General features: G+C 32.7%; 10 protein-coding genes, 1 non-coding gene and 1 pseudogene across 13 annotated transcripts; 5 read left to right on the forward strand and 7 right to left on the reverse strand.

The window, feature by feature from the left end:
• Nucleotides 1–1,742: 1,742 nt before the first annotated feature.
• LOC145579418 (zinc transporter 7-like) lies at nucleotides 1,743–5,151 on the forward strand. Its single transcript, XM_081636664.1, has 3 exons — nucleotides 1,743–2,405; nucleotides 4,471–4,620; nucleotides 4,846–5,151. The coding sequence occupies exons 1-3, from the start codon at nucleotides 1,743–1,745 to the stop codon at nucleotides 5,149–5,151; spliced, it is 1,119 nt and encodes a 372-aa protein (XP_081492790.1).
• A 2,255-nt stretch (nucleotides 5,152–7,406) lies between these two features.
• LOC145579419 (pentatricopeptide repeat-containing protein At4g21705, mitochondrial-like) lies at nucleotides 7,407–11,322 on the forward strand. The gene is made up of 2 exons (XM_081636665.1): nucleotides 7,407–7,845; nucleotides 9,744–11,322. The coding sequence occupies exons 1-2, from the start codon at nucleotides 7,543–7,545 to the stop codon at nucleotides 10,980–10,982; spliced, it is 1,542 nt and encodes a 513-aa protein (XP_081492791.1). The 5' UTR covers nucleotides 7,407–7,542; the 3' UTR covers nucleotides 10,983–11,322.
• Nucleotides 11,323–12,247: 925 nt separating this feature from the next.
• LOC145577404 (monothiol glutaredoxin-S17-like) lies at nucleotides 12,248–16,646 on the reverse strand. The gene is made up of 3 exons (XM_081634823.1): nucleotides 16,280–16,646; nucleotides 14,293–14,367; nucleotides 12,248–13,857 (listed from the first exon to the last, which is right to left on the reverse strand). The coding sequence occupies exons 1-3, from the start codon at nucleotides 16,451–16,453 to the stop codon at nucleotides 12,628–12,630; spliced, it is 1,479 nt and encodes a 492-aa protein (XP_081490949.1). The 5' UTR covers nucleotides 16,454–16,646; the 3' UTR covers nucleotides 12,248–12,627.
• A 3,158-nt stretch (nucleotides 16,647–19,804) lies between these two features.
• Nucleotides 19,805–28,859, reverse strand: LOC145579420 (putative nuclear RNA export factor SDE5; annotated as a pseudogene). The gene is made up of 12 exons (XR_014099143.1): nucleotides 28,258–28,859; nucleotides 26,342–27,060; nucleotides 25,934–25,959; nucleotides 24,513–24,572; nucleotides 23,216–23,277; nucleotides 22,776–22,984; nucleotides 21,927–22,010; nucleotides 21,731–21,787; nucleotides 21,205–21,272; nucleotides 21,007–21,125; nucleotides 20,853–20,917; nucleotides 19,805–20,179 (listed from the first exon to the last, which is right to left on the reverse strand). The product of XR_014099143.1 is annotated as a putative nuclear RNA export factor SDE5 (transcript).
• A 5,469-nt stretch (nucleotides 28,860–34,328) lies between these two features.
• Nucleotides 34,329–40,813, reverse strand: LOC145577405 (uncharacterized). The gene is made up of 5 exons (XM_081634824.1): nucleotides 40,263–40,813; nucleotides 37,743–38,679; nucleotides 37,124–37,648; nucleotides 35,622–36,068; nucleotides 34,329–34,784 (listed from the first exon to the last, which is right to left on the reverse strand). Exons 1-5 carry the CDS (start codon nucleotides 40,742–40,744, stop codon nucleotides 34,476–34,478), a joined length of 2,700 nt encoding a protein of 899 aa, XP_081490950.1. The 5' UTR covers nucleotides 40,745–40,813; the 3' UTR covers nucleotides 34,329–34,475.
• Nucleotides 40,814–41,647: 834 nt separating this feature from the next.
• LOC145579421 (allantoinase-like) lies at nucleotides 41,648–51,359 on the reverse strand. 2 transcript variants are annotated; one of them, XM_081636668.1, is made up of 16 exons: nucleotides 51,200–51,359; nucleotides 45,221–45,314; nucleotides 44,921–45,041; nucleotides 44,598–44,671; nucleotides 44,414–44,490; nucleotides 44,189–44,225; nucleotides 44,019–44,104; nucleotides 43,856–43,915; nucleotides 43,599–43,744; nucleotides 43,310–43,436; nucleotides 43,025–43,180; nucleotides 42,813–42,923; nucleotides 42,603–42,713; nucleotides 42,335–42,433; nucleotides 42,068–42,224; nucleotides 41,648–41,951 (listed from the first exon to the last, which is right to left on the reverse strand). In XM_081636668.1, the coding sequence occupies exons 1-15, from the start codon at nucleotides 51,281–51,283 to the stop codon at nucleotides 42,096–42,098; spliced, it is 1,512 nt and encodes a 503-aa protein (XP_081492794.1). In that variant the 5' UTR covers nucleotides 51,284–51,359; the 3' UTR covers nucleotides 41,648–41,951; nucleotides 42,068–42,095. The 2 variants fall into 2 exon arrangements, with proteins under 2 accessions (XP_081492794.1, XP_081492793.1); XM_081636667.1 differs by lacking the exon at nucleotides 51,200–51,359 and adding an exon at nucleotides 47,227–47,404.
• A 9,861-nt stretch (nucleotides 51,360–61,220) lies between these two features.
• LOC145577406 (uncharacterized) lies at nucleotides 61,221–71,317 on the forward strand. The gene is made up of 5 exons (XM_081634825.1): nucleotides 61,221–61,414; nucleotides 64,909–64,962; nucleotides 70,295–70,398; nucleotides 70,697–70,735; nucleotides 70,875–71,317. The coding sequence occupies exons 1-5, from the start codon at nucleotides 61,321–61,323 to the stop codon at nucleotides 71,010–71,012; spliced, it is 429 nt and encodes a 142-aa protein (XP_081490951.1). The 5' UTR covers nucleotides 61,221–61,320; the 3' UTR covers nucleotides 71,013–71,317.
• A 1,348-nt stretch (nucleotides 71,318–72,665) lies between these two features.
• On the forward strand, nucleotides 72,666–81,447 carry LOC145579422 (general transcription and DNA repair factor IIH subunit TFB2-like). The gene is made up of 16 exons (XM_081636669.1): nucleotides 72,666–72,801; nucleotides 72,939–73,070; nucleotides 74,445–74,612; nucleotides 74,880–74,948; nucleotides 75,522–75,612; nucleotides 75,861–75,961; nucleotides 76,179–76,224; nucleotides 76,303–76,362; nucleotides 77,381–77,449; nucleotides 77,648–77,731; nucleotides 77,811–77,894; nucleotides 78,233–78,318; nucleotides 78,707–78,797; nucleotides 80,193–80,273; nucleotides 80,653–80,727; nucleotides 80,824–81,447. Exons 2-16 carry the CDS (start codon nucleotides 72,958–72,960, stop codon nucleotides 80,956–80,958), a joined length of 1,353 nt encoding a protein of 450 aa, XP_081492795.1. The 5' UTR covers nucleotides 72,666–72,801; nucleotides 72,939–72,957; the 3' UTR covers nucleotides 80,959–81,447.
• A 603-nt stretch (nucleotides 81,448–82,050) lies between these two features.
• On the reverse strand, nucleotides 82,051–82,123 carry TRNAV-UAC (transfer RNA valine (anticodon UAC)). Its single transcript has one exon. It is a non-coding gene; the product is annotated as a tRNA-Val (tRNA).
• A 292-nt stretch (nucleotides 82,124–82,415) lies between these two features.
• LOC145579423 (tetraspanin-19-like) lies at nucleotides 82,416–84,876 on the forward strand. Its single transcript, XM_081636670.1, has 6 exons — nucleotides 82,416–82,426; nucleotides 82,890–83,085; nucleotides 83,547–83,649; nucleotides 83,769–83,849; nucleotides 84,114–84,218; nucleotides 84,507–84,876. The coding sequence occupies exons 2-6, from the start codon at nucleotides 82,907–82,909 to the stop codon at nucleotides 84,771–84,773; spliced, it is 735 nt and encodes a 244-aa protein (XP_081492796.1). The 5' UTR covers nucleotides 82,416–82,426; nucleotides 82,890–82,906; the 3' UTR covers nucleotides 84,774–84,876.
• Nucleotides 84,877–86,156: 1,280 nt separating this feature from the next.
• On the reverse strand, nucleotides 86,157–88,668 carry LOC145577407 (sphingolipid delta(4)-desaturase DES1-like). Its single transcript, XM_081634826.1, has 2 exons — nucleotides 88,446–88,668; nucleotides 86,157–87,158 (listed from the first exon to the last, which is right to left on the reverse strand). The coding sequence occupies exons 1-2, from the start codon at nucleotides 88,602–88,604 to the stop codon at nucleotides 86,340–86,342; spliced, it is 978 nt and encodes a 325-aa protein (XP_081490952.1). The 5' UTR covers nucleotides 88,605–88,668; the 3' UTR covers nucleotides 86,157–86,339.
• A 2,781-nt stretch (nucleotides 88,669–91,449) lies between these two features.
• LOC145577408 (E3 ubiquitin-protein ligase AIRP2-like) lies at nucleotides 91,450–97,890 on the reverse strand. Its single transcript, XM_081634827.1, has 5 exons — nucleotides 97,323–97,890; nucleotides 95,933–96,083; nucleotides 95,768–95,834; nucleotides 95,436–95,667; nucleotides 91,450–92,346 (listed from the first exon to the last, which is right to left on the reverse strand). The coding sequence occupies exons 1-5, from the start codon at nucleotides 97,403–97,405 to the stop codon at nucleotides 92,136–92,138; spliced, it is 744 nt and encodes a 247-aa protein (XP_081490953.1). The 5' UTR covers nucleotides 97,406–97,890; the 3' UTR covers nucleotides 91,450–92,135.
• Nucleotides 97,891–110,600: the final 12,710 nt, after the last annotated feature.

A 110,600-nucleotide genomic window follows, 5' to 3' on the forward strand; every position in this document is an offset into this window, starting at 1 on the left:
AATGTCGTTTTTCTTACAAACCCTTTTCCGACGGAATTTCTGTCGGAAACGTGTTTTCCAACGGACTTCAGGGTGTTTCCCACGGAATTTTTCCGTCGGAATCGACCTGTTTTCTTGCTAAATGGGACAACACCGACACAGCAACAACACCGACACACCGTCCACCGAACCCAGCCACAAATCCTCACGCCACCCTACCCCACCTCTCCCACAATCCATCAAACCACCGTACACCTCACCCACCAACCACCGCACCACCGAACCACACCCAAATGGCCACCACAATTCGCACCAAAAGTACCACCAAATGGCACCACCAGAGAACGCCTCAACCTCCGCATCCGCCATCTAGAGTGTCGTCATCCACCATTATTGTTATCGTCGTCGTCGTTGTCGTTGTCTTCATCGTCATCGTCGTCTTCAGATCTTCCGATGCACAAACACTTGGGTGCGGTTTGCTATCTAAAAAATATCTAGTAATTCGATATATTTTGCTCATTTATAAATTTCAAATTAAATTAAATAACAAATCTTGTATCATTAAATAATAATATACGATTTTACAAACACAAAAACCTTCTACTGAAGTTGTAAAGGATCAAGTTAATTATACAGTTAATCCGATATAGATTTAGGTAAAAATGATCTAGAATAACGTATTGTAAGATATTATGATATCATAGTATAAATTAAGTTAGGATAGCTTATCTCTAAAAATAGACTAATTTATGTTGATGGTATGATAAATAATTATAAGTAAGCTTCACTTTAAGATTTCTTGTGAAAATTTTGAATTATAATAATTCATAAATGCTGTATAAATTATAATTTCATTAGCTACTTCATTACTCCCTCCGTTTTTAAATATTTGCTCCATTTCTTCATGTGCGGAGTTTTAGAAGAAATTGAAGAAAGTAAAAAAATATGGAGGTAGCGGGGTTGGTGGAAGAATAAAAAAATGTAAAAAGCAAAAGTAGTGGAGAGAATTAGAGGAGAGATAATATATGTTGGGTCCACTAAGTGAGGAGAATATTAAATATTGTAAAAACTTTCCAAATAAGGAAATAGAACAAGTATTTAAAAACGGCCGCAAATGAAAAGTGAAGCGAGTATTTAAAAACGGAGGGAGTATATTATAACATTTCACTATTCATTTTCACACAAATCACTTCAATGACTCTGCTCGACATTATATAAAAAAATTTAATTCATAGTGTTACATTATGTGGAGCATCTCTTCAATTTATGTGCGATATCCAGCGTTGTGATTAATTTGAAGCAAAAGGAGTACGTATACAATACCCTTTTGCCCTTGAAATGGATGAGTTGGATAATATGACCGTCTACTTGGCACCTTAAATTCCCCATTGGCCTACCCCATCACATGTCAACCACACAAGCTCATTAAATATCTAAATGTTAATTACTCCATAAATTCTTAATTGTTGTACTTAGCAATAATAATTAATCATATATAGTAGAGACAAATAATAATAACAAAATTCTTAATTATATGATCTAGATTAATTAGTCAACTAACTTGCTAGCTAATAGAAGTAATCTACACACCTCACATGAATCCTAGCTAACTAGTCTATTATAAATACACAAAGCTTCCAACATGAAAATACCATCACCAAATAAACACTTATAGAGTTAACACACACACAAGTACAATACTAGTACAATATATAGTATTACAATAAGAATAAAATTAAAAGCATCAAAAGATGGCTAGAGCAATGATTAGCAAGAGAATGAGAGTACTCCAAACACTCTCAATCTCGATCGCTCTTCTCATGATCCTCATCCATGCCCCGTCGGTCCGAGGGCAGGACGCGTCCGAGTGTGAGGCGGCCGCTAGTGGAGGATGTTATGACAAGGAGAAATCCTTGAAGTTAAAAGTCATAGGAATATTTACCATATTAGTAGCTAGCATGATAGGAATAGGGTTACCCTTATTTTCTACGGCTTTTCCCGCGTTACACCCCGATCGTAACGCGGCTGTTATAGTTAAAATCCTAGCCGCGGGGGTAATTTTGTCCACGGGTTTTATGCACGTGCTCCCAGATTCATGGAATAATTTAACTTCGCCCTGTTTGCCTGAAAACCCTTGGAGGATCTACCCTTGGTCTACTTTTATAGCTATGGTTACGACGGTTTTGACCATGATGATGGACACGGTTGCAACCGCGTACTTTAAGAAGAAGGGATTGAAGAGGATGCACGCCCATTGTGGTGGTAACCACGATACCGGTGGCGGTGTTGGTGTTGTGCACAACATGCAGAGTCCTAGAGAAGGGGATATGGAAATGGTGGATCAAAGTCATAATAGCAACAAAGAACAAGTAGTTGTTGCACAAGAAAAAGAGACTCAACTATTGAGATATCGTATTGTGGCTCAGGTATGAATTAGTATGTATAGTAGTTAATGAAATTTGATTTATTCATGATCATGATTTATTAAGAAAGAAAGTTTCTTATAATTAATATTCTTTTGACCATTTTTTTTTTCATTACTTTGAAAAGCATATGGTGGATCAAAACCATAAAAAAAAAAGGTACTCTTTATTTATATATATATATATATATATATATATATATATATATATATATATATATATATATATATATATATTACACCATGTTAACTTTAACTTTATGCTATCCAGCGAACACACTACTTTGAAAGTTAGAAATTGATGGTTAAAGGAGAACATGCATGTAAATATGTAAAAGTCAACATAGTACAATATATATGTCTAAAATAGATAAAGTATAGCCGATCAAATGGCAATAATTAATAGGAGTAAAGTATATACGAATTGAATAATAATTTAATTTCTACACCTCTTCCAATCAACCCATTTTAATCAATATAATTGATGATAAAATATCTTCTTATTGTAAAACTACACTTCAATATAATTAGTGTAATTCAAAAGCAAAATATAATAGTGCTTGAGTTTTTATATAATTTTTTATCCTACAAGTTCCAACTCATGATCTCCAAGACTCACACATAATATAATGCAAGAGACTAAGCTCTAAATTTTGTAAAAGTCAAATTACAGTAAATATTTAAATACAACCTACTACTCAGTACAATATATAATTAGCATAATATATTAAACAAAGAAAAAAAAAAAAAAAAAAGAAAAGACATATAGGCTGGTGAAAAAAAAAAAAAGAAAAAGAAACCCCTAGAACTTGAGGATAAAGACATATAGGCTGGTGAAAAAAAAAAAACGCATACAGCCCTCCCAATTTGAAAAATTCTAGAGTAGGTATGAAGAAGACAAGATGAAGGAAATTAATTAAAATGTCGAGTTAATTAACCATTACATTATGTTAATCATTTGTCTATCTAGCTTGTCATAATCTGGTGCAAATTAAATCAAGTTTAATTAGACTTAGACTTACACATTATTTTATCTAAATGATTCCTTTTTGTGTGTGGTCATCATTTTCATAGTATATATAAATATGAAAGTGTATGTATTAGTCAACTACTTCGTAATGTAGTTTATGGTACGGTCGATCTTTCCTTGCTAATATTTCCTCCGTTTATGATTATGTTAACATTTTTTACCCTACTAATAGTCTAAGGGTATGTTTTACTCACCTTATTTTCCTTTATTTCAAGTCTTATAAGTTCTAGATAAATTCAATCCAGGAAAAATAAGTTTTGATTAAGGATACTCAGGTTCAAATTACAATTAAAATAAGTTTCAATAATTTAAAATCTAATAAGTTTTTCAGATAAGTTTAGTTGAGTTTAAATAAGTTCAGATTAATTCATATAAGTGAAAATCAGGTAAATAAAACACACTCTAATTAACACTATAGCCCCGTTTCATAAATGTGTCTAATCATTTTCACCCGTGCGATATGAAATATACATATATATTCTAACTTCCCAAGTGTTGATGGGGCTAAATAAGACAAGTTAACTATCATTTTTGCTTTGATAATCCTATTCATTTTGTATGATCAACAATTTCTAAAAAGAATGACAAGGAATGCACATGCATATATATATGCCTTAGGAGTTAGAGGACATTCTAGATCCATCAATTTGGGAGATTAAATGAAATTATTAGACAGAATAGTCCAGCTACAAAAGAGCATAATCTACGCGTAATTATAGGCTAATTAACCTTTGAGTTAGAATGAGTGAATGATTAATACATAAATAATTAATAAATTAAACTGTGATGTAGTGAACTTAATCAATTGTCAGTCTTTTGATTAATTCCTGGAAACTGAAGACAAGGGATAAGAGACTTTCAAAGTAAGAGAAAGATATATATATATATACACAAGTTGTTCCCTTAACCTCTTTTTAAGGGTACACACAAGTTTTTGATCAACGTCTTTAGTTAATGTATTTCGTATTATATTAGTGGTACATAATAAACTGACTAGTAATAGTGCATATAAATGACCGAATTTATTGTATATATGCAGGTACTAGAGATGGGAATAGTAGTGCACTCGGTGGTGATAGGACTTTCAATGGGTGTTTCTAACAATCCATGTACTATTAGACCACTTGTCGCGGCTATGTGCTTCCATCAGCTCTTTGAGGGCATGGGTCTCGGTGGTTGCATCTTACAGGTACTCTAGTCAATTTGAACCCGATAGTTATATATGGATCCACTATTTCTGAAAGCTTTTTAGATCAAATTGTGCAAACAATAGGGGACAATATTTAACTAAAGATTGAAAGTTTAAGTCAGACTTGACCCAATAACCCCTCTACTTTTTGATCCAAAATCAGCCAATTATTATATTATAAAGTTAATTTTGACAATGCGTACATATATATAATGAATATTTCAGGCGGAGTATGGGATCAAGATGAAAGCAACAATGGTAGCATTCTTTTCAGTAACAACACCATTTGGAATAGCTCTTGGGATTGGTATGCTAAGTTTCTATAATGAGAATAGCCCAGCTGCCCTAATTGTGGTAGGAATATTAAATGCAACTTCATCCGGACTACTAATTTATATGGCTTTGGTGGACTTATTAGCATGTGATTTTATGGGACCTAAACTTCAAGGAAATATCAAGCTTCAATTAGTTTGCTATTTTGCTGCCTTCAGTGGCATGGGAATTATGTCTCTCATGGCTAAATGGGCGTAAGGAACTAACGTATACAGAGAATGTTATATCTACCCACAACGTAAAGTAAAAAAGAAATTATGTTCGTAGGTAACTTGTTGTATATCTATCGGGTAGATAAAGTTTTTTTTCTTAACCCAATTGCACGAAAATATTCTCATATTGGCAAAAGGGATGAGATTCTGTGAAATTTGTAACCTTATCAAAGGTTAGGTACATGTTTTTTTTATTGAAAGCTTGCATTCCAATGTTCCATAATTAAATAAGATTAAAGTTAAATTGTGTACTTTGTGATTGAATAGAAAATTGACAAGTTGATTCTCAGTTTTACGTCAAATAAGTACGTTGAGATGCTTCATTGTCACTATCTCATGCGTACTTCATGTAGATTTTTTATTTGAGTTGAATATCAATTTAATGGTAGAAAATGTCAATCTCTAAGCAATGTTATCAAATTGTGTTTGGTTAGCGTTGCAAATCATAAGACTGCATATCTAAAATATTATCTTGCATTGTTGAAATTTGGTTTCTTTGACAAAGGTTTTTTTACTGGTTATTTAATCATGGTATACAAATATATAATTACATAGTGTTAGATTATGCCTTAGCTTGAATTTGTAAACTCTTTTCGAACAACTAACATTAGGTTATTGGTACCTATCCACTATTATGTACGGAGTAATTTGTATTATCCTCAAGAGTCAAGATTAGTAAAACTCTCTTGATCTCTTCTCTCTTGTTCGTGGATGTAACTTGTCATTAGTATTAACCACGTAAAATTTGTGTGTTTAAATGTTGTTTCACTTATCTCTTAATTTAATGTCTATTAAGTTTTTTTTTCAATTTTAGATTTTTTGTGAATTGATGCGTTTTTTGAGTTTTATGTTTAAAACTAGTTATTGACTTGAGCAATGTCCTAACTCATCATACATAAATTTATAAGTTTGATCTAAATTAATTAATAAGGTTTAGTGTTGACCAACATAAATAAGTGAATGAAAATATAATAATCTATATCATCTCTTTATTAATATGTGAGTATAAGATATATCAAATTTAAATAGAGAGATTATACATATGAAGAATTTTATATCATCTTTCATTAATATATATAAAATATATCAAATTTTAATAGAGAGGTTATACCTATGAAAAAAATTTGAAGTAAATAAACATTATTATAGAGTATTAAGACTAAACAATACTACAGAGTACTATATTCAATGTGTTGAGAGAAGGGTGATGACACACGTGACACCAAATCATATTGAAAAGGAAGGATAACACATGGCGTTAACATGTTGTCATTATGAGAGGTTCACGGTGGTGGAGGAACTGGATCGGAAAAAGAGGAATTCTAGTTTTAAAAATATTATGGATGAGTTGTTTCTTAAAAGCATGCAACTAATAAGCCCTCGCATTACACAATAACAATAACACAAAGACTAGACTTCCAAAGTTCCAAATTTTTAATTTTGGAATAAGCTACTAATTACTCTTTCTGTCCTTTTTTTTTGCCCCATTTGACTTTTCACGATCTTTAAGACGCATCTTAAAACGTACGAAGTATATAACTTCATTTTGATACGCTTTTTATAAAAATTTAATATTAATAAAATATACAATGAGACGAATCTAATAGGACCCCACATATAATATTAGTAATTGATTAATGAGAATTTAGGGTCAAAACATTTATCTACAATGGGACAAAAAAATTGTTGACAAAGGGATTACTAAGTAACAAGAGCTTCAAAGAGTAGCAAACTAGCCACCAAATTTTGACTGCAATCACTGAATAAAATCAAAACCTAAAATATTGCAACAAAAAGAAATCTCATAAGCAATGTCCAAATTTTAGAAATTGTGAGTTGTGATTGCCAAAAGTTAGCAACATGAGAGAAAGAGATGGTTTTAGGATGCCAGTTTGTGTTGTACGCGTCGATAAGCACTTTCTATGTTACTCGAACTTTTCATTGCACCTTACGTATCCGTGTCGGACCCTTGATACTCGAACATTAATATGACACCCGAACACTTCATTTTTAGTTCAAAATCATGAAATTTTTTCCCAATATGGCTGAGTCAGATGCTTTAACATGTTGATTTATTGAATATGAATAATCGAATCCAAATAACATACCCCACTTTTCATAAAAACTAGACTGAGAATTGAATCAATCAATCAAGACCAATTATGTATCCACTTCTTTGGGCCAACATTCGGTTCCTAAAACTAAACACAAGAATACACTCATTTAGAGCCCATACTTTCTTCTCACAACATTAATCAATCTCAAACCAAAAACCCCCTTTTTCCTTAAACCCTCCTCAAAAACCCTACAAAACTTACCTTCAATTTCTTCATCCATTTCCTAATTTTCCCCAAATTAAACCCCCATTTCAGCAAAAATGAGCTCCAAGCTATTTGTGATCCTAAATCGATTGACTCTTAGGTTAAATCAAGCTCAAATTTCATCAGATAAAGCCCTAATTTTGAGCTCAAATGTTATCAATGGTGATAGAAACTACCACACTAATACGAAAACTAGGGAGACATTGTATTCAAAGTTAAGCCCCTTAGGAAGTCCTGGAATCAATGTGCAACCAGAGCTTGATGGTTGGGTTGATAAAGGCAAGAAGATTAGCGTTGCTGAGTTGTTGCGAATCATCCATGATTTTCGCAAGCGCAAGCGATTTACTCAAGCTCTCGAGGTAGATTACAAATGCTGAATTTTCTTATAATGTTGTTGAATTTGGAAGCTTTTAGATGTTGGGTATGTTTGATGATTAGATTTTGAAATGTTATTTTTTTTGAGATGATATTGTTAATTAGAATGTGGAAGAATTTGTTCTTTTTGTATTTGAGATTACATATTTACATGATAATTTGTGGGATGCATATGTAATTTGATTCTGGATTTGTGGGTGTCTGTAAAAATGGGTATTTATGAGGATATATAGAGTAAAAGAGACTTAATTATGAATTTGCAATAATGGGTAAAGGATAAAAGGAGGAAGGTTACAGTAGATGATAACAAGCATAAAACTTTGTCGCGTCCATGAGCATGATTGTAATACCGGGGTTTGTCGATTTGAAATCGAATTGGAGGTAGTGGCTATGTTAAATGATGAGATACAATTTTCCCTGATAGGAACTTAGAAAGGGAGAACCCGCTACTACATTTGCAGGCTCACAATTTTGTCCCCGTCCTCAGCTAGTATGCTTTTGAATTCTTGATTTTAACTATATAAGTTAATAAGTAGTTGGCTGGATGCTTTGATTTGAAACAAGGTCTAAAGTTTTATGTTTTGACTTTTGATTGGTGGGAAGCAAACTATCTAGATCAATTGACCTTGTTCAGCTCTAGTAGGCCTTGGAAATTTGTGGAGTTTAACACGAAGTACTAGTGTAATTTGGGGAAAAAAAAAGTCTATAGGTTATTAGTTTGAGATATTCAATTTCTAGAGTTATCTTTGTGCCCGAGTCTTTGTAGAATAAACGAATGTATGCCATTCAATATGATGAAATAATCTATCCAGCCTGGAGTAGGGGTCATGTACACTGTTTTGATTGTTGTCTATACTCAGTGATGTGCTTATTTCTTCCTTAGTTTAATTTTCAAAGCTTCTTTTTCTTTGGATAGAATAATATAGTTGCTTGCATTTGGACCTCCATAATGGATATGTTCCATGCTTTGTGTTTGTTTGAGAGAATTGCCATCTTTAAACCCATGCTTCAAACCCCCAATAAATGGAGGCAGGAAAACTAAGGGGGGTGAGGTTTGTCGCATACCTAAATTTCAGTCATCAAATAAGAGAGATTCATTCCTGAATTGAAACAAACACATGGTATTAAAAATCATGTTCCAAAATCATACTACCTTGTTTTTATTCCCTATTCTAAACTCATAATTTCTTGTGAACAAACACCCCTTCAAGTGTTGCAATTGGTGAGACACTGGATTTTCTTGCTGTTCACTTGTTCATTGGACTATCAGTTGCTGAGAGCTTAGTGTATGTGCTTTTAAATTAGCCTATGTTGACAAAGTTGCTTATAAATGTGGTGCTGTGAGTAATGAGAGGAATAAATGCTGAGAATTTTATTCAATTTGGAAACTTGTTTCTTACATTTCTTTGCTCTAATAAGGATCGGTATGCACTTTTATTTACTAGTAGTCCTGCTAGTCAGTGCTATCTTGTTGTCTTGTTTGATGATTGAGCTGCATGATCTGTTGCCCAAATCAATAGGTTTTTGCTTGTAGGAGTTAGGCAGAATGCTTCAAAGTATATCATAAAATGCCTAAGAGCTGAGTGGATAGCAAACTACTCCCTCAATCCCTTTTTGTTGCCCAATGAAGACTTGAGGTTTGGCATGCTTTTAATGAAAGTAAAAAGTAGAGAGGATAAAGTTGGTGGGTTGGGGTGGGCTCCAAAGGACAATTAAAGGGGCGCTAAGCCGGAAAATTTTCCATACCTTGATAGAGCAAATATTTGACATCCCTCAAGGGATAATGAGACAGACGGAAAATGATGGAAGGATGAATGTTGAAGTCAACTGGGTTTATGTTTTTTAGAAGGGATCTAAGCTTATGATTGACCCATTGTTGCAGGTTTCAGAATGGATGAACGAGAAAGGAGTCTGTAAATTTACACCAGTTGAACATGCAGTGCAGTTAGATCTTATTGGCAGAGTCCGCGGTTTTTTGTCTGCAGAAAGCTATTTCAATAGCTTATCTGAACAAGACCAAACTGATAAGACATATGGCGCTCTTCTTAACTGCTATGTGCGACAGCGACAACTTGACAAGTCCTTGTCACATTTACGGAAGATGAAAGAGATGGGTTTTGCATCAACAGCTCTTACTTTTAATGACATTATGTGCCTATACACAAATATAGGGCAATATGAGAAGGTTCCAGAGGTGCTAGTTGAAATGAAGGAAAACAAGGTTTTACCTGATAATTACAGTTACAGACTGTGCATCAATTCATATGGAGCAAAATCTGATATTGTGGCGGTGGCAAATATTTTGAAAGAAGCAGAGACTCAACCTCACATGGCAGTAGACTGGAACACCTATGCGGTTGCTGCTAATTTTTACATTAAAGCAGGGCTCACAGACAAGGCAATTGATGCCCTGAAAAAGGCAGAGGTAAGAGTGGATAAGAAAGACGGCACTGCCTATAACCATCTGATTACTCTCTATGCCAAACTAGAAAAAAAGGATGATATTTTGAGGTTGTGGGCACTGGAGAAGAGTGCTTGTAAGAGATGTATCAACAGGGATTATATTAACGTGTTGGAATCTCTTGTGAGGATTAATGCAGTAGAAGCAGCTGAGGAAGTGCTGAAGGAGTGGGAATCATCTGATAATTGTTATGATTTTCGGGTTCGTAATATTGTTACTGTAGCATATTTGGACAAAGGGATGCTTGAGAAAGCAGAGGCTATGCTTGTGTCAGAGAAAGAAAAGGGTTCAAGTCCCAACACTTGGGGATTATTAGCAGCAAGGTACCAGGAGAAGGGTGAGATGCATAAAGCAGTCAGCTGCATGAAAGCAGGTTTGTCATTTTATGTAGAGAATAAGGGTTGGAAGCCTAATAGACAAGTCATTTATTATCTTCTTAATTGGATTGGTGATGAAGGCAGTGTTGAAGATGTTGCATCCTTTGTCAAATTGTTGAGAAATGCAGTTCCGGTGAATAGACAGATGTATCATGCTCTAATCAAAGCCCATCTACGACATGGCAAGGATGTGGATGGGATTTTGGAGGAGATGAAGGCTGATCAAATAAAAGAAAATGAAGAGACAAAAAGTATCCTTAGTACGATACCAAAGAACACTTGATTACCTTCTACAACTACTGCTATTTTTGGCAGGTAATCTGTAGTTCCGTATGATCACACATTCACACTGTCCACCAGAAGCTCGTATATTTGTTTGGGTTATGCAGCTACTACATCAAGGATGAGGTATATTTATGGCATTAGAAGCATGTAGATGCTGTAACTTGCCCTGTTGCCACAAGCACTTTTTGGGCAAGAAATTACACAAGTGATCACAACTTTTCCAATATTCTGATCTATGTAGGTCTATACTCTGTACGAAGGAAAACTAGATCACTTGTAAGACTCGAGATTATTATCCATTTACATTTTATATTTTCAGGATGTGCCAATATATCGATCAATAAAAATCAAGTTTGTTAGCAGTTTATTCATTTGTAATCAACAAAATCCAATGTTTGACCATATAAACTAAACTTTATTATTGTTGACACAAGGATTGACTTTATTCTTGAAGGTGATTTAAACACTCTCAATTTTATTTTCAAATTTTGCTATAAGTACAGGAAAGAAAAAAAAAATGAACTAGCTGTTATTTACATTGTGCTGCTAAACACATATTGAGTTAACAAATTCTTATGTGTGGGCGTGTGGCATAGCTATATGGTGTGAAGTGTGAACACACTACAGTTGACATATATTTATCAGACAAGTAATTGAGTAATGGAGGTTATGTTATGAATAAATGGATGAGGATTAATCTAATGGAAAAAATGGGGCTACTCTTTGAATAGTTAAAAAAAAAAAAAAAAAAAAAAAAGACTATACAAATGTTGCTCATATAATGAATTGAGGTTTATTTTTATGGACAAAATAAAGTTACCATAACCATTAAAAAAAAGGTTACTCATATGAATACAATATTGCTTTATACTAAAAAAGATGTGGCTATTATACGATATTATTATGTGGCTGACCACAATGTAAATTGTAGAGTTAATTTTTACCTCCAGCTATATTTTACATGATCTTTAATGTTGGATATTTGCACTACTAATAATAATGTAAATCCTTGATAAATTCATCTCAATTTATAGTTTCACAATACCAACTTTTATATTTTTAATTTATCTATAATTAAATTTAAATAAGAAGATTAAAAGTACTATATATCAACTTAAAGTCAAAACGTTATGAGTAAAAACAGAACGAGGAAATTTTTTTTTAAAGAAAAAAAATAGTCGATGTTAACATAAAGTGCACAAAGTCAAAATTTTGCATCTATGGAGAAACAAAGGCAGTATAATGAAACAAAACCAGTGCATGTTTATCCAATCCAACTCGTAAGTAATTATTTTCTCATAAACGACCCAATGTGTGTGATACCATTCTCTGGAAACAGTGAAAACTTAAAGACTGGGAAAGCAGTTGTACATATAACTACTCTAGCCTAATACCCCATGTAATGACAACCACAAGGGACAGATCTACTCGTACCCTTGAAACTATCACCACCAAACAACTACAAAGAGAGCAACCTCAGATTAAAAAAGCCAAAACATAAACGTCAACTACACCGCGAAACTCTTTAACATGTATGGTGTAGAAAAAATCACATTTGGCCATAAATCAATATGTAAGACTACTGTGCAATCAAGTTGTTGACTGATGTTATTTTCGACATCCTGCAATTCACATCATAGTACCTACTCCGAAAAGATTGATTTAAGCTCTCCATTGTTCTTCATCTCCAAAATGATATCACAACCTCCAATCAACTCACCTTTGTAGTAAAGTTGGGGATAAGTAGGCCAATTAGAAAACGTCTTCAGCCCCTGTCTAACTGCATCGTCACTCAGAATATCAAAAGATCCAAATGTCACACCTTCATCCGTCAAGGCATTCACCACTTTGGAGCTGAAACCACATTTAGGAGCATCAGGGGTGCCCTTCATGAAAAGCATAACAGGTGAACTGCTGACCAATTTAGTCAGACGATCATCAAGTGTTTCATGAGGAATAATGACCCCTTTATCAGCCAAAACCCTCCTGAGCTCACCACTTTTCTGCATCTCCAATACAACATCTGACCCACCAATGAGTTCACCCTTAATGTATAGCTGAGGGTAGCTGGACCAATTTGAATGAACCTTGAGACCTTGACGAACTTCGGTATCAGTTAAGACATCAAAACTCTTATATTCCACCTTTTCTTGCTCAAGAATGTCGAGGACTTTTCGGCTGAAACCACACTTTGGTTCTTCTGGTGTACCTTTCATGAAAACCATGACAGGACTCGAGTTGATGAGGCTTACAAGGCGGGAAGTAACAGATGAACTTAAGCCAGTCGATGCTGATACACCCCCCTTTCCACTTCCTGATTCAGATAATTTCCCGTCAACGGCATTAGTGGAATCTATCTCATGATCACTGAAAATGTATTTCAGCTCATCACCCTCATGCATAGAAATGATTATATCACATCCACCAATCAGTTCACCTTTGCAGTACAGCTGAGGATAGGTTGGCCAATTGGAGAATTTCTTCAACCCTTCTCTAACTTCTTGGTCAGTTAGGATATCAAAGCTTCCAAACTGGAGTTTCTCTTCATTCAAAATATTAACAACTTTCTGGCTGAAACCACATTTTGGCTCTTCCGGGGTTCCTTTCATGAATAGCATAACTGGATGAGAATTAATCAACTGCCGTAGTTTCTTGTTAAGATCATCACTGCGACCAGTCTGATTGCCCACTGGAACTTCCCTATCGTATTTAGCAAATTCTTTCACTGTTTCTAGGACAGTGGCTCCGGCAGCCAAACCAAGACTGGCAGGTGCAGCAGGTTCATCAGGATTGACTGATCCAGCAACTTTGGCAACTTTGTTAGCCAAGCTGGATGGATCTGCTCCCTCCAATGTATCGACAGCCTTGCCACCCTAATGAAACAGGAGATAAGATAATCATATTGGACAATCTAATTGCAAAAAATTAACCATCATATTATAATGACCAAAAATTTTGACCAAATACAAGACCGAAAATTTACCATCAAAAAAATGGACAAAATTTGTTTTGTATAATTAAAAATCAAAAAATAAAACACCCATCTATGATAAGGGTACAACCCTAAAAAATGCAAAGTTAAGGATACAAGCCTACAAGAGATTTGCAATTGTACAGATGAGTCTAAGTCTGATTTCCCTCACTCTGCCCTAGGAAGAATCTGCATTACAGGCATTGAGCTAATATAAAGGTGTTATATCACAGTAGTTTAGTGTCAGACATAGGAATTACAATAGCATAGCAAATGATGATAGCTGAAACAGTTATCTACGTTAGATAAAAAAATTTAAGACAACTTGTAAGCTTACCTTAAAAAAGACGAAGTAAGGCACAGCAGAAACAGAAACAGCCTCAGATATCTCTGGTTGCTCCTCGGCTTCAACCTACAAAGGGGTGTGCATATATCAGCCCTCACGCAAATGTAAAACTAACAAGCCCTCACACAAATTTAGAAATCATTTCAGTGTCAGAAACAGAAGAAGATGAATAAATACCTCATCATGTTTTCCCATGTAAATTCATCACTCACACATCCAAAATATTTTCACACACAAAAGATCATATTTCCTGGAAAAAGAAGGTACTAAAAGAATCATACTTCCTCCGTTCTTTTTAATCACTACAGTAGTACATTGGGGTTTTCACACTTGCCATTGCACATGTTATACCATTAATATCTTAAATTATATTTAGTAAAAATAATAAAAGATTAATATTTTGAAGTATATATATCAAGCCAATTCTAACAAGACCCCACTTGAATAGTGTAAAAGACAACCAAAAGTGCGTGTGTGAATAGTGTAAAATTTCAAATGTTGTAATAAAAAAAGAACAGAGGAAGTATATGACAATGAAATATATGGTACTGCAATAATAAAGAAGCACACTTTTCAGAAGCAAATAGAGGCTTACAGCATTACAGCTATCTAGAAGCGGTTTTAAAAGTAGGGAGATAAAAGTGCTTCTATGAAGAATCATGAAAATCAGCATATTTATAAACAAGCTAAGCATGAGAAAAGAAAAAAAAAAAAAAAAAAAAACTAAAACTGCTTCTTCAAGTGTACACTACGAATGTCAATGGCAATCAATGACATTAATAGATTTTAAAAAATAAGAAGAAAAAAACATGGTAATACAAGGGCTGAGCATTATGTCCTACAGATGCTATCTACTTGACATACCGTGAGAATCATATTAATCATCTATCCAAACTTTTAGTTCCCACCATCCAGCTGTTGGAAATAGCTGACTACCCAAAAGCTTTGGGTGAAGAACAAACATGGTCCATCCTGAAGTGTACCAACCTGAACCCATAATTCGTCACCTCCAACTCAATCCTGCTAAACTGTTTGACAGGTCTACCCACAGGTCTACAACTGTTTTAGGCGGTGACTACACTCAACTTAAACTAGAAAAATGAAGAGCTGGAGTTGAACATGCAATTTAAGTCTTGAGTCTCCAAGGAAACCACCACAAGATTTCACAAACTTCAAAAATTCAGCCCTTCAAATAGGAACTTATTGCATATGACTATATAGAGTAAAAACCGGGTCACTAGGAAATGGAGATAAAATCAAGAATAGCTAGCACACTAACGTGAGCCTCCTGTGAAACCTGAAATCCTACAAGCACAAGCTACTACTCATTCCACTTAAGACCATACAATCTTTTAACCAAGCTGTGACGAAGAGAGCTAAACATAAACTAGATCAACTCCCAATCCACCAACCCTTCTGTTCAAGTCCATACGTCACACAAAAGATCACAAAGGTCCGTAGAATCACACTCTCAAGAAAGATTCAGCGTCCCTGAATCCAGTACCCCCGCCCCCGCCCCCACCCCGTACAAAAAACCAATCCAATATTTAAATGACACAGATGCTATCATTGAAAGAACCAAAGGATGTATTATGTATAGCACTATAGCATGACTAATTGAAATGGCAATACTATTAAGATCATACAGTTAAAGAAAAAGAAGCCATTAAACTCTATTACCATCAATTCCTAAAATGACAATAATGAATTTCAAAATAATCAGATTTTTAACATACTGATGCTAAAACAGACAAAGTCATTAAACCCTAATTAGAAACATAAAAATCACCAATTCAAAAACAACACAAAACTACATGATTCAATAAAAATACCCAATTTGCAGAGTATTATAAATCAACAAAGTAAAGTAAACCCACAAAAAATTAACCACTAAATCAAGATTTTTTTACACATTTACAACAATACAGCAAAACCCAACATCATATAATCATCAAAAAGTAAACATTTTAAAAATTACCCTGAAGAAATGGGCATGAGGAAAATCAGTAGAAAGGTGAGAGAAAACTTGGTCCATGTGTTTGGAGGCTTCACACCAAGTCGCCCAGAAATGTAAAATGACAGGATTACCCTCGCTCACCGCCTTATCAACTTCTGCTTTAGACCCCGCATTTTTCACACTTCCACTCGCCATTTTTAGGGTTGTATGATCTTCAATCTCTCTCTTTACGATTAAGATGAGAGAGAATCACAAATTAGATTGATTGATGAGATTTGATTTTCTGGGAAAATAAACCCAGAAATTAGAAGAGAGAGAGAGTAATTGTGGGTGTGACTTGTTGTGAGTGAGGGTTGTTTGAGAGTCAATGTTAACGCCGAATTCCCGAAGAATCAATCGATCTTTGCCGTTGATTTTTTTTGGTTTGATGGGCTTTGATGCTCGACTCATGTCACGTATTCAATTCCAGAACCTTCTCTTTTTTTGCTAGGACAATTCGCTTTATCAATTTAGGTTTATGGTAATTTGGGTAGAATTTGTTATATACATTCGGGTGTACCATAGTCGCTTTTTTACTTTTCATTCGATGATAAAATGAAAAACAATCATCAAAATAAAAACAATTACTCATGTGTGTACTAATTATATCTATACTTATACTGTATTATAGAGCATATCTAATACGAAGTACTCCGTATAAATTATATGCCACATGACTCTTATTACTTGTATTAAAAATATACCACATCACCGTAACATCTTTCTCATGTAATATACATCACTGAAAGTCCATCACACAAGACTTATGAGAAATGAATTAACATTCTTACCTATTTTACTATCTTTTAATTATGTTTCATATTCAAGTATAATACACTAGATACTTTATACTCCCTCCGTCTCTTTATTACAGTCATTTTCTCTTTATTACGTGAGTAATAAATGTTAGAAAGGAGACACTAATAAAGAGACGGAGGGAGTATAAAACATCAATTCAAAGTGTTTACTTAGTATATTTAACTTTCTTATTATGCCAATAAATAATATGTATGTCGTCGTTTAAGTCGATGCAACTAAAGTTAATAAAAAGCAAAGGTCATTGTTATCTACACCCGAATGCGATGGTTCATCCAATTTTTTTTTATTTTTTTTTTTGATGATTATATTAAAGGATGATTATAATTTATTTAATTATTAAATTAGCAAAAAATAATCTTAGTGTATTTTACATCCGGTGTGTATAAAAAAATTTATAATAAAAGAGGATAATGAGAGAAGGGATTATGATTTACAAGGTAATAAAATTGACTTGTTAATTGTTATAGAGAAATTCATGAATTGATGTTTGACATATGACAATGTACATACTTTTATCTTCAAAATGAGAGTTTATTTATTTATTTATCTATCTATCTTGGTTATTATTCTCCCTTTTTATACTATAATTTTTACTTTATCATAGTTGATTAATTATATGTATCAATGGCAGTATGACCTTTCTCTTATTTTAGCTTCATTTGTAGGGCACTATATCATAAGAACAAAAAACTCACGAGGCTGATATTAAATTCATTAAAGACAACAATAGACTGGATTACATATTAGTACTTTGTACAACAATGTATTTTGATATAAAAAGTTACGTACATCATATAACTAATATATAAAGCTAAACTTTTAGCCAGGTAACGAGATTGCGACACTTGGCGTTTCAACTTTTCGTCAAGTGTCACGTCACGTTACATAGATTTAAATAGACTTCATAAGATAAAAAAAAGTAAGTTTAGAATTCTATTTGGATAGAATTTTAGGATAATATTGTTAATTTAGAGTTTTATTATCGATAAAATACCAATATTTCAGATGTAAAAATGGAATTATAAATTTATTCAAAAAAATTATTAGATCATAATTCTAACAAATTATCATATAAATTTATATTTTATATCATAATTTTTTTTTTTGTTGGAGCGAAGGAGTAGTTCAAACCGTAAAACATTCATTTATAATACATACTAATCGGTTAAAATTAAATACTTCACAATCTAATAGAATGGAGACTTGTCAATTAGGGTTGGGTCATGAGTCATTTCGGATTGGGTCACTTCAGGTTATGAGTCAAGAAATGTTCAACCGTTGCCCATAGTTTTGGGTTCGGGTCAATCCAACGTGCTTTGAAAATCTATTTTATTTAGTTTATTTTTTGCTAATTTTTTTTAATGTATTAAATCGAACATTACATGGCTACTAGATAACAAATCGTCAGAAAAGCACATTAATTCCTAACTAATTTTGTATCAATGATATATTTTAAATTTTGACATACAGATTATAAATTTATCTTACAATTCAATAAACAAACCGGCATCGCACGGACACAAAACTAGTAAATAATATAAAGGAAAACAGGGAAGACATTTGAACAATTACCAGCCTTATAAGTTATAACCAAACAACATTCATTATTTGACTCAAATCAGTTTAACATTTAAGGCCTCAGGGCCGTTAGGTCCTTCGTGGACATCGAACTTGACCTTCTGACCCTCGGCCATGTTTGCTTGGCTCACAGAGGCATGAACGAAGATTTCAGCACCACCATCGTCGGGGCCTATGAATCCAAAGCCCGCTTCATTACTGAACCACTTCACGGTCCCGGTAGCCATTGCAAAATTTCGTGGTGATCAATAGTTTTGAGTATAAGAATGGCGCGACGGTGATGTTATTGTTACCCTTGACCCTTCTTGTATAGTTGTATGTCGTAAGTAGTAAGGTTACGGGTTTTATATTAGTAGGTAAGGAAACTCCTCAAATACAATTCCTCCAATTCATTAACGTTATTATTCAAATATTGACTTGGTCACATTTTTTTTATATCATTATTATGTAATAATGTATATGTTGCTTGATTAATATCAATATATAATTTCCCATGTGTAATATTTATTAATTGATAATCAAAATTCAAAAGTATTAATGATTAACATTGTACATTAGCAATAATTACAGTATAATTTTTTTGAACGGGACGTATAATTATTAGTTGGTGTATAAGAAGAATTATATTTAAGCGCTCTCAATGATAAATTTGTTAGGAAAACAGAAGAAACCAGCAAGTTTCCTAACGTGAAAGAGTAGTGCAGAGGCACTAATTTATGCCGGCCCAGCAGTCCAGCACGAGATAAATATACCACGTAATGACTAACGGGTACCCCTTCATTCCTCAAAGATTATATTGTCACTTATTACCGAGTATATTTATATTCGTTTCAATGTTATTTTTCATGAGTAGATAATTGTTCGGTAATATTATCATTTAAGGTGTCTGAAATGTGTTGTCAAACATAACCTTAGTCTAACTATGTGACTATGTCCAGTTATGTCTTGTTAGCTACAAAAATATTAGATGTGCATGACTTTAATACTCCGTATTATTGTACACCAACGTACCCACAAGTTTTTGTTCAAGAAATTGTTGCATCATGTAATGAACAAAGAAAATGACATTTATTACATGCACAATTATGCTGGTTTCAAATCTTTATAGTAGATGTCTTTTGACTTCCATTCAATTAGTTATTTAGCTTTAGAAACTTGCAATTGCAATTTCTTTCCTTTCATAGGGAACTTTTAAAATATTGATCAGTTTACAATAAATACCTTAAGAACCAACAGCCATAAAAATAGCCTTCAAGAAGAACGACGGCCATATATTGGGTTCTTCATGAATAACAAGATATAAGCACAAATGGTCTTTGGATGAATTCAATATGAAGCAAAACCCGTGTGTACAATATTCACGTATTATTTTTGACCAAAGCTTAGGCTTTTTGGGTTGATTTCATCTAAGCGTATCAAGATTGCACTAGAAGAAGTCTCATCTTCAATCCATCTAATGGCTTCCCTCTGCAATAGCTTTGAAATCTGTCAAACAAAAGACAAAATATCACCTTATGCTTTAACTGCCTTCATTTCTCTAATGAAATGCAAATTCAAACCAAGTAGAACTAGCCATATACAAGAGCACTAAACTAAGAAATTTTGCGTAAAAAATAGGTGAACAAAAAGAAATAGTGTACTACAAAACAATGTCTTTCAAATGTATTGCATGCAAGAATGTATAAAAATCTCATCTCCTGAAAAGAGGAAAAATTGAATGGTAGCATACAAAAGTCCTATTCGCTATTTGAGTTGTCGGAAACTTGGAACATACTAATCAGCTTCCTTATTTACACTTGAGGTTCTTACCTACGGTTTATAATTGAAGATTGAAGAGATAAGTTCATTGATGTAAAAAAAAAAAAAAAAAAAAAAAAAAAAAAAAAAAAAAAAAAAACTTAGTTAAGGATCAACAAAATAAAGAACATGCTTTTTGTTGATATTGGATATTAACTTGTATTTTCTCCTTTTGAAGTGGTAATCTTCATTGTGTCTATTATCATACTTATCAACATAATACGCTACAAGGGACGCATTTAAAGTGGGATGATAAGATAACTACTTTTACACAAAGCATCCTTCAACAAAAATAATGAGAACTTTGATCAAGCAAAGAATTTGAGGCAGATCAACAGTAATCAGGAAATTCAGGACATACCAGTCGCTTGCGCTTTTCAGCATCTTGATCACCAGTTCCAATAATAATTTTCAGATCCCTAACCACTGAAACAAAAAACATGGCCAGTCAAGGTCATAGCCACAGCCTACATGTATAGGCACGACAAGAAAATAGGAAAAAAATGATGACATACTAGGAATTCCAGAGAGTGTACGAAGGTGAATTTTCACAAGACGTATTGCTTCTTTAGCATCGTGATCTTGCAAGTCAAGAGACATTTCTTCTCGCATCTTGCCATCCCCACTACCATCACTGGAAAAAAAAAAAGAAAAAAAAGGGTTACATAAAAGGGTCAAGGCACAACAAAATCCAACTATCTAACAAAATTCACCTGGTTTCAAAAATTTTTGAAGCAGATTCTTCGTCAGCTTCACGAGCCTTATTGTAAAAGAATTGTCCCTATATCCAGAAATAGATGCCATGAGAAAATAAAGTTATTCTGGAACAACCAAATTAAATGCCAGACAATAAACCAATTGCAGTGACAGCAATCACAACATGACCAAAAATAGACACATATAAGCATTTCAAACACTTGTGTAAAAATGAGGAAAGCAAAGAGTTTCAAGATAGAAGCAGTGAATATCAATCAGTTTAAGTGATTGTCTTTAACATTAACACTTATATATGCCTCGTTACTAAGTGTTTTTATTAGTTTTAACATACATAACAATAACTTTAAAGTTTCATGTTGATGGAAGTGTTGCCAATAAAGTGAAAAAATTCTTGTCGAATCCAAACCAATGAAATAGTATTGATAAAACGCTCAAGTGCATTAGTATTAATTACACAACTGTTGTTGTATATTTATAACATGTCACTGATAAGCTTAACCTGGAAGAAGAAAGAGTTCCAACCTTTTCCAGCAGTAATGTTGCCCGTCCACGATCACCCTTTGCAAACGCTTCTGTAGCCTGTCAGGAAAACATGATGAATTCTTGTCAGTGGCAACATTCAGCGACCATTAAGAGAAAAAAGGGTATTCATCATGGACAAGTAGACAAAATTTATCGAAGGTTTCATGGTTGGACAAAATTAAAAAAGAAAACTTACAGCTTCATAATACTGCTTCATTGTTCTCACGATGTTCTTTTACAGCTTAGCGAAGGATATAATAGCTACCCTCTTTGGCATCATCTACATAACAGAATATTATGATAAAATAAGAAAGCTCATCTAAGTCAGGTACAAAGCACACAAAATAAAAGCTTCTTAACATAGTTAGCAATACACTGAGATGCTAAATCTTCCATCAGATAGCAAAGCCAAGTCCAAATGAGGTACAACTCTGTTTACAATTTCTATAAACCACCACATAAAGCTAGAAAATACTCTCCCCGACTCTAATGATGGAGCATGTTTGGCTCTTTCCACTTTGTGATAAATCATGCACTGGAAGTGTTCATGAAGTTCCTTGGAGCATACTTCATTGGATCATCACTCTTGTGTGTTGTGTCCAGTGAGAGCACTGCGACCGCACATGAATACCACAATCCAAAGATATGCATGCATCTACACGCAGCAGAAACACATACGTCTATGCAGCAGGCAAGGACTAACCACAGAGGGGAAAAACAGCAAAATCAGGCCACACGTGTCATTGTTTGGTGTCTTATATGTGCACATGGAAAAATAAATCCTTCAATGATGCCATGTTACTTATTTAATTTTCTTTCTCTTTGTAATAAATACCTTAATCCTTATTAAAGCTTATTTAAAAGGGCTGTGGATTTATAATAAGGTGAATAAACATTCTTTTTAACCATTAGAGTCCAAATGATATAGTTTTTCTCTATTCTTTCAGTCAAATTTAACATGTATTCCTTTACACAGACAGTTTATTTGATGCAAGTTATAACCAAGAATTAGATTTTCATACAGAGTTAAGAATATGGAAAACACCTTTCACATTGTTAAAGTGAAGACTTGTGGCCTTAACCTCACAATCCTCAGCAACATCATTCAAAGGATCAGTCACAATTTCTCTGGTTGCCCAAGATCTTGTAGCATTTTTCAGAACAGGAGCACTCACAATCAAGTCTGCTTGCTCACAACTATCACTGGATATCCTTGATGGGATTAAATTGGTTCTCATGGTCCTACTCTCATTACTGCAGAGAACAACCAAAAGTGGTTACTAAAGCTCAAGAAAAACCCCCTCTTCTTCCCAAGGCAGAATTATTTCTCCAGAAACTAATTCATACTCTTAGCCTAGGATCATTTACTGCCCCAAATCAGATTCCTAGTGTTCAGGGAAAAAGATATAGGTGGGGCAACTTCATTCCTCCTCGTAGTATAAGGAGTGGGTCTGGGGAGAATTAGAAGTAGAAGTTACTGCAGACCTTTGCTTTTGCACTTGATTTTCAAATGAAAGACCCTTGGAGTTCGTCTGCAGATTAATTTCCTGTAGATTGTAAGTAAACAAAAAGCATAACAAATGACTAGTGAAACAAACATTAAATAGTCATGTTCATCTAAGCAGGAAATGTGAGTAGGCAATGGTAACTAAAAGAGATATGCTAAAAATATTAAGTTGTCACAGCTCCTCAAATATTGCTTATATTGGCTATATGTAGAATTTAATTTAATTATTTTCCTTGACAATCTGAAAGCAATACCATCTGACACCTCGTTTTAGAAGTTGGTAAGTTTGAAAATGGTCCAAGGTACTACGACTATCAGGTGTGCATTTAAGCTTATATATTTGGTGAGCAAGGCTTCAAAGTGCAGAGAAAGCCTAGTGAAAGCAACTATAAAAAAGAAAGCACGCATTTTTTACTTTCTCCATTTGCCTCTACTTTGAATGAAATGATACCTGATGTCACATCACAATAACACTATACATTTGTGTAATCTTTAACTTTCCATCCTACTAAAATAACTAATTGGTCGCCTTAATTCACTTAACAGTTAACCATCAGCTCTAACCTAGCAGTAAGCCAATTAGTGACTAGCAAATTATCAATACAGATATCAACTAGCCTAGGCTTGTCTCTACCACCTTCTGATGAGAATAGGGTCTGGAATGTGGCATGATTTCTAATGTCACAAAATAGCTATTCAACTTACTTGGTTTTTTGTAATTTAATTGCACCATCTTCTGGCTTATGAAGAGAGTCAGAGGACATTAAACACTTAACAAAAGCCCAGGGGAGATATCAAGCATGACAAAGAAAAAAAATACAGCATCTGGGGTCACGGGACACTCTTTATAACTTACAGAACCAGTGGACCATTCGAATATTATAGTTAAGAAAAGAAGATGATGTTCCATGAGGCTAAGATTGTGGACCTTAGACTTCCCAACAAAAATTTTATATCACTTGTTTGGGCAATAGATTTTTCAATCAAGAAATTAGCTCAAAATTATTTTCGTTTTCCTTGCCACTTCTACGAGTCCTGTCTATTCCTCATCATCTTACACTCCTTTCTCTTTACCCTTCTCCATAAAGGAAAATACCTTCCCTATATTTATTTCAAGTACAACTTTGATAACAATTTGTTAAAAGTATATGCTTCAAAACATGTGAATATTTGACAGAAAGACCATTACACTTGAATAACTGCTTTTGAAAGTCTTCCCTACATCTAGACAATAGCCTAAATAAGTGGAAAAACAATTTCAAATGATAAATTTACCTCGCATTGATTCCTTTTGTCAATATTTTCAGCCATAAGAGCTAGCAATGTCTCCATGCTCTGCATTTTTTAAGCAAACATAAGCATGTGTTATTATCTTTACAAAAATGTAAAAGTTAAGGACTTAAAATGCATATAATTTGGAACAATGGAACAGGCATTAAAGGGAAAAAAAAGGGCAGAAATAATCATATACTTCTGCCACAAAAGGCTTGAGATAAAAATAATATCGTAGATTAATTGATTAAATCTTTTTTGTGCTCCAATCAGGATTTTTTTTGTTCATTATTCGTTTAGGAAATTCATATAGAAGAAAATAAAATAGAAAATAAAACCTTCAAAAAAGAAAAATTAAAATATAGAATAGAAAATGGAGATATCAGCCCTTCCAGCCTTCTCTTGTAGAACAATTTTCATCAATGAGACATGAAATGCCTTTCTAAAATTTTGTAGTTCTGCAAGCACACCTGCTGCACTAGTCAACCAGATTGCCATCAAGGCAGCAACTTGAGAACCAATGTCCAATGCACTACTCATAAGCCTTTTTCCAACTGTTTGGATACCAGGTCAGAGAGCTGACAAATGAGAGAAGACAACAATAACATGCATTTATGTGTACATTTGATATACCCAATTGCCACATGTCATCTGAATTGTCACCATAAAACTTGACACGTATCCACAACAGAGATCCAATACTGTGTTTCCAAGTATCCAAGACCCACCCCCTTTTTTCAAGTCTATATATAGCAATTAAGGATCGTATATAAGGCAAGTTATGTGCAATGCCAATGTATCACACACAAAAAACAAATTTGATCCCCTTTCTCTCCAATTTCCACTAATCACAATCCAGCTAACTTAGGCATTTCAGGGAATTTCCTCTGTCTCACCCCTGAGGCCAGCAACTACTTATCTTGCAGAAACCTAGTCATCTAGTTAGCAATGGCATGACAGCACCTAGTCACTTTACTTAGCTACCCTTGTGATTGTCATACACCCAAAAAGAATATCTGTTATTAATCACCTTTGAAAATATGAGGTAATTATCTAAAAAAAATAGTTATTTGAATTAAGTTCTATGTATAAGGTAGTTTGACAAAACTTTCCTATTTTCAAAAATATTTATCCGTAAAAAAGTTAAATTGAACCTTTTTTCAGCTTTAATGCACATCTCTGCAGATAGTTCATAGAATTCACTTTTGTGGTTGGTAGACAACAATAAACTGGTGTTCTAACAGTTGATATACCATAGCTTCATCCTCAAGAACATAAAAAAATTCTTGACAGTCACACATAGAAAGCAAATAGGTCATTAAGACCATGGAGCGAAGGAAAATGGGAAATGGAAAATTAGTGCGCATCACAATGATAAATAGGATGGGAAAAAGAAGCATCAATAATTTGAGACATAATCATACCTTCTTCATGTCATATCCACAATGACCTGGCATTCATTCAAAGTTTAAAAATAATTAGTAGTTGCACATAAAAAATTGCTCAACTTATTTCTTAAGGTTAATGCACAAGAAGAGTCAAAAAATGCTATTACAGATCTTTTTATTTTTAATTAAAATAAATTTAAATCATGACATTAACAGATATCTAAAGTTCTAATCTATAAGACAATGTACCACAAGTAATCTATAGTGCTGCAATCACTTTTAATTTACTAAGGAAAGTTTTTAAGAATTGACAAAGATAGAAGTTGGCGGAATCCCACATTATAAAATGATCAATTGACTGTACTATGCTCGTAATCATGAATAGCACAAGGACATCCACGGGGTAAAATTTGGAAGCTAAAGTAAAGAAAGCAAAAGTGTTACCTAAGACTTCTCGAATAGCACTTCTTTCCAGTTGAGATCCATGTCCAAGCATTTCAAACAGAAAATTCTCAATGTCATCATTTGAACTGACATCACTTGCTGATGAGGATCTATCAGAAGAACTCAAATTAGCATCCCTTGAAAGCAAGGGTTCTTCAGAAGTATTGACAGGCACTGAGAAATCATTTGCCTCTAGTTTCAAAAGCTCTGTCCCATTGAGAGCTCCATTTGATCCGGCAATGCGCCAAACACAATTTTTCCCATTAGCATGTGAAACAGGAGCCACTGAAAGCATCTCTACTTTCACAGGCTTTGTTGCATTAGGACTTCTATTTGATCCAACAACGCGCCAAACATATTCTTTCCCAGAAAAACTAGAATTTGTACCCACCGAGGTAGGATTTCTTTTCAACTTTGATGCTTGAGAGCTGCTCCTATTAGCATCACGTGACTTGTCATAGTTATTATAATTAGGAGTTTCTGAAGAAATTTCACAATTGATCAATCCCTTTGATTCATGGGTTGCATCGGCAGATGGACCTGTCTGTATCCCACACAATATATCACCAACTAGGGTAGCGTCTCGGCCTGCCTTGCAAAAAGCAGAAGCAATCTCCTCGAGAGAAAATGCAGAACCAAAAGTATCAAGCAGACTCTTCAATGCCTTGTCTTCATTGTCCAGCTCCTTTGTAATTGTTGGATCCTCCATTCTGATGAGGCTTCAGAACCACAGAAAAAATGTTAGCATAGCACAATAACAAAATTTAAAGAAACATTTACGGAGTCCTCCTGTATTCACAGCCATTCTGTTAGATGTAATGCGCAATTTCATATCAATGGATCAGAAATGACACAGGAATCCATCTGAAAACTGTAGAATTGAGCAATTGATTGTCAACAAACAAGCTTACAAAACCAACAATGGCTTATTTTAACATCTCCTGAGGCACGGCATTACCACAACATATGCAAACTGAATATCGGACTCCTGAGGGCAGGGGCAAGCTACAAATATAGAATGCTGGAATAGCATACCTCCTAAGGTAAACAAGGCAAAGTTGGAGCAACACGTTTGTTAGCACTAAGTTACTAAAACCTGCCTTAGAAAATAATAAGAATTCCCCCACTATCATATGCCAGAATTAGAAAAAAGGTTTGATACGAGAGACACTACAAAAATAGGTAACTAAAGCCAACTAAGGTCTCAAGCAGTCCCATTACTAGTGAGTGTCATACCCCAAAACATCGAAAAAGGAAGCTCATAACATGACTGCAATGAGATATAAGGCCTCAATACAAGACCAATTGTTATATTTTCCATTTGGCTTGCTTCCTAATCCCTCCATTTTTTCCCTCTTCATCTTCATCATAAGTAATTTGTACGGAGAGCATCAATGATGCTCCTACATCGCTCAACGTCGTGTGGTTCATATGATTGCAAAGAATAGACCAAATCAAAAACCAGCATTGCCTGTACTCTATATATTCTCAACTACAGCTGATAATCCTTAAATTCTCCAATTAATTCCTCAATTCTTCAACTGTTGTAATCATCACAGCAAGTTCTATACTTGCAATTGTACAGTCCAAAAGTTATGCAATCAACAACAATGTATTATTATGATCTGACAGTAATACCATAATATTCTTTTATATATTTATGCAAACCAATCCACAAGTGGTAACACCCATTTACAGAAATATACAATGATACCAAAAAATGAATGCTAAAAATAGGATACCCATCAAATCTACAAGATTAAGACAGCTTTAAATTTACAGTATTTATTATAAAAAATCACTGAAAACCGATGATCATCAATTAAATATCACATTAATTACCACCAACTAACTTAATAAACTGAAAAGAAATTGCATGAATAATAAAGCAGAAGAATTAAAAGAAAAATGCTTACTTTCTTTGACTTCTGGAGACTTTCTTCAGAATTTAGGGCTTCGATCTTCAAACCAACAAATAAGAAGAAAAAAAAAATCCCACTAATAGTTACAAAATTCTAATCGCCCAGAAAATACTGTAACAATTTAGAAGGAAAAAGAAAAGATCTTTGAATTTGAAAAAAGCAGTTAAATTGTAATACCCACTTCAATATTCGTGATTTTGCATCTTTCTAAGCTTTCAAATTTCGTAGAACAGATAAAAATATCAAGGCACAACATTACTGCAGCCAGTAAGAGTTCTGCATTTGGTGTAATTTCCAAGCTATTATTTCATGCTTTTGGTATAATATGTACTTGGTAGACAATGAGTAAACAAACGGTTCATGGTTGTTGACTCCACATTGACCTATCAATTTCAATTTGGTCAAATGCCAACTCATTACAATAAAAATCGTGTTTGCTTAGTGTTAAATAAAGTGTATAGGTTTGCCTCAAAAAATAAAAAAAAAAATAAAATAAAATAAAAAAAAACAAACAAAAAAGTATATAGGCCCTAAAAAAAAAGTGTATAGAATCTCCCTTACTCTTATTATAAAATAAAATAAAAATGTTGAATTTTATCCTTTTGATGAAGAGCGAAAATTACCAACTCAATTCAAAGCATTAATTTCTACTAAAGTAACACTTCCTTGACTTAAGTGGTGGTTTTGTTCTTGGAACAAATATCACAATTAATATTTAATATGGATCATACATGAAAGATTGTTCTTGCAATTAAGTTTAGTCTAGTGACTCTAGTCTAATGCATACAGCTTAGGAAGTATTTGATAACATTATATCCAATATTTATTCCATTACCAATATGTCATAACAAATAAGATTAGAGCTAGTTTTGGTGAGGCAGAGTAAGAGTTGTATGAACTTTTCCTCCATATTAGTTGCTTAATTATTAGGCAATCAATCTAACCCTATTTAGGTCCTGTTTAGTTCACCTTTAAAAAAATAATATTCAATAAAATAATTTTATTTCAGTAAACATAATTTTATTTTAGTAAAACAAGTTCAGTTCAATAAAATTAATTTCAGTTCAGTAAAAATAATTTTAGTTCAGCAAAAATCAGTAACTATAAAAAAGAAATTTAATTGAGAATCAGTAAAAATAATTTCAATTCAACAAAATTAATTTCAGTTCAATAAAAATAATTTCAGTTTGATAAAAATGATTTAAGTTCTGCAAAAACAAAGTGAAGTGAATGGAACTTTAATCATGGACAAGGTGGTTTGGACTATGTCACTTTAAATTGAAAAACTTGATAGAAAATGCAAAAGGCATGAAGGATGGTTGTTGATGATAGGGCAATTGGGCACTGGAAGGAAGTAAAAGAAAGGTCACAACTCACAAAGGGAAATTATAACTAAGAAGGTTAAGTATTGGCGCATAGCTGCTATTTACATGTCAAGTAAATAGCAGCTATACGACAAAAGAATTCTGAATTTTTTTTTCCCAATGGTACAATATTTGTACCACTGTTACCTAAAATAGCTATAAATAGTACTACTAAAATAGCTTATACTCTAGTAGTACTTTAAAAATTCCACTGTAAGTATAATGGTACATTAAAAATACCACTGTAGCAATAAAAAAATCTCAAAAACTAAGTGAATTTACCAATTAACCCTCCTATATGCATCCTAAACATATAGGAGCTATGCGTTGGAAACAGTTAAGCAAATTAAAGAAGATGTGTTTTTTTTTTTTTTTTTTTTTGGCCAATCTAGAAGAAGAAGTTAAAACAAGAAGACAAGGCCAAATATAAGTATATAACCAACCATTATTTACAAAAATGTCATAGTCCTTCAAAAAATATTACAAATATTTCATAATATATAATGTATATGTAGTAAATCAATACATAGCATTGATTTATACTTCCTCATCCATTTATCTTTACCTATTATATTGCACATAAACCATGACAAGAAAAGAGAGCGCAATATCGTAAAGTGAATCCAATTGTGTGAGGTAATATCGTTGGAGGTAAAATACGGGAAAAAATCATACCTAAATTTGAAGCAAAATAAAAAATTATGAACTTATGTAAAAAGCATGATAAAGTACAAAAATGGGATAGGTAGATTTTACATTTTCCATCATTACTTTCCGAACAACAATGTCGAACTAGCTTAACCGCTTTTCCTAGTTTCTTGTAATGTTATTTTGCTCTTTTGTTATAAGAATAAGGTAGGATTTCAAATTCTACTCTTGAGCATTCCATCCCATAATTTATGAGAATAATAGGACATATAACCATCATTTGGTCTCAATAATTGCTTGGAACTCCTCCAAGTTTAGTCTTGTCATATTATGCTTGCAGAAAAAACAATTTTCCATAATTTTTTTTCTAATCACAAATTACACTATTTATGGCCTTAGCATCAACAAACCAATTAAAACAGGTTAAAGAACAAGGGGGGAAAAATTTACAAAGAACAACAATCACATTGAAGAAAGCAAAAGATTGCAGCTTACCTAAAAGTTTCTTGCAAAGCTTTAACAAGTTCATGCAAAGAAACAATTTGTCTAAAATGGATTTCATACTTTATAAATATTAACACCCCTAAAATCAATAATGTCAATGTGAAATTAAATAATACAGCACAATGGTAGGATTAAAAAGCTGTGCACACTTGGGATTTTTGTTCCTCATAAGCTCCCATTGGTTGCATTTTTCTTCGGCGCAGAATCTTAAAAACAATCACCTACCCTCTAATGAAGATGTATCAAAACCAGGATGGACATGGCCCTTGCCGGTCCCGCCAATCGCAGGCTTGCCAAACCCGAATCCTGAGATCCATAGAGGCCACCAATCCCACCACGGCGGTGGTGGAGGTGGAGGTATAGGAGTAGGTGGTAGGGCTGCTGAATGCAACTGCCACTGTAATTGTGATTGTGAAAAGACTCAGTGTAAGAGTAATGCAGGCGTAGGTGGCGGGCCTGTAGTATGCCTGCCCATGACCTGTGATGGTATGAACGGGTGCAAAGTTGGTGGTGGAATAAGCAATGAAGGTGCTAGCAGTTTTCAAATCCCGCATTTTACAGTAGCAGGAGTCGGCTCAAATGGACAAAGTACGTCCCCTGTAGACATAAATGTTACAGATGCAGGGCGTCACTGATGACTAATGATCATCATGTATCCAAGAAACACACAATAAAGGGTAGGATTTTGGCTTGTAAGGTTGAATCATGTAGGAAGGCATTGGTTGAATGGATTTGTTACGCGGTTTGTATAATGGCTGTGTTCATGTATAGGCATATAGAACTGCTAATTAATTAAGATACTGAGTATCAACGATCAAAAATTCAAGATATAGAAGTTCAAATATGGTACTCTACCTAACAATGCAAATTGGTGTGGTTTTCTCACAGCTGTTTTTACTAAATTAGATAATATAATCAGTGTGTTATGAGCTTATGAGATTAAAGCATAGTATTAATGGAATTTTGATAAGATAGATTTAAAAACTAAGTGAACAACTCATCAAATCTTACACTTATAAACCACAGAAATTACTAGAAAAGGACTTGGATTAATCTTTAAAGTCCAATATGAAATCCAAGATTTAAATCATTGTATGTCTGAAATAATATCTTGGTCTTTAATAAAAATGTTACATAATGGAAGTACACAAGATTTTCTGAATTGAAATAAGTTGCACGGACAAAAACAGCATGATCAACAAGAAGATACTTGATGCTTTCCTACCACCATGCCACTAGCATGAATCCGGATTTTAAGGACAAACTGTAAAACATGTACATTTACGTACAGATATGTTCAGCCTCTGAGCTATGAGCCTACTGCTACAACTATTTAAGGCCTTAATCCATAGCAGAACTATTAACTGAAAATGGCACCCTCAAAATGGGCTTCACTTTCTCTGTTGGTTTTAATACTCACCTCATCCCTTTCCCTTTACTCTGCTGCAAGACTGTTACAAGAGGATACCGATAGGTCAAATGGTAAAGATACATTTACTGAAAAGATATTAGAAACAGGACATGGTTTCAGAAAAGGCTTTGGCTACGGCAATGGGGGAGGTGGAGGAGGAGGAAGTGGTTACTTGGGAATGCACATCTTCAACCCCGCCATCCCTGGTTTTGGTGCACGTTTCCCAGGCTTTCATGTTCCCATTATTTCTTTTGGTAGAGGAGGAGGTCAAGGTTGGGGCAATGGTGGTTTGCCTGTATATGGTCAGGGTTGGGGTAGTGGTGGTTTTGGAGGAAGTGGAAGCGGTCTGGGTTGGGGTAGTGGTGGTTTTGGAGGAAGTGGAATTGGTCAAGGTTGGGGAAGTGGAGGTGGAGGAGCTGGTCAAGGTTGGGGTAGTGGTGGTTTCAGTGAAGGCAGTGGAAGCGGAGGCTGGGCTAGTGATGGTTTCGGTGAAGGCAGTGGAAGCGGAGGCTGGGGTAGCGGTTCTGGAGGAGGAAGTGGTGAAGGTTGGGGTAGCGGTGGTTTTGGAGAAGGCAGTGGAGGTGGTGAAGGTTGGGGTAGTGGTGGCTATGGAGATGGTGACGGTTGGGGTAGTGGTGAAGGTGGCTGGGGCGGTGGAGGTGGTGGAGGCGGTGGAGGTGGTGGCTATGGGAGTGGTTATGGAGGAGGCAGTGGCTGGGGCAGTGGAGGAGGTGGCATGGGAGGATATCCTGGATACGGAGGGGGTGAAGGAATGGGAGGGTATCCTGGATACGGAGGGGGTGAAGGATGGGGCTGGGGTGGGGGCAGTGGTTGGAAACTTCTTGATGGAGACCATTACACACAAGCTGGGGATGGCCTCTCTGTACAACCTCCCTACTTTGACAATTTTTTTGATTCTGCTACACCTACACAGGGGCAACCTCTGGGCTCCCAGCATTCAAACAGAAGGAATGAGGACAATTTACATGGTGACTCAGCGCAGAACAGAGATACAGACCATACAGTAGCTCATGCTCCATCATCTGAATAAAGCTTGCAGCTAAGATGTTTCTTGCGGAATATATGCTTTAGAAGCAGCAGCAGAAAACAGCATGCTCTGTTTCTATGATTTATACAACAAAGTACTAAAGCTCCTATTATGGTTTATACTTGATAGATGAATAAAATAACTTGGTTATGGTAAGGTGGTTTAAACATAGGTCCCAAATTGTCTGAACAATTAGAATCTTCAGAAAACTCCCCAACTTGTATATTATGGCATGGCATGATAATATCTCCCCAGCATAACTATAAACCAGAAGCCTAGCTACTTGGTGAGCGATTGAAGATTGTTTTAGTCAAATCTTATGAATATTTAGTGCTTCTAATCTTAAATTATCAACTCCCGCATTTTCTTGCATCTTAGATTAAAAATAATCAGCTAGTTAAAAATGTCTAACCAGATCAGAGATTCTCTGTTGTTTACAATTATCTCCCTCGATGACTCTGGCTCCATCCCAGTTAGCAGCACTCGACGCACAAGTAATACAGTGAAGTTTGTGAAGTATTTCCATCAACTCCTATACAAGAAGTTGCTTACATCTAGCATAGTGAATGAATAAAGCCAACCAACCTAGCACGTTCAAATATATGAAGCCTGTGCGCAGAAGCCTATGTATCAGTCAAATAAAAAAAGCACAAAAAATTTAACACAGGCATGATCATGAAGCTAGATACTGACAGAGATCAAAACCATTAAGAATGACAGCTATGCACATTAAAAGCAGGAGTTTAGCAGTTTACTGGTGTAAATTGAGCAGAACTCCCACAAGCTTCTATTATTCCTTTTGCATCATCAGATAAGACCAAAGACACACCTCCTACCCCCACACTGAAGCTTCCTCCAATTGGAATCTGGTGAAATTATAATAATATAACAAGCCTGTTCGATACCTAACAGTAAATACTAACCATCATTAAGGTTATACTAATTTCATCTAACAGAAATACATCAACAATTAGTGTTACTGCAAAAGTTGTTAAAAGAGGATGTATGAGCAAAACATCACAATTAGAATAGGACAGAGCAGATTCTGTCTATGGTATATTTATGCGCACAGAAATTACCAAAGAAGAAATTGATGAAAAGGCTTCAATTGAAACCTACATAGAGAATATTATTGTATAAGATCCCACTGTACATGAAACATCTTAAGATAAGCCAAACAGTTCAAGTCTTTACTTCTATCAGACTGAAATCATTGGCTGTGAATGTACAAAAATTTTCACTTAATATATGCAACTGTACAGCCATAGTTCATCGGACTTTCTTGCTCAAATTTCTCAATACGCGGATGGTTCTTCAGCATCTCAATCACACATTCTTTGAGTATTCCAGTGCCCATTCCATGTATGATAAAGAGAAGAGAGTGAGATTCCCTTGCTGCTATAGCCATACTGAGCGTATGAGAAGCTTCCTCCGCCCTCATGCCTCGAAGATCAAGAGTATTCTTTGAAGTCTGTACAGCTGCTCCATAAGATAATTCCTCGTCTTTCTTACCACCTAAATAATTCAATGTCCCAGGCATACGACCCTATATAGACAACAGTAGATAATAAACAAGCTTTAGCAACTGTTTTCACAAGTCACAACAACAAAAATTTCAATATTTAATACCAACTAGCCTAGATAATCCACAATCCATACCGGATCACTAGATCAGGCAGCTCAATAAAGTAATAGACACCACAGCCACACAAACAGAACAATTATTTTCCCTAACTTTTTTTTTATCTTGGATGTCCTAAAGTATGTGCCAGGTTTATATCAGTAATTTGCAAGAGAAAGGCAAATTAAATAGCCACATATATACATAAAGATTGGTAAAAATACTAGAGGGGAAAAATACAAATATAATTAGTGTTTTCCTATTCTATTCTTTCCTTTCATAAACAACAGAAGTATTATTTAAAAAGGGTATTTATGTAACTATATCACATAAAGAAACTGCAAGTATTTTGTATGAAAAATGCACAAGGCCAGCCAAAACAACAACAAAAACAAAAAGCATTTAGAAAAAAGTAATAAAAGAAAATAAGAAAAGACAAAAACCATGAAATCTACAAAAGGGTCAAAGATGCATGGAAAATAAAATAGATAAACAGCCTCCCTCTTTTTTGCATTCAATTTCAATTCATATAAAACAAAATTCATAAAAGAGAAATCTTTATAAATTTCCAATGATATTCAAGAGTTGAGATGGCTAAACATCATAATTGATGCACAATTCCATTTTTGCCTGAAAAGAAGTGCATTCATTTGCTATTCTTTACACAGGATCCATATTAATTCTTTGGTCAAACAGAATATAATACTTGTAAATTTTAGAGTATTTCAGAGAGACAACAAATGCCATAAGAATGCATAGTACCTGCTTCTTCACAAGTGAGCGTGCGTCAGCTGCAATACCTTCAGTTGGTTGGATACCACTTTTATCCACACGGAATCTTACTTTTCCATGCTGGATGAGAACAGTTTCATCATCTTCAGACACCTCAACCACAGAAGCTAGCTTACCTCCTAAACGTTTCACAAGGACCTGCTCACCAGGTTGAGGTGTATGCATAACTTCCAAATCTTCAGAAACCTTATCCAACATAGGACGATGACTTTCTACCAAAGTTCCAATTGTTGATTCAGCTTTTTTCACAAGAGATCCATACTGATCAATATCAGCAATTATTAATTGATTCTCAAACTCCTGGACCACAGCTTCTAACTTTGATTTCACAAGATCGAGTTCTTCTTCAACTTGCTGGGTCTCCTTTGCAATCAGAGCCTTCTCACGCAATTCAAGATCTTGAGTTTCAGCTTCAATCTTCATAAATTCAAGAGAAACATTCAGACAGTAGAATGGAGTTTAAATAAAGTTCCTCTTTTGATTTAGCAGAAAGCACAAAAGACTTTAAGCTTAAATTATGCAAAAAACAGAAGGAAAAAACAGTAGTTTGTTCACATATTTGACACGAGTACTACATAGAATTATTAAATCAATGTTTTTTTATTACACTTATGGGACTAAGGCTTTGATTGATTGATTCGAAAATTAAACATATAAATTAAAATCCTTTAATGCGCAGGTTTTTAGGAATAGGGAAAAAAACATCTTTTTATTAAAAACTAATACAAAGAATAGAAATTGTTATAGACTGCTAATGGTATGGAACAGATCATCCTTGAAATACAGCACGTTTGTCAAAAGCGCTCGTAGTATTATGGAATAACTCTGTGTGGAAAATAAAGTGAAAGAAAATTTGTGTAACAGCAATAATAGTTAGTTTTCAATTGATTTGGTTTGTAAAAGGGGCTTGAATAGATTAATAGTTTAATTGACTATGTTTAATCTTACTCCCTCCATAATTATCCATACTTGTTACCCAGACTCTAACATGGATATGGAACTTTTTACTTCATTTTGGACCAAAATGTTATCAAAATTATCCATAAAATCACTAAGTCCAACACTGCCATAAATTTGTTCTCCAATTAATATCGTGCTATTGGTAGGATTGAATTGAAAGATTCAAGTAATTAATTGCAAACCTAGTTCGTTCCAAAGAATGTAGATGCATACATTTGCCAAAAAGAAATATTCAAAAGTTACCAGTGGTCAGCAACTTATGCAATATACAAATCATTAGCTATCAAAAGACGACTCATCTACCCACATCATCCAATGATGTTTGGGACCCAAGCACCCAACCCAAATTATATCACCAAATTCAACCAAAAGAGTAAACCCCAGTTAACAGCTTCTATAGTCTACACATTAAAGCAAATGGGAGTACACATTAAAGCAAATGGGAGTTGGACTTAAGTCATTTAACATATGATTCATAAAAGGTCTAACAGAGCTGATCTCAAATTTCTTACCTCATGATAAAGATCCATTACGTCAGAATGAAGGGATGCAGCTAGTCTAGCCCGTTCACCCATCCTATTTCTCTCCTCCAATAAAGACTGATATAGCAGACCTTTTCTCTGTGCCTGCTTTTCTGGCATCAACCTCTCAAGCCAGCTTTCTGCATGATCAATAATCTTATCATCAAAGCCAATTCTCCTAGCAATTCTCAAGGCGTTTGATTCACCAGAAGATCCCCATAAGACCTGAAAGGTAGGCTGTAGAGTATCCAGCGAAAATTCCATAGCTGCATTCTCAAATCGATCGTCCATGTCCTTTAGGCGGCTTAAATCAGCATAATGGGTGGTTACAACAGCTAAACTCACTCTATCTTTTAGAAATTGTAAGATGCTGGAAGAAAGTGCTACTCCTTCCGAAGGATCAGTCCCACTCCCAATTTCGTCAATTAGGACAAGTGAATCTTTTGAAGCCACCTCCAAAATCTTGCCAATTCGCAAAATGTGGCCACTAAAAGTAGAAAGGCTTTGTTCCAAGGACTTCAATCAGAAAAAGGGGGGATAAGGAAGAGTTTAGAATGAATGTAGCAATACTTGTGACAAATCAGCTGACATAGAAGAGAGAAAATCCTACCTGATGATCTCCTATATCTGCCAGAACTAAATCAAACCAAGGAAGCTTGGGAATACTTTTAGCTGGCAAATACAGGCCAGCCTTTGACATTAGGGACACAAGTCCTAGAGTTTTCATGGAAGCAGTTTTCCCACCTGCGTTTGGCCCTGAGATGATCACCACATTGGTTTTATGTCCAATTCTAATGTCTATTGGAACAGGAAGCTTATACACTTCACCAGGCAGCTCTTTGAAGGATTTTATACCAGCTTCCCCATTTAAGTTCTCTGAATTCCCTGACTTGGGTCCTGATATATCCTTCAAGCTACCCATACATGGTTCAAGTAGCAAGGGATGTGTAATTCCTTCAACATCTACCAATAAAGCATCATCATTAGTAACTGAATATAAAATAGGACATTTTGCATCTAACCAATTAGCATAACCAGCTCTTGCAACTGCAAGATCAACCTCTCGGATTCTATCTAACAAATCATTGACAGCTGCTGCTGACTTTCCAAGTTCAGAAGCAAGCATACTTAAAATAGCTCGTTCCTCATCCTTTTCAGAATTGGCCAGCCAGACTTCCATGTTGTTCAAGTCCACTGCCTCTTTAGGTTCCATGAAGTATGTTGCTCCAGAGCTACTAATATCTAAAACAACTCCACCGGGAAGCAAAGATCTATGAGAGGCTTTGATACCAACGCACATCCTAGATCTACGATTTGTGACCACTGCTTTGTCAATACCTCCAGCTTGAAATACTTTATGTGAAACACTTCTTAAAAGAGAATCTAAGGCATCCATGTTCTTCTTCCTTTCTGACCTAATGAACTTCAAGTCATCGCTGGCTCTATCTAGCACTACTGAAAGTTTACAGTCTACACAATATTCCATCTTCTGCTCCAATTCAACCAGGAAATTGCAATTTTGGAGAATTTCAAGCAAAGGATAGCTCCTGTTTTAACAGATGAATCTAAGTAAACTCCTATGGACTAGTTAAGGACAATGTAATAAAATTTGATTTTGGAGAAGGAAGCCAAGAGAGAATAATTGGAATTCTCATTACTCCTTTCGTTTCACAATAAGCTTAACATTTGCCTTGACACAATCTCCAAGACATGCTTTTGACTATTGATATCTTTACTTAATTAAAATTTATACAAGTTAATATTTTGAATATATACATTAATATGAATCCAACAAGAGCCGATTTGAAAATAATTTCTACACATAATTGTAAGGAGTAATAAAACGGAAATTCATAGTTGATTGTGGTTTTGATGCAACTAATTCATTAACAATGTTGCTACAATCTCAGGCTTTTTAATGGCTGGACACACCCAACTACAAGCTGATCAAAGTATTCACTTTCTGATTACTTCCATGCTTAATCTTCTCAATACATAGCAATATCCTTTTAATCTTCACTTTCTCTATTCTAACCAAGTCTTTGCCTTATTCCTCGAGCTAATTTCATAAGTCAGCAATGCAATACTAAAGAGCCTTTTCCCCTGCACTAATCTATTACATGACGTAATGAATGCTAGCGGATCACTTTTTCAAAAAAAAAAAAAAAAAGTCCCTTCAGCAAGACCATCCACAGAAGAAAGCAAAACAAACTCTTAAGAAGGCACGAAAACAAAACAAGATCATTGCATGCATAAACAACAAGCTATTGAAACTAAGATAGGACCTACTCTTCAGCAGAAAATTCTAAGTCGTGTATTCTTTATTCAAGAAAAATCTGATAAAACGTTTCATCTTCCACAGACAATGTAACAACTATTCGGGATGGAGGAGTACATTCACATACAATGTGACAACTATTCGGTTTGGTTGGAGCCTGAGGGGAAGATGTTTTCGAAAACTACTCAAATAATAAACTCATTCCTCAAAACTCATCTTCTTCCCAGCCAGAGACAGCCTTACTGAAACATTCCTAATTTAAACATTACTAATTTCTTAAATTAAACATTTGATTGCATCATATATGTAAAAATACAAGTTTATCATCTTGATAAATAGCCATTGTTTATCAAGTGGGTTAATTTTGCGATATTTATAGGTAGATACGCTAACACCATTAGCGGTTTTACCCTAAAATCACTCCTAGTGTTAGCGGTTTACCCTGAAAATTACAAATTTGGCATTTGATAAACAAAAAATGTTTATCTTGAGATAAATTGGAGCTCATAGTTTCCCAGGTTTACCCCACAATATTACAACTTTACCATTTGATAAACGAAAATTGTTTATCTTGGAGATAAACTCGGAATCCCTCATTATATACTATAACTATTGTACATTGATTTTCTGCTAACCAATCTACCTTGCAATACAATTAACAAAACAATCAATGATAAGCAGCTCAAATTTTCCCTTCGATTTCGAAAAACCGATTCCAATAACCCAATAAAATGAATTACCATTAGCAATATCAAAGCAAAACTAATACAAGAACAAAACAATCAATACTTGCAAATTTACTCACAATATCATCAACACTAAACTCCATCAAAAATAACTCAACTTAATTACCTCCCATCATCATCAGTAGAAATCTCCAGCAACTGCTCAAACAACCGTTTCGCCGACCGCAATGTCCGCTTAACCGAACAAAGCTCCCCGATCGAAAGCAGCTCACCGGAAGCGGCCATCTCCACAACGGCAGAAACATCATCAACACCAGAGAAGTCCAGAGGAGAGTGGAGGCCCAATGCAGCAGTAGTTTGGGCCAGGAGCCTCTGACTCTCATCCAAGGTCCGGCCCATTGAAATGGACCCATTTTGGGCCAGGGAGAGGCCCATAGTGGTGGAAACGAAGGGGGAGAGGTGATTGCAGAGACGATTCCATTCCAGAGTTTCTAGGGTTTCGCGTTGAAGCTCCTCGGAGTTGGAGGAGAGAGAAAGTTGGCAGGAGAGTTTACGGTGGTTGTGATGGCGGTGGAGGAGAGAGAAACGCCGGTGAGGGAGGTGGCGAAGGGTGATGGTGGTGAAGGAGAGTGGGAGTTTGAGCTCCATTGGAGGAGCCAAATTTGGGATTTGGGAGCCAAAGTTTGTTTGATTTTTTGAATCTTATCCATTTCAATGGTTGGTAAGTAATTGGCTGGTTACTTGCACGGTTGCACCGACATGATCAGGCTTTGAAGGTCAATTAATATTCACGAGTTATAGGACCCTTACTTGTTAGGATTCGAACATACTTTTAGGATCTAAGAAAAACACCCTACCAAGTTTGTAGGTGCATTTATGCTCTGTTCTCTTCATATTATTTTCAGTTTAGTTCAGCTCAATTCTTAATTTCCTTCTACATAAAATATTCAGTTCAATTCAGTTTATTTCAGCTCAGTTCTTTATAAATATTCTATGTTTATTGCAATTTTTTATGCTAGTTCTGGAAGGATTGGAGTTAGCTCCTAATATTCGCATCAATAGATCCTATTGGGTAGACTTGCATTTGTGGTAGCTTTACGAGGTGATGCGAAAAGAAACTGTGAGTGTCCTCACCTGATTTATTATTGTCGGGAATTGATTAGCAAGGAAGATTGGGAGGTGAAAGCAAATCATATTTATCGCGAAGGAAATCATATGACGGATTGGCCTGCTCTTGTTAAATTTGTATTAACGCATACTTTCAAAATATTTACATGTTTATAATATTACTCATTGATTAATGATACTGAATACTTAAATAATATCAATAGTTAGAGATACGTAGTATATGCTTGCAAGTGAACAATTCAAATGTTGGAACTAAAAAAACGGCGGTAGCATTATTTTTTTCATATACTTTCATGTTAGATGAACATCTTTGTGATTTTGTTTTTTCTAATGAATTGACTCAATTCTACACCTTGCTTTTGTTCAATTGAACGAGAGTTGCAACAGGAACAATTCATGTTATTTCCATTTAATCACTGACAGTTTGTCATCTTAACCTTGTGTTTCTCCCTTTAGTTCATTCATTGAAAAACACAATACACAAAAAGGTTGGTAATTGCAGTTCAATTTTGTACAATATCCCAGTTCTGCAACCAAAACCTTTGTTAACATTATCAAACCCACGAAAACTTCGGGTCACCTACATCAAATTCCAACATCGAATCTCCAAGAATAGATGTTCGGAAGATGCTGTACACATAAATACTATGTACATTTTGGTCTGCTGATTTCCAGTCATCTTCAACTGTACAACAAGCAATCATCTACATAATTTGTGCCTGGCCACCTGAAGAAAAAGACATGAACAAGAGTTTAGACCAAGTCAATGGCATTCAGATTTCTGAGGCAGAAGAAAGGAAAACAAATGTCCATCAGCAAAAAACAAACAGATTAGCAATTTACCTTAAATAATCCAGGCATCCAGCCACGGCTATTTTGCTAAAAGACGGTTTCCACAGGCTGCAGGAGCATGTTTTCCTTCCTTGTACACGAGATTTCCCCTTACAAATGTTGCCAACACTTTGCCAGAAAGTTTTCTTCCCATGTAAGCCGAGATGCTCTATAGTATATGAAATCAATGAAATAATTAAAAATGGGAAGACAGGTTGATAAAAAGTGTAACATAATTTTAAGTGTTTCGTTCTACAGTTGTTAAATTTGGTAACTTACAGGATGCTTGAAGTATGAAGGATGATTTTGGTCAAGATCAAAATCTGTTTCGGGTTCCCACGCAACTATATCTGCATAGTTCCCAACTGCAATAGACCCCTGCACGTGTGTGCATAAGCTCAGGTTAGATTAATGCATTAGTCCTAAACTCGTTCTTTTCACTTGGAAAACGCTTATCATAGCTTACAGGAGCTAATTATAATTGATACAATTGAAAATAAACTTGGATAACCATTATATTAAATTTTTGTGAAGTAATTTACTGCACCTTTAAAGGTAGGCCAGCAAGTTTGGCTGGCTTCTCGCTCCACCATGAAGCTATTTGTTCAAAAGTTACTCCATATTTACGACCAGAAGTCCATGTTGCAGGAAGGACATACTGAACATTATTGAAGGAGATTGTTTTAGCTGAATGAACAAGTCAGGATAATGAGATAATAGTAATAGCGCGATACTTCATAATTTAGAATGGACTGACCTGCAAAGATGATATTCCACCCCATGCCTTCAAGAAATCACCCTGCTGTAAAAGTTTAAGGTCTGGGAGTGCTGGTGAATGGTCAGAACTCAGCATATCGATATCTCCACCCTAATATAGCAGAAAAATCAAGAAAATCCAATTCATTGATTGTAATTTGAAACAAGTCATCAAAATCTAATGCATATATATGTGTTGGTTCAGAAAAATACCCTCAAAGCCTCCCACAATTTTTCTTTGTTTTCAGCATCTCGGATAGGAGGAGCACACTTAAATCGGGTATCTCCATCAGGAATCTCATCCGCGGAAAATGACAGATAATGAGGACATGTTTCTATGCTTATGCTGTCACCTCTAGCCTTTGCATTCTGCAACAAAAGAAATTTAAAGACTCAGGAAATTACTAACAGGCATTGTATTATGTTGCAGGACAACTAAAAACATTAATCATATTTACACATTCACAAGGATGGTGAAAAATGGTAATATATACATACCTTCAGAAGGTTTAAAGAAGATTGAGCATCGGAAAGATGGACAATATGAAGATGAGCTCCTTCTGCAGGACCACCAGCTCTTGTGTTTTCGCTTACTGTCAAAAGATTTCTAATAGCTGCCTCCTCCCTAGCATAGTAAATAGTAATGACAGTTCAATAAGAGCACGAGCAACAACCAATATATAGACTAGTTATAAAACAGTAACACTCCTTGCATGAGGGATCCATTTATGTATTTTAGGCTCAAAAATCTGCATTCATTAGCATAATAAGATAAGATATAACTCACATTGATGGGGGTCTTGTCTCAAGGTAAGTTGAATATAATCGAGCATCTTTGTTATCGTCCTTCACTGACTTGTCTGCAATATCTAGTTGAACTTCTGCATGTACGAGCAATGGTCTTTTGAATTTAGCCAATACAGACAGTCCTTCCTACAGAACCAATATACAGATTCAACGTTAATACAAACTAGAAGAAGCATAGTGGTATCCAAGCAGGGGAAAATCAGAACAGAGAAGAATACTAAGGAAGATAATAATCACCTTAATATGGGTAATGTTTGTCATGGGGAAGTCATTGATTCCTGATGGACACATGAAAGACTGTAGGAGAGAGAGGATGTTAGTAAATGATTATGGCACTTTAATCTCCAAAATCAAATGCAAAACTCATGCGCAGACAAATGAATCACAATGACATTCTTACCTTTAAACCGAGAACACCAGCTCTTAGGAAACGTTCTAAAGCAGTGGCATTGAGGGCGTTATCAGGCACTAGACCACCCCAGAAACCTATATCAATGATCCCACGTTAAAAACTCTATTTGTCACACACACATTAGGGAAAAAAGTTACAACATGGCTTTTGAAGCTTACCAACATCAACAAATATTCTGTTTTTTGCAGCATTGATCTGTTCAACACAGATAAAATTTAAAATTAGCTTTTCACACGGACAGCTAGTTTAATTATATGTAATGAATTTGCAATGAATGTAAAAGACAATTATGTAGTAATGCCTTAGACAAGACAAGGACTAATTAGCAACTTATTTATAACTTTGCTCAAATAACAAAATGAAAAGTTTGCATAAATTATTACCTTAAGCTTAAGAGTTTCCTCTGAAATTGTTGAAGGTTCGCTGTTCAAAGGCATGTCAATCAGGGTTGTTATCCCACCTGTCAAAACATTATTCAGTTTCGATATATGCTTAACAACCAGCATAGTGTAGCATGCAGAAGAAAGGGAATTGCAATCACAAAACACAGGGGAAAAATGGAAGTACCAGCAGCAGCAGCTCTGGTACCAGAAGGAAATCCTTCCCACTCCTCTCTTCCAGGATCATCCAAATGCGCGTGCCTGGAGTCAAAAAAACAAATCAGTTGTTGAAAATAGAGGAAAAGAACATTTCCTTGAGATTAACTAATCAAGAAAGTCTTAGTCTAGCACTGATTCCACTTGCTCCTTGAGATGAAAGGAACAAGATTGAACTTATATTCATCTATGAAGCACAAGATAACACGAAAGGATTCAACTTAAGTTAGTTCGTTATTAAGTAAAACTGATGCGAATGCAATGCAATGCAGGTCTCTTGGGTAGATATCTTACACATCAATTAGGCCCGGCATGACAACAGCCTCCCCAAAATCAACTATTTGACCCTTCCTGATATATCCATGCCAATCTTCTTCTTTAACAAGGCTAAAGACTTTGCCATCTTTTATCTCAACTGTTTAGATTGTGCACATTGAAGAAATATGATTAATTGGTAGTTATGGAAAAAGTTTAATTAGCGACGAGGTTTCTTAGCTTCTTTCTTTAACTTTCGCGTATGATCATGTCAAATACAATCAAGGTAAACTAAAAACCATCTTTAAGTGGAAAAAATTATGAGTGTTACAAACAAACCTGCACCAGAAATGACACCGTCCTGGGTTACAATCCGCTTGCTAGATATCCAGTAATGGTTGTGATGTAGAAGGCTACATCCACTTGGAGCAGTCTGCAATATCATCAAATTATTCCAAGTTATTAATTGTTCATGTTTATGATTATATTGAAGTATAATAAAGGTACTAACACAATTTTAAGCTTTTTTTACTATGCACAATTATAACACTACAAGTTAATGCATAATGTAGTCTCATAGTTTAAACAACTCTTGAAGTATATCAATACTGTGCTCGAATTTTAGCAAGCTCATTTTGGGTATTACCCTGCCCCTTATCCTATTATCAAGGGTCGAGTTTGATAAAGTTTGAGAACTAGCCAACTACATAATTAAAGGTAATACCCCAAAATGAGCTTGATCAAACTCGACCCTTGATATTCTGCTCGAAAGGAAGAGGGATACTAAAATGACCTTAGGCCATGGAGTGTTAGTTAACATGATTTTTTTATGTTCCATTTGCTACATACTACGTACAACCTTGGAATATAGAATTGGTTAAGATGAGAAACTAGTCCTAGTCCTATCACATCAACATAGTGGTGCTAAAGTTATTGTGATTCATTATTTCTTCATATTGCAAAAGTTGCAACCATCAATAGTATTGAATATTTTGATAGAATTGGGACCAATTTAGACCAAACGTACAGCTACAAAACTACTGGTCCGCCCTTGATTTATACAGCTCATTTGAAACGTGTTGGCTAACAACTCATGCGAATAAATTACTCGATCTGTCCCTTAAACACACCGTTTCATTTCCCATATAATAGTATTATCTTATCGTAGTATTATTACATCGATAAGTACGGAATAGACAGACATTAAGGTAATTTCTTAGGAACAAAACACAAAAAAAAAAAAGAAAATGTGATAACTTTTTAAAAATGGAAGAATTATAACTTTAACCGTATATGTGTTATTAAAGAAGGATTGTAAATTACAAATTGAAACACAGGATAATATAAAGTGAAAAAAGAATCAATTGAAAATTGAATCCAACTACCACTACAGTTTAAGATTCTAATTTGATACGAAATAGAGATTACTTTATAATGACATTTGAAAAAGTTTGAGTAGTGCCGTAATATTTGACCATTTTATTCATGTGCATGAATTTGGTCGTTAGTGCTTTTTTATATTAAATTTTTATGAAGTACAGTAGTTTTTTTTTAATTTTTTTTTTTTTTAACTATACTATTTTTGTGCGGTTAACAAGAACTCAGACTTCTCCAAACACTTTGCAACTTGCATTGTATAACAACCGTAAACTACCCATCAAAAATTCGTAAAAAGTGGTAAAAATTAACTAGTAAGACAATCACTTTGATGAGGTATTTTAGGGTGGCATTGACTCATCAAAACCTCATTTTAACCCTCTACTTTAGTTGTTATGCCACGAGGTTAAAATAACGTCCACAGAACGTATTATTGTTGGATCTATTACTCTGGAATCTCGAATTTGTTTCCTACAAATGTGTTTTATTTGAGAATATCTTTCGATAACAACTAACTATATAATAACAACCCGATATAAACCCTACACGCTCGCTTTTAGTAATTAAATTTTTAATCAAAATAATAAACCAATAGAATCAAAATGAAGCCCTAGACTTTATGATTCTAAACCAATAGAAGAACATGAAGCCCTAAACTTCATGATTCTAACTTACCCCACCAAGAAATAGTATCCCCTAAACCTTTGCACCAAGAAATATAAAATAAAATAAAGGTAAAATCAAAGATTATATGCATGTGTAAATAAAAATAAAAAATAAAAAAAGATTCTCTCCAATAACGAAACAGACGAACAATCTAGTTACGTATCATCGATATTGAGAATAACTAAATCGAGTAATTGGAGAAGATTCTCTCATATCATAAACATGAAATAAAAAAAGAGCAAATGTGATAAAAGAAACGTCGAGAAAAAAATTAAAAAAAAAATGGAGAAAAAAGAACAGACCTTGAGAGAGAACTTAAGAAAGAAAAGGAGAATGGAAGCAATAACAGGAAGTAAAGAGAAGAAGCTCCGTTTTTGAAACTCCATTATTTTCTCTCTTCTCTTCTTTTTTTTCACTCACACTCTCTCTCTCTCCTCTCTCTAAGATCTCTCTCTATAAAATTAATGAATCAAAAATGAATCAACGTATGATATAATAAATCGAATAAATATATATACACAAAACAAAGATACTTAGACCTACGCACTAGAGGGGGACAACCACTTGACTAAAAAAGATTAGGTCCTTTTTTATACTATATACTTTAATATTTTATCATATCGTGACTACGGAAGTCCTTTGCCATTTATTTAATGTAATCGTTGTATATATAAAATATCTTATTATCTCGTACTAGTATATTGTTATTCGTTAATTAGTTGATTTGAGATACTTAATTTTCATCTAGATCAATTAAAAACACGTATTTTCTATGCATTAATATTATTATACACGTATATATAACTGTTGTATGAGAAATTTTTCGAAAGAAGGACGGGACCACAGGAATCCTTGGGATATTATAATAGAAAAAAGGAAAGGAATCAAAATGCTCCGTGATGTAAGGGACCAATGAGAGACGTTTGCAAGTTGGATCTTTACTTTCCAAATTTGTTGTTTACTTTATAATTACGAATAGTTTATTATTTAAATTAGGAGATATGTAAAAGCTTCTTTGTTCTTATTCTTTTTGGTGTTCACGGCAAGTGGATTCTAGACATGCTCGTGCTGTCATTCACACTTATTTGCATGCACCTTTGTTTTTTTAGTTTGTAAATAAATACGATAAGTATAAGGTATTTTTGTTTTGTTTTGTGTCTTTTGTTTAGCCGCAACCTTTTTACTTTTTACGCATTAATATTACTGTAATATACTTAAATTTCAACTATTAATAAAAAAAAATACGTTTTGTATGGTGTTGGCCGAGTAATCTCTAAAATACTAACCAAATAACTGGTCGAGTAATCTTTAAAATAGTCTCTATAATACTAACAAAATAACCCCTATAAAACTGACGAAAAAATCCTATTATGGCTGGCTACTGATCACATATAAATACTTTATCGTCAATAATTAGATATTATGAAAAAGTTGATTATGTTAAAATGTATTATACAAATTGCTACAAATTAAGATAAATTTATCTTATATGATAGCTTTTTTCTGAAAAATAATAAAAAATATATGTAATCAGCCTGAAAAATACCAAAGGCCTTGCAACTAGTGGTATAATATTCTAAGAATGATATAATTATGAAATGGCGTAGATATTATGCTGGAAAATATTGATTAATTAGCTAGCTAAAAGCCAAGGGGTAGTCTGCAAAGATGCCCACCATAATCAGCACTCACCGGCCATACACGACCCACACCAACCCACCATGCATAAAATAGGCCCCATACTTCTGGTCAGCGATTTAACACTTTTTTAACAAAAAATAAAATGGTCGTAGAAAATTGTGTATAATTATTACGTTTTGTATTATTTTGGAATTTACTTTTATTATCATCTTTATAATTTGCAATTTACTCCCTTTGTATATCTAGATTAAAAAAAAAAAAAAAAAAAAAAAAAATGCGCTTAACAAATCTATATTGAAAATCTTGAATATTTTTTGTATGACGGATTTAAGGGAAGAGTTAGGTTATTATAGTTACGAAATTTTGAATATAAATAGTGTTTTCATAAACACACAATAACATTTTAAAAAATATCAACGCAAATTGATTTTAAATCGTATACTAAACTGTATTTTTCAACCATTGAAAATTTTTCTATACCATAGTTCATTCCCAAGACTATATGCATGTAAAAGCAAAAATAAACAAAATATTTATATTCACGAGATGTGTGTTACATTATACTTAACTAACTTTTTTTCAAGATCTTTCCCATATTATTCATTGTCTTACTTTATCGTTATATTTGTGTTATCGCTAAATATCTTTAATTCTATAATGAAAAGAAAAATATGAATAATAAACATTAATTCAAATGTAATAAGACTCCATTTGATAATTTTATATCCTTATACGGTAGATAATTATATATATAAGGTCAAAGTTTGATTAACCGACAGATAAATCAAATGTGCAAAAACAATTTGAACTGAACGTAGCCTTACTATACTTCAAATTAACTAAGGATTACATAAAGTATGGAATTCAGCCATTACATTTGCCTATGGTTTAAAATTGAGAACTATAGAAATAAGAAAAATTACATACTCTTACAACTAAGGGCTTGTTTGGCATCATTTTTGGTTTTCAGTTTTCTTTTTTTTTTAAAACCAAAAACCAAAAACAGGAAACAAGAAAAAGATATTTCCACTTTTCTGTTGTTAGTTTTCAAAATTATCATAATTTTAATAAGTTAAAATAATTTTTGATTTATTGTGGGGCATATATTATACATTTTTAAAAAAACAAAAAACCAAAAATAAAAAACCACAGCAATGTCAAACAAACCCTAATATAATCCTTACAATTTAAAATGTCCCCATCTTTTCCCCCAAAAAAGAAAAAAAAAAATTCGATCTTATACGAGTGTATTGTGCTTTTGGTAAATTTTTAATTTATAAGAAATTAGAAATGTAAGGATATTTAGATGGTTTAAAATCTTCTTACGAGTCAGTAAAAAATAATTATGCTGAAGTTGTTCATTTACACTTCATATTCTCTCATTTTATTTTTATTTTCTTTATATATGTGCCAATAGAATGTTGAAAAAAAAAAAGTAGGGAGAAAATATATAAAAGAGTATATGAATAGCTTATTCACTCTCAATTGGATTACACTCAATCAAAATAACTGTAGATATAATTATATAGTAGATAGTGGTCATCATGATAATATAATTCGTGGAACAAAATTAATCTTCAAATTAGATAAGATTGAAGCCATGAATAATCACTGTCTTTTTAATACTTCGCATAAGATAAGATTGAATTAAAATCGAGTTAATTTTGTTTACATGTTTGGAAGATTTTGCAAATATATCAAGTTCGAAAAATCAGCTAAAATGATAATATTTTCCTATTTTAAAAGATATTATTGTTTTTTTTTTTTTTTTTTTTTTTTTAAGTAAACTATTATTGTTCATTGGAATATCAATATACCGTAGCAAATATAAATCCAACTGACAAATAAGGATAAGGGTTATTTATTCAGGGGTTATTCAGTCGGTCAAGGATTACTTAGTTGGTCAAAGGGTTACTTAGTCGCTCAAGAGTTATCCCTGAATAAGTAATCTAGGTCACATATAAAAATTTGTGCTTTTTTTCTTTAAAAAAAACCCTATTTGATTAGAGAAAATCAAATATAGAAAACATTGAAATTATGCCTATAATATGAATTACTATTCGTATATGCTAGGAACCTGAAAAATATGCTTGTTTAGACTTTTGATACACGCACTCAAGTCATTGTCTAACTTATTAAAATATATTCCATCAAATGTATTATATCAATAAATCAAAGACTAAATCAATTTTCAAGATTCAATTCACTTAACCAATAACAACATTATTACAAGTACGAGAAAAAATACATACATACGTACTCCATAAGTCTATAGCAACCTAAAGAATAATATAACATTCCAAATTTTATTTTACTCCCTTCTTCCCTTAATTAAATTCCTACTACTCTCTATTATGTGAGAAATAAATGCTAGAAATAGGAATTTAATAAAGGGACGGAGGAGTACTGTAAAAACAGTCACGATAATTAATAATAATAATAATGATAATAATAATGATACGTCAACCATAATGCAAGGAAGTAATACAAATGGAATAAGTCGTAATTGATTTTCTCACGTAATTTAACTAGACGATGCAATTATCAGGGAATTCGAGAGGGCAGAGATAACTCTTTCAAATAGAAACATGCAGTATGTAAAAAAGAAAAGGAAAGGGAAAAAAAAGAACAAACCTTAATAGAGAACTTAAGAAAGAAGAAGAGAATGGAAGCAAGAACTGGAAGCAAAGAGAGTAAGCTTCGTTTATGAAACTCCATTATTCTCTCTCTATCTCTCTCTTTCTCTCTCCCTCTTTCAAACTCACTCCTCTTTCTCTCTCTAGATGAATGGATGAATGAATGTATGTTATTGAATCAATAATAATGATGATATATTTATGCACAAGATCATAATTATTAAAGAATGAAGATAGCCCTACATACACTAGACAACCACTTGGCTAATACAATATTTTTAAGTTTTTTTTTCTTTTAAATAAAGCCCACTTGACTATAAATTAGGTTACTTTAATAATATATATAATTATTCGTATATATTCCCTCCATCACACAATACAAAGAGTTCACAATAATTAAAAAAATTGTAAATTTTGTAAAACTTTCTAATTACCTGTGTGCCTGTGGGGTTAGGAAGAGATATAGAAAAAAAAAATACGGAGTAGTTGGTAATTATTGAAAAGAGAGAAAAAAGAAAAAAAAAATATTGCAACTCATAAAAAATAGGGTAATATCGTCAAAAAGTAATAAGATTATACGTATTTAATCTTTTTAGTCTTTTTCCCTTTTTTTATTAGTCGTTGTGATTTGCAATTATATACTACCTTCGTTTCAAATTATATGCAACAATTTGACATAAAGTGTGAACAGAAAATGTCTAATTGTTGCAAATAATGCGAAACGAAGGTAGTACAATTATTTTTACATTTATAAGATGGCCCCTATGTTAAAATTAGAGTCACTATGTTCAACATAACTTTGTACTTTAAATTCACAATAATATTAAAGGTCACACAAGTTGTAATAAAAGATTACTATGTTAAAATTAATTTAAGTTAGTTACACGTATATGGACCTCAGGTCTACAATATTACCAGGTTCACACAAGTTTGTTCCTGGATCCTCTTATTGGTGCCATTTCACCTTTTGCACATTATAAATGCAATACATTTCACTGTTCACTCTATTCAATTTTTATTATTTTATTATCTAATTTGATACCTGTAAAATAATATATGAAATCCAGTTAGATTTGTCTCGATTTAGAGATTTTAAATACAATATCACATTATAATTTATGTAATTACACAAACAAAACAAAAGGAGCAAAAATGATTTGACATCAAATACATATTGCAAAAAAATTAAAAAAAAAAATACATATATACCTAGCAATAATTAAGTATTTTACGGAGTAATTTGGAAAAAAAAGGTGGGTAAGATTTGAACTCATGACTTTATCTAGCTATCTATTAATGCTATGACAACTATTCGGTTATGTCAAATGATCACATCAACCAAAAGTCTATTATTTTGGTTAAAGTCCCAAGACGAATCAAACTAGATCTCATACTTGTTCCTATAAATTAAGAGAAATTTAGAAAATTCTCCCTTTTTAAAAAAGTCAAAGATTCTATATAAGAACATCATTATGGAACGGAAGGAGTATATTACACTCAGGTGCAAGATGTATCTAAAGGTATTGCTTGTTTGCTCATTTTAATATTATTACTCATTTAATCATCAAATGCTAAAAGATACCCTTGGCCACATATATACACTAATACACCCGTGTGTGTATATAATTACATTGAGTATGGCAGTTAATGCAGGAAATATGTATATCTTAGAACAATACAAATGTTTTATTATCGTACAATCAAAACTGTTTTTAATTCTCCTTCTGTCAAATTAAATGAGCTAAGAAAAACAAGTGGATTAGTGGTCATCATTCTAATCCTTATACGTGGATCAAAGTACAAATAAACTTCATATTGGATAAGATTATTGTATGTAACATTATCAGGGCGTTTGATTCGCGAAATATAGGTATGATGTATGAGTTTAGAATGACTAAAACTCATATCATATGTTTAGTTGTCAAAAGTATTAATTTAAAATCCATACCTCAAACCCATGAAGTATAGGGTTTAGAAACCTTAGGGGGTGGGTTGAAAGTTAAAACATGAAAAATATGTTTAATTTGTGTAGTAGTTGTGTGGACTTTAGATCCATGCACGGGGGTCGTCATTTAACTTATGAGTATAGAAATATGTAGTACGGAGTATACATTGTGTTTAATAGCAATAAATAAAAGAAACAACATGTTTTGTTAGCATGGACTTTTGATCCATGCACTGGGGTCATCATCTTATATACGAGTCGTCGAGTACTATACTTGTGTTTGTGTTCATAACAATGAATAAGAGTCCAAATCAACAAGTTTTAATTAATTATGAATTGTTCCGTATACCCCATGGTTTTAAAAAATAAACCGTATATCTTTTGAAAATTTTCAAATACACCATGTACCCTTGATGAGGTTTGTAAATAAATGCACCAAATACCCTAATCCTTTAACAAATGTACGTATTATTGACTTATCAAACTAAAATCATGCACACACTGACTCGCTTTTAGCACTTTATATACAGTAAAACCGTCTAAAAGCGTAAATTATATCAAATTTTGAACTCCGTCGGTCATTCTAAATCCTACACATTATAGCATTTAGGGTGTTAAAATTTACTTTATTAATCAAATTTTTATAATTAAATTGTTTAGCATTATAGCTAGTAGCATATATTAAATTGTAGCATATATTAAATTGTATCATAGATGTTTGAATTTTGCATTTTGTTCATATATACTATATTTTTCATATATGCATTAGGAGTAGGTAGTAAGTTATTATTTTGGTAAATATAAATACTTGTATTAAATGGTAGTTGGCAAATATTTTAATAATTGGGATAGTTGCACGAAAAGTATGTATGTATGAGGATAATGTGTAAAAAATAATACTCTGTACTAATTAGTTTAATCTACACTAGAAAATAATTAAAAACGTAATCATTAGTAGAAGAGAACGGATGGAGTACGATTTTAATTTAGAAATCATCAAAACATAACCTTCTTTTAGAAACGAATGAGATGGTACAATTTTTTTTTTTTTCCGTCAACTAAACATGATTAAGTATTTCCTATAACTTCAAGTATCGTTGAAAGCACTTTTATGTTTCTAACATTTATCATGCACCAGTATATAGGGGTGAAAGTAATACGAATTAGGGCCAGTTCACATTTACCGAACTGAGTTGAACTGAACTGATTAAAGTTGAACTGAACTGAAATGAGCTAAATGAACATTTTATGAGAGAAGAAAATTAGGCGCTAAAGTGAACTGAACTAATTAGAGCTAAACTGAACTGATTGGAGCTGAACTGAACTGATTTGAAATTAAGCTGAAGTGAACAGGCCCAAAAACATAATCGAACCAAAACCCAAATAGAATTAGTAATTTGGTTTGGATAATTTTTTTTGATGCAAATTGGATCGGATTGAAATTTTTTTAAAATATGGATTACGGTTTTGATTTGATTTGGGGTTTAAAAAATTGAAAACCGAATTACAAACCGAAATGTCGACCAATTCATTAAGCACATTTTTTTTTTTACAAAGTATCCCAACTCCTTTCCTCTTTCATATATAAATAAATAGAATAAAATAATGAATAAAAAAAAAACCTTAATTCTCGATTCTCCTTTCTCGGTGTATCACTCTCTCACAAATAAAGAATGTACGTTACAAGAAAATGTTGAATGATTGCAAGAATTTTTTAGGGTGAAGTTTGGGTTTCGGGTTTGAATGTTGCGAAAGAAGGAAACAAATTTTGGTTTTGATTGGATTCTAATTAGAAAAACCAAATGAATTCGGTTTGGTAAAGATTGGACGGAATATTAATTCTGTTTGAATTTGATTTGATGAGAAATCTAAAACCAAATTAATTCGGATTGAATCTGATTTTAGCTATAATCTAAACCGCAAATCAAACTTTCACACCTACAAGAGTACATGTATACTCTGTATTACGTATTAATATCATGAGGAAGTACTAATGTAGGTTTGCAAATGCATAACAAATACTAAAATATTGAAAAGCACATGGGGGTGAGAGAAAGGAGGAGAAAGATGAGTAATTGGACCATTTTTAAATGTACCATTATATAGATATATATATATATATATATATATATATATATATATATATATATATATATATATATATAGGGGAAGGCTCATGTAGGAATTCTCTTCTATATAAAAAGAATTCTCCTCTATATAAACACTCAATCTTATATAAGAACCAATCTCAATCCTTTATTAGTTTTGATCTAACCATCTAAAATGATCCTTTAGTAATGACATTTCTTTAATTTTGAGGAGTTCATGTTTTAAAGATAAAAAAAAAATTTAGAACATGGAAAAAAATTTAGAACATAACCCGAAAAAATTAGAACATACGAAAAAAAAAATTTAGAACATAAGCAAACAAAAATTTAGAACATAAGAAAAACAATTTAGAACATAAGTTGAAAAAATAATTTATAGCAGAGGAAAAAATTCATAATATAAGCTGAAAAAATAATTTAGAACATAGGAAAAAATTTAGATATAAGAACAAATTTAGAACATAAGCTTAAAAAAAATTTAGAACATACGGAATAGGAAATAATTTGGAACATAAGTAAAAAAAATTTTAGAATATATGAAAAACTTTAAAACATAAGCTGAAAAAAATTTAGAACATAGGAAACAGTTTAAATCATAAGGTGTTATTACATAACAAAGGGTTCTTATATAAGGAGCGGTTCTTACCGGATCCTATATATATATATATATATATATATATATATATATATTTTATTTCCTAGTGCGTCCCATATTTTATTTTATTTTATTTTTATAAAAAATCCATATAAAAAACAAATTTTATACATAAATAAAAGATTTGATTTATCCTAATATTTATTGCCAACTACTCCCTCCGTTTTTAAATACTTGCTCCTTTTCCTTTTTCAGCCATTTTTAAATACTTGCTCAATTTTCTTATTTGGAAATTTTTTACAATACTTAATTCATTTATCTCACATAGTTTACCCAACATAAATCATATTTTATTAATTTCATATTCTCTTTTTCTAATTCTCTCCACTACTTTTGTTTTCTACAATTTTTTATTCTTTCACCTACCCCACTACCTCCATATTTTATTACTTTATCCAGGATCTCTTAAAACTCCGCGGGAGAAATGGAGCAAGTATTTAAACACGGAGTGAGTATAAACTTAAGTATAAAATAAAATTTCTAATTTACATAAATAAAATATTTGATGTATGAATGTATCCTTTCACAATACAATACAATATATAGTCAAATGCATATTTTAAAATATCTGTTTGACAAATAGACTATTTTATAATCCATTATAACATTTACATATGTAAAGTAGAAACATTAAATTAAAAATTAACATTAATTACACCGATTGACGCGTGATTTTGTCATGCTTTTCCAAATTAATACCACTTTAGGTGATATTTTAAATGTTTATCCAACGCCTCGAGGGCGTTTGTTAGTAAGATCCATGTAAATTTACTTATACGATTTTAATTTAAAATTAATTATTGTAAATTTCCATTAATAACACGGGATATAATGTAGCATGCATAACAGCATAATTATGTAGACTATTGTATTATTGATGGAAATTGTGGTCAGCCTAGAATCCTCTGGAATTTTTTGGATACGGCGTATCATGACTGAGTGGAAAAAATTGAAAGGAATCAAGACACTCCATCATGCAAATGGACCAAATGACCAATGAGAGACGTTTGCTAGTTGAATCTCTTTTCCATTTCTATTTTTGTTTTTGTTTATTTTTTAAATTTATTACGTATTTTTTTCCTTTTGGAAAGGAGATTTGCTAAAGCATTTTTTGTTTGTTCTTTTTTGGCCGCAACCAACTGACCCAAGTGCAATTTTGACAACACATTTATTTTTGACAACACATTCTTTAAATAAGGTGAATGAGTTAAAAAAAGCATAAAAATTTGACATTTGCTACCATGGGTATGAAATGGGGATGGGGCCGGGGATAGATCCTGGTTTGACGGTTGGTGGGACGGGGATAAAAATCATCCTTGGCATGTGTGAGGAGATGGGGTGGATTTTAGGTTGTACCTAGGGCTGTCAAACGGGTTGTGTCGTGTCAGATTCGTGTTCGTGTCGATGTTAAACGGGTTGAAAAACCATTAACCCAAACCTAACCCGTTTATTAAACAGGTTCAAAACCCTTGACCCAAACCTAACTTGTTTATTAAACGGGTTATTATCCGTGTAACCTTTTACCCACATAATGTAACAAACTAATTAATATTCAATTCAAAAATAAAAAAGTCTGACATCATTAATTCTTTAAAGATACTACAACAGTTTAAAGCTAGTGTTTTAGAAAAAGATACCACAAGGATGTAAAGCTTTTCGCTAAATTAACCGCCAAAAAATTACCAAAATGTATAAATGGAGTCGAAGGTAATTTACAAAATTACAAGCTTTGAATAAAAAAATTCAATTTTTTTACTAGTTAATTAATAGATTAAGCGTGTCGGGTTCGGATTGACGAGTTGTCGTTCAACCCATTTATATAATCAAGTTATGCGTGTCTGTTTCGGGTTGAAAATTTCAACCCAAACCTAACCCGTTTAATTTTGTGTAATGTTCGTGTCGACCCAATTATGTAAACGGATCGAGAATTCTTGACCCAAACCCGCTTATTTCGTGTCGGTTTACGTGTCGTGTCAGTTTTTGACAGCCTTAGTTGTACCCGCCCCCATCCCCAGTTCATAGTTCATACTACCCACCTACCCCATACTCACATCTTTATATTATTACATAAAAATATATATTTGTTTTTTGAAAGAATTACATAAAAATATATACTTTTATACTATTTAACTATTTTATACAAAAATCAAGTAAAATAATATAGTAAAAGTGTAAAACTTTGTAATAGACTTATATTATACATATAAAAAAAAATGTATAGCTTAACAATGATTTTTTTAATCATTATTATGTAGTACAATTGTATTTGGAAAGTAGAGATTCGGCGGGTCTTAGGTAGGGATTAGGTGAGCATGGATATCCAAGTGGAGGATGGGACATGGATGATTTTGGTATTGTATCCGTCGGAGTGGGGATGAGGATGAATTTTGGATTCGCCGCGGGGATGGGGGTGGGGATGAAAATGCTAGGCTGGTATGGGGATGAGAAAGCCAACATTCTCCTCGCCCCGTTGACATCCCTACCCATACCTCAAACCCTAGTATCTCAATTTTTGAGGTTTCAAGAGTTACCATGTAGGTTAGTTTAGCTCATACACATTTTTCAACAATAATTAAAAACTAAAACACTCCAGAGTTGAACCAAATACATAATAATATTACAAACAAAGTTTCAACACTACATCATCATGAGTATTATTCCCGTTTTTCATCCATTGTATATACAACTCAAATGCCATATTAAAGGTAAGGGCTTGTTATTTTAAAGGATCTTGCTAACGAATACCCCTAAGGTGTTAGATAACCCTTTACGTACATATTTTCTAAAATGGTATTAATTTGGAAATACATGCTAAAATAACGCGTAAAATTACAAGTTAATATTTCTATTTTTAATTATCTAATCTAACGTCCTCGAAATGTTCATTAATTTTTGTCTATTTCAAATAATAAGTCGACGATGCTAAAAATAAGGAGTTAAGTATAAAGTTAGGGTCACTTTTCACCGTTTGGGAGTTCCTAGGTTTTTTTTTTTTTTTCACCTTTTGGGACCTATAGTTAACTATCCGGTCACCTAATCCATGTTTAACTTGGTGGAAAAAACTCAATCCCTTCATTAAGGATTTTTTTTTTTAAAAAAAAAAAAAAAAAAAAAATCAGTCCTTTCATTAATTTTTTGATAAAAAAAAAAAATGGAGTCCCTTGAATAATTGCAATGAATAAACAAAAAAGATAGGTCATTATCTTCCAAATTTATAGATGAAATAAAAGACAAAAAAAATTCAATTGTAATTATCCAAAATAAAAGTCCCGGGTGTTGCAGCAGGGTTCAGTCTTGGAAAAACATGAAATTGATGGACATCCAGGCCTAGCAAAGGGTGATCATTCTCTAGCTCGTCCATGATAATTCTACATACATTTACCAAACACAACATATTTTAAAAATCTTACACTAACACTCTGGTTTCAACTAAACCCTAACCATAGATGATCTAAGCAAGTAATGCGCCCTAATTCAAACAATCACCAAACAAATATACATAATCTATACAATTATTAACACATCCAACAACTAATTTCAAAAGATCTTCGCACAATTCAAGCAAATGAGTGAATATTTTTTTTTTTTTTTTTGAAACTTTAAAAACCTAATTTTACCCATTTCAAAAAACGGACAAGTTTGAAAAAAAAAAAAAGGTTTAGGATGCATACCTCACTGTTCTTCAACAATGGCGTGCGAATAATCGGATTTGAAAGCTACCCAAGTACAAGGATAATAATCAAGGAAGACAAGCGAATTTTAGAATAAGAACAGAGGAGTTAATGAAGAAAATGACGCCTAGAGTAAATAAATAGCCAAATTATTCAAAACGACGCGTTTTAATTTGGACCACTCACTTACGAAGCTTCTCGCAGAAGATTCCGCTTCCTCATGCCCACGTGTGACGATTTGGTACGCCACCAATCTAATACGCTTACAAACATAATAAATAGGGGACTATCTTTTTAGTAGGGGACTTTATTTTTTTTGGGTACTTTTCAAGGGGCTGATTTTCTAACCCAAATGGACTATCTTTTTTACCAACTAACCCTTAGTTACTTTTTGACCGAAATTTAGGGCTTGTTTATATTTACTGAATTAAGCTGAACTGAACTTAACTGATTGGAGTTGAATTTAATTGAATTGAATAGAATTGAAATCAATATTTTATGAGAGAAGGAAATTAGGAGTTGAACTGAACTGATGAACTGAATTGAACTAAAATTAAGCTGAAGTGAACAGACCATTACCCTAAAGGTCCCAAACGGTAAAACAAAAAACTAAATAGTCCCAAAAGATGAAAACTTACAAAGATTGACTCTAACTTTATACTTGACTCTGAAAATAGGGTCCCGTTCACTTCAACTTATTTTTGTTGAACTTAAATTATTTATACTGAACTGAAATTATTTTTGCTGAAATTAAATTATTTTTACTGAACTGAAATTATATTTGCTGAAGTGAAATTATTTTTGCTAAACTGAAATTAATTTTACTGATTGAACTTATTTTTGTTGAACTGAAATTATTTTTACCGAACCGAACTTATTTTTACTGAACTGAAATTATATTTACTGAACTGAACTTATTTTTATTAACTGAAATTATTTATACTCAATACTTCCTCCGTTTCTTTTTAGTTGACACGTTTCTTTAGTTACGTTTGCCAATGTACTTATTCAATCATTAATATCTTTAATTATCGATAAGCAAAAATTATAAAAAGTTGATATTTTGAAAGTACATAACGTGACGAATCTAACAAGATCCCACATGACTATATGTTTCATTACGTATAAAGCACAAAACACGGTCAAAAAGAGGTGAGTGAATAGTGCTAAAGTCAAAACGTGTCAACTAAAAAAACGGAGGTAGTATTATTTTTTTAAGATGAAGTGAACAGAGCCCAAGTCCAAAAAACATAAGAACTTTTTTTTACTGAACTGAAATTATTTTTATTTAATTAACTGAAATTATTTATACTTAATATTATTTTTTTACGTTGAAGTGAACAGGAACTAAGTCCAAAAAACATAAGAATTGTATGGATCAATGACTACTATGAGTCCATGAATATTGAACCAACCACACCATTTCTCTATTTCGTGGAAAAACCGAGAAAGGAAAGGCGTAACTCCTAAGTCCTAACTCGTTGGTGAGGGTCATTAAGTGAAATGACAAAAATGCCCTTATTTGCCTCCATCGCTCCTCGGACCACCCTCCCACTAATTCCCCTCTTTCGCCCCTCTTTCAATTTCTCTAGGGCTAGTCAAAATCTTGTACCAGGAATGAGAAAATTTGAAAAAAAAAAAAAAAAAAAACTAAAATTTGATTTTGAGTGATTGATTTTTATTATTTGGAATTATATACAAAATTATTTGTTGAATAGAGACCAAAAAAAAAAAAAACCAATGAAAGAGATAGGAGATATAATTCCTCAGCAATGGACATCACCTTGCAGCACCCAATGCACCCACAAATTTGCTGCTCTTACCCAGATTCCCTGTAATTCCATTTCTCCTTTTGTTTTTTTTTTTTCTTTTTAATTTAATTATTTTATTTTAATTTTTGATTATTTTTTTGTATTCTTGTTCTTTATTTTGTTTAATTACTTGAAATATTTTATGGGGTTTTGTTACTTTTTTTTAATGGATTATTAAATCATTTTGTTGTTTGCTGCGATAATTTTTGTGGGTTTTATATTATCATGACAGAACTGAGTTTTACTTTTCATGTTCTGTTGTAACTTATAATAGTGGTGTTTTGCAGTTTTGGTGATTTTAAAAGTTATTGCTAATCTATTGAAATTGGGCTATTTTGTATCCACATTATCAATTGTTAGCTGGTAGCAGCTAAGTTGTTGTTCTGGTTAGCTTATTTGGTTGAATTACATGTATTTTGAGAGTAAATATTCTTGAATGATCAATATTGAAAAATCGAAGATAGGAAATCCTTTTGTTAAATATATGTGTGTGCTATGTTACTCGAACGTGGAAACTCACATTAGACATGAGTATGTGTCAAAGTGCTAGACTTGACAATATTATGAGAATGTATGATTTTATTGATCCAATATGAAGGGTCGAAATGCCCATGTACTTGAGGTAAATTGAGTATCCGAGTAACATAATGGGGATGCGAGGTATTGGTTTTGTTTAGGATGTTGTACCATAGATATGGTTTTGAAACCTGCGGGCTAATCTGCTCATGTGCCATTATGGTTCCTCATGAACTCTATATGAGAAAATTATCCTGTCAAATACAGAATTATTCTTCCTTGAATATTATGGTTTCACTAGTCATGGCGGAAGAACTTAGAGTGTTATTACTTGGATGATAGATTGATAGATTCGTTGCCATACGTAAACCCTTGTGTCTTTCCAGTCATGATTGATGTCCATTTTGTTTACCTTTTCTTCTTAGTTGCTATAGTCATCTACTCATCTGTATGATCTTTATCTTTTTTAGTGCTTGCATTTCTATCAAAATCTCTGTGCTGGAAAATTTGGATTTTTATCCATTTCCGTACAAAGATATTGTTATTGGTCATGATGAGTACATGAATTCTACTGGTTTATTTCTGGTAGTGCTAATTCTTATATAGGAGCTTCACTGCTTCAGTGTATTAATATTGAAGATTCTGTATTTCTTTCGGCTATGGTAACATTTAAACTAAGATGCAACATAGACTTAATCATGTGATTGTTTAGATTTGTTCATGTAAAATTTGAACTTAAATCATTATGTAATAATGCAATGTGTTAGTTAAGGCTTTTCCTCGTTCTTGCTCTATGCCGAGAGTTGGATTATAATGTTACACGCTTGCATGTTTCGACGAGAACACCAAAAGAACCTAATTCAGTGGTGGGTTTGGGAACAAATTTAATGAAGAAATATGGGGTAAAGTAGATATAAGGAAATTTAGAAAAGAAAATCCACAGGATTCTATAGAAGATAATTAGACACTATTAAGGAAAACTGAGTAAAAGTATTATTTGTTTGGTATAGGGTATAAGTTAAAATATTGAATCCCTTAGTTTTCCTCAATTTCTCCATCACTTCTTTTGAAAATAAACTATGGAAAACAAAACAAGGAATATATAACTTGTAAATTTACCTACATCTACTCATTTTTACTTTTCCATACTTTCTTTATCAACAACCAAACATTTTAAATTTAAGAATCCTCACATTTATTCACTTTGAAAATTGTATGGTTATTATATGTTTCCATTTGAAAATTATATATTTTTCTAAAGATTCTGGATTTTTATTATGTATTTGAAAAAAACCAAACCAATGTGAGATTACTGAAGCACATATAAGTTTACGACGAGGAGGCTGAATTAGAAATTTAAACATTGTTAGAGTGTGATACTATCACATACAGATGCAATTGGCATTTATGATTTTAGATTCACAAAGTAGAAGTTACATGTTATATGCACCTCAACTAATTTATGCTGAATCAAAATAATGTTGCTGAATCCCTCAAAAAAAAAAAAAAAAAAAAAAAAAAAGCAAGCTGAAAACAAAATAATTTTTGTTGAATCCTTGCTTAACTGACTCATTTTGCTAGATACCTTAACTTATGTTTACTCCATCACTTTAAGTTCAATGCATGAAGTCCATGTTCTTTTTGATCCGTTCTTTAATAAGTACATTCTTGTGTGTTGTCTAAAATTAGACACATGTCATGTCGTAAAAAAAAAATTTCTTCCAAAACTATAAATAATGTCATCATTTTATGATTTTATTTTATTAAAATTTTGGTCAGCTATATTATTATTAGTATCAAAATCCGAAAAATAGTGTATTCTCTTTAACAATAATAATTCAATTTTTCTTCCTCACGTATCCCTTTCATCATTCAATTTTCTACGAGCTCCATTTTTTTTTAAAAAATATTTGATGTATTATTTGTTTCGGGATTTTTTTTTTGCTTTTAATTTTGGTATATAAAAAATAAACAAATAAAATTTTATTGGTTCAAATCGTGCGCATGAGATTGATCGATCAATCAAAGCCTTAATTATTTAAGTGTGGTCGGCTACATGAACCAAAAGTGATTATTATGTGTAGTCATCGACTGCACGAGATTGATCTAGTTACAAATAAGTTCAGACACAATTATGCAAATTAAGTACAAATAAATTCGACCAATGTAAATTCAGAAAATTCAAATAAAATAAGTTTAAAAAAATTCAAATAAAATAAGTTTGAAAATATTCAAATAAAATAAATATGTACAAATGAAAGATGAGTTTAGTCAAATGAATTAAGTATAGGAAAAATTAGATAGATTTAAGAAATTTTTTTTTTTAGACAAAATCAAATGAACCAAACTGTGCCATAGTAGCAAAGCATAGTTGATGTTAGATGGCTTGATGTAGTAAAAAAATTATCATGATAATCTTTTGGTAGAGATTTGACTTACATTTGTCTTTTAAGAGAGGTCTTTTCTTTGTCGGGTTGTTGTTCTTTTGCCCCCTTGTGCAACACATTATTTATTCTTCATTTACTTTTTTGTCTCTTCTACACATATTCAACATGTTATTTAATGTTTCATTGAATTTGAGGACTCAAAGTGATGGTCTGTTTAAAAGCCTAGTCTACTAATATAGATTTGCATAAGATTTGTTTCATTCACTTCTAACATAGATTTGCTTCAATATGTCTCCAACGCAGGAAAACTTTAACACTTAAAGCCTCTTATAAGTTTGTGGTTTAACTTTTATTATATGAGGAAGTTGTCATAGACTCGAAGCTGCAGAAAATGTGTGAAGTAACTTTAACTTCTTGTTAATGAGCATAATAGTTTTGTGGTGGTTCATTTATAGGCAACTAGTAATTTGATATCTGTCATACCTTTCTGGTTGCTTCATTTTACTTTTGACTGATAGGAGTAGTAAATTTTGTTTAAGTTCTCATTGATGATTATTGCTACCCAAACTAGTTTTGTGACCATAATTTTCCGTGTTACTTTGTGTATCTTGTAGGGAGAGTATTTTGCAAAAAGGGATGTGGTGCAGATGGGGACACATGGGCTGAATGTGAGTATTACTCTTCCTTAATCCTGGGTGAATTTAACTCTTTGATATATATACTAAATATATAAAATCTCATGTTCAAATGTACTTATATTGTTTTAGCACCTTCCCTTTGCTTGATTTTTGATCTAATTGAGTTATTGCATTTTATACTACATGTGAATCATTCTTTTTTTGATGGTTCTTGTTGTCATTGTGGAGCACGGGTATGAGGTAAACTCCATGCTTTAGTGAGTTGGAAGTTAGCTTATTGCTTAATAAATGTATATATATGGATGTAAATGCAACAATGCGTAGCCTCATTTGACTGTAAATAATGGTAAATTGGTAACTATTGAGCAACTGATGAAGTGAGGAGTAACTTTTATGTTATCAGATATTTACTCTGATTTAAGAATATTGCTTGTCTTAACTGGCTGTATAGTTATAGAAGAATGATTATGTAATGCTTCAGGCTTATGGGAAGAAGGCATTGTAGGTAGTGCAATATGACTAGTATCTTAAAGAGGATGATAAGTGAGTGAATAAGAAGGAATGTTCTAAGTAGCACAGCACATTGCTTAATAAATGTATATAATTGTACATATATGGATGTAAATGCAACAATGCTTAGCCTCATTTGACTATAGGTAATGGTAAATGTGTAACTATTGAGCAACTGATGAAGTGAGGAGTAACTATTATGTTATCAGATTCTTACTCTGATTTAAGAATAGATTGTTTGTCTTAACCGGCTGTATAGTTATAGAAAAATGATTATGTAATGTTTCAGGCTTATGGGAAGAAGGCATTGTAGGTAGTGCAATATGACTAGTATCTTAAAGAGGATGATAAGTTAGTGAATAAGAAGGAATGTTTTAAGTAGCACATCACATTGGCAAGATAAAAAATAGGATGATAATTAAATTTTCCTTTATTTTAGCATTGGCCACTTTGAAGCCTAGAATTGTCGGCTCAATTTGATAAATTAATTGCGTCAAATTGCAATGTACAATCTTTATCTTCTATAACAAATTGGTAATAGAGCAAAGTTTTGATAACTTAAGATTTAGGTTATGATGTGAATGTGCTATCCAGGTAGTCAAAAAGAAAGAAGAAAGGGTATAAAAAATGTTCTCTTACGGTAAATTGTATATGAACTACTTTTAATAAATTTTACTTCATTCGTTCCACAAATATTGCAACAATTACTATTTTAGGAAGTTTTACAAATATTGCAACAATTCTCTATTTGCACTTGTTTTCTCTCTTTCTCTCTCCTTATCACACGAGTCCATATCTTTATTCATCTCTATCTCTCTCTTCTTCTCAAAATCCATTTCCCATCCCCATGTTACAATTTTTAGGGAACAGAGGAAGTATAACTTACTACCTCCTTATTTCGTCTGTTTTCAAAAGTTCTTTAACACTTTCACTTTATTCCATTTATTTATTTATTTATTTTTTTCTTTTACCCTCATACCTTATAGTGTTACACTATTTTACTTTATCCACCTTATTTTTACATCCACTCACCACATCAACACTGTATCTTTAATTACATTAATTTGTATGCAAATAGCGCATGTTAAGAACTTTCCAAACGAAGGTAGTAATTAGATGCGAAGGATTGTATATATTTATTTGTCATTGTGTTCATGACTCATGAGTATGGAAACCGAATGTATAGTCTTCACATTTTTGTTGTCATACCTCTTTCAACTTATGGGATTAAGGTTTTAATGGATTGAATGATAGACATCTTACAACTCTACGAAACATGGTCCTATAAGGGGTGTGAAAATTATACTCATTTCGTGTTTATGTTAATCCCTAAATAAATGCTTATATTCTTTTACTTAAAAAAGAACATTTATCATTTGAGCAATGTCCTATATACAGATGCCCTGGTCACTTATCTTGATGTATATTGCACTTAATTATTTTTGTTGAACTATAATTATTTTACTGAAATTAAATTACTTTTGCTATTTTATTTTTTATTTTTTATGTTGTACTTAAATAATTTTTGTTGTAATACTGATCGAAACCTAGGCCCCGTTCACTTCACCTTATTTTTGCTGAAATGAAATTATTTTTACTGAAATAAAATTATATTTACTGAACTTAAATTATTTTTACTGAACTTAAATTAATTTTGCTGAATTGAAATTATTTTTACTGATTTTCTATTATAATCAACTGAATTTTACTGAACTAAACTTAATTTTACTGAACTGAAATTATTTTTACTTAATATTATTTTTTTAAGGTGAAGTGAACATGGCCTTATTTTTACTTATTCGTTATTATCTTTGTTATTTGAAGTCACAATTTTTTACCAAGTAGAACTTATTTGTGCCGAGTTTAACTTAGTTTTACCGAATTGAAATTATTTTTACTCCTTATTATTGTTTTAAGGTACAAGGTCTAACTTTTTTTCAGTTACTTATAATAAACAAATCCCATTAACCACTATAGTTTTTCTCACTTCTCCTTAAACAATAAATTATTTCACATTACCTTCTTATTTAATATTTATTTAACCTTAATCAACAACACCCCTGCTACTCCTTTCTTGAATCTGCGTGCCTAGGAAAATGGGGCTATTATATAAGGACCAAGGGAGTGCAATTTTTACCTTCTATAATTGACTTGGTCTTACATCTCTCAGCTGGACACAAGGCACCCGCACCACAAGGCACCCTTAAGTCTGAATCACAATTTAGTAGAGGATGGGCCGTAACAGAATACATATTTGCAATTATATTGATTGGATTTCCCCTGGCTAGGCGAGATGGATTAAAAATGGTCTTCTTGGCCAGAGGCGTTGTTGTTTGACTGAGCTTCATTGTTATTTATTTTATTTATGGCTATGGGAATTAGAAAGTTATAATTTTGATCTAGTAAAGTATTATATTCAGTTAGTATCTTTTTTAGTTTTTTTTTTATCTTCTAAATCAAATCTATTTCTGAAAAGAATACGGTTTTCCTAGCTAATTCGATTAACAAGATTATGAAGACAAAACGAAGAAATTAGTGAATGTTTGATAGAAATTTGAATAATCACAAAGATTATGGGTAGAGAGAGAAAATCTCATTGATTTCAATATTAAGCAAAAGTTTTTCCAAAAAGAAATCTTTGCCCTATTTAAAGACTTTACAAACAAACCCTAAAGTTCTTAAATTACAACCCTTGGATTACAAATGAAAGGCCAAGATTAAAAGATAGCAAAAAGAAGCACAAAAGAAAAGAAGTTGTCCGCTCGAAACAAGGCCTTGGGAGTGGCCGCTCTAAAGGCTAGGAGCGGGTGCTCTTCACTATTGAAACTTCAAGTGACGCCCATAGAAGCGGGCACTCCTTATAAGGGGAGCAGGCGCTCCTCGCGACTGCATGGCAGCTCAACTTCAAACGTTCATAACTTCTTTGCTTCTTGCTCAAATTTGACATGTGACCTGTCGTTGGAAAGCTCTTGAACTCTGCTTTCACCTCCACCTTGAATCACCTGAAAATTCCTTGTTACGAAGAAGATATAGCTGATTGAATTTGAGTGTTGCATTTTTTTACCAAGTAAAAGCTTTTCTTCCTCATCCTTTTTTCCATGCTTCATCTTCAACTATAACTTGTAAAATCAAGACACAAGGATTGCTCTTATTCACCTAAACCACATCATAACACAGAGAATTCACCCAAAATGTTGGATGATCAGAGTACTATTTACAACTCAACCACACTGAGGGGAGTGAGGGGCATATTTCCTCACAGTAGACTTTCTCTCACTATAATCATTGTAATCTTTCATACAAGCATTTCCCTATATTAAAAACATCAGTGGCCACAACTGACTTGCTTCCTAAATTTCCTTTTAACAAACTACTTTACTGGCTACCACTTACCATTACTACCCTTCCGGACCTTCCCTCTGACCAACTTCTGACAATAACCAGCTATTTATGCAATTCCTATTTCTGTAACTATTTATGCTACTTCTGACAATAACCAACTATTTATGCAACTTCTATAGTAGTTTTTCATTTTTTTTTTATTTATTTATTTTTATAATTTCTATCAGTACATATCAGCACTCAGAAATTCTATTTCTGTAACTGTTTAATTTCACACCCCATGATTTATAAGATTAATCTCTGAGATATATGGGAAGTTCTATGAAAGACTGGATTAACATTACCTAACTAATTCAACTGATTATTCTAGTATATGTTGTGCTTTGGACCCCTGGACAGAAGCCACCATATGACTTAAGGATTCCTTATTGAGGTTTGAGACACGGCCAAGTCTTTAACCCTGGAAAGTGTTAGTTTGTCAAATACCTGAGTAACTTCTCAATGCTAAGTCTTCCCAAGATCCTGCAGTTCTGCAATAAAGTCATCCTTCAATATTGATGTTCTGTGTTCTTTGTCGTACTTTGGGTTCTTGGACAACATTCTGTAAATTTTGGGACATAATTATGACAGTATAAAGCCGTGGATGAAGTGTCTTCCCTTTAGCTGCTGTGAAAGAATCTCAAACCCAATAACATGTCCTATTTAATATGTGTTGGTGAAGCATTGGAATGTCATTAAGTAACAAACTTAGGTAACTGTTGTAAATATTTCAGGTTAACGAAAGTCCGAAATTGATTGTTGCTGCATATTTACTCGTCTTGAAAGGGTAATTATTGGAAGATTGAGACATCGCTTGATCAGGCGAGTAGAATGGTGTTATACACTAACACACCACATATATGAAGGGTTGGACTTGTGCGTACGTAGATTTTATTGATGTAACGGAAGCTCTCTATAGTATCTGGCTAAAAAGCTTGATGATTCATGAATGTCTAATGTCTATTAAGGGGAATTTAATAAAGGGCGTCACTTTGTCGCCTGCCAAAATTCTTTTTTTTTTTTTTTTTTCTTTTTCTTTTTTAAAATCCAATGTATAGGCTATTTCATGCAATCATGTAAAAAAGCAGTATAAGCAGGTAAACAACCATTGCTATTGCTGCACCAATGCACTCATTTCTACATAGTATACGTCTTTTGGACCCTTTTTCTTTGTCTCTCCTGTTTTGGCAAAAAGAGTGCAAATGCTTACATATGTTGGTAGTATCACTACAACATTCTTTTGTACTTGTCCACTGATTGATGTTTTCTGATGGAAATTTGCTGTCATATATTGCCTTTTGAAATCATGCTGAGTAAGCAACTTCATTTGCAACTCCAAGAGCCCTGGGAGAAAACGGCTATTGATGTTAACCCTTATGTAGAATTACTGCATCAGTTTTAATTTGTATTTTTATTATTATCTTTTTAAGGAAATTTTACAAGCTGTTGATCTACTTTTAATGGCATTTAGGTGTGAGTGAATGTGACCAGATATGCTACAAGGACCCAGTCTTAAAGGACCAGCAATGGAGTGCTTATATCGATCGTTCTCCTGGGGATGCAAGTTACTCTGAGGTTCCTATTCTTACTAACTGCAACTTTTAATCTCATTATTTGCTTTTGTTAGTAAAACAACCCCCTCCTCAGATGCTACAGATCTTTATGTCAAACTGTGGTTACCTGGTAACTCAACAATCCATTTTTGTGTTTGCAATTACATCTGTATTTACATCTAAAGGCCATCTAAAAATGGATATTTTTGGGGGAATTATCAACCTTGAAAAATGATTATATAAGTGGTGTTCCATATTGAAATGTGATTTCATAGTTAACTAAAACTTCTCTTATGCGTTCTTATTGTCTATGTTTGCAGGAGTGTTTCCATGCTTGTGTCGCCGGTTGTGGTTACAAGGTCAGTTGGCATCTCTGAGCTTACTGGAACCATGCCGTTTCCACTCTGCATTCATACGTGATATGTAGAATAATGTATATGAAAGGATTCAAATTAATTTTTTTTTTATGGGTTTATCCCTTGTTAATCTGTGTTGCAGTTTGAGGTGCCTGCTGAGAAGGTTAAAGAGTGCCACCCAAACAGGCCATGTAAATCTCCTGCAGTGCCAAAGCCAGCCAAAAAATTTGCTGAATCACAAGCACCTGTTGAGGATAATGTGCCTGGCACTTCTGCTTAACCTCTTATCTGGAGTCATACTTATAGTGAACCCATTTGGGTAAATTAGATTTAGAACACTTCTGAAATAGGCAGACAATTAATTTTTGACAGAAAGGTTTTCAGTAGGGCCTTTCAGTAATTATTTCCTCTTCTTCCATGTCTTCATTTTTGTGGCGGGAGAAGGGATCGATCCTTTTTTCCAACTTATCATGCTTCGGCCAGCTGCAGCAGGTTCTAATTTTCTCATTTGGTTGAAATTTTTTTTTTGATGGAAATTTTGTAAATTCCGAGACGTTTTGCATTATACATAGAAACCTTAGCTGATCCTCAACTCCTAAAAGTTGGATGCTTGGATTGTGTTATTGTTCCATTAAAATATTAACTGCGCTATGAAAAGAAATTGAGTATGTAATTGTGTTTCTGATACGAAGTACTCGTATATCTTTAGTCAAGTGGCTAAGGACCCCCTGAGGGACCTTAGCAGCTATTGATTTTTCTTGGTGTTTCCTCTTTAAAAAACGCAGGTTCTTCAGGCTTTCGACTGATCGGAGTGCTATAATGCCTATGGAACCAGTACAATTCTTATTCTTTGGTGATGGAACTATAAAGTAGAAGTGAATCTACCATCTGAAGAAAATGAAGAAATCTATCTTTGCTTAACAAAACTTGTGGTTAATAGTCATATTGCTACTTCATTTTTTTTTTTTTAACAATAATTGTCCTCACAGCACATTGCCCAAATAATATGTTCGCATCAAATAATTGGAGTTCCAACTAATTTTGGAAGTTCCTTATCAAAATAAAAAAAATAAAACTTATTTTAGTACAAACAATTCAGTGATTCACTTATTCATGGGCAACATAAAACATCCTTTTATAAACAATGACAATTGGACTAGAATCGGACCCTTAGGCTTTAATTAAGGGGGTGTTTGGTATGTGGGAATTGAGGTTGTGTCTTGGGAGTGGGAGATTTTATCCCAATTGAAAAAAAAAGCATTGTTTGTTTGCTGGGATGGGAATAACAAGAGGTTTGAGAATGAGAATATTTAGAGTTGCATTTCCACTAAATTATTACGAAGCACTTTGTGAAGGTAGGTAATAAATGGATGAGAATGAGAATAAGTATAAAATGAAATTTTTGCCATTAATGAAAATAATAAAATGAAATGTTAGTAAGTGGTATTTTTGTAAAATTGTTATTTATTCTCAAAACAAAATGAAGTGTAACTTTAAAGTTCATTTTAGTATTTTAACTAAGTCAAAACACTACATAATGAATAATACGGTGTGTTAGGGTAAGTAACGGACTAACGGTGGTTAAAACTTAAAAGACTATAACTTTAAGCTTTTGAGGTTAGTTTTTATGGTATATAGCTAACAAAAATAGCTTTTGCGGTAGCGTTTGTTAAAAGATGCTGAGTACAAAATATGAATTATTTACCTTTAAAACATATGAATTTTGCCTTTAAATTTTTCATCTTTCAAACTTGCATACTAATTCAATAGCTAATTTGTACCAAACACTTTCGCTAACCATCAACATATATTTACACCACTACACACTTTATATCTTACATCATTTCTACATAGTACATTATATTTTGTAGCTAACATCAATATAGCCACGGCTATAACTAATTTTGCCGAACATGTCCTCAAAATAAACCGATTCACTGCTGCTTATTTAGACAAAATGCAAAACTTTTGTGAAAGGAAACGCAGTTAAGGAATTATAACTTCCTTTTTCTACTCCTGCAGTGCCCAACCTTCCGCATCATCGGCATCACTGCACCATAATAATCCAGGTTCTGTAATTTGAATTCTTATTTATACCATTAATTATTAATATTGTGAAATTTATTCAAGTTTTTTCTTTTATTTAAATTAAACCTTTTGTCACTAAAACCTAAGATCACTGACATAATTTTCCCTAATTTTGCAGAAATTATTGTTAATTTACAATGCCGCAAGTTAGAATTATAGCCAAGAATTTCATTGATATGGTTGCTTCTTTGCCTGCTGTTAAGCTCGATTTGCTTTACGCTAACCCCTTTATTTGTGAAGCCATTCTTAGGTATTCCCTAATTTTTTTTTTCTGTTATATTATGTATTTTAGTGTGTTTGAAGTTATTTATTTGATTTGTTTGAACTTTTTTTTGTTCAATTGTTTTGAATTATAGTCAATTGTTATAGTTATGAAAATGCCCTATATTGCAGAAACTGGTTATTAAGAAAATGTTTGGTTGATCACGTGTACTTGTCGTAGAGATAATTGTTGTGCATTGTATTTTTATCAGTGAACATAATCAGGGCCTCTTTAGTATGGAAACAGTGGTAAAGATTTTCGCTTTCGTTTCGATATTGAAATCGATACATGCTTTGCATTCTGAGAGGTCTGGGGAAGTTTGAGTTGCTTAAATAATGAAGTTTGAATAAGTTTGTACTCGTATTTCGTAGATATTTGTTTGATCATAGTGATATGTAAGTATCAATATCCCCAAGTTCCAAATAAGGTAAAAGTTAGCAACTTGCTAGTTTCCTATGGAGTACCTTTCTTGCTTTTAGCTTGAGTTATCTTACCCCTGAAAGCACTTTGGTTACTCTACCTTGAAAGGTTTTCTAAGTCCAAAGGAATCCTTGCTGTAACGCTGGAAAAGGCAGGGATATTGGTTGAATTGAAAATCATCGATTGGGTTGGTCCAGCCAAGAAAGGCATGTATGTCTTTCAGAAAATGAATTGCTTGGGTTGAGTCTTTTTTGAGCTGAATTCCCATAGGCGAGAGTTGTAAGAGTTTTTTAAGTTATACCATGATTTTGAGTTCAAATTCTTGTGTGCCTGCACAAGAACCTCATCCCCAGAAATGTTCTGCTGATATCTAAGACCAACTGTCAAAACAAATTAAGATTTGTGATTGTATATTCAGCAATTACATATGTATGTATGTATAAGACAAACTGCATCTTTTTAAATTATCTAGTAAAGTAAAGAGTATCAGTAACTAAGACGACTATATTACAATCATTTTGACTGTATATGTTTGTCAATTATTTTCATAAATTGCCTTTTAATTTGCACAAAATGTTATTTTTTAGAACGGTTGGATGGATCACATTTCTTCCTCCCTCCCCCCTAGATTAAAGTTAAGGATAATAGGAAGTGGAACACCCCCCCCCCCCAAACCTACCCACTCTACTGCAAATATAAAGCAAATGTTTTGTGTAACCTGAAATTAATCTAGTGAATGTCTAAATATGCACATATCCAAATCTATTCCAATAGTGCACTTTTTTTAACAAAAATACAACATCATTAGCATTTCATTTGGGGAAGCTTGCCTTACATTGCCAAGTGAAGTGGGAAAGATTATATGTTAGAGGATATGTGAAACATGATTATGATGGATGATTTTGTTATACTTATGCATAGCTGATGTGGTTTGTGAACCAGGTCCTTGTCGCCTTTGGCCAAGAAGTATGTATTGCAGATGCTGTACATTGACACTCCGATACCTGCCAAGTCCTTGGAAGAGTGGGTTCTTCCAGATGGACTTTCGAAGCACAGAGTTGCTATTGATCGATTGATTCAACTAAGAGTTCTCTCTGAAACTATCGACAGGTAGTGTGCCTTTGAAGTTATAGGATGTATTTTATAAAGTATCTGTAGACTGTAAGTTTTGGTCTTTTCATTTGAGAATAAGCGAGCTTTTGAACCTTAAGCTGCTCTTTTATCTATAATACTTGCAAATGTTTACACTAATAGTTTTTTTTTTTTTTTTTTTTTTTTTTTTTTTTTTTTTTTTTTTTTTTTTTTGGTAAATGGTTGTAGACTTGTAGTTATGAAAATTGGCTAATGATGCTAGCTTTCTACATATTCTGTTTGCAGGAAAAAGGAGACCAGTTATGAAATGAATAAAAAATTTCAGATCAACCTTCAGAAGCAGCTAATATATGGGTAATTGAAGCTTTTTTCATGATTGATGTTAGTCCTTTTTTTCCCCTCTTAATTACAATCTGTGCCTGCATGCTTAATTAAATGGGGATGGATGGGATAAGATCGGTAGAGAAGGTGGTCATATCGCTATGAAATATAACAGCTACTGCAATTTATTTATTTATTTATTTTTAATTTATATTTTTGAAATTGAATTTACGTTTAGTATGGCTAGTCATTGATTAAAATTCGATGGGCTTCAGTAGGCCTTAAGTTATTAGCTTAATCGTGTGTCAGTTGTTGCTAAGCAGTACAGATCTCTTGAGTATTATCACTTGAAAACGCTGATCAAGGCTCTATTTAAATATTTGCCTCGCTATTATTAATTACATAAAAATTGCCAATATGTTTTTCTAGTTGGATCACTGAGTAAAGATATGTTTTTTGCTATCCTATTTGTCTTGAATATGGCTTCAATGTGATTTTAGGAAAAATTCTTATGTGGTCCATGTAGATCACCACTTGATTCCGGGATGCTCAAATACCAAGTAAAATTCTAATCGAACTATGTGTAAATTAAATTGGCTGTTGCAGTGGTAAATTACCAAGGGAACCAATGGCTTCAAATGCTGTGAGACTCCCAAGCTCGGAGGAATTAGAGATCTATGCTCTTGAGCAGTGGGAGGTGTGTAGTTTTTGTGCCTCAAATTCCTACTATGACGCAAGTTTTTTACAATTTAGTGATGATTTTGCAATTTACATCCTGATTTTCTTGTAGCCTATATTATAATTTAATCTAGGTTATTATAATTTAATTTTTTAGAGATTATTATAATTTTCTTGTAGCCTATATTATAATTTAATTTTTTAGAGGTTCCTATTATGTGTAATTACGATCCTTGGTTGTGTTAACAATGCTCGGTTTCATATCAGCGTTTCCTGCTGCATCTTATCAGCTCCAAAGAAGCAGAAAAGTTGACAAACTTCAGTTCTTCTATGATGAAAGTTTTCCAACGTGGCCTCTTAAGTCAAAGGTTAGTTCACCTCTATTATGCTGACTCTAAATATCTTTTGATTTGTGTATTAAAACTTAATTGTTTGCTGACTTGGAGCTGTTTTTGTTTAATTTCAAATAAATGCAAAAGATTTGTATCCTCAGATCTTAGTTTGTAACCCTACTATTAGATGAAGGGGATGCTTTGTCTCATATGCTATTTCACCATACTTCTACATTTTTTGTTATAATCACAGAGAGAAAGAAGGCTCAAGGTTAACTGAGTATGGCTTCCAGTTCCTGGTATGTTCACGGAGATTTTTTTTCTTCTTCTGATTATTCTTAAGATATTGCATTAATACATAGTCTATATTTTCACAGCTGATGGACACAAATGCACAACTTTGGTATATCATCAGGGAATATATTGCCAATGCTGAGGTAAGGACTATGTTGCCTGTTGTGCTCACTGCTTTAATAGATTGATGTACACTCACCTTTTCCAAATAAATTTAATCTGCGCATCTATTGAGCAGAACCCAAAATAAAATATAAATACAGAAGTAGATTTATGACTTTCTTTTCATGAACACTCAACCATCTTATTTAGAAATTTGTGATTATTAAAAGCATTCAAAGATCACTGTCAATCACAATGCTTGTTTCATGTCTCGTATCACATTGGAAAGCAGAGTTTGATATATTTATGGAAGACTTAAGCTAGTGTTTTACAGTTCAAAAATAGGAGTATGCAACTATGCACTGTTCATGTTGTAGATGTCTTGTGTTTCATGCAACTCTATGGATGGCAATGATATGAATATCTGAGTTTGATGATCACTTGTAAAAACCACAGTTAAAGACATGTTACTACCTTATTATTCTAAATATTGTTAATAATATTCACTATCATTTGGTTTCTGGATCACAGTGGACTAAATCACTATGACCATAAAAATGTCTGCTCTTCTTATATGATGTGAAGTAGTTGACAGTCGTTGCATATTTTAAAGGTTGATTGCAAACTTCTTTGTCTTTCTCACAAACAGGGGTGGGGCAGCATAGATCTAATCAGCATATCTTGCCCTATGCAGGAGCCTCTTTAGAGGCATTAGGGTAATATTGATATGTACACAATGTGTTCTGTACAGTGCCTAAAAATTCCTTTTTTTTTTGGCCTTTTCATCTAGGTCTGTCTAGTTCATTCCACTTGACTTATGTTTTAAAATGTATCCCTTATTGGCATATATGTGCTACTGTTCCTTTCTAAAAGTTGGACTTGTGATCTAGCCACAGAATAACAGCATACAGATGGTGGGGGTGGGGCTGATGTAGGAGAAGAATTATTTCCATCTTTGATTACTGGCTGAGTAGCTTTTTTCAATGCTTGCTATTGAATAATTCACCACATACAGGGTGGCAACCGTAATTATCATTCCATGTGCTGAATTGTCTTTAGGAACGTGGTGTAGATCCAGCAACAATAATTTCATTTCTGCTGGAGCTTAGTTTTCACGAGACAGGGCAGGTAAGATTTCCAATTTTCTGAAAGCATTGTCTGAATAGAGAAATTTTCCTAGCACTTGCTTTTGGAGTACTTTTTATAAGGTTTTCTGAATTCGAACTGCAGTGAAGATTTCCAAAACACTGCTAGTATCTAAATTTTATTTCAATAATAAAGCTGGTAAAATTGGTGTTTATCTCACTTGGGGCTGATAATTGTCAGGCATACAATATCAACACATTGAATGAAGTTCAGCTTAATACAATCAAAGACCTCAGTGATTTGGGATTAGTCAAACTTCAGCAGGTTTCTGTTTATCTGCATTTCCAAAGCGTAGTTTAGGTATTACATGCTCCGGTAATTTGATATACATGTGATTTTTCAGGGAAGGAAAGAAAGTTGGTTCCTTCCAACAAAGTTGGCTACCACTCTTTCAGTCAGCCTATCAGACACAGCAACTAGGAAGCAGGTATCTTGCTGAAACTTAACAGTAGAGTTTGGCGCCTCACCCCTCTTTGGACATAGATGCTTAATATTTTTCATCTTAAACTATTGATAATCTGTACCTCCATAATGTCCATTCCCAAAATCCCAACCTTTGAATTTTTTGTTCCATGGTCAATCTAATGGTTGTTAATCTTACTTTATTTTTAGTTCTATTTATTTATTTATTTATTTTATTTCATCATCTCAATTAATTTATTTATTCAATTATTCTTATTTCCCTAGGTGCTAATCTATGTTCCTACAAAACAAAGACTTCACCTTTGGCCTACTAGTTAGCTTTAATGAGTTTTCTTTTTCCAGGGTTATGTGGTTGTGGAGACAAATTTCAGGATGTATGCTTATTCTACGTCTAAATTACATTGTGAGATTATGCGTCTTTTTGCAAGGTACTTGCAGTATTTTTTTGAAAAACAGTTCTCCCTTTCTGTTAATTGTCCCAGGCTGCTAGTGCCTACTGTCTAGTGGTTAGCAATCATGTTTCTAATGAACTTAAATATTCACAAATTGTTGTAGTGGTCCAATTTGTTCTCTGGCTATTGATGATATCAGCTCATGTGCTTCCCTTTTGATATTTTACATGGTGGATTTGTTCTTTGGCTATCAATGATATTAGTTCATGTGCTGGCCTTTTGATATTTTACATGGTTGTTGATATTGACCTTAAGATATGTCTTGTTAGAGTTGTTACTTTACCATTATTCTGAAAATTGCTTGCTTATATAGATAGATTGGATTCTTTGCTCTAATCTCAGCAAATATACTTCGTTTTTGCAGGATAGAATACCAACTTCCTAATCTGATTGTGGGGGCGATAACTAAAGAAAGCTTGTATAATGCCTTTGAAAATGGCATTACATCAGAACAGGCAATGATTCTTTCATCATGATGTCTCTTTTGTTGAATTCCATTTCTTTGCTTAACACGTGGATAAAACTCCAAAATTTGCAATTTAGCCATTTTGTTTCTTTGTAAAAGATTTGGCTTGGTCCAACAGAATCTTGTAAAGATTGGATACAAATGTTTGGTATTGTTATAGCCTGAGTTGTGCGCCTGAAACTTCCACGCTACAGTAAGCAATCTCGGGAAGCTCCTCTTTAAACCCCTTTGTCAACTTTGTGTGCCTTCGAAGGAGGGTGCTGGGAAAAAAAATTGCATCTTGTGTTTTCCTAATGGGGTTTTAGAAAGCAGCACTTAAGGTTTTTAGCAAATCCTTCCTCCGTTTTTTTTCTAGTTGCATCACTTTAGTTTTCACGGACTTCTAGTCAATTTTTGGAATAGAGAGAGGTAGAGAGAAAAAATTAATAGGGCCCGTGGTAGGAGAGAGATAGAGAGGATTTATTAGTTTAAAAGGAAAGTGATGTAACTAATTTAAAACTTCTTTTGTAGGAAAGTGATGCAACTAAAAAAAAACGGAGGAAGTATTTACTTGGTTGTTCTGGTCATGTTAATATGCAGCCTTTATTAGGACCACATGCAGGAGATATGGTTTTGGTACAGTGTAGATGGTAGTATAAGTCCTCTGCCTTTTTTTTTTGGGTGTATATGGTTTGAAGAGATGGCCAGGATTTTTTTCTCTGAATCCCTTCCTGTTGTTTGCTTGGACCATGTAACTTGCATGTCTATGGGCATGGGTTAGAGGTGCTTAAGAGATGTGAGGGTTCTCTTGTTGATATTGAAAGTTGGGTGGTCCCATTAACCAAAAATAAATAAATAAGAAAAAATAAAAAAGCAGATTTGGGTGAACATATCATTGTGTTCTCTTATTGAGATATTCTTCTTTTTTTTTTTTTTTTTTTTTTTTTTTCTGTTGGGGGGGGGGGGTGTTCTTTTGTCCCATTAAGATGGCTTCCATATTTAGCATCAGAAGACAAAATTTTTGCTGTATTAGTGTCCATATTGATTTTGATTGTGACTCTGTTAACTGATACAACCTTTTTATAACATAATCTGTGGTTAAAGGAAGTCCCTTTAATAATTCAAGATTACAAAGTTCTACCATTTTGTCTATTAGCATGAGAACACAAAATTTGTGCTGTATTAGTGTCCATATTGATTTAGATTGTGATTGTGTTATCTGATACACCCTGTTTATAACATAATCTGTGGTTAAAGGAATGCCTTGGGAGGGCAAAGCAGTAAGAGAATTAGAACAAAAGTTTGTTAGTTGACACTTGTACGCTTGAATTATAGACGTGAAATTAAGGGATTTCTGATAGGACCTAATTGCATTGCATTCCTGAAGTTTGGTTTCTGTTTGCAGATAGTTTCATTTCTTCAACAAAATGCACATCCTCGTGTAGCTGAAAAAGTACCAACTGTTCCAGAAAATGTCACAGATCAGGTTTTTATATCTTGTCTTTGATGTTGACATGTTGATGAATGCTTTACACTATTGTTTTTTCCCCCAACAACATTTACTGTTGCTCTTGGGGGATGGTTCACAATTTAAGGTGCTTTGCTCTCGCAGTCTAGTTGGTATGATTTAGTAAGTTCAAATTTTTGTTTGATTCACGCAGAAGTTTCCTTCTTGGATATCTAGAGTAATGCATCTCCACTTGCCGATGTGTTTTTTCTTCATTGCATTCTCATTAATAGTAATTTCCACCTAAATTAAATGGCACCATCCCCTTAATTATCTCATATTGAATGAACCATCAGTGTTATATGTTAGACTCTGCATCAAGAGGATTTCTTAATTAGATACTTGTACTGTTTGACAGATTAGGCTATGGGAATCAGATTTAAATCGAGTTGAAATGTCACCTGCTCAGCTTTATGATGAATTTCCGTCTAAGGTGAAAGACTGAGGTCCCATTTAAATGATTTGGCTATCTTTTCATATTATTTATCTGACTGACCTTACGTTCTAATCTCTGTTCCTCTTTGTCTAGGATCTATTCGAGTCTGCTTGTGATTTTGCACGTGAATATGGAGCTCTATTGTGGGATAATTCCAAAAAGATGCAGCTAGTAGTAAAAGCTGAGTTACATGCTGAAATGCGAGAGTATCTCCGCCGCCAAAAATAATAGTCATATACATTCCATGTCAGTGAAAAACTTGGGAAAAAAGAGGTGGTTGTCCGAAAATAAAAGGTGATTGCACCGCGGCCTTTTGTTGATTAAACTGATGGGATGATTAGAACTGAATCTGATGCAATGCTAAAAGGAGAGACAGATAATTGTGCATGAAGATGAGACTTTCTGGAGGATAGTCATTTCGCCAATATTTTGAACTACTCTGTTGTCGTCATTCATCCAAATTTATCCCAAGATTTCCAACCCCCTGGAAACTCTGCTGCAAATGGATTTTTTGAGAACGAATCAGTTCCAAGAGCTTGTATTAAGTGTATTTTGTTGTGGACAATGCTTGTTTGTAAATGTGTAATTTTTGGGTTCAAATCATCCTAAAATATACCGTATATCGATGCGAGCTGAGTCGAGCTTGGGTACAAATTAATGCAAGCCCATTCATGGTTTTGATTTGATTCCAAGTAATAAAGTGTACGTTTAAATTCAGTCTGCCTGAGTTGCCAATCTTCAGTTTGGTCATCTTGCATATTCTTCCTTTGTGCTCTTCGTTTTGGCACTAATGAAAATAACTTTTAGAATTTTTATAGTTAATTTAAATAATTAACTTAGGTCCATTCACTTCACCTTAAGAATATGCTAAAATTTTTTACTAAAAATCAATAGCTTTAAAGAACAATTACAGTATTAAATATGGAAAAATCATTTTTAATCAAGTTATTATTAAGTATTGGCTAAAATCAGTTCAAATCAATAAAGATAGGTTTTAAAAAGTAAAACTAATACTATGTGCTTCCTCTTAGACATGTTTGTCAATGCAGTATTAAATATAAACATCTTTAATTAGTATTAGCAAAAATTTAAAAAAATTAATATTTGAAAAATGACATTGTTATGAATCTAATAAGATTACACGTGACTGTTTTTTTACTTAACAGGAAATCACCAAAAAAAATAAATAAATAAAATAAAAATAAATAAATAAAAATAAAATTCAAAGTAAGTTTTATGAATAGTGCACAAAATTAGAATGTGCCAACTAAAAAGAAGTGGATGGGGTATATGTCGTAAAATATACAAAATTAATTCAATTGTTGCTGCCCAGGATCGAACTGGGGACCTTTAGTGTGTAAGACTAACGTGATAACCACTACACCACAGCAACTCATCTTGTAACAAAACATTTCATATACTATATAATGTATAACTAACGACTACATAAAAAGACATTATTTAACCAATTTCTAGGAAGTTTCTCTCTTTTAACATCTTCGAAAACAATAAAATTAAGGAAATTTCTATGAAATTGAAAACTTTAACTTATGCAATCATTTTACTAATTTGATTTATCAACCTAACAAAATCTACATGAATAAATATATTTCGGAGAGCGATCGAAAATGATATATAGCATACAAACATGTAACAATCTTGCATATCACACTTCACGTAAACCTTTTTAAGCTTAACTAGCTTTTTGGCCCGTTCAATGCACGTGTTGTTACTTGGGTTAATTATTTTCATATGTAGGAAGATTGTTTCATTTCCAAATTTAAAAGGAAAAAAGAGAGAGGGTAGAACCGTGAAAGAAGATTAATGAATTTAGTTAGATAAATATACGTGAAGATTGTGGGATATAAAATGACATATTATTTTAAATTATATTTAAAGTCTAGGAGATGAAAAGACAATTTTTATCATAATTTATATGTTTATGTAATGTGTATTAATTAAAACATTGTTTTATTATGGTGGAAATGAAACACTTTATTTTCTTACTTGAATTTGAAAGTTGTATAATGCATAAAGACTTAAACATAAATATTAAGGGAGATAACATATGGCATATGAGGTGATGAGTGACTTGTGAATTGTGATGCCATGTGTCATATGAAAAATTTGCGGTTTGTGTTTTTAAATACTAAGTATAGATTAGCTTATTCATCAAATGTCAAGTTTAAAATACCCTAACCTTATTTCTATGGACAAAGCTGCCATGAATTATATCAAAGTATCATTTAAACTCACCAATTCGGTCATGGCGATGACCGGGATCGCAATTCTTATGTATTGCGTTTGGATGATCGTTGTTTGCTTACGAGAATACTATAAATATCCTTTCTCTTGGTAAACTTTTCCTTCATTACAAGCATATTTTAAGGTTTTTTTTTTTTTTTTTTTTTTTTTTTTTTTTTTTTTTTTTTTCCAATGGTACATTATTAGGGAATTATGTTAGCTTATTAGCTATAATACTGATGAAATATTTTTTAACATCTCCCTATAATGTTGTCTAAATTTCTCGTAGAATTTTTTTTTTTCACATCATGGTGTTTCTAACTTTCTTGATCATATGCAACTAAAATTCTAAAAAGATAATTGGGTTATGTTCATTCATTTTCGGTGATTATGATCGAAATTTTAAGGTCTAGTCTGGTCCAATTTGATTTTTTACCATACGTTAAACTAGTTAATTGTACAATTTTGGGACTAAGGCTTTGTTATTGTTGTACGGCAATTATAAATGACCCGATTATTTCTTCAAACCACCAAATTAATGCTATTTACTAATTATTTTGGAACATTGGCAGGTTTTTGTGGGCTTGTATATTTACCGGGATCATATTTTGTTCCACAGCATGCATAGGGCATGTAGGAGCTGATACCAAGAAGAACAATCTTCTACTTTCCTTGGTACATTTTTAATCATTATTATTGTAAATTTGCAACTTTAATGCTCTTCAGAATCAATATATATATGTTTTGATCTAATTATATGATTATATATATATATAATTCAAAAATTACTGCAGTATATAGGGATTATGCTCTTTCTTATTTTGGTAGAGAGTTTGATCACAGCAGATATATGCCTAAATGACAAATGGGATAAGGTACAAAAACATTACGCGACATTCAATTGTTATTATTTCAATGGTGTTTTAGTAGAGACGGACTTACAATAACTTATTGCAAGCATACTAAGCACTATGAGTTCATATTTATAGGCGAAAATATAAAATTATTTATGTGTTGTAATAAATTATTGTAAGTCCGTCTCATATAAGAGTCTGCTTTTTTTAAGGTTGATCATTTAAGTAATTATAATAAAATTGTTTATTTATGTTACGTCAAATAATCTTGTTTTGATGCAACAGGACATCCCTAAGGATCGCACAAAAAGATTTGATCACTTCGTGGATTATGTCGATGACCACTCCAATAATTTCAAATGTTTAGGCGTGTTGATCGCATTCTCTCAGGTTATATTTCGACATTTAATACTTTTGATTAGAACTTAATAAGAAGTTAGTAATTAACAATAATATGAGTGTGTTAACAAGTTTGATCATTTGATGATTAGAGTTATTAACCGGTGAAAGGTAAGTTGGTAACATGCCAACTAAAAACACAAAACGTCCACTTTCTTTTGATTTTTTTTTTAATAAGTCTGTCATTGATCGTGTCAACTTTTGTCAACTTACGATAAATAAATTGGCTTATTTTTTAGTCGAAATGACTTACATATATAAAGTGGCTTATTATTACAGGCACTCTCATTCTTCCTAGCCATAGTAATTCGATCAATGCGCTCCAAATCACACCGGAAATACGAAGATGAAGAAGCTAACCTTCCTTTCTTAGATCATCAAATTCAACCTCCTCCTCTACCGTATGCCGTCGGCCACCCCGATCCACAATATTATCCACCACCACCTTATACGCACGGTTATGGTTATGCCCCTTATGTAACAGGAAGTGAGAAGGGCGAGTACGTAGCTGCTGCTGTACAAGCTGCTCCTAAGGTTGTTTATTGATATTTATTATGTGATGATTTTTGTAAAATCTAATGAAGTTGTTATTGTTATCATACAGTACTATTTCTGTTATTGTTATACAAAGTTTTATCTGATCGATCTACTAATATAGTCCGTATATCTTTTATTATACGAGATAATATCGCTAAGTGAATTTTAAGAATTTCTAAGAAAAGATATGATTATAGATGTATTCGAACCATCATAACATAGTAGGCGGGAAAAAAAAAATCCTTAAAATTATAGTGGAATAACAATGATAAAACGTATGGATTTAAACGGCACTCATTGCAATTGATAATTGGCAATATTATGTATATGTGCAACTGAAGTATTGTATACAATATGTTTAATCATGTCATACAAAGTCACAATCACATTAAATTTGTTGTAGTCGTGCAATTACAATTAGACATGTCAATTCCTGACCCGACATAATTTAAAACCTGTTTAATTAAGAGAGAACTGAACCTGACCGACCCAAAATTATCAGATTTGATCCATTTATCATAATTTGTAATGATCCAAGCAATCCAAACCAATCGAACCAAACAACCCGAAATTTAACCCAAATCCAACAAGTTGACCTGAATTAACAGGTCTAATTACAATCATTAATATGGAGTACTAGTGTAACTTAGTCAAGATTTTAGTCATTGAAATTGCATTTGATGTGCTCATTATTATGTGATCATATGTTTGGTAGTGAATATATTTTGGACGTGGGCATAATTTGCAGGGACCACAGCACCAATAATTTCTCTAACAAAAACTGGGAACAATGATAAACTGGTACTACTGTATGTCTGTATTGTGCACGGATATTACACCTGATCTTTAATTCTTTTGTACTTTGGAAATCTTCTGCATTTTCCAATAACCACCCAACACCAACTTGAAGATAAATTCTAGATTCGCCACTGAATATAAGTCTAGCGTCCTTCACTACACACATGAAGATAGACTCTGTATTGCCACATAATTTGGCCTTGAGTTATTCGTGCAAAATTACACATACCTCATTACCAACATTGTCATTTACTACCAACACGTCATTAGTATTAGTACCCTTTATCTTAGGATGTTAAATTCAAATTCCAGACCTGAAACTGATGTTTTTTCAAATGGAGCCTCCACGTCACCAGAGAAAGCACACAAGGTTCTGTTGCCATTGTGTTAAACTGTTAACAGAATTTCATGCTTCAGCTGGTAATATGCAGTAAATTTGTAAATAACTTAAGTCTAACTAAGGGGGTCATTTACGATTTCAAACTTACACTATCAACACGACTATTAATTACAAACAAAGTGAGTAGTTCAATTGGAAATTCCCGTAACCAACAGAGCAATCCTGGTGAAAGAATAAGTAGATACAAGTAAATATGAATGAAATAATGAATACATTAGCATCCTCTCTGACCTACAGATATAGCATATGCCTATGCCAAACCCTCAAGATGTTACATTTCTCAAAAAAGTGTGAAAAAAAGTCAACAAATCATAACTAGAATAAGAGATAACAATTCAATCAAGAAAACAGAACCAAAAAAATCAACAAATCAATCACTACTCTGATTTCTTCGGTTTTCTCTTCATCCGGCTAAAAGGCCCCACTGTTCTATCCATTATATACATGTATATAACCTGGCTCCAAGATTTGTATGACTCTAGACCTTCATAGTACTCGGGTGCAATTTCTTTCACCTTGTGGAGCTTTGTTCCTGGAATCCTAGGAAAGTCATGGTGCTCATTGTGATAGCCAACATGCCATGTCAAAAGATTCAAAGGGCCGTAGTAAGAGTATGTTTCTTGATCGGGATTGAAGACATAATGCTCGGAGATGAAGTGACCGGCCATGGGATGCATCCCACCTCCAACGAAAGTTGAGGTAATCAAATAACCAAAAGATCTCCAGCCATATAAGTAGACCATGGAGGCATCAAGTGCCACTTGGATGGTCAAATTAGTGAATTCCCACAAACAAGGCGGCTTTGGTTTGAGAAATAAAGGCCGGAGAGCATAGAAGAAGAGTTGTAAGACTACCCAAATGGATTTGGTAAAAGCATTTTGGACCATATAGGCCTCAGCTTTGCTTGGAATGTCCATGTCCAAGCCATCAACACCTTGAAATCTATGATGCTCAAGATGGTATTTTTGGAATGTGATAGACATTGGCACACCAATAGGCAGGTTTGCGAAAATTCCAAGCCAACGATTGTAAGATGGGGTAGAGAAAGCTAGATTATGGCTGAGCTCATGGACCGCCAAGAAAAGGTTGTGGTTAAGGAATGATCCAAAAAAGTATGCAACTACTAGTATTTTAAGAAAGCTTGCATCATGAAGTAGAGTAGCAGTTGCAAGCTGAGTCAACACAACCATCGTAATCTGCAAGTGCCAAAAAAACATTACAACGTTAAAACCTAAATGAGATAATTCCATGTCAGTAAAAATCAATCTTCAAGCACTCAGAGCAGATTGATCATAACAGAATCGGAAATAGTTCACAATAGAACGTCGATTTAGCATGAACAAAAAATGAACTGGTTTAGCAAAACACTAAGATCTGTTGGTGATTACAAAAAAACTGATTGCAACTTTCAACCTGCAATATGAAACAGACCTATAACTGGAGTCTAGCATTCAAAGATCATCACAAAAGAATGACATTGTCATCAATTTGGTTCAATTTAATCCTTCTGACATTTCCATTATACTATTCCCTCCCATGAATTTAATTGCCACATTAGTAATTCTCGTTATATCATCCATGTGAGTAACTTTGGATGGAAGGTTAAGTAATGAGTACATTACACTAGTTTGACCTTGTTAATAAGAGAAGTCCTTACACACTTGATCGAGTACATTACACTAATTTGACCTTGTTAGTAGAATTTCCTTGCACACTTGATGGAGCGTGGAGATGAACCATATGCAAAAGAGTGTTTTTGAAGAATGAGGTAAGAAGGAAAAAAAATAAAAAAAGAATTTAGATCTTTCATTGATGCAGAGGAAAAATCGATTCGACAATCAACTTCATTACTCGAAACACACACAAGAATAGGCATCAAAGCAATGGAAATCCAATAAAATTCACTCAGCACCCGTTTCTTTCAACAGCAATTTAACAAATTGTGATTTGAGCATAGAACTAGGAAAGATTTAGCAACAAAATGAGCAAAAACACCCCATAATACTAGAGGCATATTTCCTATCATATAATGCCCAATCAAGCGCAACTCCTTTACAAAAAAAGATGAATCTAATTAATCATATAATCAACTATATTAATCACCATTAAATCCAAAGATGCTACATTTCAATTTCCCAATCACCAAGGTCAATTAAACTAATCCAAATAACTAACAAATTAATCATAATCAATGTTTAATTCCATCAATGAAGATCTAAACCAAAGATGAATGATAAACTCTACAGTGTCAAATAAAACAGAGAAAATCTCACCCTATTACATAACAAGCAACAAAATTAACCAATGCCCATAAAAATATACACAAAAATCAACAAAATTAACCAATACCCATCAAAGAAATCATACAAAATCACAAAAATAACCAACACCCATTAACTCGGATCTAGATATGAATGAAATAAACCCATTAAAAACCCAAAAAAATAATTCAAAAAATTAAAAAAGATTGAATCTTTAACAACCTTAGCAAAAGCCCAAGGATCAGGGCCAAAAAGCTCTTTAATTTGAGGGTATTGAGAGAGGATCTGGCGCCTTCTAGAAGCATGAGGTTCATCTGTGTATGACCAGAAGAAATCTTCCGCCATTGTTCCTTCTTTCTCCTCCCCTATTCCTGCCCCCATCTTCCCCCTTCCTTCTTTTTTTTTTTTTTTTTTTTTTGTGAAATTGGGATTTTATTTTTTGAAAATTTGTTGATATTTAGCCTTCAAAAAGAAAATGAAAAAAAAAAAAGGGTGGTGGAACTATATTTGGATAAAAAAAGGAGGGAAAACGTCGTGAGTTTATTATAATGGACGAAAAAATACAAGTATTGGTAAGAAGAATGAGCAGGATATCACGTTCATCTTTCGCTTTCACTCATGTGAGGTGGTTTGCTCTTCTCAACTTGGGTTTTATAGCTAGGGATTTTGGGTTATTTTCACCTTTAAAAAAAGTATCTTATTCTTATTCTTGTTTGATTCGATTACCTTTTGTATGGTAATGGTAAGTTGTGGAAAAGATTGGTCTTTTTTTGATATGTTAGAAGTTTTAAGTTTACTACTTAATACTCATATGATAAGAGTTGCAATCGAATATAATATCTATAAAGTAGCAAATTTTTTTTGTAATAAAAATTTAGGGGTATTTTTTTCTTTTGTGTAGAGTGAGCCACAAGACCGGATGATGAATATCTATCTCACTTTTAGAAAGTGGGAGGAAAGTTTCTAACTACTTGAGGTATCCTTGAAATCGGGAGGGATGATGAGAACTTAGAAAGGCTTGTTATTAGATGATTTTTTGGTAAAGGATCCAAAAAATGAAAAACATAATAGGTGTAGGAATGAGTTTTCCATATATGTAACTAGTATTGAATTAGTTAAAAGGTTTATTAAAAGACAAAATTGTACACTGACATGTGTGTCAGTTAGAGTGATGCACTTATTTTTAAATAAAGATACTATTATGACGCATTTTCAAGATAAAGTAAAACATATCTCAAATCTTCAACATATTTAATATAAATTCAGAATTCATTATCCCTACCCCTAAAACAATCACAAATGTATGTTAATATATCATACCTTGGAATAAAAGGTACTTCCTCCGTTTTTATTTCCTTGCAACACACCTCTTTGATACGCATTTTAAGGAAGATATTAGACTAGGTAAACGGATAAATTAAATCACAAAATTTTACCATTGATAAAAAGAAAGGGATAAGTCACTACGGTTAAAATTTCTAGCTTAATTAATTCGTTTACCTAATTTAATTAACTCATCGAAAAGCTTGATAAAAGGTGTGTTGCAACTATTGGAATTACATATTATGGAGCTCAAAATTATATCATCTTCAAAGAGTAGAATTAGAAGAAACAAACTAGAAGGAAACCATTTAATTATTCGTAACCTATACTTCCTCCATTTTTTTAGTTGACACCATTTGACTTTTACACTATTCGCAAACTACAATTTGACTAGCTTTTTGTGATTTATAGCCAGTGGCGGAACCAGGGGGGCTGGGGTGGGCCATGGCCTCCCCCTTGGTATAAAATGTGCATTAAATGTTGCAATATATTACCTCCATTTTTTATTAGTTGACATGTTTTGACTTTAGCACTATTCACACACCTTCCTTTGACCATATTTTTTGATTTATATGTAAGGAAAAATATAGTCAAGTGGGATCTTATTAGATTCGTCACAATGTATATTTTCATAATATCAACTTTTTATAATTTTTGCTAATCGGTAATTAAAGATATTAGTGTTTTAGTTTGTGCATTGATAAACGTGACTAAAAAAACGTGTTAGCAAAAAAAAACGGAGGAAACGGTAGTTATTGTTAGCTCAGTTGGTTTTAGTTACGTAGTTTATAAAGTTTGGCCCCCTTAATAAACAATTTCTGGCTTCGCCCCTGTTTATAGCTACGATAAAACGTAATCAAGTGGGATCCTGTTTGAATCGTTTCAATGTATATTTTATTAATATCCACTTTATGATTTTACAATGACGAGAATTAGAGATATTAATTGTTAAAAAAAGTGTGTTAACAAACGTGATAATAGAATAGTGTCAACTAAATAAAAAAGGAGGTGGTACTTCAATAAAGCCTTTACGGAGTAATTTGATTAAGTGAGAAGTAGGGTTTATCAAAATTTGTATCAAAACACAAGTTACACAACTTTTTTCATTTCGTCAATCAATCAACCACAAAACTTGTACTATCTCCGTTTCATATTATTTGCAACGATTAGATATTTTCCTCTCAAACTTTATGTCAAATCGTTGCAAATAATATGAGATAGAGGAATCTCAGTTTATCTCAAGATGTATGTCAGTTTATTGACCACAAAATCAATGTACCATCACTAAGGAATTTGTATCTACAACTTTTAATATCCACTAAAAACAAATAAAAAACCCAAATCAGTAACAAGTATTCAAAATCTATTTGAATTTGGATATTCCCTTTATAATGACACCATCAAACTCATTTTAAAACGAGGTACGTGTCAATTCTCTTAACCCCATACATTTTTTTTATTCCCATACACTTTTGCTAAATTGATTGCTTACAAATTTACAATAATTTCTAAAAAAGAATTGATTGATTATAAAGTGTAACGGTGTAATCTTCATCTCTTCTAGTACTCCGTAATATACTAGTGTGTGCTGTGGTGTAATCTTTCTTGGTACTTTGCTAGAGTTTACAAATTTGCCATTGTCACTCAAGCCTAGAGACGAATTATTAGTCATAGTTCATTGTTTATTACGGAGTACTAATTATCTTCTATGGTTCATTAATAGTTACTCCGTACGAATTATGAAAACACATTGAATTACAATTGACAATATCTCACTTGAGAAGGTTTTTTTTCCGTAATAGAAGTGTAAATTAGGTAATAGTTATACAAAATCATACTGAAATGTAAATTAAGTAAAAGTTTTACAAAATCATAAGCGGATTTTAAGTGAAGAGAACAGTCCTAAACCTTAATAACTTTAGGCCAAACCACCTTGTAAAAAATGTGACATAAAATCTTACAGGGCTTCTCTTTTTAGGAATTTTCAAAGTTTGATTAAAGCACTTCTACCAAATAAAATCAGGAATCCTATTTTAAAATCAGAAGTATTCAGATATCCTAAATTGGAACTATCAATACAGTACAACACATCTATAATTTTTGTATACCCGATTCGCCGCCCAGGACGAATAATTTTTACAGCCTTACACGATACCTTGGCAAGCTCAGCATCATTGGCGGCAGCAGAACTAAGAGATGAAAGGCATTTGATCACAACATAATATAGGAGTGCCTTGGGTTCCTGCATTGAATTATAAACAAAAGAAAAGAGTTCTCCTTTCTTTCTACCCCTTTTTTTTTCTGAATAACAGAGCTGTACAAGCATGTACACATTTACCTACATACAAATTTACGGAACCCATAAAAGGAAACCACCCCAACCTTCCTTCTCTTGCCTTCAAATAAATCAGGCATGAGATTTTACCACAGAATAGACAGCAAAGTCATTTAAAAAGAACATTTGCACTTCTAACTAATCTAAAGAGACCATAGTCTATAAGCAACTGTTGCGACAGCAAGAATACTGTAGGCTAACCACAGCTGCGACAGCGAGAATACTGTACGCTAAACAGACCATAATCCTTTCCCTCATTTCAGGTGTGAATCATATGCATCGAATAGGGATTCCGGAACAATCAGGGGCAACTTCTCTATATACATAAACAGCCTCCTAAGATTCTCCTTCGTCAATGTTGTCATGTCAACCACGTCTCTACTATCAGTGAACACCCAAAGATCTCCAGAGTTCACCCTCTTCAGACTATCTCGGCAAAAGGGGCAGGATTGTGATCTTGAGCGCCTGCAACATGTAATAATCACTCTCAATTCTGCTCTGAAGATAACACAGACGAAAATTTCAAGTGATCAGGGGAGAAATAACTATCAAAGTACACAGCAGAGATTATAAAATAACAAGGTCATTCTTCTTAGATTAATTATTTCTACTGCCAAATTTCGTATATCCTTTATATAAATGCAAAGGTTGCCAAAATTCATTTACATAAATGGCCTTACCATTTTGTAGTAGACTGATAAGTTCACTCAAAAACCTTCATATACCAATCAAGTCTATTAACCCATTGACAACAGCAACAAGGTAAATGTGACTCAAAATGAGCAGCCAAAAAAAATCAGTATGTGATAATGGATATCATGGGGAGGCTTGTTATTTCTTAGGGTGGCACTTCATGGCTATTCAAGTGAGATGCTATGAAACTTCTATTCTAAGTATAACTTTTGAACATCTGGGGTGACCTTTTTGCAACACAAAATGGCCTGTGAAATGTATATTGGATGAAGTAATACATAAATACCAGACTAGCAACCCCCACTCCCCCAGGAAAAATAAATAAATGAATACATAAATATTATTTTGACCACACAAGCTACAGGCATGTTAACCCAAGATCCAAAATTTTGCTCAAGGCCTCACCATTTAAAGGACAATATACCTATATACCAACCGTGACTGGTGTACCTGTGTCAGTTGACTCTATAGTCTATACAAGTAATTTGGCGATGCACAAGTAATATGCTTGACATAAAAATATTGATTTAAGTATATGGATTTGCATGAGCATGAGGCATTTGATCATAAGGGATGGAGGAGGAGGATTTTTGTGAATGACTATACGGAATAATCATTTTTGGTTCATGTAGCCGACCCCACTTATGGGATTAAGGCTTTGATTGATTGACTTCATCCTCATCCTTGGTTAACATCTTTGAACCATCAAGTACATCACATTTTATTTACACAGCTTCAGCCTCCTACTTCTAAAGTCAACTCAGCTTCTCACATTGAACAGCAATGATACCTCAACATAAAACTGAATAGGCCTATTACTACAAAGATGTGCAGCTCTTATGTGTTATTTCACGGCAAACAAAGGCTCCAAAGAAAAGGAGATAATAAAATAAAATTTATGTTACAAAAGCTAGGCTGCTGCGCAGTCACCTCAGTTTGAGCACAAGAATCACAGCAGTGCCGTTTTGTAAGCACTAGAAGGTAACAATCAAAGCACTTCAATCAAACCTTGAATTGTTTCCGTGGTAACAAAGAGTTGAAGAAGTTCCAAACCTTAATATAATCAGTTCATGTACTTATACCCCAATATCAGGCACGTAGGTAACACTGAAGTAACCAAGTAGAGGACAAAAGAACAGCCATCTCCATCTACAGAATTTTAGAGCTCCCTAGCCTAGAGTCCCTGCTGGATACGAGAAACAGCTCTAGGTTATAAAAGAGAGAAAATTCCACTATAGGCGCAAAGAGGTTACCTCAGCATTGAATCATGGGCTAGGCCAATCTGGCCAAAAATAACTTTTTAAAAGATCCTTCTCAGCAAGGCAGAGTTGGTGCCTCAGAAAAAACATTTTTATAATCGATATTTTATTACTGAAATGCATAGTTGGGGCCTGTTCTGCTTTACTGAACTGAGCTGAATTGAATAAAGCCGAAATGAATATTTTATGAGAGAAGGAAATTTGGAGCTGAACTGAACTGAACTGAAATTAAGCCGAAGAGAACAGGCCCTTAGTGCCTCAAAAAAACAAATTTATTTGAAAACCGACCTAAGAAATGCTACACCTCCATTTGATAACGTCAGACAAAAATGGGAGGATTAGAGAAAAAGACCACTCAGACTTCCAACAAGTAGCATTAAAGGGCACTATTTTTCAACTCAATAGCTCTAGTGCTCCATTTGCACTAAAAAACAAGTTCCCTTCACTTCTTCCCTTTCCCATTAGTAGCAGTGGCACAGCATCGTCAAAGCCATGACCTAACTAGAGCAGCAAAAAACTCTCTCTCATAAATACATGATGTCATGACCCAATTAAACAACTTGGAAACAGAATCAGTAAGACATACTCCACTCTTAAGGCCCAACTACAGATGATTTATTTAGCAAGATCAGGTTCAACCATCCAAGGCTACTACAACTTGATCAGTTAGAGCAACCTCTAATAAGATGAATTCTCCAACTTTAGAAGCTTGAAAAACACCTGAAAATAGCTACTTCCCACCCTTATCTCTTCCTTATTTCCCTCTAACATCTAGCATGGATAACTTAAGCTGACATCCAACAAGCATGCAACAAAAATCCAAAATCCTTATACAAAATCTCCAGGACGAAAACTGTCACCCTAGGACCAACACAGCAAGGCAGCATGCCAAAGCAGCTAACCACTATTACAACTGGGAAGACATAATATACACAGCCTTGACATACCATCAAGTCAGGCTTGTTTCCAACAGAAGCTTCGAAGGACCAGGTAGCTTTGGAAGACCTCAATGCCCTCAACTAAAATAGACTAATGTGAGAGGAAAAAAGAAAAGGGATCAACAAAGATATGGTCAAGGAAAATAGAGATTATCTCGAGAGATGTTCCAGTGTTAATGTGGGTGAACAAAGAACAGTGAACATGTATCATTTCTATAACGTGACAGATCCACCAAATGAGCCTCAACAATCAATAGACAGAGAATTAAAAATAACAACCCCAATAACAAATTGACAGCAGAGGTTCTGACCTTGACCGATGTAGCAGAAAGCACCATCACCTATAAAACCTTTTCTACAGGGGAAGCAGGAAGTGGAAAAAAAAAACTCTTTTTGGGCAATGTTGATGTTTTGGCAAAGAGTATGAGGATGTGCTAATATTTGCAAACTATATGTTAAAAAAACAAAAAAAGGTTTGGGCCTAGAGAATGTCTTCAAGAGAAGTAAGAACTGCAGCTGTCTTAAAGACGGACTAACATTGAAGGCCTCACAGCTGTTAGATTAGCTGGCTAGACTCTTATCGAAATTGTGTATACAAAACAAAAGATATTCTCAAGAAATCAACTTTTCCTCAAAACCCTCCAACAGAAAACTTTGAACTTACCATTCTCGATAACACTTTAGGCACATGACATGGTTGCAATTGGGCAGCACAATTTTGCTGTAATTCTCCATGCAAATACCACATTCTTCCTCTCTTTCAATATCCATATCTGTATACTGCCCATATTCCTCATCTCTTTTCCGATATCTCTCCATGCAAACAACTTTTTGTTTTTTATCCTCTGTATCAGTAACGCCACTTTGAAGTTGTAATAATGAGGGATAAATTACCGCTGCCAACAAAAAGGAACATATATCATACGAAAGAAGAGGTAAGCAGCCATATATGTGGCTCAAGGTTTGCATTACACCAAACTACAATAGCACACCTACCATAAAACTCTCGGATACTTGCTTTTCTTTCATGTGTTGACATGGTAGTGGTGCCATCCACATAAACCTGCATAGAAAGAGAGCATCTAAGCAACAAGCTAAAACATTGCACATAGCATTAAACAGCTACTCCGTAAAAACCAATTTAGAAGATTAATAGCGAACCTTATAAATTAGAATTCTCAACAGACCAAGTGCCCCTGCCAAGTTGCAATCAGTCCACTGGACCAAGAAAAGCAAGAAATGGGCAGCAGGAGCGTAAGACATTCTCATTTGAAGGCAAGCCCCGTCATATTCTCTAGGGAATTCTGATGCCCTGCGAAAACAAAAACAAAACAAAATCAAATCAAATAAGAAAAAAAATATATTTGTCAACCTAGCAAAATATCAAGCATCTCTTTACATAGATAATACTTGAACTTGGTCAACTAAGGAATTTGCACCTCTCACTATCTTTGAAACAGTAAATGACCACAAAAAGATAGCATATTAGCATAATGCTGAAGATAATCCGACAGTTGAATAGGCATCAGCAAGCATTACTAGCTATAAATCCATAATAAGTTAAAAGTCCAAAACCAAAAACCCCAACTAAACCCATCATTAAAATTTAAAACTTAATATTATACAATACCAATTTCAGTGATATTGATCACAATCACAATATGTAGTACTCAAATTCAATGATATTGATCATATTGCTCAACAAAACACATGCTCTACCACTCCATTCCAAGGGGACTGCAATCTCGAAAACTCTAAGCAAATGCAGATTAAACTCCACAAAGTCACCACAATAGTCAGCATTATAATTGCACAATTAACTTAAAGCACCAAACAATTCTGGCTCCACCGCGATAACACCATAAGTCCATAATTATTAAACTTCAAAAACAAATCTCCCATGTCATTATCCTCAACAACCCCACTTCATTGAAAGTTCAAACATTTAGGTACGTGGGGTATGCATGAATAACTCAAAAACAATGAACATCATCATCATATTATCCTTCACAATTCATCAAACCGACAGCTCGCCCACCGTACCGTCTCACAAATATCATCTTTAAGGAAGTGAATTCATTGTTAATTGTGAAAACTAATGAGCTTAATCAAATAGAATACAATTCACAACAAAAGTGTTGATCAAAAGGTACTAAAATTTTGTAACCAAAAATACCATAAGAGCTGATTAAGAACAATCTAAAACCCACAATAAAACTACAGTACACTAAGATAACAACAATCCAGTGGATAACAGCTTTTGGTTAAAGTCTGGGGGTGGTGCCTATTGCCCACGACTTGGAATCGAATCTCGTATATATTTACATCACTGTCCTTTGCGACTCTCCTTACACTAAAAAAATTATAATAAATAAATAAAAAATAAAAAAAAATAAAAACAACCCAGAATCATAAGATTCACGAGGGTAAATGAGGAATCAATCATCAAAAAATCCCAAAAAAGAAACTTTATCAGAAAATTCAGAATATATCCCAATAAAATGAATTTCTCGAATAATTTAAAAAAAAAAAGTAATTGTTGATGGCTTACAGAGTATTAGCATGTTGAATATCAGCTTCTAGAACTTTCAGAGAATCCTTGAACGACTTCCGCATGGGAGAAGCCACATACATTTCCAATAATTTCTATCTCCTCTGTTTCTTCTTTAAAATCCTCAAATTTAACCCCAGAATAATAATAATCAAAAACAAAAACAGAATAAAACCCAGAATTTCACCATCAAATTAAATTAAATTTGAATCAAACTCATCAACTAATTGATGATTTTCAACCAAAAATCCTTCAATTTAATTAAATAAAAATTTCAAATTCAAAAACCCAGAACAAAACCCTAACAAAAAGTACACATGAATTTTTGTTTCTCTCTCCAGAATTGAATGAGGTTTCTCTCTCTGAAAGAGAAGGAAAGCTTAGCCCTTTTCTGGGTTCTTCTTTGAACTTCTTTTTAATTTTGATTTTTTATTTCTTTTTTTTAGGAGAAACGGAAAAGGTGGATGATGTGAGAAGTTGACAAGTGGAATTATGCAATAAATGTCATTGTGAGGTTTTACTCAAGAAAAAAAAAAAATCACCTGTCAGAAAATATTTTAAACAATAATTATTGATGTAATAACAATAAAATGATAAAGATAAAATTGATAATGATAATAGTGATTAAAAAATAATGATGAAGGGTAAATAAATTAGTAAATTAATTATGATGGATAATGATAAAATGGTGGAATTGCCTTATCCAAACTTTTTGGTATTTCAGAACAAGCCACCCCACTATTTTAGTGGCTTGATTTTTAGCTTATCTTTTGCTTTCAAGAGCTCCTATTGTTGACTTTTACTTGTACTATTTTAGATTTTTAGGATATACTTCGTATATAATATCTTTTGGAGAAATATCTTAGACAAGTGGTGACTAGGATGCTTCTTATTTTTATGTGAAATGTCATATTTATATTCTCATACGTTGAATTTCAGTTCAATTTAATTCAGTTTTGTTCAGTGCACTTCACTTTATTTTCAGTTCATTTCACTTTATGTCTAATGATATTTCTAATGATATAAGGCAAAAGCTAATGAGCGCCCCCGGGGCGTTAGATAAAAGAATTAAAGTGCAAATATTATAGTAAAATTAACCTTAATTACACCGAACGACGTGTGATTTTGTCATGCATTCCTAACTTAATACCATTTCAACCAATATAATTACCCCTTATCTAACGCCTCGGGGCGCCCGTTAGCAAGATCCATAATATAAAGCCAAATTTTATTCTTTTAAGCTCTTATTACAACGACAATAATAATAATCATAATAATAATAATAATAAATTAATCTTTAATAATGATAATTTCGTTCCAGCTTTTACTTTTTTTTTTCCTTTTTTTTTTTAATTGTGTTATTTTTTTACAAAGTGTTTTGTGTTCTTTTGTCATAATAATATTTTATTATTTAATTAAATAGTATATGTTTTTAAATATTTTGGGGTTTCATGTTTTTAATATATAATCCATAAATATTATAATTATATAGTATATTTTTCTTAAATATTTTAATATGTATATTTGTACATACACATATGTATAATAATAAATAATCAAAGATCACTAATCCGTAGTTAAAAATCACTAATTAATAAGTTCAGTTCAGTTCAGTTTATTTTCAGTTCAGTTCAGTTCAGTTCAGCTAAGTTCAGCGCATGAGAACAGGCCCTAAATTGTTATTCTGTCAACATAATTTATAATTATATTTTCATCGAAATTTTTAATCATGTCTATGGAGATATTTATTTTGGTCTATTTCTATCAATAAAGTGTAATGCTTACAAAATTTTGTTTAAAATAATGACTATTATCGAACTACTATTAACATACGTTTGACATGAGGGATATGGATAAGAAAGATAGAAATGAGAAAATATAAGGAAATTGATGAATGATTAAGGTTAAAACATGTATTATCGATCTCATATTTGGTGAAGTATGAGTTGTGAATAAGAATGTAATAAGTAGCAAGGTTAACAATATATATATTTTTTTTCTTTTTCTCTTCTTTTAATTTAATTTCCAATCCTTATTATCATCTCTCCTTATACCTACCACAGTACCACGCTAAAGCCTGTTCACTTCACCTTACTTTTGCAGAACTGAAATTATTTTTACTGAAACAAAATTATATTCGCTGAATTTAAATTATTTTTACTAAACTTAAACTAATTTTACTGAATTGAAATTATTTTTACTGATTTTCTATTATAATTCTTCTTTAAAAAAAACTGAATTTTACTGAACTGAACTTATTTTTACTGACTGAAATTAATTTTACTGAACTGAACTTATTTTTAGTGAACTGAAATTATTTTTTAATATTATTTTTTTAAGGTGAAGTGAACAAGGCCTAACATTCCTCTCTAGTTATAGGGTTTAATTTGAGAGATAGGATGGGATCTTTTCCTTTCCCATCCCTCCTTTAATCCATATTTCCTTTACATATACTTTCTCTGTTTTAATAAATGCATCATTTTGATCAGTAAATTTGTCAAGACGTAAATTTGACCACTAATATTTTTTAATTGTTTATTAGTAAAAAATTATAACAAAAATATTTTATGAAAGTAAACATTGTGACGAATCTAATGATATATTAAATAATAACATTTATTTATTTTATAATAGCAAAAAAATCAAGGCAAATATGACATGTGAATAGGGGTGTACATAAATAGGACCGGACCTGAAAACCGACCGAAACCGGACTTGTTGGTACCGGAACGGACCTGTAAATTCAGGTCCGATCCCGGTCCTTGAAATTCAAGGATTTCGGGTCCCGTCCGAATCAGGTCTAAAACCGGGGTTTTCAGGTCCGGACCTGAAACCCTGTAGAATTGTGTTTTTTTTTGTTTATTTTTTAAAAAAGCTTTTTTTTTTTCAAAAATCAAACACAGGTCCAAATTATGCAACAGGTCTAAAATCATCATAACAGGTTCATAAACAGGTCCAAATACAAGTCCAATAGGTTATTTATTAAAAAAATGAAAAAATCACAAAACAGGTCCGTTCAGGTCCAAACCCGGACTGGACCTGTTGCATCAGGTCTGACCCAGAATCGGACATGTTGAATCAAGCCCGGTCTCCGATCCTCAAATTTTTAATTCAAGTCCCAGGCTCAACAGGTCCGGTCCAGGTCTGGTCCGGTTTTGGACCGATGTACAACCTTACATATGAATAGTAAAAAAGTCAAATTGATGCATTTAAAACAAAAAAAAAAAAACAGAGAAAGTATTACTTACACTTATTTTATTACATCGTCGGTATCTCTATCCCTTTCCTTTTATCACTCTCCTGCGTTATTCAAAAGTGAAATTAAAGCATTTCAATTTTAGATAAGGATGTTGGTAATAGACATAGATAAATGAAAGTTGAGTTGTTATCAGTTTGCATTGTAGGAGTAATACAAACACTAGAACTAGATGAATCCTCTTATTTACTTTGATTTCCACTCTTTTTATTAACCTAATTCTATATTTATAAGGCCCTGTTCACTTCAGCATCGGTTCAGTTCAGTTCAGCTGCAATCAATTCAATCAGTGCATTTCAGCTCCTAATTTCCTTCTCTCATAAAATATTTGTTTCAATTCAGCTCACTTCAGTTCAGTTTAACCCCAATCAGTTCAATTCAGTTTAGTAAATGTGAACAGACCCTAAATTCATCGAATATTATACTCTCACGCTCTAAGATATTATTGGTAAAAACCCTTATTAATTAACATTTGTGCTAAGTGATACACTTAAAAAAACGTGGGGTATCAAATGTGTTTAATTACTTAGCCAATTCCTTTAAAACTCAAAATTATAAAGTCATGAACAGGGAGTACTAAAAATAACGTAGCAAATTACGGAGTACTAGCTAAATCATTCAATCATTACAATATTATCCCAAAATACAATATCTTCTTAAAACTAGCACAATTGCACTCGGCAAGTCGGCAAACATACAAACACATGAGTCATGCATGCATGCATCTTTGCTGCTTTGGATCCACCAAAACCATGAATTGCCCAACCAACCACTCGCAACTCAAAATCACCGCACCGTTTATTTTAAAACTCATCAATTCGCCAAATTAAGCTAGACTACAATTACATTATATTCATAATACAATTAAATATAATTCTTGTCAATATATATATATATATATATACATATATATATATGTATATATATGTACATATATATATGTATATATGTACATATATACATATATATATGTACATATATATACATATATATATATGTATATATATACATATACATATATATGTATGTATGTATGTATGTATGTATATGTATATATATATATATATTTGTATGTATGTATGTATGTATATGTATATATATATATGTATGTATGTATGTATGTATATGTATATGTATATTTGTATGTATGTATGTATGTATGTATATGTATATATATATATATATAGGGGAGGAATTCGGTAAGAACCCTTCTTATATAAGAACCCTAGTTATATAGGAACCAATCTCAGCCGTAGGATTAAGTTATTTTGAACGGTTAAGATTAAAACAATAACCCTCTTCAGACCCACCGTCCAAAACTTTCACTCTCCTTGAACTTCCAAACCTCTTTCCTTTCTCTCTCCTCAAACCCCAAATTCGAACACAAATTGCTGCAAAATTGAAGTGTTTTTGTTCAAATTTCGCATAAACAACCTAAATTGTTCAAATCAGGTACGTTTTTTTTTTCGATTTTGTTCAAATTTTGCATGAGTTCAAGTCGATTTTTGCGATTTTTCTGATTTTTCTTCGAAATTGCATCTATTTCTGCGCGATTTTTCTGAATTTCGACTTCAATTTTTAGATTTCTTAGTTTTTTTTATTTTCAATTTGTTCGTTTTTTACCAGGCGATTTCTGTGCGATTTTTGTTCCATTTTTTTTTATTGTTTTGCTGTTTCGATTTTTTGATTTCATCTTGCGATTTCTATTCGATTTTTTTGTACGATTATTAAGTACTATTATTCAGTTCGAATTTTTCTCGTATTTATTGTTTGATTTTTTTTTTCTTTCTTTTTTTGGCTTCATTTTACCAGTTTTTCCGATAATTTTTGGATTTTTTTGATGATTTTGCTACCTCTGTATTCGATTTCTTTTTTGAATACGTGATTTGTCTATTATGTTTTGCAACTAATTATGTAATTTCAGAATTTCTAAATGAATGAAATGACTTCTGTGAATTGTAAATTAGCTTAGCATGTTCTAAACTATTTTCAGCATGTTCTAAATTCTTCTTCAGAATGTTCTAAGTTAGTGATACTTGTTGCTGCGTTCTTAATTGTTCGTAATAGCATTATTCATGGATCTATTGGTTGGTTGGTCGGTGACTCTTGATTATACTCTTGATTTTTCAACCAAATTGTAACTCAATTTTGTAATCTAGTTGACGTTGTATTGTTCTACATTTTAAAATGCTGGCCTTCATGAACCTAGTATAGTAAGAAGCAATATGTACTTTTCTTAGTTGTTTAGTGCCATAGGCCGTTAAGTAGTGCTTTTTGTTACTAGTAGAAGTTTTTTCTTTTTCTTTATTATTTTATCTTCCTTGTAAACATTCACAAGAACCAATTCTCATAGACTATAAATTGACATCGTTAGTGGCTTAATAATCTGATCTCATAAGTATGCCATAAATTTTTAGGCTGAAATTTTGGAGGCTATGGCTGCTAAACACTCTCTGTACATTACTCTTGAAGTTGGATTCAACAAGATTGTGTTAAATACTAAAAATATGTAGCCTCTTAGAACTAGAAAGAGGGACATCTTGCATTTTGGTTCAATTGTAATCGATATTTTATCTCTGCTAATTGGCAGAGTATGATGAGATGATGGTATGGATCGAGGAAGTTTCCATAGGTGCTAGTACTACTATGTATCTTGATGCTTTAAATGATTAATGAATAAGATCTCTACCACATCCATACTCCATTTTATATCCTATTATTTGCTTTCCACCTTTTGTTTTGGTAGTCTGAAGTATAGGTCCTAACATAGACAGGTTTGATTATTTGACTTATTCAGGATGTGGGTATAGTGCTTAATCTTATGTACTTATGGGCATATTCTAGGCTAGAGCTATGTAGCTATGCTGATTGTATATATATATTGATTGCAATGTTGGACTCTCATGACATCTCGTTTATTTAGAAAAAAACTAGAAGATACAAAGACAAATTTTAAAAATAGGTAGAACATAGGAAAAATACATTTAGAACATAGAAAAATTTAGAACATAGGCAAAATACATTTAGAACATAGAAAAATTTAGAACATAGGCAAAATAAATTTAGAACATAGAAAAAAAATTTAGAACATAGGCTTAAAACTTTAGAACATAAGAATATAAATTTAGAACATAGGCAAAATAAATTTAGAACACAAGCTGAAAAACTTAAGGACATGAATAAAATTTAGAACATAGACTTAAAAATTTTAGTATATAGGCTTAAAAGTTTAGAACATAGGAATAAAAATTTTGTACATAGGCTTAAAAATTTTAGAACATATAGAAATAAGAATTTAGCACATAGGCAAAATACATTAAGAACATTGAAAATTTTTGAACACAGGCAAAATAAATTTAGAACATAGAAAATTTTTTTGAACATAGGCTTAAAACTTTAGAGCATAGGAATATAAATTTAGAACATAATCAAAATAAATTTAGAACACATGCTTATAAATTTAGGGACATAAATTAAATTTAGAACATGGGGAAAAAATATTAAATTTAGAACATAGGAAAAAATTTAGAATATAGACTTAAAAAATTTAGTATATAGGCTTAAAATTTTCAGAACATAGGAATAAAAATATAAAACATAGCCTTAAAAATTTTAGAACATATAAAATAAAAATTTTGAACATATAAAAATAAAAATTTAGAACATAGGCAAAATACATTTAGAACATAGGCAAAATACATTTAGAACATAGAAAAATTTAGAACATAGGCAAAATAAATTTAGGACATAGAAAAAAAAATTTAAAATTTAGAACATAGGAATATAAATTTAGAACACAAGTTTAAAAACTTAAGGACATGAATAAAATTTAGAACATAGGAAAAACTTTAAAACATAAACTTAAAAACTTTAGTATATAGGCTTAAAATTTTAGAACATAGGAAAAAATTTAGAACATAGGCTTAAAAATTTTAGAACATGTAGAAATAAAAATTTAGAACATATAGGAATAAAAATTAAGAACATAGTCTTAAAAAATTTAGAACATAAGAATAAAAATTTAGAACATAAAAAAATTTTATAAGATAGGCTTAAAAACTTTAGAACAATAATCAATCAATCAAAGCCTTAATCCCATAAGTAGGGTCGGTTACATGAACCAAATTTGAATATTTCGTGTGGTCATCATCCACAAAAATCTTCTTTCTCCAACCCTTACGATCCAAAACCTCATCCTCGTAGAAGTCCATATACTTCATATACTTTAGAACATAGGAAAATAAATTAGAACATACGCAGGATAAACATAGAACATAAGAAAACAAATTTATAGGCAGAAAATATTTAGAATATAGACATAAATATTTGGAACATTATAGAAAAAATTAGAACATAGGAAAAATTTTTTGAACATATATTTAGAACCTAGGAATTAAATATTTAAAACATAGGTTTAAATTACATTTAGTAACTTAAAACTTTTGCTAAAACCTATTAACTCAATTGGTAGAGCACTATGCTAATGCGTGGAGGATGTAGGTTCGATTCCTACATAGGTTATCTTTTAAAAATAACTTTAAAAACTTCAAAATAAACCATAATACCTTAAATGTTAAAAAAAAAAAAATCAAATTAGCACTGAGTTAAAAAAAAATTTAGTCCACACATAAGTTGACTCACTAACACTAAGTGTGCTAGAGTATTACCCGCCCAACAAACATGACATAAAAGAAGCAAAATCAACTTTCAACCTCTTAATATCCTCATGGAATAGCTTCAAAGGAGAGTAACCCAACGACTCTTGATTGATAGTCTGCACAATAGTCAATGCATCAAACTCCAGCTTAGTTCTCATGAATCCTAGCTGACCAACAATTTGAATTCTAAATTTTGCTTCTACAACCTCGGCTTGTTCCACCTCTTATCTTACCTTCAACCTTTGCATAGCTGCAGCCACTATGCTTTTCATCTCATCCCACAAAATCACACCCATCCACTGAATTACCAGCAGCCAAGTGCGCATCTGCAAAATCACAGCCAAATTCCTGCAGCAGGGAATTTCCAGCTATTCAAAGCACCAACAGCCATAGTAGCAAGCAACCACATGCTGAGCATACTCTATATAATCACCCAACATCTTTGAGTAATTTACAGCAACTTGAATAGGATCAGACACAATTCCTTAATGCAAACATTCGTTTCTACATAACAAGATGCCCAAGCCAACATATACAAAATTGCTAAGCTCCTTATTGTCAATCCTATCAGTCACCCACATGAGACGCTCGGAAAAACTAGAGGTTGGAGCATCAAATAACAACCACACATACTCACTCTGAGCCTATATTACGACAACATCATGGCACTAAAAAATAGCATGTAAATTAGTCTCACTAGCAGACGCTATCAGCAGCAATATGGCGATTGTAATCTCTTTTTCACAGCAATACTACCCTTTCAAGCCCTCAAGACAAAGTGTCGCAGTTTAAGTAGTCTTTCCATACCCCAAACCAGCTTTCATAAACCTTCCTCCTTGTTTTCGTGGAGTGTATACCATGCTTGAGTTTAGTAGAGATGGTGAAGGACTATTCCACTTTGTTACAGCTAAAATCTCATACAAACTCTCGTCTCAATATTATACAAATAAACCTACGTGGGATTCGAACCCACATCTTTTGTGAATTTGCACAATGCTTTACTCATTGAGCTACTAGGCTAATGTATATAAAACATTTGTACCCAAACCTTAACTTACACTACACTAAACTTCTTCACCAACACAAATGGAGCAATACTTGTTCAAAATGTTGTAAAATATAATACAACTGTCGAACAATATGAGTCACTGGAAAGGATATAGCAAGCGAAAAAGGTACAACTACGTCAACTAGATTGCCTAAACCATAGTATGACTCATGATTACATTATTTTATATCCAAAAGATTTTGTAGCAGATGGTGTATAAGTAGACAATTTAAACAAGTTGTACAAACAAATTCCAAGAAAGAAGGATTGTCCTTCCTTAATTCAATCAAAAATTTGGTGGACAACTAACACATAGTTGTAGGCATCAAATATGCATAAAAACATGTCAGCCAAGCTGTGGAGGAGATATACATGTCCTCTATACTTAGACGCCAAGAAGAAAAGGCCAAACCTCTTCTCTACTGCTAGAATTAATAACCTGCATCAAGAATTCAAAAATATTGACAAATACTACACTTGGAGATGACATTTCAACAAGTCCATTCAACTTTAAAAGGTTTTTATATATGAAGTGCAATAATATTATACTCCAAAAGACACCATACTATCAACTAGTTTCTTTCAATCAGTGCATGAAAATAAAAATCACTAACAATTAAGAAAACAACAAAAGGATATCACTAATTAAGAACATGCTGAAACAAGAGTTTAGAACATACTATATAATAATTTATAACATGTTATTCATTATAAATTACTAAATAATAATATAGAACGTACTAAACTAATTTATAATTCAAAGAATTCATTAATCGAATAAAAATCGCAAAAACGAACAAAACTCGCACAGAAAATCGAACAAAAATCGCATAAAAAATCTGGAAAAAAATTGATGGAAATTCGAACATGAATTGCAATTATCGAACAAAAAATATCAAAAAGAAATCCAATAGAAATCGCAAAAACGAAAAAAATTGCACAAGAAATGGAACAAAAATCGCATAAAAAATCAGGTAAAAAATTGATGAAATTCGAACAAAATTTTTATAGAAAATCGCAAAAAAAATGATGAAAGAAAGAATAGAAAGCAACACAATCAACAAATAAATTCAGTAAAAGAAAGAATTGAATAACAAACCTTAATTTCTTGGAGTAAACCCTAATTCTTTGAATGAATTTGCAGCCAGAAAGAGAGTTGTATGATACGATAGCAAGAAAGGGGAAAGAAAACGTGAATTAGGAGAAAGGGGTAAGTGCAGCGAAAATTACTAAAATGCCATTACTAACCAATTCATTTTGAGCGGTCAGATCAAATCTAATCATACGGTCCAGATTGGTTTTTATATAAGATTAGGTTCTTATATAGATGAGGGTTCTATATATATATATATATATATATATATATATATATATATATATATATATATATATATATATATATATATATATATATAGGGGAAAGATCCGGTAAGAACCCCATCTTATATAAGAACCCTTTCTTATGTAAGAACACTAATTATGTTCTAAACTTTTTCCTATGTTCTAAATGTTTTTCAACTTATGTTCTAAACTTTTTCCTATATTCTAAAAATTTTCTTACTTATGTTCCAAATTTTTTCCAATGTTCTAAATTGTTTTTTAGATTATGTTCTAAATTATTTTTTTCAGCTTATGTTCTAAATTTTTTTTATGTTCTAAATTTTTTTTTCAGCTTATGTTCTAAAGTTTTGCATATATTCAAATTTTTTTTTACTTATGTTCCAAATTATTTTTAATGTTCTAAATTGGTTTTTAAATTATGTTCTAAATTTGTTCCTATGTTCTAAATTATTTTTTCAGCTTATGTTCTAAATATTTCCTATGTTCTAATTTTTTTTTTTTCAGATTATAAATAAATCAGCACTAAATTATACGAACCCACGTACAAACACTTATCTATGTGTTACACATATGGACCTACGTGGGATTTGAACCCACATCCTTTGTGCATTTGCACAATGCTCTACCTATTGAGCTAGTAGGCTAATGTATAGTGATATAACATGCCAAAGTAAATAAGTAAATGATCACTTATCAATTTATATCATCCCACAATGAGTTTTAACTCCTTAGTTACCCTTGGAATCCATTCCTCAGTAGTACTATCTGGACTAAATGAACTCCATATGCAAGTAAATAAATAAAAAGAACATAATGAATCAATAATAAAAACAAAAGAAATCATGTTTTAGAACATGTTGAAAAATATAATACACAAAGATATACACTAACAATATAATTTTACATGTGCTAAATAATAGTTTAGAGCATGCAAAGATTGTTAATTAATAGTTTAGAACTTAGTGAATTACTTCTTAAACACAGTGAATTTACTTTAGAACATAAAGACTAAAACTAGAACATAGATAGAAAATTTTTAAAAAATAGAGGGGAAACTTTAGAACATAATGAATTATTTTATGTTCTAAATTTCCTTATAACGTGAATTACTTTAGAACATAACTATACTAAAATAGTGAATTACTTTAAAGCATAGTTTACTTGATGTTCTAAATAATTTTAGAACATAGAGAAATACTTTGGAACATATTAAACTACTTTATATTCTAAATTTTCTTAGAACATAGAGAAATTCTTTAGAACGTAGTAAATTACTTTATGTTCTAAATTTGCTTTTGCTATAGAATATAGTGAACTAATTTAGAGCATAAAGGATAAAGTTTAGAATATAATGAACTACTTTAGAACATAATGATAAAGTTTAGAACATAGAGAGAGAAAGTTTTAGAATATATAAAGTAAAGTTTGGAACATAGAGGGTAAACTTTAGAACATAAAGGGAAAACTTTAGAACATAGTGGGAAACTTTAGAACATAAAGGGAAAACTTTAGAACATAGTGAAAAAACTTTAGAACACAGTGAATTACTTTAAAACATCATGAATTATTTTATGTTCTAAATTTCCTTATAACATAGTGAATTACTTTAGAACATAGCTATATTTTGTTCTAAATTTTAGAACAGAGTGAATTACTTAGAACATAATTTACTTGATGTTCTAAATTTTCTTAGAACATAGAGAAATACTTTTAAACATAGTAAATTACTTTATGTTCTAAATTTTCATAGAACATAGAGAAATACTTTTAAACATAGTAAATTACTTTATGTTCTAAATTTTCGTAGAACATAGAGAAATACTTTAGAACATACTTATGTCGAAATTTGCTTTTGCTATAGAATATAATGAACTACTTTAGAGCATAAAGGACAAAGTTTTGAACATAATTAACTACTTTAGAATATAAAGACTAAATTTTAGAACATAGAGAGAAAATTATAAACTATATAGGGTAAAGTTATAATATAGAGGGTAAACTTTAGAACATAGAGGGAAAACTTTGGAACATAGTGAATTACTTTATGTTATGTAAACTTGTCTAGACTATAATTTATTTAATACTTATAGCTAGATTCAAAAACACAAAAATGTGGCAAAATCTACAAAATTTTATTTAAATAAATCAAACAGATACACAAATTTAAGGGAAAAAAAATTGTGCATATAAATTTAATTATAGTGGACTAATTAAGTAATTATCAACTCAATTATCACATGAGTAACCATAGGAATTATACGACTCATCACGACCCGTTTTGAGAAGACTTTCTTAGCGCAATCGAAAATCAGAGTAACTAGAAATTACAAGTCATCACTTACCACTATCTCAAGTCACAAGTGAAGAGCTCATAATGTTGATAAACCTTTTTATTTTTTTTAACAAAATGTAACCTAACTATTCTTAATCAGAAATATCTTCATTTACAACCAACATGACGTTAGGGGAGGATCTTCCTCCAAACAAACATAAAAAGCAATAAGAGCTAGACTATTTTTGCAAGTAGTTGGGCTGCTTTGCTTCCATTTCTTTTGATATGGACAAAAAAGATTAAAACACAAAGAGAAGCCAATCTTATTGATTACTACATTAGGCAATCCAAAAAATATGAGCAAGCTAAAGTCCAATAGTCACCAAAGAATTACAAGCACCGATAATGTAGACCGATGACTACTAAAGCTACAAATATGCAATTTAGATCAAGAATAGCAACTTACGCGTGCAAATTATGATTACCCCTAGCTAAGACTAAATGATATGTATTAAGTTAACTAAAACTCAAACATATGTAACATCATATCAAAGACTTTTATCAAACACTTGGTGTGCACATTACATTATGTTGATAAGAACTCAATTACTACCTAAAAACAAAAACATTAACACTGCATTATTTAACAAGTAGCTAGCAAACTATAAGAATTAATAACTTTTAATCCTATTGCTAATAATCT

Source organism: Chenopodium album, chromosome 14 (genome assembly GCF_948465745.1).
Source record: "Chenopodium album chromosome 14, dcCheAlbu1.1, whole genome shotgun sequence".
Lineage (NCBI taxonomy): Eukaryota > Viridiplantae > Streptophyta > Magnoliopsida > Caryophyllales > Amaranthaceae > Chenopodium > Chenopodium album.

Excerpts from the sequence above, each read along its gene's own strand:
- LOC145577404 (XM_081634823.1), bottom strand. The coding sequence starts at position 16,453 with ATGGCGAGTGGAAGTGTGAAAAATGCGGGGTCTAAAGCAGAAGTTGAT. Across the intron at positions 14,368-16,279 it reads CTCATGCCCATTTCTTCAGG|GTTGAAGCCGAGGAGCAACC; the intron begins GTAATTTTTAAA and ends ACCCCTTTGTAG. Across the intron at positions 13,858-14,292 it reads CTTACTTCGTCTTTTTTAAG|GGTGGCAAGGCTGTCGATAC; the intron begins GTAAGCTTACAA and ends CTGTTTCATTAG.
- LOC145579421 (XM_081636668.1), bottom strand. The coding sequence starts at position 51,283 with ATGGAGTTTCATAAACGAAGCTTACTCTCTTTGCTTCCAGTTCTTGCT. Across the intron at positions 42,434-42,602 it reads TTGCTGGCCTACCTTTAAAG|GGGTCTATTGCAGTTGGGAA; the intron begins GTGCAGTAAATT and ends ACACACGTGCAG. Across the intron at positions 42,225-42,334 it reads CTTCATACTTCAAGCATCCT|AGCATCTCGGCTTACATGGG; the intron begins GTAAGTTACCAA and ends CATATACTATAG.
- LOC145579419 (XM_081636665.1), top strand. The coding sequence starts at position 7,543 with ATGAGCTCCAAGCTATTTGTGATCCTAAATCGATTGACTCTTAGGTTA. Across the intron at positions 7,846-9,743 it reads GATTTACTCAAGCTCTCGAG|GTTTCAGAATGGATGAACGA; the intron begins GTAGATTACAAA and ends CCATTGTTGCAG.
- LOC145579422 (XM_081636669.1), top strand. The coding sequence starts at position 72,958 with ATGCCGCAAGTTAGAATTATAGCCAAGAATTTCATTGATATGGTTGCT. Across the intron at positions 74,613-74,879 it reads CTCTCTGAAACTATCGACAG|GAAAAAGGAGACCAGTTATG; the intron begins GTAGTGTGCCTT and ends TTCTGTTTGCAG. Across the intron at positions 74,949-75,521 it reads CAGAAGCAGCTAATATATGG|TGGTAAATTACCAAGGGAAC; the intron begins GTAATTGAAGCT and ends TGGCTGTTGCAG.
- LOC145577407 (XM_081634826.1), bottom strand. The coding sequence starts at position 88,604 with ATGGGGGCAGGAATAGGGGAGGAGAAAGAAGGAACAATGGCGGAAGAT. Across the intron at positions 87,159-88,445 it reads ATCCTTGGGCTTTTGCTAAG|ATTACGATGGTTGTGTTGAC; the intron begins GTTGTTAAAGAT and ends TGGCACTTGCAG.
- LOC145579418 (XM_081636664.1), top strand. The coding sequence starts at position 1,743 with ATGATTAGCAAGAGAATGAGAGTACTCCAAACACTCTCAATCTCGATC. Across the intron at positions 2,406-4,470 it reads GATATCGTATTGTGGCTCAG|GTACTAGAGATGGGAATAGT; the intron begins GTATGAATTAGT and ends GTATATATGCAG. Across the intron at positions 4,621-4,845 it reads TCGGTGGTTGCATCTTACAG|GCGGAGTATGGGATCAAGAT; the intron begins GTACTCTAGTCA and ends TGAATATTTCAG.
- LOC145577406 (XM_081634825.1), top strand. The coding sequence starts at position 61,321 with ATGAAAGAGATAGGAGATATAATTCCTCAGCAATGGACATCACCTTGC. Across the intron at positions 70,399-70,696 it reads GGGATGCAAGTTACTCTGAG|GAGTGTTTCCATGCTTGTGT; the intron begins GTTCCTATTCTT and ends CTATGTTTGCAG. Across the intron at positions 70,736-70,874 it reads TCGCCGGTTGTGGTTACAAG|TTTGAGGTGCCTGCTGAGAA; the intron begins GTCAGTTGGCAT and ends TCTGTGTTGCAG.
- LOC145579423 (XM_081636670.1), top strand. The coding sequence starts at position 82,907 with ATGTCAAGTTTAAAATACCCTAACCTTATTTCTATGGACAAAGCTGCC. Across the intron at positions 83,086-83,546 it reads TATAAATATCCTTTCTCTTG|GTTTTTGTGGGCTTGTATAT; the intron begins GTAAACTTTTCC and ends GAACATTGGCAG. Across the intron at positions 84,219-84,506 it reads TGTTGATCGCATTCTCTCAG|GCACTCTCATTCTTCCTAGC; the intron begins GTTATATTTCGA and ends TTATTATTACAG.
- LOC145577405 (XM_081634824.1), bottom strand. The coding sequence starts at position 40,744 with ATGGAGCTCAAACTCCCACTCTCCTTCACCACCATCACCCTTCGCCAC. Across the intron at positions 38,680-40,262 it reads TCTACTGATGATGATGGGAG|GAGCTATCCTTTGCTTGAAA; the intron begins GTAATTAAGTTG and ends CTGTTAAAACAG. Across the intron at positions 37,649-37,742 it reads CAGATATAGGAGATCATCAG|TCCTTGGAACAAAGCCTTTC; the intron begins GTAGGATTTTCT and ends TTCTGATTGAAG.
- LOC145577408 (XM_081634827.1), bottom strand. The coding sequence starts at position 97,405 with ATGTATGTGGCTTCTCCCATGCGGAAGTCGTTCAAGGATTCTCTGAAA. Across the intron at positions 95,835-95,932 it reads TGAGAATTCTAATTTATAAG|GTTTATGTGGATGGCACCAC; the intron begins GTTCGCTATTAA and ends CTTTCTATGCAG. Across the intron at positions 92,347-95,435 it reads CTAAAGTGTTATCGAGAATG|GCGCTCAAGATCACAATCCT; the intron begins GTAAGTTCAAAG and ends TACATGTTGCAG.